At 47.0% G+C, this 122,645-nt stretch overlaps 1 protein-coding gene across 1 annotated transcript; it reads left to right on the forward strand.

The window, feature by feature from the left end:
* Nucleotides 1-27,297: 27,297 nt before the first annotated feature.
* On the forward strand, nucleotides 27,298-98,518 carry LOC119453319 (proline-rich protein 36). The gene is made up of 10 exons (XM_037715358.2): nucleotides 27,298-27,985; nucleotides 78,116-78,258; nucleotides 82,274-82,438; nucleotides 83,487-83,731; nucleotides 85,372-85,475; nucleotides 86,881-86,989; nucleotides 89,014-89,181; nucleotides 90,146-90,268; nucleotides 91,999-92,406; nucleotides 95,309-98,518. Exons 4-10 carry the CDS (start codon nucleotides 83,540-83,542, stop codon nucleotides 98,372-98,374), a joined length of 4,170 nt encoding a protein of 1,389 aa, XP_037571286.1. The 5' UTR covers nucleotides 27,298-27,985; nucleotides 78,116-78,258; nucleotides 82,274-82,438; nucleotides 83,487-83,539; the 3' UTR covers nucleotides 98,375-98,518.
* Nucleotides 98,519-122,645: the final 24,127 nt, after the last annotated feature.

The raw sequence follows: 122,645 nt of genomic DNA on the forward strand, positions 1-122,645 counted from the left end.
GCCCTGTTTTGCTCTGCTTTGCTCTGCTTTGTACTGCTTTGTACTGCTTTGTACTGCTTTGTACTGCTTTGTTCTCCTCTGCTTTGCTTTGCTTTGCGCTGCTCTGCTGTGTTCTGTATTGGTCTGCTCTTCCTTGCTCTGTTTTGCTCTGCTGTACTTTGCTTTGCTCAGCTCTGCTTTGCTCTGCTCTGCTCTGCATTGAACTGCCTTGCTCTGCTCTGTTCTGCTTTGCTCTGCTTTGCTTCTCTTTGGTTTGTTCTGCGTTTTTTTGCTCTGCTCTGCTTTGTTCTGCTCTGCTTTGCTCTGCTCTGTTTTGCTCTGCTTTGTTCTGCTTCGTTCTGCTTCGTTCTGCTTTGCTCTGCTTTGCTCTGCTTTGCTCTGCTCTGCTCTGATCTGCTTTGTTCTGCTCTGCTCTGCTTTATTCTGCATTGTTCTACTCTGCATTGCTCTGTTTTGCTCTGCTGTGCTTTGCTTTGCTCAGCTCTGCTCTGCTCGCCTCCGCACTACTTTGCTCTGATTTGCTCTGCTCTGCTCCGCTTTGCTCTGCTTTGCTTTTTTTTATTTCTGCTTTGCTTAGCTCTGCTCTGCTTTGCGTTGCTTTGTTCTGCTTTGCTCTGTTTTGCTCTGCAGTGCTTTGCTCTGCCGTGCTTTGCTCAGCTTTGATTTGTTCTATATGTCTCTGCTTTGCACTGTTTTGCTTTACTTTTCTCTGCTCTGCTCTTGGTTGCACGGCTTTGCTCTACTTTGCTTTGCTCTGCTCTGCATTGCTCTGTTTTGCTCGGCTCAACTTTGCTCTGCTCTGCCCCGCTCTGCCCTGTTTTGCTATGCTTTGCTCTCCTCTGCTCTGCATTGCACTGCTTTGTTCTTCTCTGTTCTGCTTTGAGTTGCTCTGCTCTGCTCTGCTTTGCTCTGCTCTGCTCTGCTCGACTTTGCTTTGCTTTGCTTTCTGTATTATGGCGCGTACCTACTACGGGGAATTGGTCAAGAAGCCGGCGATTAGACTGGTGGGCGGAGGAGAAAACTTGAGGGAAAGAGTGTATCTGAGGGAACAGTTGAAATTGTACAATGAATAAAAGTAGACCAACTAATGTTAGAGACAGTTCTGATTTCCCAGAGGAAAACGTGTGCTACCAACCTGAACCAAAAATCGTTATTTCTTTTTCTGTATCGTTGGGGATGAAAAAAAATATATCGTAACATTGCGGTTCAGTCCCGCTTTCTGTAAAAGTCGGTCTTCTTTTTTTTCGTTTAAGCCTTATTTCGATAGCGCCCGCCTTGCGGTGTGCTCTCTGAACACATCGCGTAGCGAGGACTGTCTGAATTATACAGTACGTTTGGCGTTCAACTGTTCAACACAGGTAGTGTGCGATATATTTCAAAGCATGCACAGACAAGCCCCGTGAAGCTTATCTGTGCATGCTTGTCTGTGCATGCGTGAAATTCTGCGGGTATAGTCACTATACATGCAATGTGACATAAGAAGGAGGCCCAACACGGGCAGTAGTGCCATGATTATGACGGTTATGAAGATATTATGACTACGATGACGACGGGTACCTGCCCCCGAAATTATGATGATGATAACCCTAAATGCCTGTGGCACCTACCCACTAAGGGAATTGCTCATGAGTCGGGCGGATTTGATAAAATTATTACAATAATAAATATAATTAATACATAATAAAAAGACTTATAAAAATGAATGGTGAGAAGACCAGAAATATCTTTTTCTCGAAGGGTCATTCTGAATGAACAATAATTACAAATATCTGAAAGAAATGACTGAGCGAAGAAAGAAAATACTTATGAGATCAACAAACAATTGATCACTCTCGCCCTGAATGGCGAAGCATATTGAAAGCGATAGCAAGGTTTATTTTCTATTTACTTTTTTAATTTACGGGTAACATTATGTGTACTTCTTTCGTTGTCATATTGTTGAAAAATGTAATAGACCGTTGTGCTGAGCGCTGTGTGATTTATTTGGTGGTGTCGGGTGGATTCTGGCACATTTTCAGGCATTTAGTTGCCTTTTTCACACTTTCCCACACTACCACTGGTTATAAACTGTTTGTATGTTTGAATGACTGAATGAATGAACAAACTAAACTTCAAAGATATATAGCCTCGGAGAGTGTTCTAACAATACGCGGGCGCAACGCAGCCCGCGAGGCAACTTCTGCGACGCAGCGTAAGCGCACCAGGTGTCTCACAACGCTGCAATGGTGAGAAACGCCGCCAGGTGGCATTGCAGGCGTTGTACCCTCGATGAGACCGAAGAGAGAGCAAAGGCAGGGAGAACTTAACCAGATGCGAGTTCCTGGTTTGCTACCCTGCGAGATGAGACCAATCTCTCCAATGCTCTTCACTGCATGCTTCATCATCATCATCATCAGTCTATATTTATGTCCACTGCGGGACGAAGGCCTTTCCCTGCGATCTCCAATTACCCCTCTCTTGCGCTGGCTGATTCCAACTTGCGCCTGCAAATTTTCTAACTTCATCATCCCATCTGGTTTCCTGCCGACCTCGACTGCGCTTCCCTTCTCTTGGTATCCATTATGTAACTGTAATGGTCCACCGGTTATCCATCCTACGGACTAAATGGCCTGCCCAGCTCCATGTTTTCCTCTTAATGTCAACTAGAATATCGGCTATCCCCTTTGCTCTCTGATCCACACCACTCTCTTCCTGTCTCTTTACGTTAGGCCTAGCATTTTTCGTTCCATCGCTCATTGTGCGGTCCTTAAGTGTTCTACGAGACTCTTTGTTAACCTCCCACTTTCTGCCCCATATGTTAGCACCGGTAGAATGCAATGATTGTACACTTTTCTTTTCAGCGACAGTGGTAAGCTCCTAGTCAGGATTTGGTAATGCCTGCTGTGTGCACTCCAACCCAATTTTATTCTTCTGTAAATTTCCTTCTCATGATCGGGGTCTCCTGTGAGTAGTTGACCTAGATAAACGTACTCCTTTGTAGACTCTAGAGGTTGATTGGCGATCCTCAATTCTTGTTTCCTTCCCAGGCTATTAAACATTATCTTCGTCTTCTGCATATTAATCTTCAACCCCACTCTTACACTTTCTCGGTTAAGGTCCTCAATCATTTGTTGTTCTTCGTCCTGCAGTGGACATAAATATAGGCTGCTGCTGCTGCTGCTGCTGCTGCTGCTGCTGATGATGATGATGATGATGATGATGATGATGATGATGATGATGATGATGATGATGATGATGATGATGATGATGATGATGATGATGCGATGAGACCGAAGGAAAACCTCCGGTGTTTGTTGCTCGAATTGTATGCTCTCGGTTCCTCTCAGTTATACCGCTGCATGCACGCACCTGTACAGAACGTCCATCCCAGTAGTGCATGGAAGGCGGAGAGCTGTCCTGGATGTTCTGCCGAGCCAGTTAGCAGAACGTGACTGCGCATCCAGTTGGGCTTTGCCGTTTTTGCAGCCAAACGCACTACGCGCCTGCCACGTCTCTGTACGGCGAAAACGCGCTTAGAGTGTCCGTAGTATGTTCGCTATAGCAATAATTTATGCAATCAATATGATTCGCGAGGAAATTTCTCTATGGCGATACATGTCTTGCTGTGGAAGTCGCCCAACACAGAAGCCCCTAAAGAGAGCACATCCGGAGAGTCCTATGGCAGGTCAATCTTTCGCTGTGTATATTGCAAAGTACTTTTTTCTCAGGGACGAAGGAAATGAAGAGAGTGTGTACTTGGTCAATTGATCATAGTTGTCATACTCCTTCTCGTCCTCATTAAAGTCATCATCAGCTTGCTCACCATGGAGGATTGATCAAGGATCGGCCGATGCGCTCGAAGAAAATTTACGGAAGCTCTCAGGTTTGGAACAAACGTACGAAACGTTGAAAGAACGAAAAAAAAATAAAACACGAAATAAACTGTCAGACTGACCTGAGCTGAAAGAAAAAATTACCAGGTAGTTTTTCTAGAACTTTTGATTGCGTGTGGTGTGAAAGCGGTCAGGACTTTCGACCTCACATCCGTGACTGTCCTATAGATATATGTATATACAGCTAGGGCAGCAGAACGGTCGGCTGTTTATCTATCACGTGATTGAGTGGTGGGAATGAGGAGCAAACAGGCGAAGATGTGGGAAAGTGGCAGAAAAAGAAAGATGAAAGATATACAGGCCAAGTGGAAATAATATAGCGAGGGCATACATGCTATCAGATCTGAAGCGAGAAGACGGACGAGAGAGGAAATCCGTTTCGGAGATCGTATCTCAAGCCGAAGGCGTGCATCATCGCTTCTCGCGGAAGACAATAGCGCATTGATATCGTTGTTCATGCCGCGGGATAGTCGAGCGACCTGTACGGAAGAGGCGTGGATCGGGGCATCTTTCAAGTGTTAAATTCACTATTATGTTTTTAGTTAAGGCTTCGGCTAAACTAACGCAGAATTAGAATAAATAGGGTCAACAACGGTTTGCGCTTACTCTGTAAGAACAAAGTGGTCGACCCACCACGGTATATATGACTGTAAAATAGTTTACCCCGTCAAACGCGAATAGGGGTGTTAATATGCAGCTCACGCCCTTACACCTAAAATGGGTGTAGAAATGCGAGTTATAAACCAGGTCACTCCCTTATTCACATTTAAGAGTGTAAATCTATCTATATCACACCTTTACACCTAAAATTATATTGAAATGTGAGCTGTAAACTAATTTACACCCTTATTCACTTTTAAGGGTCGAAACCAATTTATAGCTCACACCCTTATATCTGAAAAAGTTGTATACGAATGGGAGTTATAAACCATTTTTACACCCTTGTTCACATTTAAGGGTGTAAGTTAATTTACAGCGTGTAGCTCTGGCTATGGCATTGCCTGCTGGGCACGAGGTCGCGGGGTCGATCCCGACCGCGGCTGCCGCATTTCAATGGGGGAGGAAGGTGAGAACGCTCATTCGTGTATAGTGCACTGGATTAACCAGATGTAGTCAAAATTAATCCGGAGTCCCCTACTACGGCGTGCCTCATAATCAGATCGCGGTTCAGGGTGCGTAAAAACCCAGAGTATAAATAACTACCAAAGGGTCCATTGGTAACTCTATTCTTTTTTTTTTTTTTTTTTTTGTGGTGTAACTACTTGTCCGATATGTGTAAGTATACATTTTACAGTGTTTTCGTACATCGTTAACGGAGTACGTTCGGTTCATTTGGACGCAAGCAGTTGTAAATGTATTCCATCGGAGGAATTTCTGGTGCAATAACGCAGCAGCAAAAAAACAAAAGAATAAGAGACTGAAAAGGCAGACACGATGATCACAAGCGCCGACTCTCCACTGAAGCTTTCATCAAAAAGAGACTAAATAGATAGTAACAAGCGGTGATATGAAGTGATGTTATACATTCAAAAACATTTTTTATAGAATGCAAGTTATGGACGACATATGGCGATGTTAGACATATCGGCTGCTGAAGAAAAAGAAAGGGGTTCTGGCCTCGTCTTGCTATCTGAGGCCGCGTTTTTTTTTTTGCAGCTCCTCTATCAGTAAACAATTGATTTAATAAATTATTTAATTTGAATTGATTACCAATGGTGGCGGGATAATCAAACAGCACTTACGAATTAGAAACTTTGTAAATTCGGTTCCAAAGCAGATTGTACACCCTTCGAACTATGAAAGGGATCACTTCGTCTGTGTTCACACAGCAATTCGTAGCCTTGCTCACCTCATTTGTTAAGTTGTTCTCCTGTTGAAGAACCCAGATCATAGAACTTTTCCCCATTATACAAGTTCACACAAGAAAAACAAAATGGCTGCTTTGAACACAAATGCGGTGTTCCCTTTCATATATTTCGTATATTAGCGGAGTGTGCGTAATAGAGTCTGGCATCAAGATAATTTCCGCTCCAACCTCAAACTAGGCTAAACGCGTGTCTGCATTTTGTATATGAAATTATTCGTTTAAAAAAGGAATAAGCCTTTTTTGGGGTTGCTTCTGCGGTTAAAACATCTCAACCGGAAGAGTCGCAGCTATCGACAAATAAGAAAAAAAAGAAAAAAACCAAGAACGACCTTTGAAGTATGCAGGTCATACGAGAAGAAATAGAGAGAAATACTTAAAAAAGTAAGAAAATGCGTGGATACGGCCCATTCACGCCTAATGGTTTCACGCCAACGCAAAGCTCTCAGCGCGAAGACGGTGTATACACAAACGGCGCCCGACGAACGGTTCGATATTGTCCTTGTCGAAAACAATGTCACGGCTGGCCATTCCGCCCGCAAGCTTCGCCGTGGCGCTCTGCAGCTCTTTGACTCTCAAACCGGAAGTCGTGGGACCCGCGGAGTGCGAAGGAGGACGACGACCAATGAAATAAGACGAATGGCGGACAAACGGTTTTTCCGGAGGACGCGTCGGCGGAAAGTTTTCGGGGTCGATGACGACGACGCCGCCGACGAATAGTATATACGCGGTGACCCCGTTCTCCGGGAGGGTATCCATTTTGCGAACCGGAACAGACGCGTTCCGACGCGCCCTGTACGTATCGAAACGCGTCGCGTAGGAGAATGGTTGTTTCACGTGCCGCCTTCCTATTTTGACGCCCGTGGGCTGCCCCGGCGCCAACTACCAGCTATGGGTCTAAACCATTCCGTGCAGACGGCGTCGTAGCTGCTTGCAGACGATCTGGCTCTTCGCTGACGCAAAGAGCCAGACCGTCTGCAAAAGCTAACAACGTTTTACTGAAGAAAGCTTTATTAATTTTTTTACGATGCCACTCGAGATGGTGCCACGCACTTCGAAGCTCTCGGCATTAATTCTTTAATTTGGAATGATTATATATACTTCTGGTTTGCATTGGACCAGCAGGAACGTTAACAGGCTAAAGCGTATACAAGGATATTCTGAGACAAATCAGAGGCATTTGCGAGATGGAAGAATTTTGAAAAGTGTCTTCGAAAGTAGCCTGCTAAAGGACATTTTAGTTATATTGAGGAAGGAAGGCAGTGGGGTCGAAGAATTAACGCTGCGCAGCAGCAGGCATTGTGTCTTTTGCCGTTATTTTATAGATACAGCTATTAGAGTCCATGCAACGCATCCGCGCGCAGACGTAACACATAGGCCTCATAGGAGGGAACTGCAGAAGGGCAGACGATCCGGCTAAGAAGCAGACGATCTCACCACGTGAAAATTACACAATGCCCTCCCGATCTATCAGATGCAACCTTGCCTCCTTCCTGTATACATACAGCGCTTTGTGTTGCCCGGTGTGTGTGTGCCGCCCGCCGGAGGGCGTGCGCAGCAATTAGGCTTAGTATCAACAGTGACTCGATGGGATCGCTACATATCAGGCTCGGGCGGCTGAAACAACCAACACACCTTGTTTTGTTGTCTGCTTCCGCTATAATACCAAAGTGGGCAGTGCTTCTTCGATGACATCAGCGCTTCCCAAGGTAACGGAGCAGGCGCGTTCAACGCTATCTTATACGTGCATGTTCGCACGGTGTCCGTGGTGAGAAACGATACTGCAGGGTCTCAGACATCCGGAAGAAAGGCCAGAGCTCGTCGTGCCAGCTTCGTTCGCAAATTGAAATGCAGGCAGCGTACGGAGCCGCTGACTGTCTTATAGGGCTTGACCTACTTCAACGAACCTTTCTCAGGGTGTAATTCGTTTGCGAAAAACCCAAGAAAATAAAGCGAGCGAGTATACACATAATGGCGCGTCACTGCTGCAATCCCAAAGAGAAAAACAGAAGAGTTTTTTTGAAGGAGCAGAAAATGAAGTTATCGGATATCACGCACTTAAGGCTTTGGTGACGTGGGAATTACGTGAACAAAGGGCTCCACAGAATCATGAAGGGAAGAATTAACAACTCTCGTAGTTTACTTACTACGCGAGTCATTTACGTGCTTATGCTAAGCACGCAATTAATATTCAAGCAAACATGGCTCATGTTTCAGCGCTTCGCATAGGAGTAGAATGTTCCACGGAAAGAGCTGGCCGCACGCCACTTGGAACACGTGACCGCTATTCACACGGACAAAACGAAAAACATCTTAGGTTAGAGATGTTTGCAAGAGCAGGAAAATGGCAGTACTTCGTTGTGTCTTCCTCTTGCCCCCCTGTGACCCATCTTCGCGCTTTTTCTTCAGAATAAGGTGCCAATCAATCGTGATTGTGGACACGATAGCGAAGGTTGCCGATCAGTGGCAAACAGCACCTAAAAACGAAAAGTTTCGTGAATTCGGCCCCTCGTCAACGGGTCATGGCTCTCGACCTGAGCTGTATAATCAGAGCCGGGGTGTACTATACAGCACGCCGGCGTGCAAGAATTAAGCAAAACGGCCAGCCAATTCATTTCGAATCTGTGTCACAAGTGGTTCGAAATTGCGCAGAAGCTTTCGTTCGATCGCTCGGACCTCGGCTACCGAGCACCTTTGTGGGCCACCGCTGTTTGCCCACAGAGACAGCGATCAAGATGACCTGTCGTTGAGAACCCTCTTCGTTTTACAGCGGTCTCAATCGGATGCCAGATCTCTGAGTAGATACGGAAGACAAGAGCCTCTTAATTTCTTCGAAATCACCCATTTCGCAATTGGCCCGTAGCGGCCAGCATCTGCAAGCTGACACGTTACACCGGAGGCGTACCGCGGTCCACCGTTGCGACAGGTGCCACGGCCACGGTGCGCAAGCTGAAGAAGAGAAAGTGGGGTCAAAGGTCACCGCGCCGTCGGGACGTACCGGGTCACCGAAAAGCGAGCGCGCCGGACTGACCCCTTCGAGGAAGCCGATCGCCTGAGCTGCGGTCATCCGACTTGTTTCCGCACATCGCGGGGTCGAGGGCAAGGCATTTTTCAATCTGCGGTTCAAAGCCCCCGACGCGAACGTACCGTTGCCGAGATGTGCGCGAGATCTCAGTATATAGGAGTACTTTGGACGCTGATGACACGTATTACGTAAGTGAGCGTGCGTCCCTTCGGGAGTTTTGAATCACTGTTGTACACGCCGGCTGCCTGCAAGAAGATCTAGAGTTGGGGCCCATCGAGGAGCTATGATATACAGAGGGGAGTGCCAGACATCGTGAGGTCACTGCATTCGTTTGTCTATTTGTTTGTCTTCTGCGTGGTATCGTAAGCAATTGTGCACTTGTATGAAGCCGGGCACTCATTTGACTCTTGAGAGGACACCAAACGTCGCAGTTAATGCACTTAATTGAGAACATGGGCAAACATCGACGTCCAAAGAAGTTGGACGTCGATGAAACCCATTGCATAAGCGTACGTGGTGTCATTCTGCGAATCTGAATTACAGTACACATGGGCTACTTGTGAGAAACCGAGGATTCGGGCGACTTCAAGGAGTGCGCGGTCAGAGGTGTTCTGTAGCAGCCGTCTCACGCAGGGCATTTCTGTCGTTTATGAAAGTGGAGGGGTGAAACTGGGATGATGGCGCTCAGATATATGGCTTCCGTGTACTTCTTGGCCTTTGAACGGAGGACATTAGTGGAGTTAATACTATATAATCTATACGTATACGCACATACCGAAAAGTGCGCAAGTCTGTGTGTGGTTTTCTCGTCGATGAAGTGCATTACGAAAGCCAGCACGCTTTCATTTCGAAGGTTATGAAATATGGTGTGCGTGTGGGCTACCTGTAAACAAGCCAGCTATAGTGCCTGCGCAACTTCGAGTATATCGTGCAGCATCGGCGTAGCATTAAAAGGTCGCAGGGCATTGTTCTCACACGGTGTCTCCGCTCGGATGCCGAGCTGTAGCGAGTGGGCGTATATAGACCTATACCGCTAACGGCATCACGATATTGCGTGCGTTGCACAAATTTTGTCGTATAGTCGTAATGGCGTATACGCGTTGAACCAAGCTGAAGTAAGTGTTACGTAACGACGGCGGCGGTTCGGATGGAGAGAATCCACCGAAATTGTTATTGGGGTCCCGAGGCAGTTTGCCCTCCCGTGTTTGTGATTGATAAGGCACGAAAGATTAGGGTTGCTAAGGATGCAGTACGCGACGCACGCACGCGTACACAAAGAGGACATTGAAGCGAACAGGGACACATTCCTTTGCTATTGAAAGAGGGGATTTTTCCATCACTGTGTGCTCGCCAGCAAGCTGCTGTGCGTGCGCACAGAGTGGGAAATTAAATAACCGTAATACGGAGAAATTGAAAACAAGGGTGTATAGGAGGAAAAAAGTGAATCATAGTAAATTATTTTTAGATGTGTGTGTGTTTCTGCGTGCGTGCGTGCGTGCGTGCGTGCGTGCGTGCGTGTGTGTGTGTGTGTGTGTGTGCGTGTGCGTGTGCGTGCGTGTGCGTGCGTGTGTGTGTGTGTGTGTGTGTGTGTGTGTGTGTGTGTGTGTGTGTGTGTGTGTGTGTGTGTGTGTGTGTGTTGTGTGTGTGTGTGTGTGTGTGTGTGTGTGTGTGTGTCAACGAGGTGTCTGATCACGCCCCATGGAGATGACGACAGCCAGGCGCCGGTCAATACCGTTGGGAAAAGCGCAGATTGTTTCTCAAACGAACTATTATGCAATATAGCGCCCCTGGTTAGACAACACTAATAGGATAGCAAACGTATACTTGGAAGTGGAGTACGTGTTCAAAAAGAGAAAAAAAGTGCATTGGCTAAGAACCAGAAGAGGTTGAGTGCAGGTCATGTGGCATTCTGGGCGGCCATTCATGACGCAAGAAGACGAAACAAGCTCGTATTCTCCCAAGCGAGGTTGCAAGAAATCTGCACCAAATGTGATGCTGTCAGGAAAACAACAGCAAAACCAGGTTTGGCTAAACCGTCCTAGTGAAGCAACATAATGCCACAGGTGGGACTTCGAAAAAAAAAGCAGAAAACAGTGCTCGTTATCTGAACTATGAACATCACTGTGTCGACGGGTGTATTATCATATCATTTAACCACTACAAATTGTGACTTGCCCGAGCAGCATTAGGACTATATACAATGTCTCACTGATGCACCAAACCACATCGGCAAAGGGGTGTCGGACGAGTCCAGCCGATATTGCATTGACGTGATGCGCAATGACGTGACTTAAACGAGCTCGAGATTTGGCACCTGGCCGAATCAGAACCCCCGAATCTTTCGCTGTTACCCGATATGACGTCAGCGCCACGTGCCAAGCGCTGCAGATAGCAAAACGGCCTGTCCACCAAGCTTTTTTTTTTTTTTTTCGCTCAAAAGCAATCGTCCGTATACTCAGCCGCTTGGCGCGCTCTTCTCACTCACTGAATCTCTCTTCGCAATCGAAGAAATGTCGCCCGCTGGCCCACTTCAGCGCAGCAGTCCGAGCACTGTTACATATTTATGGCGAGGTCACGGTCAACTCTTGCGTGCGCCGCCTTTCGTCAATAACGCCGCCGGGCGCACACTTCCTGCTGCGAGACCCTCACTCTACCCTCTCCCTTTCCATTTTTCAGTCCCGCCGCCATGTTTCTTGCTTCCGAGAGAATATGTATTTTTTTTTTTTTTATGCCCTGTAGGCCCGCAGCGCACTAATCCTTACTCCGCGTTCGGTCGAGCGCAAATTGTTCCCATTTCTCTTGCGCTCCCATGGCGCGAGAGAATTTGCGGAAATATTCTGTAACCACCGTTGTGTCCGTCCGCAGGCAGCCGCTTTATATGCAGATGCGGTTTCGATATACGCTCAAACACCGCGAGAAGCGTACGCGGTCGTTTAGTGGAAGTTCGCAGGCTATACGTATATGTGCCGTATAGGGTGTTATTTGAGGTATCGTGGCCGAAATACAAAGCAGGGAGAAACGCAGCACACTGCTGACGATAGCGAGTCGAGAGTTCTTTTGGCGCAACGATGCCACCTTTTTCTGCTAACGCCGCTCAGTCCGGGTGCGAGCGGCTTTCTGCAACTGTGATACGCATGCGCACTTGATGCCTGGCAGGGGCTGCGACGGTATGCAACGATAGAGTAGTAACACTACGTTAAGGAGAAGTTTTAGCGCGGGGGACTCCTATGCGAAAGGAAGAGATAGGTTTTTCTCGGCAACCATTGAACCAAATTTGATTAGGATTGTTGTACTTAAAACAAAAAATTAAAATTTAGTGACTGTTGGAAGAGAAATTTCGATTTTTGCCATCGACTTTTTTTATAAAAATTGCTGACAATCACAAATTTTCAGAAAACGAAACTATAATGTTTACAACTCTGTAACTCAGCAATGAAAAATCACAATTCATTCAAGTGCATCTAATAGTGCATCTAAAGTGGACAAAATTGGTATATCATACACGGCTCTCAAATATACCACTAATTTGTAAGTAGTATTTTCGCAAAGCCCTTGTAAACAGTGTAATAAGTTCACTTAAGATATAAATTAATAAATCAAATTTGTCCGCTTTGGATGCTCTAACGGATGCAGTTTACTGAACTGCGATATCTGTCCTTGATGGAGTGCTACGAATTTGTAAACTTCGTGCTTCTACTTCTTTTGCCAAGCTTACCGATATTTGAAAATTCCTTTTAACAAATTCAGGCCTTAAATGGAAATTCTGCTTCCAACAGCCACTAGAATTTACCTTTCTCTCTCAAATGCAACAAATTTAATTAAAATCAGCCCAGTATAGTTATCTCAGAAAAGCTGTTTCTGCGTTTTCATCTACTTGCAATAGGCGGCATCAGGAGTTGGGGCCCGAGCTAAAGCTTCCTCTTAATACGCATTAGTATAGAGAGTTCTTGCTAATCCTCTTGGTTTAGTCCGTGATGGAACGTCATTATCATCATTATCATCGCCATCAATCTATTTTATGTCCACTGCAGGACGAAGGCCTCTCCCGGCGATCACCAAAGTGTCCCCTGTCCTGCGCTAGCTGATTTCATCGTACGCCTGAAAACTTCTAATTTCAACACCCCACCCAATTCTCCGCCGTTCTCGACTGCACGTCCCTTCCCTTGGCAACCATTCTGTAAGTTTCCTACCTTACGGTTACCTGCAATACGGTTACCCTACGGTTACCTGCAATACGGTCACTCTACGGTTACCTGCAATACGGTTACCCTACGGTTACCTGCAATACGGTTACCCTACGGTTACCTGCCCTACGCATTACATTGCTTGACAAGCTTAATTTTTTTCTCCTCCGAATGTCAACTAGATCATCAAGGAACGTAAACGATCGTAAATATGGCAGTGTAGCAAAAGCTTTTCGTCCTGCAAAACGGGCACACGTGCAAGCACTGGGCAGGCGCAGATTCGCCGAGACTTCGTGTAAGCTTTCTTTGGCAAGTGAGACCACGCCCAACAATGCTGCATGCCCTGCACTTCCTGAAAGTTGCGCGCTGTTTCTAATTACTGCCGCGCGTTGGAGATTCGAATCACCCGGCTTGCTTGCCTAACGTGTTTACTTCTGACTTTGCATGCGATCATCCTTTGAGTCATTATTGGTCAAATAGATGACCGGGGAAAGAGTTGTCAGAGTTCGTGAGCAAGATCGCTGACTTGTAGCATACAGTAGGGACTCGACGCTTGCAGGCGCAATCGCAACAGAAATGTCTTCTCGTGCGCATGTCCTGCCCATGATTCATGAAAATCATTAGTCTCGCGTTCTACACTTGGCTGGTTAAACTCAGTTCCAACCATCGCAGCGGTTTCTAGGGCACCATCTAAAGTAAGGCTGCATCATTTTCCTTTGACTCATTCCCACTTCACCGATTGATTAATTGATTGGTTGATTGATTGATTGATTGATTCAACAGACAGAATATATGAAGCAGAGTGTCGAACCGAAAATGAAGCAAAATTCGTAGTTGAACTTAAATTTTGACCGATAATGAATCCGAACCCACATCGACATTCTTGAGAAGTGCCTGAACTTAAGAGAAAAAATTTAGAGCCTTTCCACTACTGTGAAAATGGAAGCCAGGGCGCTTACATTGTTTTTTTTTTTTTTTTTTTTTTTTGGTTACCCGGTCTCTTCTGTCCCGGGGAAACGTGCGAACTGGACTCTGGAGGTGCTAAAATAAGTACTGCATTGAGCGTCGCCGCTGATGTTGGTCATGGTAAGCCTGTCGAAGGCCTAGTGAGGTTTGAAGCTTGTGTACGAGCTAATGCGGAAACCACAGTCGTCCCCCTGTCGCGCAATTTATCTGCATCTGCAGCAATTGGTATCAGTCAGTGTTAGGATACTACTGTTGCTTTCTGCGGTGGGACTGGAACTGCGTCGAAGTTCTCAGCCACCGACTTCAACTCAGAAAGCAAGCCGGTGAGCCGGTACTCTGACCTCTGGCGGTTAGCCGGACTTCACTGAAGTCGTTAATTGGAGTGTAGAAAGCAAGATCGTGCTGTTTGAGGGTCTCTTTTGTGTTGTGTAGTGTTGTTGTTCTTGTTTACACGGGGTTCCGTCTACATTCTTGTGCAGGGTGGTTTTCGGTTGGCCAGGACAGATGCAACTGTATGTGTAGGAGAGGCTTCATTATTGAAGTAAGCTTCGTTAGAATAATGACAATTATGGTAATTATTACGACAATAACAACGGATCTTCACTTTACTGTTTCATTTCGCCCATATTTACATATCTGGTGTAAGTATACTGGTGGCTTCAAGTTAGCGCAAGCTCTTCGGACGTCTACGTGCTTCTATTGTACAAATGCTATTAACGCGATACTGTAAAGGGCCCCGTGTCGCCGAAAATCCGGCGTCGGCGTCTTTGTCCGCGAGCGAAAATTTCCGCATATATTTAGGTATATGTATATGCCACGCCTCGCTATATGGCATGCGGTATATGCGGGTTATACTGCCTGCCACACCATTATATCGATAAAGTTGTTCACACCTTGTCTTACATTCCTGAAAAAGGTATTCCTCGGCATTTTGAGAACGACAGCCCATAAACAAATGACATGAAACAAAATACCGACAGCACATGGCTTTTAAGTTAAATCTTCTCAGGCGTAAATATTAAAAGTACGGAACAATAATAGAAACCTGAAAACGATGCAATTTGTTTGGGGAGGCTGTGCACTACCTCCGGGATCGGCCCACGCAAGAGGCCGCGTTTCTACCAGAAAGCTCGCCTTCGTGCATATAGCGTTCGCCGCCAGCGTTTCCCGGTAAACATTACGGTTACATAAGCTGCAGTTGCCAGGAAGCGTGAGAAGCAGTCAGGGATCTTTGAATGCTATCGCGTTCCACTCTTAAAGGCGAAGCTTAAGCGTCCTCCAAGTTTTTTTGTGACGTGTTGGAAGCAAACAACGCTGGAATTGATGGCACCACGAGAACGAACCTGCGCACACCAATGACGGTCCATGCCTTCTCGTCACCACTGCTCATACAGGTTGAGCGCAAGCGCCTGGCCCGTCCGAACGGTGTCTTCTTCATCGGGCATTCGGAACACGAGCGAACTGACCAAACCTCGTACTAATTTTCTGCTCCGGACGCTTGTGAGAAATAAAGCAAATAGGCACGAAGAGGTTGCACGATCTACAACACGGCCAATGAGAGAATCCGACACTAAAAACTTCACAAACATTACCAAAAAATGCCGAGAGGGGTGGAATGGGGGGGGGGGGGGGGGGGGGGGGAGGTGCTAAGATTTATGACACGGTGAACTTCTGCGTTGCGGGGCCAGTGAAGTCTACGACTCGTCGAAGGCAGCGTATGATGGACCCGCGGGTAATATCTAAACACCGTGCGCACGAGCCTGTGTGTACATATGCCTGCCACGTTAGAACGCCAGAAAACCTGAAAGTCTTGCTCTCTGACACCGGAGTCCCAGTCCGTTGGCCTCGTAGAGCACAGCGTGGTGTCAGACACGACTGGAGGTGCTTCGACTGCCCTTCCACTATAGACTCACTTTCGAAGAAGCGCACAGTTCATCATAGAACCGGTGTATAGAGAAGATTCTGAACTGAAGCTTAAACGCTTAAGCAGACGACAGTAACAGGCGGTTATGAACGCCAGATGTTAATGCTGGGGCTTCGCCGTTTCAAATCAGTGCACGCGAACAGGCGCGCGCGTAGATAATGTGCCGTGGTATAGCGGGCACTGACTTTTTGATGCCTTCATGCATGCGTGCCGTCAACGCATGAGGCCTCTAGGAAGAAATTGCATTTTTGTAAGCAAACGGGCCTAGTACAGGCGAGACGAGTGGACGACTAAGTTGACACGCGCTTTTCATCTGAGTGATCTCTCCTCTCTGCTTTGAACGATAATCTTTGAAAAGTAACTTCTGAAAAACTTGGCCACGTCTATGACTCTTGCCTTCCGAGAAAATCCACGCGAGTAGACAGCCAAAAAATACTGTGCACATTCAAGAGAGAGAGACACACACATTTATTATATGATAGAAAAGCTGAGAGGTAGGCCGGAATAAAAGATGCACACACATTTTGAAGTCTGTGTGAAGCGATCAAAGCCTTCGTGAAGCAGTTAATTCGATAATATCGATGAAAGTGATGGGATCACTTTGCCCTTTTTCTTGTTTTGCTATGCATGACATCGAAATGCTTACGCTTGTGCGAAATGTATCTTTTTTTTCTCTAATTAGAACGTTACCAATCTAATATATTTTTATACAATACTGATGTAATCCTTCCGTTAGTGGATCCATTGTTATTTATTTTGGTGGTATTTTTGTATTCTTATGTACACGACATTGAATTGCCTATTCTTATGCGAGCTGTACCTTTGTTTGATACTCTAAGTCTAATAAGCACGTCACCTCTACAATTATTTCGGTGCAATCATCTAACGTACGCAGTAAATCATGAGTACCCATTATTGCTTTGCCAATTAATCCTGTTTGTATATTATGTACCCATTATGTATGCTGTTTTCCTTTTTTGTGCGATGCCCCCCTTACCCTATGCCTCTCACGGCGCCCATAAGGACTTCTTAAAAATAAATAAATCAATATGAAACTAAATGCGATGCATACAACTGTGCTTATTTTCATCCTAAGCAACATGCAATCTCATGCAATGTGTGTTTGTGCGCTTCACAGGTATCAACATGTGTGCACAACGCAAAAGACGAGGACTGGAGGAAGAACACAACACAGCGCCTGTGTTGTGTTCTTCCTCCAGTCCTCGTCTTTTGCGCAGTGCACACATGTCGATATTGAATCACCAACTCGCCCAAGCTTCCGCCTTATCACAGGTATCAACTTTAATCCCAGGCAATGTTTACGTTTATGCGCAACAACCTTCGCAAGCAACGTCGAGATGCAAACTTGAAGTTAGACGGGTGCACACTGTGAAACGCCGCCGGCAGCTATGTCGCGAGTTCCAATGCGATGCTTGGTTCTTGTCTTAATCTTGTCTTATTCTTGTCTTATCGCTACAGATTCTGTACATGTTGCGTCACAGCGTCAGATACCCGGTATGGAGGACTGGCCTACAATGGCCACAAAACCCCAGCGCCACATACGCTCTGGTCCAAAAATAATGTAACCCTAGTATAAATGCAATAAAATCAAAGAAGCTAGCCGTTAATATAGAGTGTTTCTTTTTTTCTTCTTTTTTTTCTTTGGACTACATAAAATTTTAAGAAACGGTCTGTGGTGCTGGCAGACAGCAGAATTATGGTCCTTGAGCTTGATTGTTCGAAGACGCGGACATTACTTTCGCCAGCAATCGATATATGCATAATCGACTGATACACATATTTTCGCTAATTAAGCTTTTGACTAATTACTTAACGGTACGTATTGCAACTTATTAATCGTAACCGGGGAGTCCTCAAGGTGTATCCGCTCGGAACGAGTTGCCAGGATAAGAGCAGTTTGAAGATGTTCATTCCCAATGTGTGCTACGAAATACATCGGAGTTCCAGTTATTTTTGTGGTGCAATGCATACAACGGCGATTTGTTCTAAAAGTAAGTGGAACAACAGTGCATTTTTTTACTGCAAGTTTGAGGGCGCGTATCTCTAAACTGATGCCATCCTCATAATTTGTCCCAAGTGGATACTATCACCTTGCGAACTCACCGGCTACAATTCGTAAGTTGCAATACCTACAGTAAAGTAACTATAGTTGTAAATTTAGTAAAAAAATCTGTTAATTAGTCGATGACACATTTCGACTTCTCGTGAAAGCAACGTCAACATCTTTGAGCACTTCAGTTCAAAGATCACATACCTGCCACAGGCAATCTAAGAATTGTGTTTATAGTATAGAAACAAAAATACATTTGGTACGTATAATGAGCGGTTTATTAAAGGATTGTGTGCTTTAGAGGTACCAATGAGCCGACATGAGACAGCAAAAAACAATAAACTGTACTTCTTTATTGTTATTAGTTTTCTTTTTCTTTTTCTTTTTTTTTTTGCGTGCACTGTTTGTGTAAGCACGTCTTTGTGACGACGCGCCTAGTTGGGTCAGCGAGGCTCGAGCACTTGCCGACGTCGACGCAGCGAGGTCGGCGGGTCGGATTAAGAATATTTGCGTGCGCAGTATACCGCGAGCTCCGCTAATGAGAGCACGGAGCGTTGAGGTCAATCCTCCGTGGAGCAGAGTTGCGAGATTCCGGTTGCTAGCACGCACACGGATCGCGGCCGAGGACTGATTGAAAAGCTATAGGTTCGTGAGAAGAACTCGTTATTCGATCTATATAGCAGCCTGCCACCCTCCTTGTTTGCCTTGTCTCGTTTTATTTTATTTGTTTGGTTTTTTTTTCGATTCTGGGCTTACGTCTCCATCTTATTGCGTCTCGTGCGACACGCAAGTTTTGTCTGAATCGAGAAACGTGACACTGACCATACATTGTCGGCGGTGTCAGCTGCAGTGACTTAATTAGGTTTAGCACGGGTGTAAGTTTCTCCATTCTTGCTCGCCCCGTTTTTCGCAGCAATACCTTTTGAAGGGCATACGGCATAAAGCTTGAGGAAAAGCTCTGTTTTCATCCTGCAGAATTGTATATCCGGTTCGCGACGAGGCAGCCGTCGTACCATAGTCGTATCATCACCGTATCATCGTCGTATCATCGTGTCATCTCCGTGCAGCAGTAATATCGTCGTGTCATTGTCGGTCAATCATTGCACCATCGTCATATCGTAGTCTTATCGTCGTCGTACCGAAGTCGATATTACGATCATCGTGCCATCGTTGTACAGTAATCTTACCGCCGTCGTATCATCGGGATGCCGTCGCCATGCCCGTAGTTTTACAATCGTTGTGCCGTAATCTTGCCACTGCCGTCTCGCCATCAACGCGCCATCGTCTTCGACGTCATAATGCCATCGTTGTACTGTCGCCGTATCACAGTCTTATCACCTACGCACCATCCTCGAGCCATCGCAATGCCATCGTCGTATTGTCGTCTTACAATCGTCGTACCGTCGCCCTGGATCGTCGTGCCATCATCGTTCCGTGTGGTCTTACTATCCTCGTACCTCGTCTCCTTGTACACAGTGTTATCACTGTCATACTAGCGTCTGCTGCCGTTGTTGTTGATGATGATCATTTCGAGACTATGACACTTATCCAAAACGTGTGATGGGCCAAGAAGCGGTTTGCTCTTGTTGTTGTTGTTGTTGTTGTTGTTGTTGTTGTTGTTGTTGTTGTGTTGTTGTTGTTGTTGTTGTTGTTGTTGTTGTTGTTGTTGTTGTTGTTGTTGTTGTTGTTGTTGTTGTTGTTGTTGTTGTTGTTGTTGTTGTTGTTGTTGTTGTTGTTGCCTGTCACGTCTGTGGCTCCTACCCTCGATGGGGGATTGTATCCGGCGTTGTAGTTATCGCCATCTGCCTTGTCACCGTTATCTCTGAGACATCTACCGCTGTTTCGGTTGCCAACTCAACGAGGTATTCCTTCGAACAATCTTGTACAATTTACCATTTTTTCATCCCGCTAACTTTAAGAAATGAGCTCAGATCCGATTGAGTCAAGCAATCTATAACTCGCATGTCTGTTTTGACGCTCAGCTCCGCTCCCTCGCAAGACAAAGAAACCGATAAACGAACGAAACGGCGCAAAATACGACAGAAGCACAAAAAAAAAAACGCAAAGTAAATCATGCCTAACAGAATAATCAGCTTATGGAATCGGGTTGCACACTGATTAATGAGATCTGCGGAAACTAGCTGAGGTCAGGCGCTGTCTGCTAATGCGTTAGGTTGGCAGACGTCGTACGCTCTTTCGAGTCACGAATCTTCTTGGCACTTCGTCGTCAAAGGCTGTGCAGATCGATCGTGCAGGGTTGTCCTAGTTAAAGAAGCTAAGGTTCAATGGGGCAGAAAAGGCCATGAAGTAGAGGTGCTCGCAAGGCCTGGTATAGGGCGGAATGAAAACAGCGTGAACTGGCGTTGCTAACAAATGACACGTGCCAGAAAGTCACGTGAGCTGCGTTCATTAGTCGTCTCAAAGCCAGGGGTCACATCCGGTAGCGATTGGCGGCCACGTGAACGGCGTGACTAATGTGAGCGCACCGAAGTAGTCATTAGACTCCCCGCAGAAAAACTCGGAGCTCGTTTAACCGCTATAGTGTTGGGCTGCCGCAACGGAGATACGACAAAGAGATAAGAAGTCCGATTGGAGCATATTCAAGGCGGTATTAAATACACACTGAAGCATTTCTATGCATAAATTACGCGTTAAACTTTGGCACTGAGGTCGTTTCGCTACAATGGGAATGAGTGGCAATACATAAGTTTGTCTTAGTTATTTACTTCTCTATTTAAATTGCAATTCCCTTTAGGGGGTATTATCATGTGTGTTTCACCAATGCAATTATAAAGCAAATTAGCACAAACGAACGAAGAATAATCTTTGCGCTTGTGGCTTGAGACGTTCTTGTGGGGTCATTTATTATGCGTTATTTTTAGAAATTTCCAAGCAATCACATTTTTCTAAAGGCACATGTGCAATAAGTATCATCGCAAATGCGTAACCATTCGCGAAAAGTTGCATTTACAACCTCTACCTTTTGTCGATAGGGATTTATTTGCAAGGTCGGTCGCGTTTGAAGTCACCAGGACGACATTTAGGCATATCCATGGCTTAACCCATCAGGGGTGGTATTAAACACGGACATAGTCGAAATTCCGCCACGTTGTCTAATTAGCCATCATGTGAGCTCTGATTGGTTTAGAGGGCTGCCACGACCACTCTGATTGGCTCAAAGTCCTGCCATTGCAGAATTTGACAGGAGTTCCGTCTAGTAATTTTCTTGTAGGAAACTCTACATAGTGTCAACGGGATCTGCAAGTATGACGATTCAGCTAGCATGAGAATCAAATGGTTATAGTACACAGATTTTCCTAAACCCTGTGTTCGTGGCTTCAAATGACATTTCCCACTATGCAAATCGATCGTTTTCAACAGAATAGTCCGATGTGAATGCAACGATATGTCGCGTCCAAATCCACACCCCAGCGGCGGCTCCCTCTGGGTAACGTAAACTAATCTCGATGGCCAAGCTTTTACTAATGCATTCGCCAGAAGTGACTGCGGTCATCACGTCATCAACGCCATTTTCGAGATGTCATCTATACGCAGTGATTGCGCATGGTTTTTTTTTACAAGCTGCCTTGCTGTGTTGAGGAAACTACGAGCGGTTAAAAATTTAGAAATATAGAGCGTAATAGACTGCCTCACAAGAACCTCTGAAGCAACAATCACGGAGATTAGACAAACCCATGTGCTAACCATCATTTAATGTGATGATGATGAAGTTTATTGGCATCCCCTTTGAAACGGGGCGGAGACAAATATTCACCTAGACTGCTTGATTTAATGAGGTCTCACTACATTTCTAGCCATTTAGCATTTTGCCTATCTGATATCGATCTTAACTTTCGTATTCAAAACGTACATGCGGTTCTATCAATCTCTTCCCCGCTTTTTTTTTTTCCACCAAAACTCTAATCGTCTCTTATCTCGAGGTAGAGAATGATCGCAGCGCCAAAGTTCCTTCTATCAATTTTTGTGGGTAAACTCTATGATGTATGCCCGGCCTCAGAGATCGGGCGGCGATGTCGCAGCTCATGATGTCTCTCATCTCGGAAGCCACGAGGTACGCCACTCGCTGGAGCAGCCTGAATGGCCTCACACCGACCATCGTAATGAACGCGCGGGGATTTCCGAAGCACAAGTGATCCAGCAGCACATTCCGATCGTATCTACACTCGTTCGTGGCGAACCGACCGCGCAAACCACGCCATCATTTGCGAGACACCCGGCGTAGCGTGGGCTTCTTTTCTTGACTTTTATTCCTTTATTTCCTTTGTTTGTTTGTTTCTTTCTTTCTTTTTCGCGAGCGATGTTTAACCGCCTTTATCACTACCTCTCACTGCCCGCGTCGACAAACAAACACCTCTAGCTTTGCTTCGCTTCCGCGTTTGCAAATGAAGAGCGCTAAGCGCGATCGAGAATCGCGTGAAAAGCAATGCCCTTGATAGCGTATAAGTCTATGTAATTAAGCGCGTACGTGATTAGGCTGTTGCATACGCAGCGTGAGTGATCCTATTTAGCTTTCTCTCTTTTCTATCTCTCTCTCTCTCTCTCTCTTTATATGCGTCTCTGCGAACTAGGCATCAAAGCGTGAAGCACGTGCGAGAGAATGCATCTCATTAGTAACGCAAATAAGCGTCGCGTGATTATACGGTTAGTTTCGTGCTTAAACGCTTTATGGAGGAATGATTTCGCTCTTGGCTTTGTTGTTATTAAATGCGAAGCATTTCTTGGCGAACATTTGCCACTTTGACAGTATCTATATATCTAGCCACCTACGTCTTGGTGCTCTCATGGTCGTATCGTTAACTTGGTATTTACCAAAATTCGCATAATATAAGAGTGTATGACAAACATAAATGGTAGGTCATGACATGAATATCATGACATGTGTGTCATTTAGGGCATGAAACAGCTCCCTACATCTAGGTGCTCTCAATGTCGTTTCGTTAACTTGGCAGGTACCAAAATTGGCATAATATGACAACACTGTATATGACGAACATAAATGATAAGTCATGACGTGAATGTCATGACATGCGTGTCATGTAGGTCGTAAAACAGCCGCCTAAAATCACAATGACCCAGCGAAAAAATATTAACACTCAAAAACCACTGAGATTGGTTCGGACGTGGGTACTAAGTGAAGGAAACACTAAAGGATGATGCCAGAAGTCATAGTCATGAGTATGACTCAGCACAATGACGATGACTCAACAAAAGAAAATAACACTCAAAAACAACTGAAATAGATTCGGACGTGGGTACTGAGTGAAGGAAACACTAAAGAATGAGGGTAGGAGCCATAGTCATGAGCATGACTCAGCAAAAATGGCAATGACCCAGCCAAAAAAAATGTCGCAGTTTCGCCCAAAAGGCGAAGCATCAATTGCGATGGCAAATTAGTAGAGAGCTATATGGAGTAAGGACAGTAGTTTTATCGGCTACATAAACTTGGACACATTCGCTTACTAAGTGAATTAACAAGCGTGGTGCCAGCGCGCACAAGCAAACATGAATAGATCACACTCGATGACCGCAGACAACCACTGTCAAAACGCTGGCAGCAAGCGCAGCCGCCGCAGCGAGCAAAGGTTCGTGCGGTCTATTGCTTCAACGGAAACTGAGCGGCGAATGCACAGCGCATACAAAGGTCAGAGCCGTGTGGAGATCGCTTTTAAGAGACGGTGCGGGCGACCGCCGCACCCTATCAAAGTACAAGCACAGTTGTTGGCAGAGTAGAAGCTGCCCCCCCCCTACCTCCCGCGCTGCCTTTCCGCTTTCCTCCTTTCGCGTGGGAGATTGAGTGCCCAGTTACCCAAGCGCCAGGTTGCAAGATACGCATTTGGTGCTGCAGCACAGAGTCGCCCCGCCTCCCTCCCTCCCATACCCCACGGACTTCCGCGCGACGGAAGTCGCGTTTGCTTTCCGCCATGCGTTCGCTCTCCGTGATAGCGCGCGTCCCCCGCGCACTTTCACTCGCGTATACGGCGCGCGGCGACGATTTTATCGCCCTTCGACTTTATACGGAACCTCACGGCGACGGCGACGGCAATGGCAGGATTCCGCTTGAAGTGTCCATATAATTGCTATCGCAATAAAAAGAATAACTCTCAAAAACCACTCGAATGGGTTCTGACGTGGGTACTAAGTGAAGAAAACACTAAAGGATGATGGTAGAAGTCATACTCATGAGCATGACTCAGCAAAAATAACAATGACTCAGCAAAAAAGATTAACACTCAAAAACCATTGAAATGGGTTCGGACGTCGGTACTAAGTGAAGGAAACACTAAGGGATGGTATTAGAATCCATAGTCATGAGCATGACTCATCAAAAATGACAATGAGTCAGCGAAAAAATATTAACACTCAAAAAGCACTTAAATGGGTTCTGACGTGGGTGCAAAGTGAAGGAAACACTAAAGGATGATGGTAGATGTCATAGTCATGAGCATTACTGAGCAAAAACGACAATGACTCAGCAAAAAAAGAGTAACGCTCAAACCGCTGAAATGGGTCCGGACGTTGGTACTAAGTGAAGCAAACTATAAAGGATGGTGGTAGAAGCCAGAGTCATGACCATGACTCAGAAAAATGACGATGACTCAACAAAAGAAAATAACACTCAAGAACCACTGAAATGGATTCGGACGTTGGCACTAAGTGAAGGAAACACTAAAGGGTGATGGTAGAAGTCATAGTCATGAGCATTACTAAGGCTTTCACCTTAAGGTCTTTTAGGTGTAGCTAAAGGGACTTCTGAGGACTCATGACAAGAATGTCATGTGATGCGTGTCATGTAGGTCATAAAAGAGCCGCCTACGTCTTGGTTCTCTCATGGTCGTTTCGTTAACTTGGTAGGCTCCCCGTACTCTGCTTCGCATAACATCGATTCCCACAGGGCGTGGGATCTGCCGGATTTTTTATTTATTCATTTATTTGATTGTTTATTCATACATACATACATACATACATACATACATACATACATACACACATACACACATACACACATACACACATACATACATACATACATACATACATACATACATACATACATACATACATACATACATACATACATACATACATACATACATACATACATACATACATACATACATACATACATACATACATACATACATACATACATACATACATACATACATACATACATACATACATACATACATACATACATACATACATACATACATACATACTGACTTCTTATGACAATGTGACATTGCAGGATTTGGCGCAGAGGAGTGAAATCAAGTACGAAAAAAAAATAACATTGAGTATGGTTAGAAAAATCCTTTGCAAAGAATTTGTAGCGCAATTGCCATTCACCTTTTTTTGCTGCATCAAGCCTACCATTCATGTCCCTCTGTTCGCAGCCATTCCTCTTCTTTTCCTTACACCCACCCATTATAGCATATCAAAGCGGACGCTCGTCTAGTTGACCTCCCTACATTTGTTATTCTTGCCATCTCTCCACTTGCCATCTTGCCATCTCTCCAACAAACAGACGCGCGTGGAAAAAATATGTATGTAAGCATGTACCTTCAACACAGCCTGATTATGCCGAACGTTCTTTCTCGTTCAATTATGAGCATCTCTTTTCTAAACACTGGCTTCCAGAAGTTCACGCGGTCCTAGACGGTATGCAACGTAATAGCCGTCCAGCATACGTTCCAAGACATCGTGCATCTCCACAATGGGACAAAACGCCACCGTATTTCACAACTAAGAAAATTCACTCAGCTTGTCGCGAATGAAAGCCGCGTCATACACACGACTTCCAGTATCTCGAACGAGCTTTTCTTGCCCAACTGAGACAGCGCGTTCCAAAAAAAGAAAGAAACCCCTCTCACTCCAAAAGTGAGCGATCGGGAGCCGTTTCACCAGGACCAGTCCCAAGAACACAAACCACCTTCCAAGAACGTCAGCCATCGACGCGCTTGCCAGTACACAACGCCCCCCCCCCCGACGCCTTTTCAAATAAACATTCTCCGCAACTGGAAAGCGTACACACAAGCTTCAGCATCTCGAGCGAGCTTTCTTGTACAACGAGACCGACGCGTCGTCAACGCCGCTGCCAGACAAATCCCTCTCAGCCAGAAAGTGCGCGAACGCGCACAGACCATCCATGACGACGTGTAGCCATATACGCCTCTCTCGAGAAAACGTGCCTCGTTCCAAAACGCGCGCCCGTCATCACCGCCGGGCTGACAAAGAAATAAAACGCTATCGTACAGCGCTCTCTTCCAAGGGCGAAGCTGGGCGACCGCCGACAAGCCGACAAGAGCACCCGAGGGGCTACTACAACCTCGCAAGCGTATACTACCGGAAGTATAGTTATACAGACAGCACGCTCTCAATTTCATTCCGAATAGGATCCACTAAGAACACATTTGTAACAATGTCCTTCAGCCCCGGCTCTATAGTTCCTTCGATCGAGCTTTTTGCAAGATTTACCTAACCTAAGTATATAACCTACCCGGGCCTTGGCTTCTTGCCAGTGTTGTGTACTTCACATCACTCCGAATATCCTACCACGTAAGTTTCACTAAGTGGAACATCTTCATCTCGTTTCACTTGGGTTCCCTTATCTAAGTGGAACACGTACGTTTGCGAAATAGTGTTCCGCTCACTCGCGTGTATACCTAGAGGAACTTAAGCGTGTGGAACAAGATTGAGGAATGATATATGCACCGATGCAAGGTCCCACATCGCCAACATCCGGCCAGCAGGTCCACATGCCATTCGCTCTGCGACCATGCCACAACGACTCGGCGACCACGCTTAGACGAAGCGAGCGCGTGAGGCAATCACGTATTTCAGGGGCAAGCCAGCAGCACCAGCAGCAGGGCCGCGTACGTACATACATACGTGCACAGGCAGGCTATGCCAAAAGAAATATCTGGGCCGACGATAGGGTTACTCCCTCTCTCGGCGCTGGCTCGCGTGAAGCTGCGCGTTTGCTGGCAGCTCGACGCCGCCGCTTCTAACGTCGTCGAGCGGCTGTCGTTCGTCTTTGGTCGCGGCGTCGTATAGTCGGTCGGCCATGAGATGTGCACCTCCCCTCTCACTCCTTCCCGCGTCGCTCCGGAGAGCAACAGTTGAGCAACTGTACTATACGTTGCGGCAAAAACGAGAAAGGGACAGTTATACTACTGCCCGCCCTTTACCTTTCTTAATCTAGAAATTCCCCCCTTTCAAAGCCCCTTTAGTTCTGCCGCTGGTACACTTACTTCGCGACCGTCATTCTTTCCGACGAGAGAGGAACTCCCTTGCCACCTCCCTGCTGGTCTGGTCGGCGGATAGGAGGAGGAGAGAAGGTGGTAAGAAGTCAAACCACCACCGCAGCAGCGGCGGAGCGGAGCGGATCGCGAAGCGAGAGCAAAACGTAGCTTTCCCTCCGGAGAGAGTGGGTTTGTAGCGCTGGCCGTGGTGGTTTGACGGTAAGTGGCGGCGGATCGCCGTCGAACGTCTTCGTCGCCGACGTTCGCGCCGGATCTGTCTGCTCCCGTTTCGCGCGCGCCGGCGAAGCGACAAGTTCGAGAGGAGCCAGCGGCGGGCATCTCCAGGCCTCTTCGCAGGATCGTCAGCAGGGACGTCCTCAGGATGATGATGATGATGATGCGGACGCTATAGCGACGAATGCAGGAGTGAGGGGAGTGCACCGTTGTGCGTGAGACGGAACTGCGAGACTGCGCATTTCGAGTTGTTCTTTCTACTGCGAGTTTTATACGGGCGAGTGGTATATCATCTGCGCCCAAGTGCCCCGGCGGGGATCTACGTCTTGCGGTGAAGACGGCAGTGACCGCCCTCCGACAGTCCTGGATTCTACGGACGTCGTCGAAAGGTGTACGAGAAAAGAGAGAGATAAAAAAAAAAAGTCCAGCTGCTCATTAAGTGAGGTGTGGGTCGAAGTTTGGAATCCGTGATATTGGAGTACTTTCTGCGACTTCCGTAACCTTTACCCGCAAAAGACCTTGCATATCAACGAGGGCTTGCTCTCCTGCTTCTGACTGTTGGCTGGCCTGCAAATTAAGGTGAGTGCTTCACACCTTGTCAAGGTAATGCAGAAGGACAGACTTACCTTATGTACTCACGTACCTATTTTATTCCTATTGTTTCCTTTGCTCTTAGAGCACAAAACTTAGCCATTCAGGCCAAAGCATTGCCCAGTCCCGCTGAAAAGCATCATTGCTTTAGCGGGTTCACGAAATATTTTATTTGTATATTTTATGTTCTAATCAAGAAAGAAAGACATACATTTTGTCAGCTACGTTGAACACATATGAATAACAGCCGGTAATAACTAGATTAACATCAAAAAAGATGCTCGGAATTAGGTTCTTGATCTTGAAGAATACCACCACGAAAAAAGTACTACGGTGAAAATGTCATAAGGAGTTCTCGTAACGTTACGTCAAGTTAATTGTCCGACCTCAACCCCAAGTGCTAAGCCTGGTCTCCTGTTTCTTACGCTTCTAGAAACGCATTTGTACAGTCTATAGATAGTCTGTAAAAAATTATGTTCTTTCATCTAGGCTTGTCCCTTTGTGAATAAATGTAGATTGACTGCTGTAGACTTCCGAACAGTTGTTATTAGACAATCTATAGGCAATGGTCCACAAAGAGTGTAAGGTCATAAGTCCACAAGCTGTTCGTAAGCCGTTTATAGACGCTTGCAGGAAGGTCCACTGACTTCCTACTGTTCCTCTAAACAAGATTTGTATGGGTAGAACTGTCAGTTTTCATCTACTACTAGTACCGCATTCAGCACTGCCGAACTGGATATGTAGGCAAGCCCCGGTCCTTGTGCAGATCGCGGTAACTTGAGGTCTACAGACCACAAAACATGAAAGGCCATGAAATCGCCGGCTCTCTGTGAATACTTAAAGTGAATTAGACGCACAGGTGTCCTAACGTTGGTTTTTCTTCCTTTGATGCTTCCATGTACCGTGTACCTTCGATATACCAACTATCCCAGCAACAAGTCGTGCTAATGTCTCTGAAGAGTCTATCAATTCAATACTGGACCGTCTATAGACATCCTGTAGACCTTCTAAACAGTTTCAACGTACCTAGCACTGTTACTATATCATTCTTTGTATGACTACATGGTCTAGAAACAAGTCATAAAGTGAAAGGCCGTAAGATCACAGGCTGCCTTCAAATAGTCTATCAATTCTACTACAGAGCCTGAACAGACTTCCTGTAGATTCTCGACACAAGTTATTTAAGCACATAAAGCGTTGTCGCTATCATTCCACAGAAATCACTTCGCAGAGCGACATGGCCCACAACGGCCCACAAATTGTCAAAGGTTATTAGTCCCAAAACTGTCCCTAAATAGTCCTTTGGTTCTATAGGAAGATGTCTACTGACTTCCGGTGGACTGTCTAAGCAGTTAATTTAGGTACAGCGCTCTCACCGTAATTTCTCGTAGAGCGACCTGCTCCATAGACAATAGCCCACAAAAAGTGAAAGGGCATCAGTACCCAGACAGACTGTAATAGTACATCGAATCTCCAACAGCGCTTCTACAGACTCCCTATAGACTGTCTAACCAGCTAATTTAGGTACAGCGATCTCCCTATAACTTATTGTAGAAATGCATGGTCCATAGACAATAGCCCACAGAAAGCGAAATGGCATATGCACAGAGGCTGTCTCTAATTACTATACCGATTCCACAACAGGGCTTCCACAGACTTCCCGTAGACAGCCGATGCAATTTATATAGGCACAGCGGCGGTCACTATATCGTTCGTCGCGGAGGCGGCACGGTATAAGACACACGCATAGACAAGCCCCAGATCTTGTACTGATCGCGTTTGCAACAGGAGGATCACATATGGACTTCGCGTTGCCGAAGGAATACGTACGACCATACTATACGCGTTCCTACTTGTGGCGTCATACTTGCTCTCTGCACTGCATGCATGCGACAGCAATACACCTTGAAAAAAAGACATTCCGGTTTATCTCCTGCCAGACAGATTTAGGCCTAAAGCGTTTTATTTTCGTCCCACGTCTTCGCCGACGTGTCTCGCCCAGGGGAAGGTCACAGAGGCACGACACCGCCATCTCTGCTTTGCTCTCGGTTCCGTATAGCATATATACGCGACCGCTCGCATATGGGGCTCTCTTTTTTTTTATAATAGAGCTCGGCGAGAGATGTTTTCAAGGCACGCGCAGCAGAGCCGTTGCATGCACTAGAGAGATATCGAGCCGAGATAAAGAAGGGCGCCCGGAGGGAGAAGATCTCCTTGGTTGGACTACGGGCGTTCCCTATATCTCCGTGGAGGCCAGAGTACTGTGGGCTGTACGCTCGTATAATCTCCTCCCGCTTTGGTGTTCCAGCTAATGAGTGGAAAGCTTTTTGCGAATATGTTCCACTTACACAGTCGGTGACAACCTAAGAATTAGAAGTTTCTGTATGTACACAGAGATCGCAGGGAGAGGCCATCGTTCTGCAGTGGACTATGAGGATGATGTAGGTACACACTGTCCAACTGAAACAAAATTTTCATAGACGAGCAGGTCAATATATTCCATCAACGTATTTACCCGACGTCAAACGGCTTCGCACGTTTGAAACGGCTTTCTCCGTACAGATCGGTCGTTGTGTCACTGGTTTCACGATTAAACCTGAAAGTCTAGCCACATTTTATAGGGGGATCCCGATGTCACTGTTCAGCCAGAGGTAACAGTTTAGCCTGAAACAACTACCTTTTATTTTCCAATAAGCCTGGCATTTACATTAGCCGACCAAAGCCATTAAGCTGCGGGCGTACTCCTGCTGGTTCAGTTCTCTTTCAGAGGTGAAGAGCAGGTCCACTACGTTATTTCGGGTGCAGCTTCTTTCTAATTCTTAGGTTGTCATCGACGATAGTTGTCTAAATGGAACTGCGTTCCGCGTATATAGATTGCGAAATATACGGAACGGCGCGTTTCGTGTAATTTGTGTAACTGGTCTTGCAGTGAAATGGCTACTGACACCCGGAAGCGTTCCCCACATACCTGTGCGTATTATCCGGAATGTTGTGTCACACGCACCTCGGTTAAAACCGTGTTAAAAGTGCATGTGGGACAATCGGAATGCCGTTCCACATATGCTTCGATTTCATGTGAAACGCTGTTCCATTTAGGTAAGTGGGAAATGTTCACAATAATGTTACACTTATAGCCGGAACCTGAGTAGAGCTAGATTAAGTAGATTAAGAGTGCTGCAAAGGTTAGAGTGGGGAGGAGTAAAAGAAAGGGTAAAAGCGAGAGGGATGAGGGGGAGAGGTTTGCCTCGCACACAGAGTGCGCATGATCTCTGCATCTGAGTCACGATTTCCTTTGCTTCCGAGTCCCGTGCATATCCGGTATAGTGTTATTTTAATGGAGTTTGCGTCTGCTCTCTGAATAAATTGGCGCCGCGTAGTCTGCATCGTCAATGCCGTTGAGTACATGGAAGAAAGAAAAAAATTGACAGTCACTTAAGTATCATTACGTGATTCGAATGCGAAAGCATGAGGACTTGTCTAAGTTATCACCTTAAATTAAAATTCCACCTTAATCCACCTTAATCAACTTTAATCCACGTTAATCCACCTTAATTCAATTTTGGGGGTAGGCCATGTCGTTTTTTTCTTTCTTTTTTTTAAGTGTGGGCGACGGCGTCCATCCGATGCCGTGGCTGTTGACCGTGGAACTTAGCAGTGCGAGCCGCAGCGGGCCCAGCGCCGGGAACGTGACGTCATCAGTTAATCACGTGGGTTTTGATACCATCGGATGTTAACGCCGGACGCCGGATTTCCCGCTTCATGAGGCAATAATGCTTTCGCATTTATAAAAAAAAGAAAAGAAAGAAAGAAAACAGTGGGAGCAGTGGCGCACCGACGGGGGGGGGGGGGGGGATTCGGGGGTTGGAACCCCCCCCTGAGGCCGACTTAACCCCCCCTTTTGTTTAACCCCTTTTCTATCCTTACGCATTTTAGTACTGCAACTAAGGTGTAAGACGCGCAATCGTCTGCACACTCGCAAAAAGCGCATTTTTTTGAGAATTTCCCATGCAGAAATCGAAATTAGTGCTGTTTAGATGGTATTGGCAAACTGTCAACCCCCCCCCCCCCCCCCCCTGGCAGAGATCCTGGGTGCGATACTGAGTGGGAGGTAGTCGAGTCATGTGATGGTGACTATTGACCCTTTTCGCGGAGCAGTTTGTTTTGGAGAAACGAGATGGCGCTCACGGCGGCGCGCCATAGCTCTCCTCAGTGACTGCGCACGAATACGAAACCATTACCGCTTCTACCTTGCTTTTGTGCGATCAGCTGTCGGAAATGCAACTGAGTTTTCGCTAACACACTGTGCTCCAATCATGCTAGATTGAATCATGTGGATTGAAAACGTGTGCAATAGTTGGCTGCAAAAATAGTGACTGGCATGTTAAGGAATAGAATGAATCTGCGTGGCCAAGTTCGCGGACCGCTGCTACAACTGTCCGAACGTGTTACCGGCACTTCGTGATGTACGTACGGCTTTCCTCGAGGATACAGAAATTTGCTCATCCGCTAGCCTTGTATTGCTAGCCTTCAAAAAAAGGGCCTCATCTCCAGAACGTCGGCAAGAGTGAGTACCACTCGTTAAACAATGACAAAGGGAGTAGCGCCGCTTCCTGTTATAGTAAGTTTCGGGCACGTTATCTATATATACACATATGTCCCAAATGGCAGGAAAACTTACGCCCACTCTATCGCCGACGCATCAAGAATAAGTGAATGGGCGCACACTTGAATATATATGCGCACTGTATACGCACATTAAATGACGGACTACACCTATGGCGCACGAATGGTCGAAGCTGAATGTTTCGTGACGGTCCACAAGAGTATGCGAGTTACTAGCTGTAATATATTTGCTACAAGGTACTCAATGTACAAAACAGCTATGTTTCAAGCCTTGCGCGCAGCAAGAACAAATCTATCGGAACTGAGCACACCCGCGATCGAGCGATTAGGCAGAAAATAAGCAGACAGTGGCCGCACCGAGTAACTTCACTGAGTTAGAAACTGACCAGCCACTGCTTCAAAATATTTGCCGAATAAAGAACAAAGAGCAAAATACACTTATCCTGACTGAATTCATAATCGGAAAGCTTGGACAGCTTAGAATACATATTTAGCCCCGCTTTTAGAACAAGCACCATATACGCTGCTTGCGCCGTTTGGACATAGCTTAATCAGCTCCGAAATCGCTTTTGCATGTTCTCTGAAGCTGTGATCAAAGCATCGTGTCGTCCACGTAGTCACCGTCCACGATATCTCCGAAAACAGAGGTTTTCTAAGCCGCGCCGGCGTCATACACTTCCATTGTAAACAAGGAGGCAACGGAGGCAGTCGAGGCAAGCAATGGACGCGTCACCACGTGATTAAACATGGCAGCACCCACGGGATCGCCGCGAAAGCGGTCAATACATATGCACGATGTCGTTAGTGCGTCCGCCTGGGCTCGACTTCACAGTCGTCTCGCTTTGTGATTGGGCAAGTTTGTGAACTGTGCTATACAAGTCGATTCGGCGCTGTGGCCTCCACAAGGAGCGCGCTGCTCTTGTTACAGTATGGTTCACAGCTAAAGGAAACACCTTGATAGATGCCAGCAACGAATACGATATTGTACAGATGAGACGAGAAAGAGTTCGCAAAGGCCTTTTTTATCAATTGAAGTCTACCGGGCGCATCATAGCAGGCACCGATTTTCTTTTCACAATTGGAAAGGCTCCTTGATTTATGCAATATCGAATGCTTTATGAATTGGTCTTCTATTTAAGAGTCGACCGCACAGTACATTATCGTCCACTCTCGGGGCCGCTCGGAGCAACTTAGTTCTAACATCCACTGTAGAATTGTGAAGCAGTATGATATACATAAGTAGTCGTGAGGGATTTTTCAGCGCGTGCGTAAAAGAATGATGGTACACCGTTAATTAGATGCGAGCACGCCGTCGTGCATGAAATTAGCTGCCACACGCGCTATAGCTCGATACCCGGTGCTCCTGCACCATGGCTGTGCATACTGCGTAAGAATAATTTGAAGCGGCGACTGGATTACTAAGTATAATTTTTTTTGCGAAGCTATTGGTTATAACGATGGACATTTGTTGCCGGGTTTTGAATACCTTTTTTCAAATCTGTGGTTGCATTTATTTGGCAGGAAAACGCTGTTTATTATTAGCGAAGAAAGTGATCGAAAGCCCGGATACCTTTTTTTTAAGGCGGAAGTGGCTCATGGGTAGAAAAATCCGTTGTCCGACGTTATCGAAAAATTGACCGTCCGGCGTTATGGCAACAAAATTCAATGGCACCAAAATTGACGAGTCGAAACCACGACCTTTGGTGTTAATTAAGGCGATGTTAACTAAGGCATATTTAATTAGTATGGATTTAACTAAGGCTAACTTCAAAAGTAAGGTAATTAAAAAACAAATACATTTTCTTTTCTTTTTTTTCAAATTTCGCGCGCAAAATCTCCAGCACCGAATACTTTTCAGCGAGATGAGGCGGATACCGCTGTATTTCCCCGTTTTTCTGGCCATTTTTGTTTCAGGACTACTTCCTGGAAGTCCGCGAGTTATTTAATATTTATCTACTGATCAATATATAACTATATACGTAGTTCCGAGTCGACAGCGTCGAAATCTGTGACGTCACGGTGGGGCAGTTCGTGCGGGAATGTTAACGTGGTGGTGCCACCTGTTTGGCTTTCTGCGTCTTTTTTTTTTTTTTTTTTTGAAAGTGTGACGTGTGCAAATTCATATAACTTTAACTTCATTTTTCTGTTTGAGTATCCCGTGAAGTAAAGTCGAATATTCCAACATCCAGAATATCGCATTCAATGATCGAATACTCATCGAAATACCATTGGTCTCGTGTTCGAAGATTCGAATGTTTGCACACCCCTACAAGATGTAGCTGCATTAGAGCAAAATAAGAAAAAAAGAAAGTTGGAGAATGCATCGTACAGAGTTCGCCAGGTTGATCCTGAATCAACCCGCCAAGATTAACGTTACAGGGTCGAAGGTATGAATTGAGGGGCTATTGATCTGCCACAAATGTGAAAACCTAAGTTTCAATCACGACTAATCGTATAATTATTAGGCTTGTGTACTTAAACTCAAGCACAAATCAAAATTAAAAAGAGATCTTAGCTGGCTTGCAAGTACCACCCAGAGAGGCACTAGGCCTGCCCGCCTCAAAGGCAAAAGAGAAGTATACAGAAACTTGAAACCTTTTGAAAATGTCAACGCCTCAGTCAACGTTTTTATATTAGGTTAGGTTAGGTTAAGTTAGGTTAGGTTAGGTTAGGGATCTAAAAACGTTGGCCTCAGCGGAAGAAATCTCACACGAATTCTTCCGAACACATCAGCATCAACTTCAGCGCATGAAGGGTTGCACAAATATCTTCCTTTGCACTGTTCCTTCTTGCACAAAGTTCCTGCAGTACCTCGTTCGTTCCATGGGCGTTCCTCATTTAGCGCCAATCTTTCTGACTACCCGCGCGATATCCTGTACCGTTTCGAGGTATACCACAAGCGGATGCTCGCGATATACGCTATATACCCCAGCCAGTACATCTCTCCAATCTCGATCCCCTTCCTGATGCAAGCGCTCGAAATGGAATAAACATGTCGCTCGGCTACATCGAATAGCAATCGACGGAGTATAGTACGCCATTTGCATTCCGCGGAGCAAACCACGCTTGCAAGGGGTTCGCGCGGGGCGGTTTCCTTGCACGCGCAGCCCGAGAATACAGATCACTCAGATGACTATTCGTTTCGATCCAAAGAGCCGGCGACAAGAAAAAGAAGAAAAGAAACCTTTCGAAAAAAGAAATTTCTTTTTCGTGCGTCATGACTAATAGTGTCGCTCGTCTCGGAAGATATGTTATAAATAAGCGATGATCTCGCGGCCACCTTGGGGCAGCAACTGGTGGGCCATTGAAAGCCGATGCATCACTCGCAGCCATAGCACCCACCGTCCGCTGACAAAGAATGTAAGAGTTTAGTGTCCAATAGAAAGCATCGGTGTTATAAGTATTTACGATTTACGCCGGCATGTTAGAAAATGTTTGCTCAGTCGTATGGCGCATGTCGTCAAACTGGTGTCAATCTGGAAATGCATTCCAAGTGGATACGCCTTGCAAACTCACCGGCTACAATTCGTAAATTACAGTATGTGTGCCGTCAAGTAATTAATCGGGGAATTTAATGAGTGATATTTTAAGTTAGTTGAATATATACATTTCGATTTCTCGTGCAAACATAATGTCAACCTCACTGCATAATCCAGCTGAAGAACTAGAATTAGGTTATCTGCAACAGGTGATCTTTCAAAAATTCCGGAAAACTTCAAAAATATTATCACCCCGTATAGTGTGAGGGGACCGCGACTATAGCTGTGATCGTATGCCTGTGCCCTCTGACCCTCCGTCTTTTCGTGAGACCAGTAAAAGTGGCGTATAGCACGTCTGTTCTGACCGCTTGAAACGCTTACAAAGCCGTTCTTGTAGCACGACGCATCTCTCTCGAAGCTGACCACTGACGGAAAATTGACGCGAAATTCATTTCTCGCTCTAATTTACTTAAAATAGGTTTTGGTACTGCGACAAGCATTCTTTCCAGCCCAATTAATCGCACCAGACGGTCGACACCGGAAAACGGAATCGGCACCGCCTGCGTCCCGATAAACGAATCCTTCAAACTTAAGGACAGAGAGAGACAGCCATGGGTTTACACGTTTATTCATTCGCAAGATACCACGCGGTCACACTGGAGGAAGCAGGCGAGGTTCTTTCTTCAGAAAACGACTAGACAGAAAGAAAAAGAATCTAACTCGACAACGCGCGAATACAACAAGAAAATTCGACGCGGAAACACGCCATATTCAATGACCACCGCGAGAACGTGTTGTCGGCAGTTCCGCTAGCCTTCACTACATATATAAATGAAGCCTGCATAGTTTGCGAGTCGCTGTCGCGTGCCGCCAGGCAAATAAGCGCAAAGGTCGTGGGGAAGAAAAGAAAAAGCCAAATGCGCCGCCGTGCACTTTGCTATCATTCTATTTTTTTATATATAAATATACCTCCACACACACACGCACACGCAACCAAGCTAGCCAGCGGACTCGGTGACTGTCCCGTATGGCCTCGCACAAAGTAACATCACACGTTGAATGTCATTAGCTGCGATACACATCTCGTACGCACGCACGCAACCCCTCTCCCTCGCCGAGGGGGCGAGGAGGAGCTGACGGCTGCAGAGAATTCACGACGTCCTTCCCGAGTGCCAGCGACCTCATCACTACTGTGTGGCGACGCCTTTGTACCGCTTCGGGGCACCGACGTGCGAAAATAAGGATCGCTGTCACTATACGTCTCGTTTTTTTGATCGTTCGAAAGATTACACTCTGGAATGCTGTGTCGTTTCTGTGACACACGCGAGTCCACCACTGGTTTTACTAAGTTCGTCGCTTAATTGAATGCATATTTCATTTTTTTTTTCATTTTTTGGCTTGCAAGAGCCAGGAACCGAACTCACGAAGCTTTTTAGTTCGTAAGTGTTCTTCGTCGTTGGCCGGACACAATTCTCTAATACGATGTCCAGAATCAGGGTTGGCTGAAATGTTTTCTTACGAACAATCCTATAGCGTAAGATGCGTTCTTTTTAACGTTAACAGAATTTTCTTAATTGCCAGTGGCAGATAAATAGCACGATTCTAATACTGAAGGCAGATTGCGCGAAGGGACGGACATTACTTGCGCGAGAAATCGAAATGCATAATCGACTGACTGCCGAAATTTTGCTAATCAAAAATTTAACTAATTCATTTAGGGCGCATATTGCAGTTCGTGAATCAAAACCAGTGATTTCACAAGGCACATCCACTTGGAAGAAATTTTGAAACAAGAACCAGTTTTGAGAAACAAAGAAAGAAAGAAAAACGGGACCGCCAATGCATTTCGTCGCACATTTGAGAACGCATATCTGTATTGCTATTCACTGCAGGCTTAGAAAAAGTAGTCAAGCTATTAGACTGGCAAGGCTTAGGAGTAAGGATCAACGGCGAATATCTGAGCAATCTTCGGTTTGCAGAAGACATTGTCCTATTCAGCAACAATAGAGACGAATTACAACAAATGATTGAGGACCTTAACCGAGAAAGTGTAAGAGCGGGGTTGAAGATTAATATGCAGAAGACAAAGATAATGTTCAATAGCCTGACAAGAGAACAAGAACTCAGGATAGCCAGTCAGCCTCTAGAGTCTGTAGAGGAGTACGTTTATCTAGGTCAATTACTCACAGGGGACCCTGATCATGAGACAGAAATTTACAGAATAAAATTATGTTGGAGTGTATACGGCAGGCATCCTGACTGGGAGATTACCACTGTCGCTGAAAAGAAAAGTGTACAATCATTGCAATTTACCGGTGCTAACATATGGGGCAGAAACTTTGAGGTTAACAAAGAAGGAGTTAACAAAGGACCGCAGAAAGAGCGATAGAATGAAAAATGCAAGGCATAACGTTAAGAGACAGGAAGAGAGCGGTATGGATCAGAGAACAAACGCGGATAGCCGATATTCTAGTTGACATTAAAAGGTAAAAATGGAGCTGGGCAGGCCACGTAAAGCGTAGTATGGATAACTGGTGGACCATTAGAGTTACAGAATGGATACCAAGAGAAGGGAAGCCCAATCGAGGACTTCAGAAAACTAGGTGGGATGATGAAGTGAGGAGATTTGCAGGCGCAAGTTGGAATCAGCTAGCGCAAGACAGGGGTAATTGGAGATCGCAGGGAGAGGGATTCGTCCTGCAGTGGGCATAAATATAGGCTGATGATGATTTCGAAACTGGGGTCATCCTAAAAAAAATTAAATTATGGGGTTTTACGTGCCAAAACCAGTACTGATTATGAGGCACGCCGTAGTGGGGGACTCCGGAAATTTGGACCACCTGGGGTTCTTTAACGTGCACCTAAATCTAAGTACACGGGTGGGTCATCCTGAGAATTTATTCCAAGTATATATTCTTTTCGAACTCATCGGCTACAAGTCATGAGGTGCAATATGTGCTTTAAAGTAATATAAGCTAGAAGTTTACTTAGTAAAATTTTGCAAGAGACTCAATTATGCATTTCGACTTGTCATGCAAATAATGTCCACTACTTCGTCTAATTCAGCTTCACGAGTACAGATGTGCATACAGACCTCCTCTCACGGCATTCCTATTGGGCAAGTGTAATTCGCTAGCACGGATTAAGTTACTGTTCCTCTTGAGTGTTCCCTTAATGGTTATTTGTTTTTATGCCCTACATGGGAGAGCGGTAGCATTCCGGACACGTGTCTCAGGTGTTAACTAGACCCGGTCAGAGCTGTCAATCAGGTGCACCTCGACGCCGTACAGGCTATAGTTCCTGCAGTACGGCACGGGAATTCGCTGCTCGCCTGGAATGTTAATCGAGAAGGTGACAGGCGACGTTGAGTTCGATGCAAAGAAACAAAGAACACGAAGATGTCAGTTTTCCGAAACGCGCCAACCTCCAAAAACACAAAGACAGATGAAAATAAAATGATGAGAGAAGAGAGAAAAAAAAAAAAAGAACTGTACAGAACAGAGTCGGCCTTATCGGCTGCACACGAAGCACAGTACGCTCAATTTATTATAACAACAACGAAGTGCAAGCGCCGGTTGTTACTCCGGTTATGTAATTACTTACTCCCTTTGCAGTTATTACTCCCTTTGAACATTTACTCCCTTTATAAAGGAGAAACTACTTGCGCCCTACTGTACTCCATTTTTTAAGGTTCACCTCGGTGAGAGTTTCCTTTATACTGCTTGTACCTAGTCGAAGTGAACTCACTCCATTAAGGGTGTAAGATACGTCTGAAAATCCTCGTAGTGAAAACCTTTTTTAACGCTTGTAACGTAACGGTTGTAACACATATATAGGCTTAGCATTCTTTAAAACAGCAGTAAGACTAAATACCGCATAAATTGCAGCACGTAGGAGTATATCGTTCGGTCGCGTTGCGTAAGAGTCGCTCGACTTGCGGCACGCAGTTCCCCGGCGGGTGTAAAAGCCTATGTGTGCCAAAAGCTTGCACTGCTTTGCGCGAAATAACCTTCTCAGGACTTCTTTCGCGGTGCGTAAGCTGTCCATTGTCACGCGGAACAAAACAAGACAGGCACAATAGCGCGCGCGGTCTTACTTCCAAGCGAAATGTGGTCGTTAACCTGCAAGGGCATTGAATTTAGGCCGACGACAAGTTTATGCATGTGTAAGCGGCTTACGGCGCTTTTCCGAACGCTGATAATGCAAATGCGAGTGCTATAGCCATTAAAATGTCTGCCTGTCTGTCTGTCTGTCTCTGTCTGTCTGTCTGTCTGTTTGTCCGTCCGTCCGTCTTTCTTTCTTTCTTTTTTCTTTCTTTCTTTCTTTGTTGGAGAGGGAAGAGAGGGGGGGGGGCAGAGTGAATGTTTGCGTTTGTTTGCGTGGGCGCACTAGACATTTCTGTGTCGTTTTTATAACGGGTGCAGCTGAAGGGCCCATTTTACCCGAAATCGTAGCTAAAAACAAAACACAAATCAAAGAAAAACTGTATAGATGGAAATGAATAGAAATGATGAAAATATTTAGCATTTGCTTTGAAGAAACCATCACTATATACTAATAATATGACTCCAATATGCAGTATATCACGCATGTAGCGTGCATATTATAGAGCATGTACATGACCTTTCGTAAGAATGAGCAGCCTGTAATCATGCGTAAATGTTGCGTTCACAGCAGACGTCACTGACGCGAGAAAGCCATCATTGCATTGACTACAGGGAAAAAGGAATGTCACATCGAAGCATTCCAAAAGTTACTGACAGGAGAAAGTCATCAAGACCTAGCAATGGGATAAAATTACGTTTTTTATGGTAATTAGCTTGTCCTAGCTAACGTTATAACCAAGCTTTTCAACGAAAAAAAATATAAAAAATTATTGTTCCGCGAGATACGATTATAAAACGCATGGTACTTGGTCGTAAGGCCTCTGACGATCGCACACTGTAGCTTTTATTATTGTATCTTGCATCATATTTTTAGATAATCTTTTTTTTTATTTTAACAGCTTGGCTAGCGTTAGCTGGGACACATGGTATGGCGGGGCTTCCATTCAGGTCGTTGGCACATCTTCAGAACTGTTTTTTGTTTGTCCGAAGGCATTTTTTGCATTTGTTCAGTGAACAATGAACCATATGCACGCGTGGAGATAAGCTCCTAATGCGCATATTCTAGGACCTTTCATGCGTTAATATCTTTTTATGAAGATGGCCCGCCGAGCGCTGGTGCAATACTTTGTCCTGGATTCATTATTATTATTTTTTTTTGTCTGACTGAAGCAAGAAAAGTTACACTGTTGTAGTGCTTGAAAAAATGTTGCTTTCGCGAACTCTAAAAGGACATGCCTTGAAATCAACAAGAAATGAGCCAACAACATTATTTCTCGCTAAGCAGATGCAATGGCACAAAATACCTATTTTGATTCACCATTAGAGGTAAGGAATGAAGCAAAAAACAAGATAAGTTTATTCAATTTCAGCCATTATTCGTACATTGCGTATGCGTATCATCTGCTTCTGTTAGTTCGGTTGTATCCTTTCTTTATGTATCTTTGTACAATTTTTTTTTCACCTAGGGATAGAGGAGCGAATGTAGGACCCGATTTCTGTGTGCTAATCAGCGCTGAAGCAGACGACGAGCTTCTTGACAATGGCGCTTCTCTCTGCTTGAGTAAAGTGTCGTCTGCAGGGAGGCGAGCTCGCGATAGAATTCGTCTGCACGGATGCAGCAGACAGCATTTCGCGTCGCATCCGTCTGTTGCGAAAGCTTATACAGCACCGCCACTCTTCCATTTGTTCGCGCCGTCTAAAGGTTATTTCTTTTTTCTCCTTTCGCAGAGGTACGTATGCAAATGCATCAGCAACAGAGCTCGCGCGCACGCGCGTACGTGCTGCGCATTTCTCCGGGCGGATTAAAAGAACCTTTTTTTCCCCTGCCAGGCGCAAACAAGATCAGAAGTGAAACAGACGGCACCAGAAAAGAGGTCGAACGGAATCCGCCTCACGGAATCAGCTTCGCTTAATCTGTGTTACAGCCATTAAAAATTGCCGGCGAGCATTGGGTTTTCGCGCAAGGCGTATATTATACGCAACGACCGCCTGGTGTAGGACTCCTGCAGTGCCCCGCAGACTGTTATTATTCTTTCTGAACTTCGTCTGGACTTCTGCATGCCCCGATCGTCTGCGCGAGATCCATTTCGTTATAGAATGGCAATGGCTGCGTTGGCTTTAATCCGCGCTCAAGGTAAAGAGCGAAAGGCAACCATGCTATGTTTGCAGCTTTAATGCGCAGGTTTGGTTCGAGGGGTCAGACAATCTCCGGAAAGAAATTGCAGAAGACAGTGGCGGAATGCTCGGAATGAAGCCCGGTTCTGTTCGTCGGTATAATTTATGGCGCTAATACAACGGCCCCAATAGCAATGCTATTGGCCTCCACTTCTACACTTGTGATGCATGCTTCTTTTGCTGTGACATTGCGGTAGGTTAGCGTTGCGGTGACGTTCTGAATCTCAATGTCGCGTCGTGACCAAGTGCTGAATCTTGCCACCAATGCTATAAAGAAGGCAACGTGTTGTGAATACACTGTTTAAAGGCGACATAGAGGATGGCCCAAGATAAATAAAACCCAAAGCAAGCGAAGAATTCTGGGGTTTTAAGTGCCGAAACCACGATCTGATTACGAGGCACGCCATAGTGAGGGACTCCGGATTAATTTTGACTAGCTGGGGTTCTTTAACCTGCACCCAATGAACGGTGCACGGGCGTTTGTGCATTTCGTCCCCACAAAGCAAGTTAAGAACACATGAACTGTAAGGGGATATTAATATGAGAAACGTCATTCATCTGGCAACAGTTGCTCTACGAAGAGTTGGAAGATGTCAGCAATGTAAATTTAACACTCCGTGTTCACTGTTTATACTATAATATTACCTTACAGTTCATGTGTTCTTCACTTGCTTTGGGTTCGGTTTGTCTTGGGTCACGCTACCGTTTATCCAAGCTAACGTTAGCTGGGACACCATATATAGAAGGAACGCAGATCCAAAGCAAAAGGCCAATAAGAAGTTTTCAATATTAGAAACACTCATTAGAAGGCTACGCAGATCTAAGTTGCCGGAATGTGGCTTCGCGTTGGAACGGTTCATTGCCGAAGTTCTGTTCTGCTAAAACAAAAGAAACGACCACCGAACGCCTACAGCGCTCTTTGAAGAATGAGAATACTTGCGATACTCAGAACACACTTTTTCAAAAACTTTTATGCGAAGAATAAACGTCAACTTGGGTGGGCGCGCGCGTGTGTTTATAGGTGTTTATGTACGTTGTCTGATTCGTCTGTTCGTCATCTGATTCGTCTGTTCGGCGTCTGATTCGTCTGTTCTTCTTCTGTTCGTCTGTTCGTCGTCTGATTATTTGTGTAATTTACGCGAATGGGAGCAATGTCACATGCCGCATCTAATACGCTCAAACCACCGGTGTTTCGAGAACACACTGTCAGCAAACCTAATCCCGTTCATAAATAGAGAGAGAATCTTCAATGAAACTAGACCTCGCAGCATGATCGTTCCGTCAAGGGTAAAAGAGGGAAATAGAAAAGACGGAGAGGGGCGACGATATAGCACGAGCGCTCACTTGCAATTGAATGTATATATATATACACTGGGAAACCCTGTAGCTTTGTCAAACTGTCCCGCAGGCGTACATTAAGCCTTTTTGCACAGATTTCTTTATTATTTGTTTGTTGATGTCGCATAGTAGAAGTCACTACTGCAGCGATATCGGCAGATTATTGTTCAGTTACACACATCGAGTGAAGGGTGAAGGATAGGAGAATCGATTTTTTTTTTTCATGCTTGCGTTTGTTTTTTTTTTTTTTTTTTTGTTTTTTGTTTTTGTTTTTTTAGCAGCGATAAGACCTGGTATGCGGACAGCAGAAATTAGCATCAGAGTTAAGTCATATATCAAATAGCGTCAGGGTACCTGCCGCCTTCCAAGATAGACTATTTCTTACTACGGGACGATAACGAGAAAAAATGTGAACCTGTGTAAGAACTCTTGATGTACGAGTGCGTGACGGTTTACCAAAGACGAAAGTTTCTCAGTGTATGTTTAATTGCAAATTAGCTGCCATGTTGTCTCGAGCTTGCTCTTCGTCCTGTATATTGCACCATTTTATACTTGACAATGCTACACCAACTGGCCTCCACTTCTACACTTGTGATGAATGTTTCGTTTGAGGTGACTTTGCAGGCAGGTTAGCGTTGCGGTGATATTCTAAATCTCAATGTCGCGTCGTTACCAAGAGCTTTCGCAACCAGTGCACTTCAATGCGGCACGATAGCAATGAATGAATCAATCCGTCTGTTCCGTTCATCCGTCAGTCAACGAATCGACCAATCAAACTCAAACAGTATACTTCAAGCTTCATCAGAGGCCTGGGCAACGGCATTAGTCCTTGGTGCCGGCAGTAAGCACAGTATACGAACTCACACAGCTTATTCTTACCAGTACCGTCTGCCTTTGCCGAACAGCCTCAAGATCGGTTAGGCGGATCTTTCTTCATAGGAAACGAAGAAAGTGAAACGAAAGGAGAAACCGCGAACAAAAGAAAAAGAGGAAGATATCCGTGAAGACCCGTAGCTGGGTAGAACGACAGCCCAGCAGCGTAGCGTATCCGTGTCAAGCAGCCATTAGGTAACCGCGCGTGCTGGTTTTCGGGCGTATAACGTAATGCGACTCGGACGATCGCGGCTGTAAAACAGCCAGTATTTATTCGACCCGCGTCTCAGTCAGCGCGCGCCTCGGAGGACACCGCGAGATCCCATCACCGAAAGGAAAAGGCGAACAGCCGCCGTGAAGTGGCTCTTCAAAGTGCGCCTTTATCGCCTGACACTACGGCCGCTGAATTCTCCAATCACGGCCCGAAGTGAGAAGTGAATGTACAGTCCAGACTGCAAATGCAAAATTTGCGCGATTTATGCCTGCGTGCACACACTTGTTTAACCGTTGATTGATTGATTAATTAATCAATTATTCGATTGATTGGTTGGTTGTGATTTATTTATTTATTTATTTATTTATTTATTTATTTATTTATTTATTTATTTATTTATTTATTTATTTATTTATTTATTTATTTGGTTGTGTGCTTGCTTTTATTGGCGGAGCTCTAGGCGACGTTCATGGTAGGATCACGAGATCAAAAGCTGAAAGGTCGGTCTGAGCTACTATGTTTTAGCCTGCCGCTCAGCCTTTCAGCCTTGCGGACGGGAAAGGGAACAAAATGAGAGGCAGAAAATGAAGTAGATGATGATGAAGAACCCTACTTTTAGGTCCATGGGCAAAATTTACTCCTTGTGTCAGGCCATGAAGGTCATTGTGGGCTTTTTTGAGAGACGTGAACAGAATATACTATTGGAATATGGGAGTGTTTCTGGTTAATTTTGGATTTTTTTTCAGAGCACGCGGCCATGTCACGTGCCTTCCTTTTTTTCTTTTTTCGTGGGTTTACTTTAGGACGCAGAAAAATATTATTACGTAAAAAGTAGAGGAAGTTAGAAGCTGCTGAATTATATTTTTTCTTGAACGCTCGATCAACAACTTTTTCATCGGAAGCTTTGCCCTAAAGTTTACATTCGCGAAGTTCCTTAATTAATCTTGACTTATTATGCAATTAGGCAAAATACTTTTTTAAAACATTGTGACACCTGATCCATACGATAGCCAACAACGTGCATTTGGTCGCGTCCTCCTATAGCGCTTCGACATATTTTTAGACCTTGGCAAAAGTTAGCCGAGACATCCATATATAAACTGCGTAGCGTAGGATCCACCAGCTCCGCCAATACAAGTCATTCATTAGTAGAGCGGGAAAGCAGGCGTAGTTTTTTTCTGTTTGTTTTGTCGAAATAGTTACTGTTTGATTAGTTTATTGTTTGTCTGTTTCATTGACCGATTGATTAAAACGTCCTAAAGCAACAGCCAATTAAGCTGCGAGATACGCGTCAGTGCGAAGACCCGGAATAATCTTGACCACCTTGGGCTCTTTAATAACTGACACGCGGATCTAATTGATACACTGGCAGCATTTCATTCCACCGCAATCTAAGCTCGCGGCCGCCGCGTTTCGACGACCTATTTTAATGCCAACGGCGTCCGGCGACCACTGAGACGTACTGATTGCACCAGCGTGGTACCGCTATTGTACTCGTTCGAATGCAGTGTGATGTACTGCGACCGAGATCAGGGCGATTCTTCGGAAATAATTACCTCGCATAGAGAGCCGTACACTACGTCTTGGACGTTCGCCATCATTTTAGGTCACGTCTCGTGTAAGTGTCCGCCCTAGGAGCTAGGAAACTTGTGAAAACTCTCACGAATAGAAATTTATAGAGAAACCTTTTATCAGCCTATCCGTCTTTGGAAAAAAAGGATACGTGGCAATGAAAAATAAGGAGCATCAATATCGCTTCCATCGATCACCACCTATATGGCGAATACGCCATAGAGTTGCAAGACTTTGACGTTTAATTATTGGCATTATGATCCAAGGCCATGCGCTGTCGTGTGTACAAAGGAGACGGTCACTCCCGGAGATTTGAAACTGGTCGTGAAAATCGTCAAAGGTTAGCAGCAATGACATCAGAGACTTAAGTTCTTGACGGTGCACGCGAGATCAATTTCATTATCGCTCAGAACGAACTATCACAGCTAACCGTCTTTAAATTCGTACATACGGCGTTTCGTTCTCGGCAATTCGTTTTAACATTCCAGTCTCGTTCCAGACAATGCCTGAAAAAGTACATCTTCATTTCTTGTTTTTTTTTCTTGTCTTTTTTTTTCGTTTCGTTTGCTGATTCGAGGGCTAAAAGCTGTAGCTAATTCGAGGGCTAAAATCATTGACGTCATAGTTCAAGGAGTACGTATATAGACTCGTAGTATAAACGCACTTCTCGCAGACGAACGACACCGGGTCTAGGCGTTCGAACCCGAGCGCATCGTGTGAGTCACGTGGACACGGCAACAGAGTAGCTTTAGACGGGATGGTGTATATATATATATATATATATATATATATATATATATATATATATATATATATATATACGGTGGCGAAGAACTTCTTGGAATGCCGTTCGCTCAACAGCGTTTGGTAAGCCATTGGCGGACGAAAAGTATTGATTGTACCATATGGCCTTGCAAGTGTCGACACTGCGCAAGTTATCGTTTCTCGCAGTTCAGTTTGATCTTTCGCTTTCTTTCTCTCTTGCTTTTTTTTTTTTTTTTTAATTTGATTTTGCGGAGGGATATAGCTGTTGTCCGCGACTGGTTGGCTACTTTTCCTTCTTCACGGAGAGATTAATTAGTTATCGTTTTCTTTGTGCGTGTGAAGCGAGGAGCAAGACGTCAGTGAAGGCTGTACCCCCTGCGGTGAGCAAATAATTGCAAGCGCCAATGTTCCTCTGCGCTGGGGTGGCGCAAAGCGCTATGCGTTCCGGCGCCTCGCTGAAGGTCAGACAGTGACACCTTCGGATCCCATCGTTGTCTGGTACTGCTACCGTTGTACAGGGAAAGAAACAAAGATAGATAGATAGAAGAAGAAAGAATATTCGAGTTCCAAGAATTCGCATTGTCATGGTTCAGAGCATCATGCTCATTCGCTATGGTTGTTTAACATTGTGCTATGAATACCGTTTTAATATCTTGTGTTTAAGTTTACAAAGTTGTTGTTTTTTTTTCATTTTGGTTCCACTGCCGCCCGAATAGTGGTCCATATCACCCGTGGAGGGTAGTGCCATTTCGTTTATAGGATCAAACATGCAACCAACCTCGTTGTTTCGCGATCCATGTCATGGAGACCAGTTCAGCCTGTTATTAACGGGTCCAGCGTTGTCAGTGTTGCGAAGTCGCTCTTGAATTGGGTTGGATTGGATTTCCTTCCACGAGCTTGTGAATTCAGTTTTCTCTTCTTCTTTTCCTCCTCACCATCACCTCTCCTTCTTCGTGTCTACAAAACGGGAGCACGGGACGACACAATTGAATATATCTCATTTTTTTAAAGTAAAAATTATCGATTTGGCGCCTAATCTTGGATCTCCAACTTTTTGGATCTCGGACCTCGAAAATTCGGATACTGAACGGGTTGTCTCTTTCCGTTTCGCGTTTCTTCCCCGCCACAAACGGTTCAACCAACTTTACTAACCTCATAAACGCTCTGCACTTGCGGATCAGGCCCGAGACGAAAAAAAAAAAAAAAAAACACACCGGCCCGCCATTTTCTCACGCGGCTGCGCTTGGAGCGAAAGCGAAACGAACCTCGTAATGGCGTTTCCCTACCATTCTTCAGCGTCTCGACAACGAAGACAGAGACATACAAGAGAGCGAGCGAGAGAGAGATAAACACAGGCACTCAAGTTCCCACGCTATCATCCGGGAGGCAAGACAGGCGCGCGAAAAGAAGAACGCTAATTGAGACCGCCTCGCGTTCGCCGGTCGTGCATAATCAATTAGGGCTCGGCTTGGCTCGGCTCGGATGCGACCGCCGCCGCCATTACAACACCGACGGGGCCCTGACAGACCGCTCCGGAGTACACATGCAGTCAAGGCCGAGCTGTGCCAGGCGTTGGCTGTGCTCGCCGAGGTTGAAGTGTGGAGAGCTATACGAAGGCAGGGATGAAAGAAAGGCTATTGTCGCACAACGGCCAACAAACAAAAAACACGCAAACAAGAACACACAATGAGCCGTACGTCGGCGAAAAACACATTATCGCACGAGCAGCTCTAACAGAGCCCCTCCTTCTTCTCTTAAGTGGCCCGAACGACGCCACTGGAAGAGGAACGGAAGGATCGAAGGACAAGATTGATTGAAGTTGATGAAGCTCTTCCACGCGTATTATATACTATAGCAGGGTACCTCGGTGTTTGCTTTGCACCTTGCTCACTCGTGTAGTTCGCGGGTCCACAAGGCCGGCTAGCTAGACCACAGCGGCGATCGGTAACAGGCCTCTCACGTTCGTCGTACGTAAGGCCGAAGGTCTATCTATCTGGCAGGATGTTCCACATCCGCCGCCATTGTTAGGGGGTGCGCCAGTTATCGTTCCCAAGTGTCTATGTGGTTACGTGTTCGTTTGCGTAAGCACTGGACGCCTGGTTCACGTAAATACCCGTTTCCGGGTACGCCCGCCAGCTGCCAATTACTTCGAGCTCTCTCCTTCCTTGCACGCAGTCTAAATGCAGGGTAAGATCAAAGTTACGCACTGTTTCGAGCAACACCTGACCTTTCATTCATCTCAGACGCACTTCTCAGGGTCACCGTATTCGATAACGATGCACGTTCTTGCATAGTTGTCGCACGTGCAAATGGGAAGTGCATTCATCAATGCAGCCTTTTAGACTGGGTCGTAATGACCGCCACATGAAGCCGTCACGCTCGAACCTGTATTTAAATGTTACCAGAACCAGGACGCGAAAAGAACGTTGGCACCTTTATAAACGTTACCGCGGATATTAGGTACGCTCTTGGTCTCATTCGCTACATAACACGCTTACTTCAGTGCGATAGCATCCAAAAGGACACTTAAGATATCTCGTACCTTAGTAAACATAGCGCTAGCGGTACCGCGGCTTGCAAATGTTTCACGTTAGGGCACAAAGCAAGCCGGCTTTTTCAAAGCATTCAAACTGCTCGCCTTGTCGTGACACTATCAGATAAGACACGCCCACATTCGTTACGTTGTTTCATTCACCAAGGAATGCACGAACTGGCAGCGAACGCGGCTTGTGTCACGAAGCGACAAGGTTCTCGGAAGGGGCTGCCTTCGCGCCTTCTTCGAATGCCGGTTAGTCAGACCCGGTCGCTGCAAAACTCGCTCGGCTCGGAAAGACCACGCCCAGGTAAATGGACTGATCATGCATTCTGTGCACGAACTTCACGAACTGAGCCGCTTGGTTAAGCGTCGCTTAAAGGGGGTCGACTTGGACCTATATATGGCGAAGGACACCGTAGACTTTTTCAGTCAGATTGTAAGCACACTGTCCTTCGCATACAACGTTGAAGCCGACTCCGTTCAGAAAGCCCCCTCAGCAGTGATTTTGCCATATCTCTAAGCTCTCTATGCAGTATTCATGTCATGCTAGTTCATGTTCAGTATTCATATTCACGCAGTTCAATGCGCACCTCTTAGGTTTACGCGTCACATAACACAGATTAATTGTAACACACGAGGTGCACTGTGGTGGCTTGACAGAGGTTCACTGACCTAAATTTGCTCTCCCGTTTCCGAACTCGCGTGAGGGATGCGGTATTGTCTGCACAGTCAGACGAACCCATCTTCGTAATTCTAGTGTTCGTCGAGAACATTTTTTTGTTTTGTCCACGTATGGGACTGTGCCACAACGTGGCGTACGTCACTGCTAGTTCCTTCTGTCTAATTTCACAAGACTATATACGAAGGTTTGTAGGTTGTAAGTTTCGCTGCGTCATCAATGCGCCAGCAGCCAGCGCCGCGTGACGGAGCAAAGCGAAAAGCGGAGTCTGAGCACGTGATCAACCTTGTGTTCGCGGAGTCTGAAGGTGGTCGTACTCTTCAACGAGCCACTCGTTTCACGCTGCTGGCAATGACGGCATTAAGCAAAACTGCGTGCGATACCTCGACAATGGGCCTCGCACACAAAGTACACGAAGGCGCACCGCAAGATCTCTCTCTCTCTGAGACAATGCTGTCCACTGAGCGAGGTATTTGACAATCCTCCTGGCATTCCAGCGAGCTCCGACACCGACGTCTTCAAGACGACCTCCCGAAAGAAAGCGTATACGCAGTATACCTTGACACCCAGTCTCCAATCTGCACGAGGGTGCTGAACACCATTCTCGCTCCGTTGACATTGACGGCGGTGATAATGAACAATGACAGAGGCACGGGAAGTATTGTCCGCTTCTGTCAACGGCGACGGTCGTTTTCACAGAAGGTATATATCCCAAACCCAAAGCGGGGGAAAAAGACACAGCGATATCTTTCTCGACAAAGTTGCTTCACTGACCGAGTCGTTTGGCAACGCTGCCGTTTCAACACATCTGTCAAGATGGGTATCGCCAAAAAAGGTGGCCGCGCGCGCTACCTCGCAGTCGGAAGGCCACGAAACACGTCCTCGGGCTATAATATCACGAAGGCCCGATGAGCTTCCACGGCACGCTTTTACGCGCCCGAAAAGCGCTGCGGGCAGTCAGTCGGGCTAGCGGAAATCGCGCGGGCTGTGAAGGCTTTCAGCGAAGATCTTCCAACGCCGCCCACTCTGCTGCGATATGCCTTTGTCTTAGCGTTGCGCGAGAGTGGAAAGGGGGGTGGCTCTGTGGCTCGGCGCGCCGCTCGATTTTAGCCGACCCCCCCCCCCCCCCACGCCAAGCACTCGCTCACTCCCTTCTCTTTACCACCCTTCACCGCCCTCAACCTTTCTTCACTCTTCTCGCGTCTTTTACGACGCGCTCGCTGACCGTGTGAACGGCTGACTCCGCTCAACCCGGACGACCTCGCCGTGCGGCCGGACGGACGCGTGACCACGAACGTGCGTTAGTGACCGTTATTTGGGGTGAGGTACCACGTTCGCTCGCTTATAGGACGCCGGCGAGCATACCGGCCACTCGTGTAACCCGGCCACCCGCGCTATAGGTCCACCCTGAAGGCAAACGAATGATTCTGGAGCGAACAACTGACTCTGTCAAGATTCCGAGGCAAACACCCACCCCCGTTGCGATAGCCCAATGGTTATGGCGTTATACACTGCTGAGCTGGTGCGCAAGAGCCTGGTGGCTCAAGCCACTGCTCCGTTTCAAAGGGGACGCTCATAGCATCCATCCATCCGAGGCCGCGGTGGTCGCAATTTGCAATAACACTCTTGCACTTCAGGTTTAGGTGCATCGTTAAAGAACCCAGATGGTGAAAAATTCCCACGGAGTCACCCGGGCCTCATAACGAACTCGTCGTTGTGAAAAGTAAAAACCTCAGGATATTTTTTTTTTCTTTCCGAGGCAATGAATGGAAAGATACAGGTTAGAGAACTATGCACATGTGTTAGTACGCCAAGTAGTTCGGCGGAGTTTGACAGCACTTTATGTTTCGGTTTCTCGAAGCAGATACCGAACAGGCGTACCTTGCTATTCACGACGGTTACTCACTTGCCAAATCGCGAAGAGCTAAGCGAGAAGAAATGAAATTAAGACTTATCACTAAGTAGTGTATTTTATGTCTTATCTTTAGAAACATGATGTAATAAAAAAAAACACTAATGAGACTGTGGGACTATTTTCAGGAGCGCTTCTCCTTTTTCTTCTCCAAGACTGCCACAGAATGCTGTCCGCGAGCATAGCTTCGGATCTTGAGATAATATGCGTTCGAAGAAAGCGTTCGTTTTACAGCGCGTCGTTCTGAACAACAACATGTGCCGAACCTGCTAGTGACGTCATCCGCCGTCTCATCCAATGGGAACGCATGGATCAGAGTTCGTTGCTCTATAGTGGTGCTTGCCAAACCTCTTTCAGAGCCACAAACCGTGGATGAACAGGAATAAAATGCCTCAGACAGGCTGACCGATGTTTCGATAGGTGGACTTATCTTCGTCAAACGCAACCTATCGAGTCGGCCATAGCGATTCTGAGGTGCGATGACCATCTAACTTCTATCTCACAGTGTGCTTACATCTATCGACCCCCATCTTAACTTTGGATGTCAGAGCCACGGGAATCTTTCTCCTGGCGATTCATGCACTTTATTTTCCGCGATAAGAGGTCTTACACGTCAGCAAGGGAACTATACTGTTTTCATGAATTGGCGCATCTCATGAAGAGTGAACCATTCCATACTTTGGTACTTTAGTTCATCTGCAGTCGAACCCGGTTATTTCGAATATGAAGGGGGTCACAAAAAAAAAAGTTCGATGTATAAAACATAATTATACAGAAATTTTCAAGGGGATTTTACAGCTGTTCCATATACACAATAATTCGTTATATGTGGCTTCGATATGTCAGGGTTCGACTGTATTGCCCTCATATGCTGTATTGCCTTGCTATATTTTGTTACCGTGTCCAATTCTATTATCCTGGGGCCGAATTCACAAATATTTTAATTCCTTAATTGGGTTCACTAACTGTTCCATACCTTAATGAATTTCCCCCCTTAGATTTGTTGCATTTTGCATGCAAGTTCTGCTATACCGCCTCTTCGCCGTTTTTGTGAAGTTCTAGTATCCTGCTTCGCTCCCCCCCCCCCCCCCTCCTCCCACCCTCTTCCTGTCTTTTGTAATCCCTTCGGGCTTTTAAGCGTAAGAAGCTATCAACAAAAATGAAATCTCCTTCGCTGCCTTCAGGCTACAGTAGGTGTGAAATGAAAACGAAAGTCCAACAATAACAACAACCGAACGCTGCACGGTCCGGCTCGATGTTACGCACACCCGAACGAACGCGGTATGCGCCCCCCCCCCCCCCCCTCTCCTCCGTTTCCCTTCACCGAAAATCTCGCTCCACGTGAAACAGGCGTGACTGCCCCGTCTCGTTCGCTTGACGCTCGCTGTCTACTGCTCCGGCAGCCTCGTGTTTTGTATCTTACGTCTTCAGGCCGACACGAAAGAAACAAAAGAAAGAATTCAAAAAAAAGAAAGGAAGGAACAAAGTGCGTGGTTCCTTATGGCCCTAATGGATCACGTCTCGCGGGGGATGGCGTAACGGGATAGGCGAGCTCTCCATTCTACGCCGATTCTTGTCAGCCAGAGCTCCGTGCATGTGTGTGTCCGTGTGTGCGTGTGGGCGCGTTTGCTTGTGGTGTAGGAGGGGGGGGGGACTGGAGGGGGTGTTGTGACCACGCCGCCTTCGAGTGGCCTAATGACCGGCCGGATCGACTCTCGCGCTGGGCGCTAAGTGGCCGCCGCTGTCAGTTAGGGTATAAGCAGCTGGCGACATTGTAGAGGAGAGTTCTGCAAGAGGGTGGGTGCCGACAGCGCATAACACAGCGCGCTGCGTTTGTTCTTATCGGCTCTCGTTGGGTGTTGCGTTTTTTTGTTTTTGTTTTTTTTTCTCGCTCGATACCTGCGCCCTCTGGCAGGCTCGGAGTCTGTAAGGCGGTGTCGCAATGCTTATACGATGCCCTCACGGCGCCCCTGACTATAATATGATGTATTCTCGCAACTCCCTGCGGCCGCGCCTTGTTCAAGGCGGCAGCTGGGTAGGCGGGGCGGAGCTCCGAAAGGTCGGTTGCACGGCATGCGCCTAATTGTTTGGCAAACTTCGTTTTGTGGATTTAACCCCACGAAGGCTCACTTTTCCCGGAGCTGCAGACGGCTGACATACGTCATCGTCCTAATTAGCATGATTACGGGTCATCTACAAGTCCAATGTCGCTCGCGACGACATCAAATCTCTGTGCCATCTTTGGCCATAACATATAACACCCGAAAATACTCCACCAGACTCTCTCTCTTTCTCTCTAATCCCATCAGCCCCACTCGATTATTAAGCCATACCCGACCGTCTTCCCTTACCTTGCTATTGATACTGATAAATGAACACAAAATAGAAAAAAAGGCAAACAGTGGTAAATTATTCTGGGTGTCTTAGAGCTATTTTTTAACTCTATTACTGACGAGACTTGTTGGTTTTGTCTATATTCGATATCTAAAGGGATGTTTTTATTGAGCAATTGAAGCTGCACGTGCTCTATCACAACAACATAGCACGGTATAGAATATCTCGCACCAAAGCAAACTGTTGTAGTTGCAGCCTCACAACACGACTCTCGTCCACGAAGTGGGTTTGCCTCGCAGACAGAGGTAAAAAAAAAAAATACACTCAGCGAGAAATAACTAAAGAGGTAAACAGTCGAAAAAAAAAAGTAAGTGCATGACGCAATGATCACAGAATCCGATACAAGTTACACCAAGAAGGAGAAAGGGGACACACGTGAAATGTCATTCTTTTTCTCAGCAGTAGATGAATCACAATCAAATCCCTTATACTTCGTATGCTACCGTTATTCATCATTACGCATACAGAAGGAAGTCTCAGAATCATACACTAAATTGGGACCTCCTGTACTCAGCAGGCAGTACAAAGCAGCGAACACGACCCAAAAGGAACAGTCACAGAACAACGAACAACATTTCAAGACATAAAGTGATAACAATGGTCAGAACATTCCAGGGTAAAAGTAATGTGCGGGCACTTCTTTAATGCGACGCATTCTTCAGTCCAACCACCTTTTGGCCGCCCAGCCTATCTCGCCGTTTCCGCGAGTCGATCCCGATGATTGTGCAGTTTAAAATTATGTGTCTCAAGGGCGATTCGGTATGTATACCATTGTGATTTACTTTGCTTCCAATCTTATATCCTGCCATAGCAAACATTCCGGTTTACTTATAATAAATTATGAACACTATATATGCAACATAACTTAACATGACAACAACAATACATAACCGTTCGCTACACAACAGTTACATTATTCATACAAACGTTCTCTGCAAATCATGAATGCTTCAGGCGTCAACTACAGTTGAGTCCGGCAAATATATTGTGTATTAACTGCCATATTTCTCAAGCCTATCTCGAAACGGTGCTAAACGAATGGTCGACACAAGAACCGGACCGTCTTTTAAATGCCTGGCAGCTCAACCGCTCAACAGTGCCCGTATAACTACTGCGTTTTGCATATGCTCTCACAAGGGGCTTCAAGGTTTGTTTGCCTTCGACAACACGTATGACTCACGCATAAGTACAAGCACTACATACACATGAGTCAATTGCGGCGCTCTTAGCAAGCCTTGGTTCTGTTTTCTTTTGTCTTTGTTATTGTTTTCTTTTTTTTTTTTGGCACACCTCCCGTATGAGCTCATTATCGAACATCTGCAAGTGACTAGAAAATGAACCACATTCAAGGATACTAAGACGACAACAAAAAAAGAAACTTAAAAAAAATAACGCGCGAATGCAAATTTAGAAGTCAAGGAGCACGGGTGGCCGCAAAGTAAATCTGCGCGTTCCGCCTAAGCGTTATAAATTACAGGATGCGAAGGAAGGCGATGCAACGCAGACGTTGGAAGAAGCATCCACAGAAAACGATGATCGCGGATGTCCTGCTTGGCTTTCCCACTGGCAGCGTGCCGCATTTGCCTCCGGCTGGATATCAACCACTGCAAAGCAGTGAACGTTTCGGCTACGCACTCAAATTGATAAACAGCCACAAAAAAAGGTCAATGGCCAGAGTTAAAGTGCACAAAGTCATTAGTTCTTGAGAGCCAGGACACGGTCCAACCGTGCTACCGAAGGAGATGACAGCTCAGAACGCTCCATACATCAATCGGCACATGGAGATCTACGGAAGGGTGTTGGGGAAGGGGGGGGGGGGGGGGGGGGGGGGGTGAAAGAAGTAAGCAGTACAAAGGCGTTCAGTGTAGCGCATTCAGAACATGGTTGCAGGGTGTGTGTGTCCTGTTCTTCGTCTGTAGACGAAGAACAGGACACACGCGAACTGCGACTACATTGTAAGTGTGTTCCCGTCCTGCGTTTGTGTCCTGGCAAACTGTTTGTGAGTCCTGTTCTTCCTTTGCGCCCTGCGTCCACGTACTATTTGCGCTACATCGAACACCTCCGTGATGACCTACCCAGAAACCCAAATCAAAACCCTGACATGCAGTTACAGTTTGCGTCAAAGGTTTAAGGACAGCGGGATCTGAGGGAACTTTAAATTTCTGACAACGGTTTGTGCCCTGAGTCAGTAAAACCGTACAACAATGTATTAGTACTATACTAGTATATACCAGTACACTCGTGTACTATATACTAGTATACTCTCGTATAATATGCTACTATACACTCGTACACGCGGCCACAAAAGTTTACGGACCACTGGATCTCAGAAAAGTTCAATTCCCGAGCAGCCTGTAGCAGTAGCCAGTAAAATTGTATACGACAGTGTTGCTATAGCATATTCTAGTCGAGGCATGAAATGCAAATACCAGGCTGCTTTGTGAGACTGCGGAGATATTCAGCTTTTTCTCAGCTTTCATGGTCCGTAATATTTTGTGGCCGGGTGTACATACCAGCATAGGCTGCAAATCCGGGTAAACCAGGCTACGTGTGCAGACTGCGGAAATATTGAAATTTTTTTGCCAGATTCCGCGGTCCGTAAACATTTCACTACAACTGCCGATGCTTTATCAAGAAGTGTGCTTAAAATCGCCCAATCCTGAAAATGTGTGGCGCAAAAAAAAAAAAAAAACTGATGTTGCAGTTGGCACTTGTCACAGCAGTATTTATGCCGAAGGTGATTTTTTTTTTAATTTCATAGAACTTGAAAGTGATCACCCGGTACACCAGCAGTGATAGAATACTTAAACTTACTCTTGTCCCTTTAGGTAGAACCACCTGTTACTCCACCGAGGTTGAAATCACTGTACAGGTGCGTTTTAATTTTAAAAATATTTCGTTCACGTGGAGACGCCATCTGTCGCTATACCGGAAATTGAGCCAGCGATGTAGCAAAAAGATCAAGAGGAACTAGGTTACCTCGGCGGACCTGCCCGCCCATCGCATTTGCAGTAACTTGTTCGCCGGGAAAGTTTTGAGAAAATATGGGCCAAGGTCACCTCGTTGTAAGCTTTCCGCGTACAATCCATCGCTTCTTTATAGCTCGAAGAACACGACGATCGAGCAGCGCATTACGCGGTGTCGGGCGGACGTCAAGGAGCTTCCATATCAAACGTACACATCTGCATATCCTCGTGAGAGCCCTCGTACATTACAATGCGCAGTGCTTTTAAACTAGGGGTGTTCTATTAAAGAAATTTCGAAGTTGAATCTAATGCGAACATTTGAGAAAAAAAGTTGCGGAGGCACTTAGGTATCCTTTGCGTATTGAATGCAAAAGCATTCTGGGTGTGTCGACTATATCGACGTGTATGCCCCGTGACATTGCCACGTGACGTCATCACTTGGTCATGTGACCCTGTAACTTAAGGTTCTCAGTTACGTGACTATGTCACATCACGTGATCACTTGGTCATGTGACCTTGCAACTTAAGGTTCTTACTTGGTCACGTGACTGTGTCACATGACGTCATCACTTGGTCGTGTGATCTTGCAAATTAAGGTTCTTACTTGGTCACGTGACTACGTCACATGACATCATCACTTGGTCATGTGCTCGAATTGGGCAAAGTCAATTTTGGGGCTGGGCCACCCAAATTTTGGGGGTGGGCCAAGTCCATTGTGGGAGTGGGCCAGGTCCGTTTTTGAAAGTGGGTCAACTCAATTTTCGAATTGGGCAAAGGCAGTTTTTCGGGTGTGGGCCACACCATGCGTCCGACGCCGTGGCTGTTCACCGTGGGATTTCGAAGTGCTAGCCGCAGCATGTCCAGCGTCGGGAACGTGACGTCATCACTTGGTCACGTGGGTTTTGGTACCATCGCATGTTAACGCCGGACGCTCGCCGGATTTTCTGCTTCATGGGGCATATAATACTCCCGCATTTATAAAAGAAACGAAAAGAAGAACTACCTTCACAAACGGAATCGATTATTCATAATTTTTCTCATCTCTAAACAAAACGAAATATAAAGTTTGCGTGGAGTGCGTTTGGTGAAGAAGGCTGGCTTATATTTACATTATTCGATACATGCAATGCCATTCGCAAATTAAAGTTCTGTCAACACAGAATAAAATAGGAAAGAACTTCTTTTAAAGTTATCAACTGTACATAACAGTCGCAGTAATATAAAAAAGAAAACAGCATGTCACCAGATCCACGGAGGAGCGTTGCTTTAATTCAAGTAGACAGGTTAGATAACAATGGCACTCACACAATTTTTTAAAGGAGGTGCAAATGTGGTGAGTCTGATCGCATTATACATAGTTATCACGTGACGCCATGGGCGAAGCTTCTCTCCGTGCCAATACCCAAACATGGCGGCCCCGATGACGTCAGTGCACCAAAATTATCACGCACACATTGTTTTCTTGTTTTTGACGATGGCCGTATACGTTTTCCCCCGTATATTATCACTCTTATCGATTGGTCACTGGTCGGAAGGCCGCCTGTCGTGCTATCACGTTTCATGCTTACCTAGCTTCTCGACGTGCTAGTACACAAAGATGGCGACCACGATGACGTCAATGCAAGCTATCTATAGGTTGACTTGTCTAAATCGAAAGAACATAGATCATAGGCTGCCTAAGAGCGAGCCGCGCCGTTCTTATCCAGTGACTGGAATTTCTTTAGCGTAAGTTAGATGCCCAGCGCGTTATAGCTCAGAAACGGCTGCCTCTGCGCGAAGAACTGCGACTCACCTTGCAGCAGAGTCGATGACAACAATCACCACATGCATCGGTCTGGATCGCTCGATGCTCCACTAAGTCTCCTTATGCCTTATATTCGAAGAGACGAATATTTGACAATATCGAACAGCAAAATTTTCGAACCAGATACAAACCGAATTCGCAAGGACTATTCGATTCGCGTTCGAAATTTCCGCACAGTCCCGCGCCCCTACTTTTATTATGTTTTGCAAGATTAATTCGAAAGCAGATTACGTGTAACATTCATCCCGGATGCAAAGTCGAATGCATGCGGAGCTGTATGGAAGTCTTGCAATGTCTAATCATAATCTTGCCGGCAGTTCCCGTGAAATGACACTAACATGGCAATGATGACATTAGCACCTGACAATTTGGCGCTATTTTGAAGATGATACTAATTGATCGACACCGTTGTGCGGTGCACAGACGTGGAAACGCACCCGTGAAGTGCGTTTAGAATAGCACGAGTTGACTTTAAAATTCAGCCTGTGGCATCAGCATGCCGACCAACCATCAGAGCGAGCTTATTTTAATTTCTGCTGTTGTTGTATTTGTTGTTTGTATTTTGCGCGTATTACTAATTTACTTCGCCCAATTGATCAGCACAGATTCTCCCGGAACACGCAAACTATGGTCAGGATTTCGGCGATCTCAATTTGGCAACACTGGTCAGGCGCGGCGCGTTACTTCGTATAGCAAGGTATTCTCGTTTATAAAATGTGCGAGCAGGATCGGCCTCACTCTATGCATGGACGTTCAAAACTGAACGAACTTCCTCTCCGTTATGAAAGAAATTAAAATGTTGACAGTCACTCAAGTATCCTTAGGTGATTTGAACGTGAAAGCATTAGGACTTGTCTAAGTTATCACCCTAAATTAAAACTCCACCTTAATCCACCTCGCTCAACTTGTTATAAGCTTAATTCACTTTAATCCACCTTAATCCAACTTGTTCCACTTTAATCCACCTTAATCGAATTTTGAGAGTGGGCCAGGTCCAGCGCTAGGAACGTGACGTCATCACTTGGTCACGTGAGTTTTCTTGCCATCCGACGTTAACGCCGGACGCTCGCTGGATTTCTCGCTTCATGGCTTTCATCTTTAAAAATATATATCAGGCAATATGCGATGTGAAACACTCCATGTGATCCTGCCGGTGCTCCAGAGTCCAAAGGAAGACAACCTGCTTGACAACCTGCAAAACAAGAGGCTTTCCACGAACGCTTGTGAGAAACAGACGATGTTCCCCGAAGGGACCGAGAGTATAGTACGTTAAAAGCAGATAATCGCGCCTTCTATAATGGAATATCCAAGCGACCCTGAACTGACTGACACGTTGTAACACGTTTCCGAAAAGCGCAAGATACGCACAGGCGGTGGAATTGTCTGTTCAGACGGCCAGGCTAACCCAACCTGTAGGAAAATCTTAAGCCAACCAGCCATTAACTTATAACCATGCATGGTCCGTGGGAAGCGGAAGGCGACAAGGCAAAAAAAAAAAAGAAAAAAAAAACGAGATACTCAAACCATACCTCCGCAGCGTCTCGTATTAGTCAAGAGAAATAGTTGGATACGTTCCCGCGGTGTAATTATGCGAGCCCTCCCCAAGACCAAGGTTCACTAGGGGAATTTTTCGCCGCCCTATAGATGCATGTTCCACCAGAGACGCAATCCAAATCGGTTCCGCTCCTAATACGCCTTCTATTGATAGCTTCCACGTGACGTCACAGACCCAGCTTATCACCGTGCCGGTGCACCGGCATGGCGGCTACGACTATAGTCAGTGCAAGCAATCTTATTGACAGCTTTCATGTGACGTCACGGACCCAGCTTATCACCGTGCCGGTGCACCAGCATGGCAGCTACGATGACGTCAGTGCAAGGCATCTATAAACAGCTCGCAACACGCAATAGTCGACGTTGCCTTTAAGGCCGTCTGCTCTCGTTAAAAAAGCCGTCTGCTCTCTCAAAAATATCGCGTGAGCCACTTCATGCTGCATACATAGAGATAGTGAGAAACTCTATGGCTGCATATAGATGCACGTATGCGTACACAGTGTAACACATACTTTCACGGTCAAGAAATAGCAGGCCGGGTTTTTTTCTTTCTTTTCTCTTTCTTTTTTTTTTTCAAGTGATGCGGTCTTCTGGTTCCGGGATCTCTCGTCCGTAATCAAATTGTTTGGAGCACTCGACGACCACGTCAGGAGGAGGCGTTCCTCGGCGCCTCTAGACCGACACGCCTCTGCGGGACGCAAACAACCCGACGTTGCTCCGTTCACACGCACGAACGCACGCACGCAGACACGTGCCGGTAATCGTCGAGCTATTTATCGTGGCCGAATGGGATATACCGAGGAAAGGATCGAAGACCAAGCTGCGAGCGAAACAGAGAGAGAACCAGTTGACTGGGCGACCCGAAAGATTCAGCGGTGATTTAGCGTCAAATGCGAAGGAAATGAGGTCTCGGACACATGATTGAAACTGCGTTCACCATACACACACATATGCGACTATATATATATATATATATATATATATATATATATATATATATATATATATATATATATATATATATATATATATATATATATATATATATATATATATATATATATATATATATGTAATGTAGTAGTAACTGGATTTTTCAATGGGCCAAGCGTATTTAGAAAAATCAGAAGCACAACTTCGCGGTTATCTTAGGCTTATTTACCCAACAGTTTCGGTCGGTGGACCGACCTTTTTCAAGGGCTGTCAAAGGTCGGTCCACCGACCGAAACTGTTGGGTAAATAAACCTAAGATAACCGCGAAGTTGTGCTTCTGATTTTTCTACATATATACATATATATGGTTGATTCTACGAAGGCTGTACGTAATACTTAAAAGTAGCTGTTTTGAAATGAAAGGGCGGTTCCTTCGGAGACATGCCGTCTGCAATGGCGGGTGGCACCATGTAATTAGTCGCTAATTAACAACATTCATTAATTGCATTTTAATATTTAAATTCCAGCGGGATATCATAGAAGCTATAGAGTTGGTTATAGGGGCTAACAGCTTCGCTGTAAAAAAAGCTTGCTTGGGAAAAGGATTTTCGTTTCTTGCTGTTCCTGATCTTTTTTCTTCTCTCAGTCCTTGTCTGCTTTTTCTGGTCCTGTAAAGCGCCAGCAAAACGTCGGCAACACTTTGCGTTGTAACACGAAACAGAAGCTCCGCAAGCGCGAGCGCGTGCGCGCAGCTTTGGTTGTGCCGCCACAGTAAGTTTTCGTCGGGCGTAAGGATGAGTACTTTATGTTGACCTTTGCCGTGTATTAATGTATGTAGATGCGCTATGCTGTTCAACCGCCAAAGTTACTGAGGCCAGGTCTTACGTTCTTGACTGAATTATTCCTCAGAATGTTTTTTTTTTTTTTAGAATGTAGCAGTGCGCGAACAAATGTCGTTACGCATCTCATTCACAGCGCATGGCTTTTATCTTTATCGTATGCTTTGATGTTTTATCCTCTCAGACTATTAAAAGTGCAAAACAATTTTAGTGCTGAAAATCTGAAAGTGATGTAATTACGCTAACGCTGCTCTTTACGGGCAACGCAGCGGCACCTGTGTGCGATGCCATTACTAAGGTCCCTAGATAAAATATGGGCCTTAGTCATTACAGACCCTATTACTAAGTTCCCTATAAATAAAATAGGGACCTTAGTCATTGTAAGCTATGTTACTAAGGTCCCCATAGATAAAATTGGGACGATAGTCTTTAAAGGCCCTATTACTAAGCTTCCTAGATAAAATAGGGACCTTAGCGCCATTACAGGCTCTATTACTAAGGTCCCCATAGATAAAATTGGTACCATAGCCATTACAGGCCCTATTACTAAGTTCCCTGTAGATAAAATAGAGACCTTAGAAATTACAGGCCCTATTACTAAGGTCCCTATATAGATGAAATAAGGATCTTAGTCATTATCGGCCCTATTACTAAGTTACGTAAAGACGAAATAGGGACCTTAGCTATATTACAGGCCCTATTACTAAGGTCCCTATAGATAAAATGGGGACCTTAGCCATTACAGGCCCTACATGCGTGCTAAAGCTTTTAACAGAAATTTTAGCGCCACCCGCGTATAATTAGAACACCGTCCGAGAAGTTCAATCGCAACACTAAGCCTTGCTAACGCTGTCAATGCTGCAAGACTGCGACATTTTTTTTTTTCAGTCAAACGCCGCAGGCCGCGTACGCGCCGTCGATACCAAGTCAGCACGATAGCGGCGGCGCCTCGAGCGTCCGTATAATTGCCAGCGCAATAAAAGTGCAGCTGTTCTATCCAACAACGTATACAGTCTACTGCGAATCTTTAGGTGCGTGGGATGGGTACGAAGTTCCACCGAGATTCTGCTGCAGTCGTTGTTACTGGACCTGCCTCGATATTAAAGAGCTTTATAGATTAGGGGGACGCAAGGGACTTGCGTGCCGATTGCAAGCCCTCTTGCGTCACCTATAGTATAAAACCCTCTCTTGCGAGAATTCTCTGCAGACCGCTAAAGAGCGTCCGTAATTTGAAATTGCCTCCAAAACCGGTAGCCACCGTAAGCTTCGTGCGACCTCACTATACTGCAGCAGTAACGGTCGCCTTGCGGTCATTTAGAAACAGAAATTATAGGAATGCACACGAGGCAGGAGCTAGCACGATTCAAGAGCGAAGCACCGGACCCGGCGATTCGCTCGTAATTGCCGTATTATTCGGTAGTTGCTATAATTCGCCATCATCACGGTATACTAACATATGGTGTGCGCGGCAGGACGCCGCCGCCTTTTATGTTTTTCTTTAATTTCCAAAGCCCACCCGAATTTTTCATGTCTGTTCAAAAATTGGTGCCGCGTTGGTAAAGCAGTTTTTTTTTTTTTTTTTTTTTAATCTACAGCGTGCCGAATCGCCGGCTTTACTGTAAACTCTAGCGCCTTATACGGCCGGAGCGGACTTGCGAGACGGTCGAGGATCGACACGAGCTTAACCTCGACCGTCTCGCCAGCAGGCGATCACGTGGCTTATATATATATATATATATATATATATATATATATATAAAGATTTGGCAGGTTGTTCGTATCCGCACGTCTTGTACATTCTGTCCATATGTCTCTCGCCGCTTTCGTCGTCGTTACGTTGCACCAGCTATTTCAGTTTCAAGCTTCCATCACAGAAGCTTAAGAGTGAAGCAACATTTTGAGAACCCTTAAGAATAATAATTCGCTTCGCAGACATTACACAGGAGAGCGTGGCTGTGTGTGTGTGTATGTTTTATTTTCATTTTTTTTTTAGTTAGGTTAAAAAATCCGGTTTCTTGCTCTCTTTCTTTTATTTCTTTATAAGCAGACAGCAGCGCGTACTATATTCCCGAGACGCGTATACAGGAGATACGGCGGCCGGGTTTCGAGTGAGGCATTTTTCGCAACGTGTGTCATAGGTACTCCGATCGCTTCGCCAATCGGTATACGCACGGGAAAATCCCGGCCCACGAAGGGGCAACGCGATCCCGATTCTCGAAGTGTACGGAGCTTATAACGCGTCGGTGTTATGCGACCGGTGACCTCGCAAGGCGAGCCAGAAGCGAAGACCTTCGATGCCCTCCCACCATGCACCTTCTGTGCGTGCTGCCGTTTCGTTTATATCTATTTTTTTTCCCCTCTTCCGTCCGGTGAGCGCGTAGTGACAGAACGTAGCTGGAACGCGCGTCGACGCTCAATCGTTCCAAGAGCTGCGCCAATTGCGCGCTGGACTATGGCGTTACCGCTTGCCAGAAGAAAATCAGAATGAATATGAGGCCGGAACAGACGACGAGGGAAAAGTGTGGAGCAGACGACGAGGAACGAACAAGTGAGGAACAGATGACGACGAACAAGTGAGGCACCAACGACGAGAAACATGTGCAGAACAGACGACAAGGAACTAACAAGTGAGGAACAGACGACGACGAACAAGTAAGGAACAGACGACGAGGAACAAGTGTGGAACAGACGACAAGGAACGAACAAGTGAGGAACAGACGACGACGAACGAACAAGTGCGAAACAGACGACGACGAACAAGTGCGAAACAGACGACAAGGAATAAACTGTAAAAGGACCGAAGCATTTACAAGTTGGTGAACATTCACCTTCACAACAAAGAACCGACAAACAAGGGACGTTATAGAAAGTCAGACAAACAAATATCCGCCTGCCTTCCTGCTCGAGCTTTGTTCTGAAGACGTGAAATAAGTCGCAAGTCGTCTTGGACGGAGTCTACGAAATTGTTAGTTGAGAAAGAAAGTGGCTAACTCTGCACACAACTGACACCTGCTGTGCACCTGGCGCAGTGAATTTTGCCAAACACGAAGTCACGAGGCAAAGTCGCAGTCACGAGGCTGCGATTTCATATATCAACGTCTAATTTTGATCTACACAAGTGTCTAGTGATTCCCACTCTATATATGCTTATTCTGTGGCGCAGCTGAAAAAAATAGGTCACTTTCTTTGTCGTTTCGACGTTTCTCCGCTTTAAGAAGAAGGAAAAGAAACTCACCTTCGCAGTCCTGGTCAGCATTTATCTCTACCTGCATGTAATGCCATTTTAAGGCTGCTCCATCCTTGAGTTTAGTCACAGAAGTCTGCACTCTGAAGACTTCGGCTACCTTACTGAAACCAATTGGCTTCTTGGCTATACTGTTCGTTCACGTTTTTCTTGTTATTTGTGTTTCTTTTTCAATTTTTTTTCACGCCCTAAGATTAATGATAACTCTAAATTACACGTCTAAAATATCACTCATCCCTCAATGTGTTTATGTTAAACTCCTCGATCCAGACAGCATGTTCTGAGTCTCCGCTGCACTCGAAGCATTTCCTTGATCATTATTCTTTTTCTTGTCTCATTTATTCATTTATTTATTTTCATATCAAGGCGACGGGACAAGATTGCCTTGTCAAGCTGCCACGCACGTTAGCGAGTGCGGTAAGACCTTGCCGACAAAAAACAGCATCTTGTCTACGGACATGACAGACGTCTGTTAAACCTAGTTGTCAACTAGGCGCTTGCTTCGACAAACTGCACACGTACTTACCATGCACGGGTGGCCGCGGCACGCTCTATAAGAAAGGGGGCGTATTAAAACGAAAGCTGTAGACGCTGTTCTGCCGACATGGCTATATGGGAAACCGGCGTTGGCCAGTATAGGCGCAACTGTAGTTTCAGCCTACAACAAAACAAAAATTCAATAGCGATTTAGCGGTAAAATGCGAGAGAAATGCGTTAAACATTACGCTGCACCTCTTTGAGGTCCCGGATGCATGATTCAAACCGCGGTCACCGCATTGCAAAGTGTTGTTCGAAGCTGACTAGACACACGTCCTGTCTTTTTGAGGAGCGAAGTGCAACTGACAGGGGTCCTCAGCTGCACTACATATGTACACCTCAGCCACGTGACCGGATTTCCCCACTTCACAGACATACACTTTCTTTCAACCATGACACACTCCTAATGTTAACGCATGAATGCGCCGAGGCCGTCCAGTATTGGGAGGTCACAAAAGATGTAACGACATTTTTGAAAGGGTAACAGACGCGCGCCTGTATCAACATTTGCTTTGGCCCGATGTGTCCAGCGGTGCGGATAGAGCATGCGCTTTTACGTTCTGGCGCTTCGGTGAAGTTTAACAAGTGCAGTTCCCGAGAGACGCCGATATTAAAGAAACGAGGTTCGCTTCTTCACCGTGACGTCACGCAAATGAGCGAACGTAGTTGGCTGGTGCACCTACACAAGTTCCCCGAGTTGTACAAGCTGTGTATTTGCCACTGCATTCCTGCAGTCCGTGACGACCTAAGAATACAACGACAAACACGCCACTGTCACAATTCAGACGTCTGCACAGTTAGATTAAACAAGTGAGAATGGTGTCGCCATCGTCTGCCATCATCTGCCGTTGTCTTTAGCCGTCTACAGTCGTCTGCAGCCGTCTACCTGACAGATTAAACAAATAGAAAGAAAGAAAACTCTCAGTTCATCTAATCCACGACAAAATTTTATTTCGATAGAATCAGTGCATAATTCTCGAAGTAATGAGACTGTTAAATAAAGCGTTGACTGCCCTACGCAGTTAGCGTACTCAAGAGCGGGGAAAATGCTGGACCTGCCAGCGTGTTGCTGGACAGAGCCAACCTCTCCGTGCTGTTATTTCTCTACTGCTCTAGTAAAATTCCCTTCGTGGTAGCCGTCCAGCACTTCTGCTACACCTCTGACAGAACAATGAGTCCATCAATAAGCCACACAGTGACCACCTACGTGACCAGAGAAGCGGGAGCGAACTTCTTTCTGGTTACATCAGTATCGCCGCTATAACCAGTCGGCAGTCGGTTACACTTCTTATAGCGGCTCTCTGGTTTCTCGCGCGCACGTCTCCGATCACGCAACGTGCATCAGCGCGCTTCTGAGAAGTGCGCGGCAGGCCGCCTGTCCTCACTGGCTGGTTGCCCAAGGTGCTGCCAAGAATTATGACGCGTACATACTACGTGGCACCCGTCTGACCGTAAACACGAACGAGCTACCTTAATGCGCGTTCGTCTGATTCTTAATGCGTTAGCATTCGGACTGTCAGAGTGGAAAACCGTGTATGTGTGCGAATTTTGGGAAGTCGGTCACGTGACACACCACACACACACACACAACACACACACATATATATATATATATATATATATATATATATATATATATATATATATATATATATATAGAGAGAGAGAGAGAGAGAGAGAGAGAGAGATAAAGAAGTACAAGCAGACGTAGAAAACCGCAAACAGTTAATTTCGCCGATTCGGCCAGGATTGCAAGCACCCCACTTGGCGCAGTTGCCAGTTCCTCAGGCGAGTGCTCGAACGCAAGTACACATACTTACCCAACATACCACACAAGTACTTAACATCTAACAAGCTTAGAATTACATGGCATATCTATCGCCTGTATTGGTACTACATGGTATTGGTATTTTTGCATCAGAGGACCTCTCAAAGTATGAACCTAACGTGTCGGTATTTTTTAAGTGTCCATCGGGTCGACACGGATACCTCGCATTCCTTTATACATCGTGCACCGTCCGTTTTCAAAAAAAATCGAGAACAAAAAGAAAGTGCGTAAACATTTACGACACCATGGTCATCTGTCACAGCCTGCCCGCTTCCATACCCCGTTGCCCTCAGACATCCAAGTCAGAACGCACGAACTCAACTTGCAGAAGGCCGTGAATTCAGTGAGCGGCTTCTTTTCCAACGACTGCGTATACAGGTGGTTCAAGGTCCTGATCTTCCAGCACGCCAACTCTCGTGTCGCATATGTCCCTACACGCAGAGCATTCATCATGTACTACGGCCAACTAAAGAAAGCACGCACGTTTTCTCGACCACACAGGCGCATGCATCATCGGCGCGGTGGACGACAGCCAATCGCATATTCCGTCCAATGCTGCTGGTGTTTCGCGCGCGCGCGCCTTTTCGCGTCGTCTGCAATCGCGTTGGTGTTGCCGTGTCTGCACGCAGGAATCGCGTTGTATTTGTACATCCCATATCCGCATCTGCGAGGAACAGACAAGCAGTCATCTCTACAACAACCTTCAACAGAAATCTTCTGATCTACCACATGGCCATGCCTACTCCCGACTTCCCCGAAGGCGTTGGCATCGGAATTTCTTTCGCACGCGCGTTCGACGAGAAGCGATTCGAAAACTTTATCTAATACGACCACACAGGTTTACGCATCATTTGCTTCCATAAGTGAATTCACAAGGACAACGCCAAATCGGCGGGGGCCGGGAGCCGCCAACACGGCGGCCAACGCGCGGCGGCGTTCGCCGCATGTATTGCACGCAAACATCCTGTAATACCAGAAAGTTCGCTCCACGCGATCCTCCTTTTCTGCCACCACGCAGCGCATGGCCTCGGCTGTTCACTGTGCAAATCGCGAGAGACACGTACAGACAACAAACGAATCGATCTTCAAACACACCACACTGCGTCGCCAAGATGAAGATTTTTTTTCTTCTTCTTTTTCCTTACCTCTAACCCTGCTCCCTGAGCACGAATCGAAAGGATGCTTTCGAAAAAGATCAATGGTTCGGGTGTTCGCAAGAAAACGGGTCAGTGATAACAGGCTCTCGCGTTTCGGTTTTATTTTATTAGTTAAGCCCGTTTGATGGAACACCCAGCGAGACTGCGTTCTTGCTTAGCGCAATCACATGTAGTGTATCCAAGGTGCCTTGGCTGCAGCAAGCAGAAAACGGAACTGCCGACAAGACTGTTGTGAAGACCACGCGGGCGCGTGTACTGTGAGTGCGTGTTGTGTGTATATAGAGAGTTTTAATGCAGCGCACGCAAAGTTCTTGGCGCACGCTATGAAAAAGCGGGTCCAGAATGCGCATGCGTATAATGCAATGTGAGCTCTTTCGGGTTACGTACAGCCGCCGTCAGACTTAGCCCTAACGATGAAGACCCGTCGACAGAGTGGCTTGACTTCAACGAGCATGGTCTGTAAGGAACAAACATTGAATGTTTTGGAAAGCAGGCATTTTGTGTGTGTGTGAGTCAACTTTAATAAATATCCGGCAAATTGATGGCCTGGGTCTAGGCCGCGCCGGGGGCAGCAGAGAGACCCTGTCTCTCGGTAGCTTCCCGGGCTTGCTGGATGGCCCAAAGTTGGTCCTGAAGATCAGCGCTAGTCAGTGCGGTTCTCCACCGCGCCCTTAGTTCATCCGGGGGACTGCAATTCTCCTCTGAACTATTTCACTATCCCAGAGTATGTGTTCTAGGGTGGCTACTCTATCATTACATAACTTACATTTGGCCTCAGGGTATAAATCTGGAAACATGCGGTTAAGATGTACCGGGTTCGTGTATGTTCTGGTTTGAAGTCGCCTCCAGTCAACCGCCTGAGACCTGTTTAATTTTGGGTTAGGAGGTGGATATATACACCTCGACTTTCTGTAGAATTGGGTAATGTCACTGAATGAGAAAAGTCTAGCCCTATCCATCCGTTCCATCTCCTCCTCGGCCAGAGCCCCCCCCCCCCCCCCCCCTAGTCGGGCTCGGTTAGTGAGTCCTCGCGCAACATGATGGGCAGACTCGTTAAGGTTTGGGTTGGCGATGGATTCGCAGTCTGTATGGGCTGGAAACCAGATGATTTCCTTGTCGTAACATTCCTCAGATGATATAAGTTCGGTTTCACTGTTTAGAATTTTTGCAGCTTCAGCTGATATCCGTCCTCTGGCATAATTACGTATAGCCGATTGAGAGTCGCTAATAATGTATCTATATTTGGGAGAAGCGATAGCCAGAGCGATGGCAACCTCCTCCGCAACCTCAGAGACAGTGGTTTTGATTGAACACGTGCTTACGCTTTCTTGCTTTGTATTAATTGCTACTGCTGTAAATGCTAGGTGATTTGAATATTCCGCGGCGTCCACGAACAGCGCTTCCTCATCATTGCCATAGACTCATAGCGCTTCCTCATCATTGCAGGCATTTTAAGCTATAATACATTCAAAGGAGCCCCTTCTGAAATTTTCCGCACAATTACGGGAGAAGCAAGAAAGCAGTAAAGTGTGTTCGGGTTAAGTATGAAGGTGACTGTACGCACGGCTATCTTTTTCGTTTCATTGTTTGTTTGTATGCTTGTTTGTTCCATATGTAAACAGCATCTCGCGGTTTGTAGCAAAAGCAATGTAGCGAACAGCCATGCTTGTATCGAAATACATCTGGTATATATTACGGATACTTCTTGACATCTATCTGACGTCACAGAATACTCAGTTCGAATACTTTTCCGCATTAAAGAAGGAATCGGGTTTGTACACGCGAAGGCGTAGAACGAAGTAACCTTGTCCCCACATTCTCAAAACGTTCCCGTCGAACAAATTGCGGCCAATGCGATAGCAGACGAGGAGCCCTCCGCGCGCATGGACGATATTCTGCGATTCCAAGCCAGCTCGTCAAACCATTGACTGCGTCCTCAGACGGGACCCGTATTATTCATTAGCTCTAGAAATTACTGAGCATCTCGACCGGGCTAATAGAAATGGCCACAATATCACCTTTCAGTGGATACCTGCACACTGTGGCGTGATCGGGAAGGAAACAGGCCAGACACTGAAGCGAAAACTGATTTAACTATAATGCTTCTGAAGTACTCATTCCGTTCTCCCGAACAGACACGGATGCCCTGCTTCGTTACGTAATACGCAGCCCTATGTCGGAGCACTAGACCCAACCATATCGACAACACAGGCGAGTGCATAAGTGAGAGCCGGAAATGAAATTTCCCCCGTATGCCTCACAAGCTAAAACGAAGCCAAACAATCATGGTGCACCGGATTCGACTTGGCGTCGCATTCACCAGGCGTCATAGACACCTCATGGGTTGCAGTGATACTAGCCCTAATTGTGAACACTGTCAGGCGCCCGAAACACTTCACCACATATTTAGCATTTGTCCCGCGTACGCGCAAGAACGACAGAAACTGGTCTCTCGCATCGTAAACGTCGATAAGAGGTCGCTATCGGACGAGTTTTCATTTGGGTCCTTGGCCCAGTGCAAACAGCGCAGCCTTGATTAAAGGTGCCGCTATAGGCCTTTCAACAAGCCACTTGGCTAGACGCACGGCTTTAGAGATGCCACAATGTTGTGGACTTGTATATACGCACCTCCTTCTCCTATCATCATCATCATCATCATTCATCAGCCCTTTACCCTCCCGTCCCTATTCCGCAGTGTAGAGTAGCAGGCCAGAGCAAGCTATAGCTCAGGCCGACCTTTCTGCCTTTCTGTAAACAATTTTTTTAATGCCTAAGCATTTCTATGCTTACCCAACGAGAAAAAACCGTCCGTCCGCACCGTAAGATGATCGCTATCAAAATAGCACCCGCAGGAGCGAGCGAATTCAACTTCGTGCTGCCTCTCGCTTCAACACCAACTAAGCGGCGAGAACACGTAGCTATGAGTGCTATGAGCACTAGCCCCCATCACAGATCGCTTTCAAGATAAGGGCCCGCGTGGCCACGCCATACGCAGCCGCCGACGTAAAACCGCTGGTCACGGTTGATAATGGTTCGACGCGGGTGGATAAGGCGCTAAAAAGCAATACCGGCTTACAATGATCGGAGCGTCATAAGCGCACTTCGCGCCGCCACCTGCAGTATAGCTTGCTTGCGTCATCAATTAACCTTGCGGCGCCGTCCGCAGCAGTTTGTGTCGCCGCAGCGCTGTCGTTTATACCAGTTGGTCAGCTCAAGTTAAATAGCATTGATAATGACACCGGCCTGCGTGGAGATGAGCAAGTGGCACAATGCTCACGCATACTTAGACAACTCCCAGAGAAGTTCCTGCGTGATTTTTTTTTCTCTCTCCCTCTTCATGACAAAGCACCTTCGGCGTTTGAGAAGATAAAAAGAAGAAGCAAAACTGTGTTTGTGCAGTGATCTCGGTGTTCGTCGAAGAATCCAAGGTGGTCAAAAAAAAAAAAAGCTTCACTAAAGTGTCACGCTGTTGCAAATTTGCGCGTTTGTAACAGATGATGCTTGAAACATGGTGGCTATGACTTATTTCCGGCTCTGCAACTGATTTCGGAGCATTCAGTCCGCAAAGGCATCGCCTTCGAGATCAGCTTCTGTTACTCCAAAGAAGCGGTCGTTGGGCGCTGGATTTGAGCACCATCTATGGAGAGAAAAAAAAAAAAAAAAAACAACGGCCACGCTTAAACGAGACTGACGTGACATTTTCTACCTATCAGCTGTCGCGTTAGGTGAAGGTTCTAAACCCCTAAACGTAAAAAAAAAATTAAGAAATACTGGCAAGCCTCTTCAGAGCGCGCCAAATAACTTACCAGACTATAGCTTTTCTACGAGCCACTTTCGGTTTCGTCTCTCAGGTGCATGTGTCATGACGCAGAAGGTGCACGGTGACGTGGTAGCGGGACATCGTGACGTTTCGGCACTCACTCCAACTCGTCGGGTCGTCTGCTATGCGGCTACGCATTGCGAGGCCCGATTCAGTAGCGTAAAAGCAGACCACCGAGCGAGGCCCGAGCGAGTGCATATAAGCGTCGCCATACGGTCCCGCTCCCACGTGACCACCTTCTGTGTCGTGACGTCACGACACATGTACCGTACCAGTTATGGCAGACGAAACAAAAACTTGCTCGTAGAAAAGCTATTGTATAGTAAGTAACTTGGCGGTGCTCTGACGATTGCCAGGTACGTTTTTTTTTTTTTTTTTTTTTTTTTTTTTTCAGGTGTTTCGAAATTTAGAGTACATTCACCCGAAGCAAAAAGAGAGAGAGAAGTTGATTATGTCGTATCAGTACTCCTTTAATTGCGAAAGGTTCCGTAACCCAGAAAACGACGTAAGATTTGGCGGACCCCGCCCTGAAATTTTCACCTCAGTTCGCCGTGACGTCATCAATTTTGACAGAGTTTGCCCGGGTCTGGCTAATCGTGCATCGGTAAAGAACTACATTGCCTTTTAAGAGAATCAAGGGCTCAACCTAGAAAGTTTCGAAAACGTTCACGGTGCCAGAACGACCCAAGTGCGATAAAATACATTGAAATTTGTGACGTCACAGAGACTTCAGGGCGCTAAAGTTTCGGCGGGAAATTCAAGAAAGGGAAAGTATAGACTTCCTTCTCAGTTTTTTTTTTTTTTTTCATTATTCGGTGGACTCGTATGTACAAGAACATTGAGCAAGAGGCGTCAAATTAACACGCATTTTCGCAGTTATACTAACCAACCTCTTTTTGTCACATGAAATATCGTATCCATTACTCTGAATCATCACGCTGAATTTTTAGCAAAGCTGGAACATTGTTTGAGCTTACACGCTTAGGATTTCTTTGTTCCTGTTCTTCACGAAGTCACTGTGTTCTTGTGTTTCATTCCTCGTACTTTTCTCTTTATACCATATTTTGATGTTTCTTTACATGCTTTTGCTTTATTATCGAGGGTTTTACAAAAGTTCGTCTGCAGAGGGAAGAACATGGTTGAAGAAAAACGCGCGCTCGCCAAAATAAAAACAAAGGAAAGAAAGTTTTGTTCACGTTTCGGCGCGCAATACGGCTGCCTATATGCTGCCTTGTTCAGACTTTGAACAAGGAACGTGTGTCGGGCGCCGAAACGTCAACAATACTTTTTCTTTTGTTTTTTTCCTTGGCGAGCGCGCGTTTCTCTTCAACCATGCTTTAGGTTAGCGTATATTTCCGTGTACTGCTGTTAAAAACTTATTCTTGGTTATGTGCTTGGTTCATTTTACCACACATTATCTGTTAAAACGTGCACTGTAATTATCCCTGATTAATTTTAACACCTACACGTAATGGCCGTATGTGCCTATATAGGGCATATGTATAACAAAGCTTGACAAGTGATCACCGTTCAAGCGTTGCTAGTTTGTGTCCCTTAAAGCAATGAACTAAGCTAATTACCGATATCAACTGAAACACGATAAAGCCTCCGCTACCGCCAAACGGCTAGGAAACAAGTCTCGCATATATATTTTCCATTTCTATTTAAAAAAGAACTAAATAAAATGCGAAAACGAGTTCACGATACTCACCTGGCCAGACGCCCGCGAAGGGAAGCGCTACTGGCTCGATTACATTTTCTTTCTCTATTTCTTTTTTCATTCCTTTTTGCCGTGAGAAAGTTGAGAATGCGTAAGAGGATCACGCGTATATATAAAGGCGGATATAAGAAGATGTTCCAGATAAGCATGGCGCACGCATTGAGACACTCGACATGTCAAGGTCGATTGGCTCGGACAGAAGGGAAACGGCTGGAGTCACGTAGTAAGCGCGCATCGGCTGTATACCGAGCCAACACGTGGATCCGCGGGAAAGTGCGTGAGCAGGAGGAACTGTAGCGGCAGCCAGACATGCCGGCGGCGTCTCTCGTAACGGAAGAAAACAGGACGAAATGGAAACGAGAGTAGCGAGGTGATTTCAAACTGAGCAGAGAGAACTATTGGGTGGGGGCATGTCATATTATAGTGCCAGGGGTATATGGTAGGGATTATCAGACGTGGCGGAGCCGCTATGACCTGCGTTGCCAAGACGAACGCTCGAGAGGTAAAGGCTTCGCCTTTGCTACACTTTTTTTTTTTCGTTTTCTTGTCGGCGGTTTCGTCTTCAGAAAAGCTCGAACATGTCGCACGGAACGGCTGCAGGAGGCAGGCGACGGGCCAATACGCGATGGACGGCAAACGTCTGTGACCCATCGTATCGTCCGAATACATAGCCGAACACATTTAAAGACAAAAGACGGACGGACGGACGGACGGACGGACGGACGGACGGACGGACGGACGGACGGACACGTCGACGCTGTGCGACCAGACAGACTCCTCGTGGGACGTTATCCAAAGAGAGCCGTCCAGACCGAGGCCATTAATTTTTCGTGTGTAGCAGCAACGACCACTCCGTAGACACGCGATATACTCGGGCTGCTGCATCATGTAAAAGTGTTGCGTAGTGTCCCGCGCTGCATTTTGTAAGTTGCGTCTCATACAAAAAATTTAATTATGTGGTTTAAAAATTTAATACGTGCCAAAACCACGATCTGATTATGAGGCGCGCCGTAGTGGGGGACTCCGAAAATTTGAACCACCTGGGGTTCTTTAACGTGCACCTAAATCTAAGTACACGGGTGTTTTCGCATTTCGGCCCCATCGAAATGCTGCCGCCGTGGCCGGGATTCGATCCCGCGACCTCGTGCTTAGCGCGTCTCATACAACGTCGCGCGATGCGTTGTAGATGTGTACCACCTAGTGGGCCCCGTTGAGCTTGCCAGGAGCTGAGCGTGTACGTACTGCGTATACTCCCGAGAAAACATCGAGACTTGGAGATTTGCATCGCTGTCAGATTGGAAAACTATTAATGCGATTCGCTTCCTTCGATATGTAAAGTGGCGTTACATACTGAATTAGAAACCACTTTCAAACTATACGGAATAGTACTGAAAACGAGATATATTACGTGCATTTTTACTCTAAAGCTAATCGAGCGAGATTAGACGCATAGCGCTAGTCTGACGAAGGACGGCACAAGTGTTTTTCTTCTTTCTTTCCTAATCCGGAGAGTGTAGACATTAAAATAGGCTAAAAGCCTTCAGGTATGCTTCGGTCCGTTTCGTTGAAGTTTCTGACACCGGATCCCTTTTTGAAAGTCCGTAAAAGATGCTTGGACATTTAGCCAGAAATCAAGTTGCGTTCTTTCTAATCCGTATGCCTGGCTGCATTTCACCATCTACGACGTCACTGCCATCAACTGGCACACTCATTCAAATCAGTCAATCAAGGATACAAGCAGTTTCCTGTTACAAACAAACATTTCTTCTTCTGATGGCGCAGACGTTTTTCCGCAGTGATTTCACGGTTGAGTAGTTCATTTGCTGAACAGCGTAGTAAACAATTTCCAGTTTTCGAAAATCATTGTTAAATTATGATAGCTTGCGTCCGAGGCCGAAATCTGATTCTGAGAGGGACCTAAGTGAGCAACCTCGGTATTAATTTTAAGCACCCGGATGTAGCTTTCTGGATATATTACACTGTATATAAGCTCCTCAAAACCTTATACGCACCCCAGTGGACAACGGCTTTCACCTTTTTTTTTTTTCACAATCAAACCAGATATGATAAGCTAATAATTTTCTGGTGTAACATTAAGCTAGATTCAGACGCTGGGGGCCATGAGATAGTCAAGCTCTTGTAGCTTTTATCCTCGGCCCCTTCGTTGTTGTGGTGAATGAAATCAAATCAATCAATAAAAAAAAACATATGCCAAGCGTGCAATTACTTTGTTGCCACAGGTTTTCGAGAGGATTGATTCTTTGTGTGGAACCTACCACTGTATCGTCACCCGCGAGGGAAAAAATGAATCTGTGTTCCTGGGTACGCACTTCCAACACCACCAGATGGCGCAACAATCCGAATGAAAGTGAACGCGAGGAACCACCACGTGATGTTAAACATGTACCTACGTGCCAAACAAAATACGGTTTTACCCAAGCTAAGTGAAGAAATGAACTCTTTGTTCATATACATGGAGGTGCTGATGTGAGTATGTGCCAGTTTCATCTGCATGGTCCCACAAGGAAATATTTTGTCTGGTTTCTAAGAGACCGGTTCACAAAAAAAAAAAAACTAACTCTAAAGGGCATTGCGTCACTATGATTTTGTTGAGTGTGAAGAGGTTAAAAAAGACTTGCGAGCACCTCCATGTTAATAATTTTTTAATTATGTGTTTTTGCCTAAACCACGATCTGATTATGAGGCACGCCGTAGTGGGGGACTCCGGAACAATTTGGACCACCTGGGGTTCTTTAACGTGCACCTAAATCTAATTACAAGGGTGTTTTCGCATTTCGCCCCCATCGAAATGCGGCCGCCGTGGCCGGGATTCGATCCCGCGACCTCGTGCTTAGCAGCCCAACAGCACCCCCTCCATGTGATTTTTACAAAAATAACCTGATCAGAAAAATGGACTAAAACCCGAAAGCCTCCCATTAAATCTATTCAACGCTGTAAATCGCAACTAATACACTTACAAAAATTGTCCTTGCGATAGAGATGTATATCTTAAACTCAATATTTCCCTTTTTCTTCTTCTTTCTCTGCAGCGGGCGTGCCAAGGAACAAAGATGGCGGCGAAGCTTTCGCTCTTCGCCGCCCTGCTGCTGGCGGCGCTGGCATCGTGGCCCGAACTGTGCCAATCGAAAACCCACGCGCGCGAGTCGCGGTCACGTGACCGCCTCTAACGCAGGTAAGAAAAGCCGTCAAACGTACGCCTGATGAAGAGTTCCTCCCAGATTTCCTTTGCAAATATCATGCATTGTATTCTGTTGCCTCTCAATGTACATTGAAGGCTACAAAATGTCAACAGAAAGAACACGAAAATTTTTATAAGGACTTTTGTAAGGGACTATTGACGGTAGTTTCGCACCACTCTGTCCAGTCCCTTACCTTACGTGCTATTCGCGGAACTGGAAAACACGCGAATAATCAGCAGTAAATATATCAGCCGCTTTTGAGCACATATCAATGTATATAGTTAATATGTCCGGCATAACATTAATATTCACGCTTTCATTGTAGAATTGATTTATGAAGTATTATTGGAAAACGCAGGTTTCATGTGCACCGTAAACATTTACAATGTGTACATATGTATACATCTACGCGCACTGCAAAGGTCCGCATTGTTGTACAGTCTCCACCATGAACATGGGAGACACTGGGTTCGAATCCCGTCATTGCAGGCAACCCATTTGTTTTACCTGATAGGCAGATGTGTCCCCCGGCAAACTGGCCGAGAAAGAAGCCATTACCCATGTTGTCCAATAAAAGAAGCCCCATAAGCTCAAGGGGAAAAAAATGAGTGATTTTCTATAAAACCTAGAAATGCCTGGAACTACAGAAATTGCTGCATCAGGCAAAACTATAACAATAAGAGCACATGGGTGCCGGATTATGAGCTCTTGCGCACAAATCCTGCATTGAAATAAATTTTTAAAATGCACCTGCATTCTCCACTCTATATAGTAATTCACCACGCCAGCCAGTGCATTACCACTTTTTGTCGTATCGTTATACATCTATTTCAAAGGACGCCTCGAAACATTTCAGTACACTGCGGAGAAGCCAACTCTTCGGGAACAACGGAGAACACACGCCGTTACAAAACAAGGTCGAAATAAATCAGCGCGACAGCCCTGTAGCCAACTGAAGATAGCCTAGTTTGTAGCTATTTCTCGCGAATTTCGAAAGAGCTCCGAGTCCCCGCGACCTATACCAAGAATAAGAAAGAAGTCTCCGGTAAATTCTGCCACGACATTTGTTACCGACCTCTGAGAATCATGCTCAGAAATTCGCGATTGCAGCCACCGGCGTATAGCCAGTTTGAAACGCTTTTTTTTTTTGTACATTTCGACACGATTCTAAGTTACCGAGACCTACAGCATGGAATGCGAGCTAAATATCCGCAAATTCTGAGACGACCCCTACGTCGACCTCTCTGAAAACCACGCACACGCATGCGCAGAGAGTCACACATAGAGACAGCTTCAACGACGGAATACTAATTTTCGGCGTTAATTTCCTGGAAGCGGTTTGGCTTGCATTAGTCGCACGCCACACGTATACACTCACGATTTCCTCTACGGAGTATGAAATACACCGAGACGTCAGCAGTATAGGGCGCGCGATTCATGCATCAGAGCGTTTGCTAATCGGCGGGGCTAATTCAGAAAGGAGTATAAGAGAGGCACTCGCATTACGCCGCCGGGCTCCCAGTGACGGACGGCAGAAAATTATGTCCGCGACATCCACTACACGCTTAAGACTAGAAATGAGCCAAAATCAACGTGAAATACTTTTGCTAGTAGTAGCTAAGAGGACATTAGGATTCAGAGCGCGCGCTGCGCCGACAGCGTGTTAAACACGAGCGTGAGAGCGAACAACGTGATCGTTTTTTGGAAAAAGGAACGCGTCTATGAAAATAGGGTTGGCCCCGGCATGCCCGGTGACCTGACCCCTTTCCCCAACACCCGATGTCGCGGGAGCTTGTTTCCAGCAAACCTCTACACCTCGACTTTCATTATAGATGCGGAACGCCAGAGGATCTCATCCGCGGGAGGGCGCATGCGCAATGCGTCGTGCCAAGATGTTAATGCTATATTTAATGACACCGTCAAAGTTAGAATCAATCTTCTTGCTTAAGACCTTTTAGGGCACTAGCACAAGCTTTCTACCGCACACACAAGCACGCATCCGGGATTGCTTCGAAGAGAGTTAAGCCGCATCCTTTGTGAAGCTGCTCAGGTCAATTTGATACGAAGTGACAGGTACAGCGCACTAATATGCGCCCATGCATTCGTAAGGAACCTGGCAAGAGTTTCCTTACGAATGCCTGCTCAGCGGGCTACCGAGTGTTGCAACCCCGAAGAAAAAAAATGGCTTTTAATTTGTGCCACTTAGCTTCCGCGTGTGTGTTCGACTGTAAACTCGTCGGCTGTAGCGAAGGCCAAGCCGCATGCGATGTCGGGAATGTTTCAGGCTGGAACAAGTTGAGTTAAGGTCCAGGATGTAGAATGTACGTGACACGCACTATCAAGGTTAACTTGAGAGACAACTTCTAGCTGTCTTCTAGACGAAAGTGGTCGCGCAATGAAGCCAGAACGAAGCAGGCACGGGAACACACAGTTTTGTGTTCCTGCATCTCCCTTGTCGTGGTTAAGTCCACAAGGTTGTCAAGCTTAGCTTAGAAGACATCTTCTAGCTGTCTCTTAGACGAAAAAGAGGTAGTGCCTGGTAACCAGGGCACAGGAGACACCTGAACACACGAGAACGTTCGCGCGTCCATGAGCCTGAAGTGCCCTGGTTAACTTCTACGCTTCTAGCTGTCATTAGACGAAAAGTGGTAGTGCTAGGCGTCCTTGGAAAAAGAGAGGCGGGAACATATGGGAACGTTTGCGTGTCTCTGCATCTCCTTTTAACCTGGTTAGCTTAGAATGCTGCAAAGGTTAGCTTAGAAGACCATTCTAGCTGTCTTTTAGACGAGAAAGTAATAGTGCCAAGTAAACGAAATCAATAAAAATAAATGACTAAATGAAAATGCATGAATTGATTTCAATTGAATTGAACATAATACAAGGAAGACACTTTGCCTTTGTTTACTTAGGTTGTCAAAATTAGCTTATAAGACACGTTCCTACTGTCCTTTAGAGAAAAGGAGGCAGCGCAAGGCAGCCAGGCCAAAGGATCCACCGAAGCATAAAATGAAAAGCGGCGCTACTGTGCTGTGCTCCGCGCGGGCATGGGAATGCGGCGATGTGGCGACTTCGAATTGACGCCTCTTTCCGAGAGCTCAGACGCCTTGAAGGCGTGTCAGTCGCCGTGTGCCTCGTCTGTCACGGCGGTTTAGATTCTGCTAAAACACCGTGTATAAATAGGATGGTTTTCTTGACATATTAATGCGAAAGAACTTCTTACCCTAAAACATAAGGCACTATATAGCGCCACGGGGTACATACAGCTTTACTCTTGAACTTGAACAGTGCAGCATATGCGAGGTTGCTAAATTTGGAGGAAGTACGAGAATGTCGGTGCTCATTGTGCGCCGGTGTCAATCGCATATTTACGGTTTCTCTTCTGTTCACTCGGCGTGTCATACGCAAACGCAAATTGAAGATGCAGCACGGGAGAACAAAGACTTGTTCTTAAGCCCTAACTCCGAGAAAGCTATCCTTCCGCAGCTGTGACATTGTTTTAAGCCAAGCCAAGTCCAAGACCTTCAGGCGGGACCTTCCGTTCATATCCAGGCTTGATTGATTGATTGATCAATAGATCGACTGATTGGTATTGATGTAATAATTCTGAGAACTATTTTGTACTTGGATCCTGAATAGACTATGAATTGTTAAATGACTACATGATGATGACATGAACTTTCTGTGTATCCTTATGTAGTTGATAACCTTGGACTTACCAAATTTATCTCCAACTAACTCTTGGAACAATTAATGTTCTTATATCCACATTCCTGCACTCCCATGATGTCGCAGCAGTCTGTTAGAAAACTTGCACATGCAATGGCGTCAGTTGTGTTTCTTCTTTTTTCTTCTTTTTTTTGTCTTCTCACGTATGTACAAAAAGTAATGCAACTTGTTTACGCGCTTGACAAAGCTATATTCCTAACCACCGAAACCTGTGCACACGCTATGCATCGCCGCATTCCCCACGTGGTTCGCCATCAATCTTTCCTTCCTTTCCCGATGCAGGTCAATGCGACAAGAAGCTACTGCCCACACGGAGCGTGGTGTGCTACACACGGCCAGACGACCCGCACTTCGACCTGTCGCAGCTGAACCCCTGCCTCTGTACGCACGTCGTCTACGGGACGCTCCAGATAAAGGAGGACCTCTCGCTGGGACCCTTCCTCTACGGTGTGTGGTTTGTTTCTCATTGCTAGACTTCTTGTACAGTCGAACCACGAACCCACATATAACGAATTATCATGTATAACGAACAGCGGTAAAATCCCCTTGAAATTTTTTCCATGGAAATTTTATTTTAAATATCGAAATTACCTACATATCGAACTTTTTTGTGATCCCCTTCAGATTCGGTTTATCCGGGTTCGACTGTATCCCTAAACGGGCCCTCCCGAAAAGTGCATCCGTCAACCTCGACTAAGAAAACCTTGGGTAGAGTACGGTGCACCCTAAGAAATGTGTTCCCACAAAATAATTTTTCAAAAGAAGAAAACGAAACTTTAGCAGAGTTGCTAGGAAGAAAACGTTCATGCCTCCCGCTCCCTTATATGACTCTTACTATCCATCGCATACGGCGAGGTGCGTTGGGAACGATATCGACGCCCAATGTGCCTTGAGAACTCACTGGTTTCGATTCGTAAATTACAATATGTGCCCTAATGCAATTAGTTAAAAAGTTTATTAGAGAAATTCTGTTAATTTATCAATGATGCATTTTAAATTCTTGCGCAAGTAATGTGCGCCTCTTCGAGTTGCCCAGCTCGAGGAGCACATTTGTGCTGAATGCCTCGGGCAATTTTTTTTTATTCTGGTATAGACAATGTATATGCTGTCTTATTCGCTTTTATAGGGCTGGTGTCAACCGACAACTCACTCTGTCACCTCCCGCCCTTAGTGTCATTCTGTACATTGACAAATTCGGCCATATTGTCAAATCCGTCATCTTAATTGTCATCACTGATTGGCTGAGAGGGCTGCAACGGCCTCTCGGATTGGCTCAGAATGCCACCACTGCAGAATTCGACAATACGGCGTATTTCGGTGATGTCCAGAATAAGGCACCCCCGGTATAATTCGAAGACCTGTGGTTTGAACCAGTGGTTTCACGTCGCGTCCAAAGCCTGTGGAGAGTAAAGTGTAGCAGTAGTACGTAGTAGAAGTAGTAGTAGTAGTAAGTGTAGTAGTATAGTAATGCGCGGCCCTGTTCATCCGCCCTCAGGCAACCTGACGGCTCTGGGCACTCTCCGCCGCCGTAACCGGCGGCTGGTGCCCATGGTTGAGCTGCGCGGTCTGGACCACGTGGAGCAGGTCCCGAACGAGGAACAGCTGGTGCACCTGGCGCAGCAGGTCTCCCACACGGTGGCCCCGACCGGACCCCGTGGTCTGGACGTCGACTACCAGCTGCACGGCGTTGACTACCAGGTGGCCATGGAACAGAGACCCGTGCTGGGACAGTTCCTGCACGTGAGTGAATAGTGACGCGTGTATTGCACGTCTTCCATCTTTGAGTAGAACGCGTTTCTGAGCTAGTTCGCGCATGAGACTAAGATGATTCTTGCGTGAACTAGGCGGACCAGAACAGTATAACACACACATAGACAAGGCGGGCTCTGACGTCCGACTGTTTACTAAATGTTTGAATTGCATATGTAAGGGGCAGAAAAGGGGGGGGGGGGGGGGATTATAGGGTCATGTTAGGAGGGAAGTAGTATGGCTAGGTGCTAACATATGGGGCAGAAACTTGGAGGTTAACCATGAAGCTCGAGAACAAGTTAAGGACCGCGCAAAGAGCAATGGAACTAAAATTGCTAGACGTAACGTTAAGAGACAGGGAGAGAGCAGTGTGAAGCCGAGAGCAAACGGGGATCGCCGATATTCTAGTTGACATTAAACGGAATAAATGGAGCTGGGCACCCCGTGTAACGCGTAGGGCAGATAACCGTTGGACCATTAGAGCTACAGAATGGATGCCAAGAGAGGGGAAGCGCAGTCGAGGACGGCAGAAAATGAAGTAGGGTGATCTAATTAGGAAATTTGCAGGCGCAAGTTGGAATGAGCTAGCGCAAGACAGGGGTAATTGGAGATGGCTGGGAGTGGCCTTCGTCCTGTAGTCGACGTAAAAATAGGCTGATGATGATGGCTAGGTGAAAGACGCCATCGACCTGTTCCGAGTTTTTTTTTTTTTTTTCCGTTCTCATGAAAGAACTTGAGATGCGCTCAACAGTTTCGCTGTTTATAATAGGTGAGATAATTTTTTCCCAGGTAAAATTAACAATTTTTCTTGCTCTTTAATGAACATAGTGTTGTTTGCATGCATGCTTTCGGCATTTTAGATTCAACAAAGTTCTCAATTTAACGAAATAAGTATCTGGTCCCATCGACTGTTGTCACTGTTGAGGTGTCACTGTTGTACATGGTAACTCTACAGCGGACAAGGACAGGACGAAGTATGTAAACACGGCATCAGAGCTAACTTCCAACTTGTTTTTTTTTTATATGCATAGCAAAATCATAAACTATACTGACTTTATAATGTTCGCACCATATGTCACAGCCCCGTGGATGTACACCCGGCCACAAAAGTTTACGGACCACGGTATCTCCGAAAACGTTCAATTCCCAGCAGCCTGTAGCAGTAGGCAGTAAAACTGTATACGACAATGGTGTTCTAGTCGAGACCCGTAATGCAAATACCAGGCTGCCTTGTGAGGCTGCGGAGATATTCAGGTTCTTCTCAGATTTCATGGCACATAATATCTTGCGGCCGGTCGTAGGTATACATGGAACTCCATGAGGTTGGCATTCCTGCCGCCCGCCCTTTGTTGCAGCACGATTTAACCTAGCCAACTCTCCCTTCCTCCCTTCTATTCGTTCGTGACACACAGTAAAAACCCGCGTACAGCTCGCCCCTAGCGACACGCCTATACTACAGTATAAGTATACAACAGGATTCGGCCCCCCGCGAGCATTTGCGCGCTCGGCTTGGCGTGAATTCAAGTCCCTTCGGCTTTCCTGTCCTCGCCCGTAGCTCGCCAGCTACATTACGTACATGGCCAGTGTGTGTCTGATGTACCGCTGTGATTGTTGCATCGTTCTCGCCCCAGCACTTCCGGCAAGAGACGCCCATCCGCAACCCGGTCGTGACGGTGACCGTGGCCAAGGAGCCCCACCTCGTGAACCACGCCTACGACTTCAGGACGCTGGTCAGGTATGCGCGGCGTATCCCTTTAGCCATCACGTGCACTCGCTTGTCTATCTATATTACAGCGATATCAGCTACTATCGGCTATCACTTATCCGCCTCAGATACATACATACATACATACATACATACATACATACATACATACATACATACATACATACATACATACATACATACATACATACATACATACATACATACATACATACATACATGCACACATACATACACACACACATACATAACATACATACATACATACATACATACATACATACATACATACATACATACATACATACATACATACGTACACACATACATACATACGTACATACGTACATACGTACATACATACATGCACACATACATACATACATACATACATACATACATACATACATACATACATACATACATACATACATACACACATACATACATACATACATACATACATACATACATACATACATACATACATACATACATACATACATATGTACACACATACATACATACATACATACATACATACATACATACATATGTACACACATACATACATACATACATACATACATGCACACATACATACACACATACATACATACATACATACATACACACACATACATACATACATACATACATACATACATACATACACACACATACATACATACATACATACATACATACATACATACATACGTACATACATACATACATACATACATACATACATACATGCACACATACATACATACATACATACACACACACATACATACATACATACATACATACATACATACATAAATACATGCATGCATGCATGCATGCATGCATGCATGCATACATACATACATACATACATACATACATACATACATACATACATACATACATACATACATACATACATACATACATACATACATACATACATACATACATACATACATACATACATACATACATACATACATACATACATACATACATACATACATACATACATACATACATACATACATACATACATACATACATACATACATACATACATACATACATACATACATACATACATACATACATACATACAAAAAACGGATGGAGACTGGGAGAGAGGGTGGTTGAGGGTTTATAAAGTACAAGCGGGTGACCAACACTCTTCACAATTACGAGCGCTGAGCCGTGCTCCCTCAAGGGCTGCAGAAGATAGCGCCAACCTTTCCCTTTCCCTCAAGAACCACTTATCATCGAGTTTCGGACTGCTGTTTGGCGTAAACGAGTTGACAAAAAAATCAATCATTGCAGCCCTTCCTTGTTTCTTTTACGTAGTCATTGTGTTTGCTGCTCGGTTTAAGCAACCATCCCGGCCCGTTTTGTTGACGTGCAGGAACGCGGACTTTGTGAACGTGCCGGCCTTCATGTTCCACGACGGGCAGCCCGAGTATGCCTCGCACCCTGCACCACTCCATGGAGACAGGGGGGCCATGGACAATACGGTACGTGACTTACACAACGGGAGAGATGAGTAACTGCAGCTAGTCGCTGTATTTCCAAACGTGCATTGCCCTGTTTGCACTAGATCCTTAATTAATGATGAACCAACCTGTCCCTGGAATCTTCTGCCTGAGGTAGTCCGTCCAGGTGTTCACGGTAGATCCGAGAAGTCACTGGAACAACTAGAAATGCTTAAATGATAACCTTAAAGGGGCATTAAACAGACTGGTAGCCTCCCCTAAAAAAAAGAAAGAAAACGCCGTACTAAAGTTGCCACACTAGCTCATCATGATGTCACGGATTCTCAGATAGTCTAATCGTATCGAGGTGTTTATCGCCAACGAAAACATACAAATTGCATTCTAGAGACATCGCGGAATCAATCTGGCAACTTTCGGGAACACTTCCTGGCGCCAAAACGGCCTCTTGAATAAATACAGTGTTTTTCGCATGAAGACTTTCAGTATTTTCGATTCAACGAAGTTCTCAATTTAACGAAAGAATTATCGTGTTCCATCGACTTTGTTAAACAAAGCTTTAATTCAAAAATGCTCAATGCGAGAAAGAAGAGGGGAAAAAAAGAATACTTTGAAATTCGTGACGTCAGGCTGACGCACTTGTGCTGATGCTAATTTCGTCGAGAACTCGACAGGAAGTTTCGGCATTTTCTCCAGTAATGATAAGCCTTTCTGAGACGAATTAATTAAACTAACGGTGTTTAACTACACTGCTTTACCGGCCTTGGAGTTGCTTTGTACAGTGTCCCTTATAATAGTTTGCCCAGCATATCACAGGTGGGGCTTTCACTGTCCCTGAAGTGTTGCGAAGGAAGCACTGATCCCACCAAGCCCTCTTCATGATATTGCTTTGATTCCAAGGACTGTATTTTGTAAAGACACGCTTCATTTCCCATTCTTTTATCACTCGTCATGCCGAGTGGCCGATTGCCGGTGATAAAGGCAGCGTCAGAGCCAATGACGAAGGATGAAGAATTAAAAAATGAAAGATGAAATTGTGCCTTCGACGCATCTCATGAGATGTCCGTCCCTTTGTGCATACCTTTAACCGCAACGTTTCTTTTTTCGAAGCACGAGGTTCATGATAGGGCGAAATTTAATCCAAGCAAATACATTCGCTCTCGAATCTAAAGGTAAAACGGGCAGTTCCCTGCACAACTGACCGCACTGTTCATGCAAGCATCGTGCTGTGCGTCGAAGTCGCGGTGAAATTGAACTTTTTTTTTTTTCGCGAATTACGTGCTCCCAAAGTACCGCCTTCAGCACGCACAACACTTCGCGACGCTGGCGTCAGGCCAAGTCGTTCCAGGCCACGCTGCGCAGCGTTCGTGTTAAGCGTGCTGACGGCTGTACGTATGCGGTCGTCTGTATACGTATAGGCCACACGCACAACCTACTCGAGGCCTGCGCGTCACGCGACATGACGTCACCTAGAAATGCTAAAAGCCGACATCTTTTGAGGGCGGCATGATTTTCAGTGTAGGCGCCGCATCCTACAAATGACGTCACGTCTCGTGTTGCCGGCCTGTAGAAGTTATCGGGGCGCGCAGATCCCCGAAATAACTCAGCCGAAGGTGGCTTTTCCGCAGCAATAGCCTCTAGGCGGTGAAGCCCGCTTCCGCCAATTCTTTTTTGTTAAAATCTAAACCTAAAGCCGTGGCCATAGTATGCGCGTAGAGCAATTGTTTGAGAGCATGCGAGACCGACAACGTTACCACAGAAGCAGTAACCGTAGTTACCGACGCACCTGCCGCTTTCTTGTACATTCAATGACGCTTAAAAAGAACGTCCTGCCGTGCTAGTTCGGTTCGCCCTTGGGAGAGGTTGCGCAAGCGCGCATTTTCCACACCAAGACAAAAGAGGGACACACGCAGGATGTACGCTGGCCTGTGTCTGTCTTGCCCCTCTCTCTTTCGTGCTTGTTAAAAGCGCGTACCTGTTCAAACCTTCAGTGACTGCTCGTACGTGCTGCTTTACGAGTCGGCGTGACGTTGCCGTCCCGCGCGCAGGACTCCCTGGTGAACCTGGTGCTGGCGATGGGCGTGCCCCGGCAGAAGGTGGTGGTGGGCGTCCCCATGTTCGGCATGACCTACCGGCTGGCAGACCCAAACATCGCGGCCATCGGGGCTCCGCTGTACCACGGGCACGGCGACTCCTACCAGTTCAACCACCCGCAGGTATGACGCTTCAGAAGGGTACATATCTTACCGTTCGTCTCTTATTTCGTCTCTTATCTTATTATCGCTTATCTCATCTCTTATTTCATCTCTGATCTCTTATTTCATCTCTTATTTCATCTATCTAATCTCTCATCTTAACATCTTATATTTCTCTTATCTATTTTATCTTTTATCTCATAATATCTTATCTCATATCGTATCTCTGATTTCATCTCTTATCTCATCTCTTATCAGCTAGGGTATAAAGAACTCGTTTTCAACGAAGGGCACACGCTTTGGGCCCCTTGCATGCACACTTCTGAGCTTTTGAAAAAAGGAAATTATTCAAGAGGTACATTCGTCAGCATTAACATACACTCGCGAGTCTTTTGACGATTACGCAAGCGTACGCCCCCCACCCAGAGATTTCGCACGATTGATCCCGGGGTACATCCCCTAAGCGTTCGTTGCACGATCATCCCAGGGGTACATCACCAAGGAATACGTCCCTGATGCTTTGGACGATCATTCCATGGATACGTTCCTGAGTCTTTGGACGATTATCCCGGGACGACTGAACAATCAAATTCCCTGAGCAATCGAACTCAATGCGCCAAAACAGGCGGGTTCAGTTACATTCTCAAAGGCCTTCAGGCCATATTTCCTCTCTTAATTCTTCTAGAATTGAAGCACGCGTAGACGATTCCAGTAACTGCAATGTTTTTTTTTTTTAATTAAGATACATATACAGCGAAATCGCACATGTCTGTATCCATTAAGCACTAGCCCTTCCTGAAGACCAAAGTTCTTAGTTCATTTCTGTTACAAGCGCGCTCCCCCCCCCCCTCCCCATTTTCATCCCGTCTAGCCCTTCCTAACACGATGTCGTTTAAGTACAGCCAAACACTGGTTGCAAGCGTTGAAGGCTTATTCATCATCTTGTCCCGCTTTTCATTGTCATTATTTCTTCCCATCTGCGCAGTTCTGTGCCCTGCAACACAACCTGAAATTCAGCGTCGAGCGCGACGCCGATCTGACGGCTCCCTACGCAGTCAGCGGAGACGCCTTCATGGGATTTGAGGACGAGCTCAGCTTGAGGCTCAAGGTAAGCGCAGCAGCGACCGTGGCTCAACGACTGTGCCTTTTTGCTGTGGTAATCCATTAACCAAGCACCGAAACGCCACCGCCAGGTTCGATTCTAAGCAACCTTCAGGTGATGGCGGAACGATTAAGTAACGCCCCGGGATTTATGGCGAATTCCACACATTGGTGATGTATTTTTTTCAGCTTATTAGACGGGGACAGGAAAGTGGGCATACACAGCGCTGAACCATAACTCACGTTTATTTTCCTGAGCACCTCCGGAAAGTAAACTTCTGTTGTTAGTTAAGCGCTGTGTGTGTGCCCACTTTCTTGTCCCAGTCTAATACGCTGAAAAATACCCCAATAATGCAGAGCCAACGGGCGCAACGATCAACTTTGGTGAATCCACACATTGATTTGAAGCAATTTTCGTTGTAATTTTTGTTGTTATTGTTGCTGTTCTGATTCGGTCAGGCCCAGCATCGCTCGTTTCGTCGGTAGGTCATACGAAACATCAGCTGGACCTGTCAGTAACACGTCACATATATTTCAAGGAATCCTCAAACTGGGCAAGCATTTTCTCTCTAGCGGCAAATGAAAACGAAAAGAGGGAGAGAAAGCTGGTCAAAAATCGACCAGTGGAATTTACCATTACGTTTCTGTGCACGTTGGTGGCCGTCGTGGTGACTGTCGTCGCGTCGTGGTTGGAAGTAGTAGTAGCGTAAATTTATTGGTGTTTTATAACTTTTTTTTTCATTAGAAAGTTTGCTCGGCAGCATAGAACGTGCGAGCATGCATGTTATACATACAGCCGCGCGTAACATGAGCTGCAACACGGCGCCCGTGGTCGAAGGCGCCCAAGACTATACATGGCGGCGCAGACATATGAAAGATTGGTTTCATAAATGCCGAGTAATCAGAATGGTGCTTAGTTCTCTAATTAGACGTATTTCGGCGCCGGCGTGCAGTCTTGGGGCCCCTTCAACCACGGGCACCGCGTTCCACCTCATATTGCACGCGACTGTTTACAAGCATGAATTGTTGTGTTCAATGAAGTCCAACAGAGATCTGTACGGTGAGGACCATAGATCCACAGTTGGTAGTCAGGTGAGCGGCTTGGGTGTAGCAGCGTTTGGTGAACGCAGCCCGAGACGATTCCGCAGGAGGTGCGGTACGTAGTTCTGCGAGGGCGGTAAGTACAAGTCGCGCCGTGCGCTGGCTCCCACAGACAGGTTGCAGCTGGCGTCAGTGCAGCATCCGCATGAATCCTTCTTGACACAAGCTGGTGGACATGTCCGTTTCGTCTGCAGCTGCTGAAGTTCTGATTGGCTGGACTGGGGTACGCGGTGCAATTACGATCGCAGGGCAAGTACATTCAGGTGCATTCCTAGTCTGCGAGACACGCCGGCGGAGGCAAGCTATCGTTAATCATAAACGGCGCGGTTTGCTACCCTTCGAGGAAGAAGGGGGTCGAGAAATAGAGATACTGTGATGAGAAAGTATATCAGTCGAACCTCGATATAACGAAGTTGTACTCGCAGCGAAAAACTTCGTTATATCGCGAATTCCGTTAATTGGAGGTTTCGTTAATCCAATGGAACTAAGATCGGAAAATGAAAATAGTTCGTTACATCGCGAATTTCGTCAAATCGAGGTTCGTTATATCGAGGTTTCACTGCATCTACACCGATATTTATTCGTGCCGGATCTCAGCGACTAACGTCTTATTACCCCCCCTCTCCTCGATCGCAGGGCAAGTACATTCAGGTACAGGACCTGGGCGGCGCATACGCGTACGCCGTCAACGACGACGACACCCGCGCCGTGTGCGGCCAGGGCAACTTCCCGCTGCTGCACAGCCTGCACGAGGGCATCACCGGCGTGGTGCACGGCGCCGGCGGCGGACAGATCGAGTACTTGCCCACCAACACCGAGACGCGCATCGTGCGCATCGTCGACCAGCAGGGACACAACCTGCACGTCGAGGGTCTCAACTCGTACAGCGTCGCCGGGTTCACGTGCACGCGCGCCGGCTCGTACCGGCACCCGGGAGACTGCTCCAAGTTCTTCCGGTGCGTCAAGTACGACCAGCGGAAGCACGAGTACACCGTGTTCATCTTCGACTGCCCGCCGGGACTCGTGTTCGACGAGAAGATCGAGGTGCGTATAATAACCTGGCCGTGTCGTACCTGTGCGGACGACGGGTTTCGTATCGGTGTCGAGAAACGATCCTGTTAAACTAGTGTGGTGTAACGTAAAGCTATAGATGCAGACGACACTATATATGTCAGCGTGTAATTTTACTTTGTTGACGCCATTTTTTTTTTTTTTTTGAAAGATTGATACTTCGTGTGAAACGTATACGGCTGAATCGTCACCGACAAACGCGGGAAACCGCCACGTTATGTTAAACCTGTGTGTATGTGTTTTAGGCAAACAAAAGACGCTTTTATAAGAACAAGCTGAAGAAATTTACTTTGTCCACACGCACGGAAGTGATGTGTGCATTTGTGCGTGCCATCTGATCTAGGAAGTATAGTTCTTTTTTTTCTTTTTTTTAGGCTCGTAAGAAACCGGTTGACAATAAGAGGTGACTACAAAAGGGATTGCGTCACCTTGTTTGGTCGGAGGCGCACACGTTTGTGTACGTGACTTTAGCCAGTTTTGCACAGTGGAGCCAAGGAACAAACCACGTAAGACGTTAAGCCGCGTGTAAACCACTTCACTTCGAATGTATTGAGTACTGCTACGATCAATTTGCTTGTTCGACGGGATCGTGGAGGAAGGAATGAATTGAGAGAGCCCATTGCAGAACACGATTGAAGCCAAACGTATAGGCCCAACACGTGATCGTCACGTCAGAGCGCGCCGTAGGGTTTTAGTGCTCCCGCTCTGCAGGCAGGGCTAAAACATCCATCCTTCTAGAAACCTTCTAGCCACTTACCCTAGCAGAGCTACGGCAGGGGAGCCGAACAAGTGCGCGTCGATTATAAGCTACCGGGCAAAAAACATTCCCTGCCAAATGCCGAGTCTCAGAGGTCGTATTTTAGGCCCAACGTTACCATACTAGTAACGTTGTGTTGGGCCAATGTTGCCAGAGAGAGTTGGCTAGCCAAGGCTGGCTGCGTAACGTAATGGTCTTTACTAGTTTATTCCTCCAGGGACGGAATGTCCGCCGGGCTGCGTTTCATCGGTAATGGCAAATGAATCGATATTTTTCCCTTTCTATTGGTGCGTCTGGCAAATAACTATCGCGTTGCATGATGAAACAGCGCTAAAGACGACCAGAAAGAGAAGAAAGTTTGTGCGCTCATGTTATACCTCACCAATTCGCCCACCGGTTCTTACAATTCTTACCTGACAGACTACCCCCCTCCCCTCCCCCCTTTGAACGACACCGACACCTATTGTCGAATAAATTTGTACCTACCTACCTTACAATTCCGTAACTATAGGTCATGTGCTATGGGTCAAGAATGGCGCCTTCCGCCTGCCATTCTTTCTATGAACAAAAAAAGGGGGGAGGGGGGAAGCCACGTGATAGGCTACACGCTACATCGTTATCGTACTGCTTTGCGATTATGAGGAATCACTAGAAAACGCACAAGCTGTTATCCTACTTTGAATTTCGTTCAATGGAGTCTGCAGTGCCTTGAAATAAAATTAGATACCTAACTTTAACGCCTTTACCGACAGACCATCGTAACTCGCGACTGAAGGGGTTATACTAAGCCGATGTCAGAGTTGTTCAATCATTACAGTTCACAAACTGTAATGAAGGAAACTTTGTATCTTACTAATATTAGGCCGGTGTTAGAATACGCATGCGCAGCCTGGGACCCCTTCACAAAAGTTCTTGAAGATAAGCTAGAACGTGTTCCGAAAAGGGGCTGCAAGATTCGTCACGGGCATCTACGACTACAAAATTAGAGGTTCGCAAATCAGGGGAAATTGGGGTGGAAGTTGCTGTCCACACGCAGAAAAATAATCAGGCTAAAGCTTTTACACAACATCAACAGCGGTAACACAGGAATCGACAAGAACATATATTTAAAACAACCTCATTATCAGTCTAACAGACGCGACAATTCCAAGAAAATAAGGCCCTACCGAAGTCGTATTAATGTATATAAGTTTTTATTCTTTCCGCGAACAATTGCAGAATGGAATTTGCTCCAGGATGAGATAGTGCCTGCACCCAATTTTTCATCTGCCATAGAAAACTTTACATGAATCTGTTTTAGGTAATACTTCCAGTGTACTGTTTTACGCATAGTGTAACAAATTTTATAATGTGATGTTCTGGTATTGGATGTGTTGTCTCTCTAATCATGATGATTGTATTTTAGTACTTTAACTGATTTGATGCTGTTTTTTGCGAAGTTCAATCTTTGACCTTTATGTTTGTAATTAACCCCCTACGATAATGCCCAATTCGGGCGCTGTAGGTATTTGTAATAAATAAATAAATAACTCAAGCTTCAAACTCCGGACATGCTAGCCACGATAATCGATAGTATATAGTTTTTCAAAGAATGCATTGCCTTCTTTTTTTCTTCCTTCTAGCACCTTCTTTGACCTAGGAAACGGGATGAAGGTTTGCGTCATAAAGAGCTTGCTTAAATATTGCTAGGGTGTTTCGCAGCTTGACGAGCTGAAAGATTTTCAAGAACGAACGGGTGCCTAATATCTAAAGTCTGCTTACATAAACTGCGAGTTGCAGACAACTGTTCGCTATGTTGCGAACAGTCGAGTTGAGGGAATAAAATATGGTCACGAGAGTTATCTTGAAGCACAGCTATGGGCTGTCCATCGGGCCCGCGACGCAGCAGAGAGGCTCGGCCTTTCTGTGCCGACGTGGGAGCGGCCCGCTACGTGCTGACACGCGTTCCGAGGGACAATAATAAAGCTTTACCATACCATACCATACCATACCATACCATACCATACCATACCATACGAGAGTTATCTTGTTCGCGATCTTCAGCTACAGGCGCTCGTATATTCCTCGCTGCGACACCGATAATTGAAAGCGCCGCGTGGATTCATCATTTTGCCGCAGGTCTGCAACTGGCCCTCGTGGTCCGAGTCCTGCCATGGCTCCGGCGAGGTCGCCGCCACGCCCAAGTCGGCCTTCCACTGCCCCGGTCTCGGCTACTACCAGGACCCCGAGAACTGCCGCCACTTCTACTTCTGCGACGACGCCCACGAAAACGGCACGCTCACGGCGTTCGACATGCGCTGTCCCTACGGCCTCGGCTTCGACCCCAACACCTTCAGCTGCAACTACCAGGCGGTCACTCCCGGCTGCAAGGGCTACTCGGGCGTCGTCCAGCAGGCTCTCTTCGGACCGTCCCTGTACGGCCCGGGCGAGTTCTACCACACCCCCAGGGGCGCGCCCGCCGTTCCTGGAGGCGTTCCCCTGCTTCCCGCGCAAGCCCAGAGACCCCAACCGCTGGGCCTGCACGGCGTCTCGGTCGCAAGCGGCGTCATCCCGTCAGAGATCCACCTGCAGGCATCGCCTACAGCCCATCAGCAGATCCACCCCATTGTCAAGAAGAGCGCCTTCCACCGGCCATCGCACGTTCAGACCAGGGACATTCCGACTCACTTCCTGTCTGCGGCCGACCTACAGGGAGCGCTAGGGTCGCATTACCCCGAGATTCAAATCGAAGCTCGCGTCATCCAGTCTCCCGGCGACATTCATGGACAGGGCCTCTACTACGGACAGCAGGTCTACTCGCCGCAGCTGTACGAACAAGCACCGCAGCCTGCACATGTTCCCAAGCCGACCAACGGTTACGGCGGTCTTCCGGTGACCGTGCCTCAGGGAACTCAATCTCCGCTGCTACAGCAGCCCGGCACCACCGTCTACGGACAAGGCACTTACGGTGGTCAGCAGCAACCCGGCACACCCGTCTACGGACAAGGAACTTACGGCGCCGGCGGCCAGCTGCCGCCAGGAACGTACAGGATACCCAATGTCAACATTCCGCCACCACCTCCACCCCCACCGAAGTTCCAGCTGCCGGGCGTCCAGTACGGACCGCCGGAGGTGCAGAGAAACTTCGACCACACGCTTTCGAACCTCTACCGCACCCACATCGTCCACGGTCCCGGCTCGAGCGCGGCGTTCATCCCAGGACCACCGCAGCTTCCTCATTACTTCAGGCCGTACCAAGAAGTCCCCAGGGCGTTGTCCTACGCGCCGCAGCTCGACGCCGGCTTGAGGACGCTGTCAGGGCCTTACAGCAGTTACATGAGGTACAACCCAGCCACGTCCTTCTACGGAGGCTACGCCGGCACCTACGAACGCAAGGCCTTCTCGCCGCCGCTCGTCCGACCGTCGTCGCGCATCCGCTACGAGACGCTGCCGCCCGCGCCCCAGTACACCGGCTCTCCGGACGACTCGTACTTCGCCACGCAGAAGCCGCAGGGCGGAACCAACTCCTTCATCTTCGGCAACCAGCCCGAACCACAGCCGCCCCGCTACAACGGCCTCACGCAAGTAGTGAGGACTAGGCTGCCCTTCGGCTCGGCCAACGTCTACCTCTTCAACCCACTGACCTACATGAACACGAACTTCCGGAGTGGAGTGACCATGTTCGGTACCAACTACCTCTTCGGAGACAGCCACCACATGTTCCCACTGAAGCAGCCGGAGCCACCGAAACCCACGGTACCGACGCTGCCGCCCACGAGACCTCTCAGCTTCGTGCCCAAGCTGCCGGAGACGCGAACAGTTCCGCCTCTGGGCGTTGGTTATGGCGGTCCGGGAGGAACTCGGTTCACGTACACGACTCCGCCACCACCTCTCAGGAAGGAGGACGACGACGAGCTGATCTCCCTGGACGCCCTGACCAACACCAGGAGCCGACCGCCGGTTCCGGCGCCACCCGCGCCCCTGGGACAGCCGCCGCTCGCCGCGCAGTTTCCCACCTACGCGTCTGACCCCTCGCTCCAGTTTCCGCCGGCTCCCCCGCAAAAGCCCTCGTTCTCCTTCTCCCCGGGACAGAACCTTCCTGTCGGTCGCGTCCAGACGCCCCTCCCCACGCTCCAGCCGGCCGGCCAGATCCCAACTTTCGCGGCCCTGGCTCCGAAACCTCCGGCACCAACCGTGCCACTCCCCAGACCCGTACCGCCCACCGTCGCTGCCCAAACACGAAGGCCACCACTGCCTCCTCCGCCACCACCACCGCCGCCGCCACCTCCAAGACCCACGTACACTGTGCCGATCTCCCAGCCACCCACGCCTCCGGCTCCGGCCGTCTTCTCGTCGCCAGCCGCTGCCCCACCCGCTCCTGCACCCGTTCCCACTAAGCCTACTACGCCTAGACTCCCGCCACCACCTCCACCACCACCACCAACCACCACCACCACGACGGGCAGCATCAGCAAGCCTCCTGCCCGGTACTCCGTCAACAAGCTCGTCGTCGACGAGCCCGACCCGCTCATCACCAACGTCAAGCCCATCCTGCACACGGCGCCGCTCGACGACCCACCGCAGTCCATCATCCAGGAGCTGCGACAGGTCCTCGGCAGGATGCGCCCCGGCAGCTACAACAGCCCGGTCATCACGCCGATCGAACAGCTCCTCGAAGAGGAAGACGACCAGGCCGTCAAGCTCATCGTCTCCGACAAGGGTCCGCCCGAGCTCCCGCACGCCGGACCTCGCGTTCTCGACAAGCCCGCGAACCCCGTCGATATCCTCGACCCGCAGCTGCTCGCGCACACGGTCCAGAAGCCCCTGTCCGCCCAGCAATCCGACGCCACCGTGGAGGACAGCCCGCCCCCAGACAAGTCATCGATATTCCTCAAGGGAAAGACCCTGGTCAAGAACATCCAGTCGACCAACAGCGTGCCGGCCGATGGCTTGCAGCAGGAGCTCAAGGACAAGGCGTCCAAGATGTCCACCATACCGGAGGCGGCCTGCACCCGTGTCGGCCTGTTCAGGCACCCGACCGACTGCAGCCGCTTCTACGAGTGCTACTACGACAAGTGGCTGCAGAAGTACACGGTGCACGAGTTCGAGTGCCCCATCAAGCTCGCCTTCGACAGCTCGGTGTCGGCGTGCAGCTCCGACGGCTACGACAAGCTCTGCAGCAGGAAGGCTGCCGCCAAGGCGTAGTGAACAAACAAGTGCTGCGCGCACTGCATTGTTGGAGGGAACGAGTGCAATCGCTCTGTACATTGTCATCCGCGCACATACACATGGTCACAATGAACGTGTCACAGCACGGAGGAATGCACAGAAAGGAAATATTCGCGGTTGTGACAACAGTTTGATTACCTTCATGGCTGAGAGTAATTCCACAGACATTCTCCGTTCAGCGACAGTCATGGTGAAGCAGGTGCAAATCGGCGACAAGTCTCTAAGAGTGACACTACTTGCATGAAAGTTCAACGATCACGTGGGCAGAATGCAGCATATCTGCGAATTTTGCTAAGAAGATTTTGTGAAGATCCTGAAATGCAATTCTTTCAAAAGGTTGGCAGGATAAATAGGGGTGTGATGGGCATCAGCAATGTGGATTGTCTTAGCTTCTGCTTGGGCATATGTAAGACCTAGGACCAGAGCAGTGACCACTAAGTGAATTTTGCAAGAGATGCTGATGACCAAGCTCTCATGTGTGGGCCGCGCCAACGTTGCCTGCAGTGTTACAGGAGCAAATGCCATAGTGCTCCTGATGTTATATCATGCTACTAAAAGCATTGTTTCATGTTGCATTGGTTAATATGTTATGTTTCTGTTGAGAGATTTACTTTTATATCACTTGTTTGAAGTCATCCATAAGAAGCATCTGTTTGCAGAGCACACAAAAACACACACAACACCCTTGTAAACTATAAGGAGGTGAGGTTAATTAAAGTTACATGAAAGTGCTGCGAAAAATAACTCAAAAGAGCTGACCTCAATGTAGATGCATTTGACTTAGTGTGATTACAATCAGGTTAGCAAAGCAGTCTTCTAGCAGAGCGTTGGTTACGCAGAGGCTCATATGATGTCAGACAAATCAATATGTCCTCACAAGCTACACAGAAAAACACGTTGGCCATTATCATTTGCGCTTCTCATGCCACAGCGACATATATCTCGCCACAGATAACTGTGCCTGATCTTGATGTGCATTTTACCATCCATGAATCACTCAAGGTGGCAGCTACATTAATGAAACATGACATCAAAGAATCTGCGGTGCTTATTTTGCTGTTACGTTGTGTAGTGGTGTTGCTGTTGCGAATCATGTTAGGTTACAGAAATAAAATATTTGTTTTTCTCATAAAAGAGTTTGACGTCTTTGTAATGTGCGTGCCAATAGCATCTCTGACAATAAGCCTGAAGCAAGATTAACAGCAACATAAAGGAAATTGTACAGCTATATATAACTTGGGCAAAGATATCTTTATATGTGAAAGACGGGCTTCTGCCCTAAGCCTAACCTCAATAATAGAGAAATTACTGATAAGGTTTGTTGCATTTAAAAGAAAATGTTAGTCTACTGACTGCAGGGTGCAGATTTTCTATACTGGCTATCAACATCGTTACAAACATGGTAAAAAATGGGAAATTTTCAAAACAAATGAGACATCATGTTTAAAATACCGTAAACAGTAAACGGAAACATTAAAGTTTGACATCTGAAGCAGACAAAACATATAGTCCAGTGGCGTAGCCAGAGGGGGGGGAGGGGGGGGGGGGCTGACCGGGCTTCAGCCCCCCCCCCCCCCCCCCAATTTTATCGTGCTGTCATGCACCGTCAACCAAAACAACCACCGGCACCGGGAATCATTCTGGATTTTGTTTACAGTCTTTTCACGCTCGAAAAGACATTTCGGCGCGAACATTTCGAACTCGGGCTGGATTTCGTGAAACGCCCATGCTCCTGGAGTCACATAACGCAGGGAGCCCCATCCGAGCACAAAGTTTCAAGGGCTTTTCGATGGCAAGCGGGCGCGTCGCGGCATCTTGCGGCGGCCGCAGAATCTGCGGAGCGCATGGATTTCAATTCCGAAACTTTGTGGCTATAAAGTTCTCATGAACTCTTGACGCGAAAGGTGCACTAACATTTCCAAAGGCATGCTTAAGATTTTCAATTTAAAGTTTCAATTTAATTTTTTCGGTTTAATGTTCTTATTAACGTGGGCCAACATGCGCCCACTGGAGCCCTCGCGTCCAAGCCGTTCCAGAAATGGAAGCACGCGCTCGAAATCTTCCACACGCACGAAAATACTAAATAATAAATATCGCCGTGACTGTCAGCTGGCAGCTGATAATTTTCTCGAAACATTTCCAGGAAGCGTCGAATGTGATCGATCAGTTGAACCAGGGCAGGCAAAGTAAAATAAGAGAAACCAGAAGAAAGCTAACGGCCTATTATCGAGACAGTTCTTTTTTTGCGGGCGACAAGGTCGGGCAATGGTCCTATGGATTTAAGCAAAGTCCCCGCTGAAAATACTGGTATTATCAGAGCGCTTCTTCGCATGCGAGCAGACATAGATCTGAAGAACCATTTGGAAAGTTGCCCCAGTAATGCCTCGTGTTTAAACCCGAGATGTACAAAACCAAATTATATAAATTTGTGGTGAAATTATCAAAAAGAGCCTAGTTGCAAAAGTAAACGCTGCAGGCTGCTTCTCCGTACTTGCTGACGAAACTACGGATATTGCTGGAATCGAACAGCTTTCTGTTTGTGCAAGGTACCTAAACAAGGATGCCAACGACATCGAAGAAGTGTGTTTTAGGTTTTGTGCCAATTCGGGACCAAAATGGCAAGGCCCTCGCCGACACCATTATGCAATTTCTGCTAGACCTTGGAATAAACATGCATCACCTTCGTGGCCAAGGTTATGATGGTGCCAGCTCGATGGCTGGTAAAACGAATGGAGTGCAAGCTGTCGTTCGCCAGAAATATCCAGCCGCACTATACACACATTGCACCAGCCACTCCCTCAACCTAGTTCTCTGTACGGCGTGCTCCATCACAGATATCCGAAACTGTTTTGGAACGCTGAAGACAACACCGCACTTTTTCTGCAAATCTCCTAACCACTCACACGTTTTACGAGAAATGGTAATTTGGATGTGTCCTGAGTCCACCAGGCAGCGACTTTTGTGATATGTGAAATGCGCTGGGTGGAAAAACATGATGCAGTTCTTTCATTTGTGAATCTGTTTGAACCAGTGATCGCGGCTCTAGAGGAGATATAATTAAACTGCAGTGGCGAAAGTCCAGTTCAAACGAATAGTCTAGCTTTGGCACTTTTGTCACCGGCATTCCTTGTGAGCCTGTATGCGGCGGAGCATGTGTTAGCGGTGACTCTACCTCTGGTAAAGAACCTGCCGACCAGGAACATCGACATGAGCGCCGCCATTGACGACATAGATGTGGTACAGCAGGCGATCGAAAATGACCGCAAGAATGCGGCTGCTTCATTCTCAAAAATATTTGCACAAGTACAGGAACTGGCAAAAAAAAAAAAAAAAAACTGGATGTGGAAATCTCCAGCCGACGAAACAGTGTCCGACAGCAGGATCGTGGGAGCGTTGCATCAGAAAATGCTGAGGAATATTTCCGCAGAACTGTGTTGACTCCATTCATGGACCACATATTAGCACAGTTACAGCAATGGTTTGAAAAGCACGGGACAATCTCAAAGGACTTTTCTATAATTGTACCATCCGGATTACCACCTAGCTGTATCTTCGCATCTGTATATTCCACTGTATTTTCGCATCTCTAATGTATATTTTGCAGAACTCCTGCTTTTTATATGTACTCTCTGTTGTTACTATAATTCCCGTGCAATTACAATACACGAACGGTAACAGCTGCTCCTGCGCAGTACATCGGAACGAAGGACAGCCTCATTGAGGTTTTTCTCTGGCCGTTGCATATGTACAAAAATGTAAACAAGGTTCTTGAATGACAAAGATTCTTCAAATATTTGACCTCAACTTGTTCATTTCATGGCCTTTACGTTTATTTTTTTTTTTTTTATATCAGGTGCACGCACTGCTTTGCTGGTTTCGAACTGATACAGTTCTAAAGTTGGCGTGATATTTTCTTTACTTATTAAATACACAAGAAACGTGGAAGCATTGATACGAGTCATTTCTGCCGAAATTTTTGGGACACACAAATATTTTCTTTATGAAAAAATACGTATTTTACTTGTCTTGACAGTGCGTAGAGCTCAAGAATTACATTGCAGCATCTAATATACAATGGTAATGGCAATGTCAATGCAGTTATGATTCATGTATTTTATCTCCCGACAAATTCTATAAGGAGGAGGCCGCGCTGCAATTGTTATGTGCTCAACATCTTGCTCGATAAAGTTTTCATTTTTTCTTTTTTTTAAGGCGAGGGTCGGTTTGTTGTTTGTGTGAAGAGAACGCGATACTGTTGCTTGTACTATGTTTGCAGTAAAGCGCTACAGCGAACTTCAGGAAGTTTGCGTTGAGGTTGTTACTGCCATCGTGATAACGTTCAGCGTATGCGTGCTGCAACAAGCAGTTTCATGTGATAGCCGGCGTGGTAATGCAGTTTATGATGCAAATGTCGCCGCGGTACTCAAGCTTTCCTTCATTAAAAAAAATTAAATTATGGGGTTTTACCTGCCGAAACCAGTTTTGATTATGAGGCAGGCCGTAGTGGGGGACTCCGGAAATTTGGACCACCTGGAGTTCTTTAACGTGCACCTAAATCTAAGTACACGGGTGTTTTCGCATTTCGCCCCCATCGAAATGCGGCCGCCGTGGCCGGGATTCGATCCCGCGACCTCGTGCTCAGCAGCCATAGCCACTGAGCAACCACGGCGGGTTTTCCTTCATTAAAGCTGTTATATCGGATACATGCGGCGCACAACGTGGAACTACCGAGTATGGTACATCAGCGAAAATTGATCGTTACATCGGAGTTTCAGGTACTCCCGGGTAACGTCGGTAAATCGCTCTATGTAAGCACAACATGTACGCGCCAGCATGCAAAATAACTATGGGGTGGCATAGCGGTGCGCCTTCCTTGCGACCTGGACACGCTACCCGTGTAACTAGTGCAAATTAGTAGGTGCTCATTTGAAAATCCGTAATTATCAAAGCCATTGTATCTCTTATCAGTATCTGAAGGAAATTGGCAGTTCGAGGCGAACACAGCAGGATACGTAAATTATAGAATAACATTAAAATTAATTAGATTCCTAATGCAGTAGCTTAGTTAACATTAATTTACACAGAAACATTTGTTTTATTTCATTAGTTTACACAGCAGCCATAAGCGACATGTTCGTAGACAGCGGGGAGTAATAAATCATGGTCAGGCCACGCAGCACATGCCATACATGTACACGGTGTGCAAATGTGTTTTTATTGTAGTAAGCAGATCTTTCGGTTTCTTATTTATCGTATTGTTCTCTACGAGAGAAACAATGCGCCAACTACTGGAATAACTACAGCTAAGCGAAGCAACAGTCACGTTGCGCAAATCTTGAATGTAAAATAGATAACAGGAACGCAAAGATGCAAAAGTAGCGAGAAAGGTTCGCCACAGATTCGTAGTGCATGCTCATGATAAAGTGCAAAGCTTGATTTTAGCTTCGCTTGCTCTCTGGACTCAAAAGAGCGTGCAGTTTGCGCCTTCGCCGAACGAAAATGTGTTAAGGCAACAACAATGAGAAAGTGCGCGCCGTCTGCGCATTTATCCGCATGTACAGTGGCAACAGCCGATCGAGCTAGTCGGTGCGCTGCTGCGGGCCATGTTAAACGTACCAAACTGAGCAGGTTGTAATATTTCGGCAATCCTGGCGAGGCCAGTGTGACGTATCCAACTTCGCCGGCCGCTGTCTCGCACGCTCGAAACACCGGACTATCTATCCGCGCCTTAACAGTGACTCAAAGCAGCAGAAACGTGCTTGTACTTTTCCGACCATCCAACAGTGCACGAGTACTTCGGTTTCACGACCAATGGGTTCAAGAATACATTGGTGATTTTCATCAGAATCTCGCGCGGGTCCGCTGTCACGCCAGATGTTTGCGCACACCGCGCGACCACTTCAGCCTCATTACCCACTGTGTCTCTCTCAGATCGGCTAAAATGATTTGGTCGGCGTAAGCTACTCGCTTTCCTTCCAGAAAACAGCGCAAACCGGCATCACACTGCACGAAAATCATCAAACGACAGTGTACTGTCCATCAAACACAGCGGTTTCGGCGACGCGGGGACCTCCGTATAACCGCCATGTTGCACAGTGTAGCCAGACGCGGCCAGTTTTCGCAGCGCCCCCTGCAGTTCATTTGAGTTGCGAATGCTCCCGTCGCAGATGGCTTTCAAGATACAGCCACGCGGGCGGGCGCTCACTGCGCAGAACCCCCGCTCCCCCCGGAGACATCCGGCCGGGCCGCGGGAGCGCGCGGCCGCAGCTCCCATCCTCTCCGGAGCGTTGTGCGTAGAGTGGTTGTGCGCGACTGGAAGAATGCGCGCTTCCTTCCCGCTTCTCGCCCTTGTGTGCGCGAGCCGCGATTGCCGCCTCATCACCGTCGCATGCTTTCACTCGCACACACAGCGCAGACTCTTTTTTGGACAACGAATCCGCTCGCCGTTCGCGGCCACTCCCGGAGTACACATGCCGAAGCCGTTCTGGCGCAGCGTGGTGCAATTTCAGTCAATTTTCGGTGTTTGGCGCAGGAATTCGCGTTTGTACCAAAATGGCGCAATTGGCACAGGAGACCGAGCCCTGTAAGAAGCATACAAAAGAAAAATTAATTCTGACGTTTTACGTGCCTAAGCCATGATCCGATTCTGAAGCATCACATAGTAGGGGGCTCCGGATTATATTATAACCACGTGGTGTTCCTTTTGACGTGCACCCAACTAACGGTAAAAGAACGTTTTTGCATTCCACCCCTGCGGCACCATCGTGGCCAGGATCGAACCCGAAACCTCAAGCTCAGCAGCACACCACCACATGGCTACTGGGCTATCGCTGCAGGCAGGGGCTCCGGAACCGGGGGGCGGGGGGCATGCCCCCACACTCAAAGTTGTTCCGACACCTCCCCCTTTTCTCCCCTCCCACCACCCGCGAGGCGACTCTTTTGACTAGTTAAAGGGTGCCTTCTTAAGATGTGCTCCCTTCCTTCAACAAACGAAACATTTTCTGGGAGCTTGTGACTTCTTTATGTGGGACTTATGTCTTATAAAGAAGGGGCTTCACTGCAGACTTACGTTGTATCTGACTATAGTTAGAACGCCAAAGATTCTATTAGACTGCAGCCTTCATTTCTGTGCACTGCGCTTCGTCAGTGGTCGTTGAAATCGCTTAGCAGGGGTGTGCGCGACAAGTTTTATTTCCGTAAAATGCGCTTTCCTACAGGAGTAGGCGTATATTTGGAGAACTCAACAGGCCCTGCGAACATCGCGCCTGCATGCTCAGTTCTGGCCTCCTCAAAGTCCGAATTAGGTGACAGTTTGTTATTATTTGAAGAACATATTGCTACACGCGTGTGGTATTTGGTTGTTTGAACGAGGCGCGCGGGCGCCTAGACGAAGAAGACGAACTGCTCTGGGCTCTCGAGCTATCGGCTGATCTGGCCAGCGCTGCAGCTATCTTTTGTAAATATACTTGTAAATAGTCTCCTGTCCTTAATTCTTCGTTCGCGTAACATTTTGGTGGAGCGTGCCGTTCCCCGTCCTCACCACGGAGCTCCGCAGCGGCCGCACCGTCCAGCTTTCCGCCATGGCTCCCGGTGACGACAACTCGTCTGCTGCTACTACTGCAACTCCAACCACAACGTACGTCACGGTTGCCACTCCCCGCGATCCTGGCTTATTCTCCGGCCAAGATAATGTTGACGTTGATGACTGGCTACGCATGTATGAGCTTGTTAGCCGCAACAACCACTGGGACCCTACCATAATGCTAGCTAATGTCCTCTTCTACTTGGGCGGAACACCTCGTGTCTGGTTCCGGACACACGAGGAGGAGATCTCTAGCTGGGACGCTTTCAAGGAGAAGCTCCGCGACCTCTTTGGCAATCCGACCGGTCGGCAGCAGGCTGCAAGAAAAGAGCTTGCTACACGAGTACAGTCTTCCACTGAATCGTATGTCTCGTACATACAAGACGTGCTAGCTCTTTGCCGGAAAGTCGACGAGAACATGGTCGAAGTTGACAAGGTTGGCCACGTTCTCAAGGGGATCGCGGACGACGCGTTCAACTTGTTGATCTTCAACAATGTGTCTACCATCGACGTCATTGTCAAGGAATGCCGCCGCTTTGAGCTCGCCAAAAGCCGCCGCGTCATTCCACAGTTCTCCCGGCTCCCTAACACGGCTGCGACGTCGTCCTGCGTCGCCCTTACCGCTTCACCCCCCTCCAATGAGACCGTCACGCGTATTGTTCGCCGCGAGCTCGAGGCTGCCAGTCCTGCCACGTTCCTTCCGCGCCCACTTGACCCCACCATTGACCAACCAGCCCCAGCGATCTCCCTCATTCAGGAGGTTGTGCGGCAAGAGTTTGCCAACCTCGGTTTTCCTGCTGCCTGCTCCATCTCCCGAGCTGACGCCCGACTGGTGCCGACAGCTGCGCCTCGCAGCGATCTGTATTCCCGTCCCAGATACCGCAACCCTACAGAGTGGAGAACTCCGGACGACAAGCCCATTTGCTTTCGTTGCCACCGCATTGGCCACGTCGCTCGCCACTGCCGCACCTCCTGGACATCGCCGTATTCGAGCTACTTTTCCCCGTCTCCTCGCCCATATGCCGACCCTCGCCCCTACTCGCCTCGCCGTATGCCTTCTAGCTCTCACGTATCCGTCGATGACAGTCGTCCCACTCGCTCGCCGTCACCTCAGCGCCGTCGGTCCCCGTCGCCCCAGCCACGCCGCTATTCGTCGCCGACCAATTATGGACCCTCCCGGACGGAAAACTAGGCCATGCAGCTCTTGGAGGTAGTGCTGCATCACGTTCGTCCTGTCCAAATCCTCCGTTGACGCTCCTCACGAACACGAACCTAATTGAAGTAGATGTAGATGGTGTCCCGTTGACGGCATTGATTGATACTGGAGCCCAAGTGTCCATAATGAGCGCTAACCTATGTCGTCGCCTCAAAAAAGTTCTTACGCCTGCCGTCACTCGAGCCGTACGCGTCGCCAATGGCGCCACTGTTGCCGTCTGTGGTATGTGCACTGCTCGCGTAGGAATTGCTGGCCGCCAAGTTCCCGTCCTGTTCTCCGTGCTGACCAGTTGCCCTCATGACCTAATCTTCGGGCTCGACTTTCTGACGACGCATTCTGCCCTCATCGACTGTTCCACCGGTACGCTGTGCCTCGAGCTTCCTCTTGTTTCCGACGTTCGCCCCGAACAACCGCACACCCTATGCACTACAGCGTTTGTTCGGTTACCTCCAAAAGCCCTAACCTTCGTCGAATTGGCCTCAACGGCAACCGTGCCTGATGGCGACTATGTCGTCGCCCCTATTCGTGATGTCCTCCTGGCGCGCGACATCTCTGTGCCACACTCCGTCGTTACCCTTGCCGCTAATCGGATGTGTCTCCCCGTTGTCAATTTTGGCTTGACGAAGCAAGTGTTACCTGAAGGCATAGCGGTGGCCACGCTCCGGTCAGTGACAGACGACCACGTCACTGCTTTTGCAGCCGACGCGTCTCCAGATCCTCCTGATAACCCGCAGGATGCCTTGAACCTCGACGGCCCATTACGTCCCATGGTCGCTCCGGACCTCGCCCCTGGCCAAGCAGCCGCCCTATATCGCCTTTTGCTTTCCTATCGCGACATATTTGACACTGACAATCGCCCACTTGGTCAGACGTCCCTTGTTAAGCATCGGATAAACACTGGTGATGCTGTTCCCATTCATCGCCGACCGTATCGCGTGTCCACGGCAGAGCGGCAAGTTATTCAGCAGGAAGTCAACAAGATGCTCGCCAAAGGCATTGTTGAGCCCTCGTCGAGCCCTTGGGCGTCGCCGGTGGTGCTCGTCAAAAAGAAAGATGGCACGTGGCGTTTCTGTGTTGATTACCGCCACCTAAACCGAATCACTAAAAAGGACGTTTACCCGTTACCACGAATTGACGACGCTCTTGATTGTCTTCACGGTGCCAAATACTTTTCGTCCATTGACCTTCGATCTGGTTATTGGCAGATTTCCGTCGATGACCAAGACCAAGAAAAGACCGCTTTCGTCACTCCAGATGGCCTCTACCAATTTAAGGTTATGCCGTTTGGTTTATGCAATGCCCCCGCCACGTTCGAACGGATGATGGACTCTCTGCTTCAAGGTTTCAAATGGTCAACTTGCCTTTGTTACCTCGACGACGTCCTTGTGTTTTCTCCTACGTTTGAGACGCACCTTGAGCGCGTCGCAGCTATCCTTGACGTCTTCCGCAAGGCTGGGCTCCAATTAAACTCATCGAAGTGCCACTTCGGGCGCCGACAGATTACAGTGCTCGGCCATCTCGTCGATGCTTCCGGAGTACAACCCGACCCGGAGAAGGTTCGAGCAGTAACAGCTTTTCCTGTACCTCAGTCTGTCAAAGACGTCCGGAGTTTTGTGGGGCTCTGCTCTTATTTCAGACGGTTTGTGAAAGATTTCGCAGCAATCGCTCGACCACTCACTGAACTTCTGAAGAAAGACGTGCCTTTTACGTGGGGTTCCCCTCAGGCTGCCGCATTTTCACGCCTTATCACGATTCTGACCAATCCACCGATCTTGGCCCACTTTGACCCGTCCGCACCTACAGAGGTCCGAACCGATGCCAGTGGTTATGGGATCGGCGCAGTCTTAGCGCAACGACAACACGGACACGACCGCGTTATAGCCTACGCTAGCCGGCTCCTGACAACTGCAGAGCGCAACTATTCGATTACCGAGCGCGAATGTCTTGCTCTCGTCTGGGCTGTTTCAAAGTTCCGCCCATATTTATATGGCAAGCCCTTCTCAGTAATCACAGACCATCATGCGCTGTGTTGGCTTTCGTCGCTCAAGGATCCTACTGGTAGGCTCGGTCGTTGGGCTCTCCGACTACAAGAATATCCCTACACAGTGACGTACAAGTCGGGACGCCAACACCAGGACGCAGATTGCCTCTCTCGCTACCCAGTCCAAGACCCGACCTCTACGTCTGATACTGACACCGACGCCTGCGTTCTCTCTGTTTTTCCACTGGTCCATGTCGCCGACGAGCAGCGCCGTGACCCGTCCTTGCGTGTCATCATTGACCGCCTGGAATCGTCACTTGCCGACAGCTCCCTTCGCTTATTCACACTTCAAGATGGCGTACTCTACCGCCACAACGTTCACCCCGACGGCCCAGCATTACTCCTTGTGATCCCTAAACACCTTCGCTCGGCTGTTCTCCACGAACTTCACGACCTCCCCACTGCCGGTCACCTCGGTGTGTCACGTACCTACGACCGGATCCGCCGACGCTTCTTTTGGCCAGGGCTTGCTCGCTCCGTTCGAAGATACGTAGCTGCGTGTGAGAAATGCCAGCGACGCAAGACACCGTCGACGCTCCCTGCTGGGTACCTTCAACCAATTGACATTCCCGCGGAACCATTCTTTCGGGTTGGTTTAGATTTACTTGGTCCTTTTCCTCTTTCTACCTCTGGGAACAGGTGGATCGCTGTGGCCACAGATTACGCCACGCGCTACGCCATCACCCGAGCGCTCCCTACAAGCTGCGCCACAGATGTTGCCGATTTTCTTCTACGCGACGTGATTTTATTACATGGAGCTCCGCGACAACTTCTCACAGACCGTGGCCGGACATTCCTGTCAAAAGTTATCGCGGACATCCTGCAGTCCTGTGCCACGAGGCACAAGCTATCCACGTCATACCATCCGCAAACGAATGGCCTCACGGAGCGTCTTAATCGCACTCTCACAGACATGCTCGCGAAGTATGTGTCTTCCGACCACACTGACTGGGACCTCGCTCTACCGTTTGTCACCTTTGCGTATAATTCCTCGCGCCACGACACAGCCGGTTATTCGCCATTTTTCCTTCTGTTCGGCCGAGAACCAGCACTGCCCCTCGACACAAGCATCCCTGTTCACGCAGCACCCACCAGTGAATATGCACTTGACGCCGTCGCCCGCGCTGCCCACGCAAGGGAAATTGCCCGTGGCCGCCTTCTGCACTCCCAAGAGAGTCAACGGCGTTTGTACGACCAGCGACACCGCGACGTGCACTTCCCGCCTGGTTCTTTGGTGCTTCTATGGTCTCCGTCGCGTCAGGTCGGCCTGTCAGAAAAACTGCTGTCTCGTTACACAGGCCCCTACCGAGTGATTCGTGCCGTGACTCCCGTCACCTACGAGATCGCCCCTGACGCCCCATCTGCTTCCCAGTCCAGTGATATCGTGCACGTTACACGACTGAAGCAGTATCACCCTCCCAGTGATGACATTTAGACGCTCCGGGACGTCGCTTCTGCCGCCGGGGGATTATGCTACACGCGTGTGGTATTTGGTTGTTTGAACGAGGCGCGCGGGCGCCTAGATGAAGAAGACGAACTGCTCTGGACTCTCGAGCTATCGGCTGATCTGGCCAGCGCTGCAGCTATCTTTTGTAAATATACTTGTAAATAGTCTCCTGTCCTTAATTCTTCGTTCGCGTAACAATATCATTTTCTTAGATATATCGTTCGTAAATGAACCCACAATCCGTGGATTTTCCCAACAGTGCCGGACACCATAATTAACCGCACATTTAATAAAAACACGCTTTTTGTGTTTTCTTAATAAAGTTTTCTTTCATAAAAAAAGAAAAAAGAACTCAGTGCCATACCACTCTGTGAAGATGGATGACCAGCGGAGCAATATATAAAGACACATACCACATGAATTGTCATTTTCTACCGTCTTTAATATTTTGTAAGGTGACTATAGCCTTGTGGTCGCTATGGTAGGCGGCCATGGGTTCTGTAACGATGAACCACTTCCCGTCTGGCTGAGACAGCTCTACGTTGAAATCACCCACAATTACGATGGACATGGACTCGACGTTAGCAGCCTCCCGTCTCTTTCGCACCCATTCCCGTTTCTGCTCACGCCGTCGTTCTTCGTAGGCATGCTGTTCTTCCTCAGTCCGCACAATATGCGGCCTACCCGGCTGGAACGCAGCTGAGATAACGCGCCTATGCAGTGCGTGACATCACTGCAGCCAACGAGACACACCCATTGGCTAATAAACGCAGCTGGGGCACACCGGCGATACGCTTTTGCTTTGTATTGAGGCTACTGCATTTTTGGTCTACGCGCTCGGTCTATGCAAGCAGCTATCTGCTGGAAACTGGCGTATAATAACTCCACTGTAAAAGCAGAGGGGGGGGGGGGGGTGTGTGTGTGGTGTGTTGTGTTGTGTGTGTGTGTGTGTGTGTGTGTGTGTTGTGGTTGTGTGTGTGTGTGTGGTGTGTGTGTGTGTGTGTGTGTTGTGTGTGTGTGTGTTGTGTGTGTGTGTGTGTGTGTGTGTGTGTGTGTGTGTGGTGTGTGTGTGTGTGTGTGTGTGTGTGTGTGTGTGTGTGTGTGTGTGTGTGTGGTGTGTGTGTGTGTGTGTGTGTGTGTGTGTGTGTGTGTGTGTGTGTGTGTGTGTGTGTGTGTGTGTGTGTGTGTGTGTGTGTGTGTGTGTGTGTGTGTGTGTGTGTGGTGTGTGTGTGTGTGTGTGTGTGTGTGTGTGTGTGTGTGTGTGTGTGTGTGTGTGTGTGTGTGTGTGTGTGTGTGTGTGTGTGTGTGTGTGTGTGTGTGTAAGCGCGCGCGCTTACACCCCCCCCCCCCCACACACACACAATTTTTCACAATTTCTGATCAAGCGTGAAACAAGTTCATCTACCACTGGCAAGCTACATTTGCCACAAGCAGTTCTAATACATGCAGTATAACTATCATACTATTGTACAGAATTGGCACCATACAAAGAAAAGCTACATATAAGCTGCATCAAATAACCTTACGAATGACACCTGCATACCTGCCAATCTGTGAACTTTTAAGTTTTGCAAAAATCCCGCAGGCAAAAAAAAAAAAAAAGGAGGGCGGGGTGAATAGGACACAATTTTAAAATGTTTGCCTCGAGCGCACGCTTTCTGCATTACATACACACCTTATGAACAATGACTTACCTTTAGTGCAGCACCCAAGCAGCAGTGCACATTGTCTTTAGATACAATTACTTTTTCAGAGACTTTGCTAATGCCTATTTGGTCTGAACAAACCTGTTTGGAGCAACTAACACTTGGCACATGGTACCTTGTGCTGCCACAACAGGGCAGTGCAGCTGGGATCGAAATTCCATTTTTGTGAGCATTTCTTGCAATCTTTCAACACCTTTGCAAACAGAAATTATTTTTTGCAAATCTTGATACAACATTTATAAAACAAGGCCAAATTTGTAAACAAAAAGTTAGGGAAAAGATTTGCAGGTGCTTGCTACTACCGCTTGCCACAAATGTGCTTGCCACTATCACTGCTGCCGAGTTGCTTGTCCCTCGTTTGTTCAAATTAATTTCTTTATATCCAAAATTTGTTTTATGCATGTTTGTTACATTCAGGTTACACTCGATTCAAGTCATACCTTATTTTCTACCTACTTGCTTGCTATCAACACCAGATGTCACGCGGTGTGGGAATGAAGCAACGACAAAGCAAGGAACTCAATGAGACGAATGCATTAATGGGCAAACTTGCGCCTGTAAACAGAAGAAATAACTTGGTGGCATCAGCCGTGAAAAGCACAGCAGCTTCTTTCTTCTTTCTGGGGTTTTACGTGACAAAACCAGTTCCGATTATGAGGCACGCCATATTGGAGGGCTCCGGATTAATTTTGACCACCTAGGGTTCTTTAATGTGCACTACAATGCAAGCACACGGGCGTTTTTGCATTTCGCCTCCATCGAAATGCGGCCGCCACAGCTGGGATTTGATTGCGCGACCTCGTGCTCAGCAGCGCAGCGCCTTAGCTGACTGAGCCACCGCAGTGGGTAGCTTCCTGAAAATCAGAACTGAAGTGGCTCTCACTCAATTGCTATTTATACATGACATAAACACTTATTCACAAACAGTGAATGTTTGTCAATAAGCTGGAAACCTCAAGTTGAAGACGTGTACTCGAATAGGGCAATAACATCAGTTTCGAGGACACGCTGGTCACACCAATGAGCACAGGTAATGCAAAACTAGCACATAATGGTGGTAACAAAACAAAGTAAAGTGAACACATAACAATACGGTCGAACCTTGTGACAATACTATCTTGTTAAAGTTGGATATTACACGAACATTCCTTCATTATATCTGACATTCTTTATAAGTTGCACCGTGCTTTTTAAATTTTCTTTTGTTGAACAGCTTGGCTAACGTCAGGTGGGACACCCTATATATTTGTACATGACGACATGGACAGACACAACTTTATTTATTTATATCCAATATTTGTTATATCCATACATTCAGGTACGACTGGTATGTTTCAAATTCAACCCGAGAAGACTAGTTCCCAGGTGATCCGTCGCTAGAAGGCTGTGATTCAATTGTTCTAGGCAGGATTTCTAAAGCATGCAAAAGTTGAAAAATACCATTCAGTTTGACACCTTGAATGCAATCAGGCACTGCTGGCTTTATTGACAGAGACGGACAAGCATTTGAACCTTGTACGCACCAGCAGAGATGGCGTACAACTGCTTCAACCTGTTTGCAATGAAAAGTTAAATCAATGGGCCACACTGATGCACCGCAGTTGCACTGCTGCAAGAAGAACATAAATTTAAAAGCGATGTCAGGAAATGCAAGGAAGAACAAGACTAGAGCGTTCATTTTCGGCAACGTAGGAAGACGCTCACGCATACAGTAGTGAACAAAAAGATACACTTTGCACTTTCACTCTTGTAAGCTAACCTTCTAGAGAAATGTGCTGCGTCGTCCCAAACTTCTAGCTTCAGGCAGTCTCCTGTTGTATTCTGCTTGTTTTGGTTTTGATTTGATCCCGACCACTGGCGCCCCGCCGCGCCTAATGTTGTAATCAGCGTGTACGCTGATCCCTTCCCCCTCTCCGAATAAAGCGCCAAAATGTGGTATCGGGGCCTCGCACGGCGAGGCGGCAGGATGCACAGACTTACGCAGTGAGGCTTAACGGCATAGGTTTGCGCGTCTCTACATCTCCCCCTGAACCCTCATATAAATGCGCCACACATTGCCCACCCAACATCTACAAAATTTGCACACTTTAACAATGAATCACAAGAAATGTGCAGAAAATGTAAACTACAGTGAGTACCTAGAAATGGTGGACTGCGGAACAATGTGTTGAGGCAACAGCAACAACAACAACAGAATAGTAAGCCAGCTTTCGTGATACGCAGGATCTGTGTGATGAGCGCATGAAGTGCACTTTTGTGCGATTGTATGCAAGTCGAGTGCCAGTGAGTGTGGGTTGATTGCATATGTGGAGCATGCACGCTTGCACGGGAGCTTTTGAACGTCATGGAGTGCACAAGAAGCACGAAGGCACAAGGTTCAAGAGTCTCAGGAAGAAAAATGGGTGGTGTGCTTGGACTGTAGGGCATGCATGCACCTGAGCAACAGCCCCTTCGAGTCAATCGAGGAAGCCGAAGCGGCACCTGCTTACCGGTGCCGTCAGTGCGAGAAAATCTGCCTACTTCGCACTGAGATGGCCTCGCAAGTTAAGAGGGGGGACACAGCTTTCTGGAAAAAAAAAAAAGATCGCAAAAAAGTCGGTTTTTCGAAAATAGAATTTCTGAAACGTGCAGCTATTTTTCCGCAACTACACAAAGTTTCTCGACTCTTGAATCAGTATTTTAGCCACAACATCGCTTTATTTTGTCGATACCTGCAGAATTACAACCGAAGTTATTGCAAACACTGTACTTTTTTTCACGAAGCGCAGCTACCGTTTCATGCGCCGTAGCACGGACTTCTTGGTGTCATTTGAAAGGGTGATCTTTCTTCTTAATATTCGCGCCAACTCCGGCTCCATGCTGCCATTGGCTTTCTGAAATTTCCGCGCCAAAAAAAAAACATCCCACTTGATGGGGCCGCGTTTACAATAGTAAGTTTAGATGCCGTGAACATTCTGCTTGCGCGAATGAAGTGCAAGGTATGCAGTGATGGGGATATGAAAATCGTCAGACGTGAGAACGAATACAAACTCTCTGTCAAGTTGATTCTTATGTGCGAGAACTGTGGTGATGTTATGTCGACGTGGAGCTCGCCACGCATCCGTGGTGAACAGAAATTGAACCCGTTCGCTGTGAACGTTCTTGCCGTTCGCGCAATGCAAGCAACGGGAAACCGTCAAACAGCCCTCAATTATGTGTTTTCCACAATGAATATTGGCTGTCGTGGACTTCACACGAAGACGTGGCAACACTATGTGAAGGAATAGCCGACTACCACCACCGATCGTGCTGCCCAAAACATGACGAGTGTGCACGTTCGGCTCACGAACTTTACGGCGAATTGTGTCTCAACAACCCCGGGAACATCAGGATGTCATACTATGGGTCGTGGATGACCCGTGGACACACCTCTCACATCGGCGGCATCGGCACCGTGATTGAACCGTTTATGGGTTTTTGTTTAGATTACGTTGTTTTGAGCAATTTCTGCGCGGGATGCGAGATGGGCCCAAATGAAAATGATCCTTCTTTCGGAAACTGGAAGAAGGATCACCAGTGCCAGAAAAACACTGAGAAAAAATCGGTAAAAATGGAAGTGGAGGCCGCCCTCATTCTGTTCAAGAGGTCTCTCGAACAGCACAACCTCCGTTACACCACTATAATGAATGATGGGGATAGCCATCACCCTACTTTTGCACTGCAAGAGGAAAACGTTTACGATTATTTGCAAATAGACAAGGAGGATTGCGTAAACCACGTCCAGAAACGCATGGGCACAGCGTGGCGCAACCTTGTTTCAAAAAACAAAGCTTCTGGCCTTCAGAGCCTCGGTGGAAAGGGTCGGCTCACAGCAGACCTTATTACAAGACTAAGCTCATATAATGGATAGGCGCTAAAAACGCACAAGGGAGACGCAGATGCCATGCACAAGGCATTGATGGCGACTTATCACATCACCTCCAACAACTCCGACTCGAACCACCCATTTTGCCCAACAGGCCCCAACTGGTGGTGCCTTCAAAATGCCGCAGAGGCTAGGGGGGAGCCGGCACCAAAACATCCTCGCAACCTTCCTCCTGTTTGCCAGGCCTTGCTGCCCATTTACGAGCGTTTCAGTGACAAGAACTTGCTCGAGAGATGCCAGAGGGGAAAGACCCAAAACAGCAACGAGAGCCTCCACTCAGTTATGTGGTTTCTTGCACCGAAGGATCGCCATGCCTCTCTGTTCACTGTACGGGCAGCTGTGGCGGAGGCAGTGCTGAAGTTTAATGCAGGGAACGTCAAAGTGTCGGCATCTATAATGCAAGAGCTGAGCCTCAACCCCAGCTCATTATGCAGTGATCACACGGCTGGAAAAGAGTGACGGCGATTGAAAGCTTCAGCTCGAAAGCGTGCACCAACTGAAAACATGCACCAAGCCCTCAAAAAACGCCCACAGGCAACAATTCTCAAAATGACCATGTGCCAGGGGGATACTAACCAGTTACAGCTGGTAACTTGTAAACATTTGGCAATATTGCTGAATAAATCGAGCTGTTTTCGTTTTTCTTGATTTTCTCAAAACAAGCTTTTTACTCACCCTGCCCGTTAAGAGCAACAATATCTCAATCTGCAGGACAGCGACAACTGTAATATTTTTTTTTTACTATACGCAGCTAAATGAATAAAGCTTGAAGTGCTGCAAGCATATTTCTATTTCTCTACCCCTGTAATTTTTTTATTTGCTTTTTTTTATTAGTAGCTGTGCTGTAAACACTAAACTTAGATGAGCTGCTAAATTGCTATTTGTTGTTGGATTGGAGAACTGCTTGCAGCACTGCAATCCTTACACATTCTGCTTTCCTCTCATTCAATAAATAAACCTTTCTGGCCAATATATTTTTATCTATTGTTTCACCAAATAATGACAATGAACATTTATTTATCTCATTAATTACTTGAGCCACAAAACAAGTAATTGCATTTTTAAAATCAGCACAAGAAAATACATATATCAGGGCATTTAGGTTGAATTTGCTCAATAAATAAATTAATAAACCTCCAGATGACATGTCCCCCCTTAAGCAGGAGACCGAGCACTGGTGTCTGACAATGGACTGCTGGGCAGCCTGCCTCGGGACAATTACAGACCCTCAGGGACGAATAATTAAAAATGGAGACCGAGCTTCAGAAGGAGCGCCGACTGAGGGAAGATCTACAGGTTGAGCTGGCGGGTTTAAAGCAGCCAAGCCATACTGAATCCCTACCAGCATCTGAAATCCATTCGGGGGGAGACGACCCCCAATGTGCTGAGGCAGTCGTTGCACAAGTGGTGCAGTCACCCAACCCTGAAGATTGCACACCGAGCTTTGTCGGGGTGGAGGAGTGAAGTAACACCAGTGTGAAGAAAACTGAGTTTTAACGAAGAATCAGAACCAAGACGAGGAGGCTCAAAGTTCTCAGCTACCAGCTAAGAGGAAAGGGCAGCGAAAGCGAACTCCAGCGGCAAGCTCTCGGGGTTCAAATGCAGCGTCGACGCGACAATGAAGAGGCGCCGATCGAGGACTCGAGAGTACCCACTGTGCCTTCATATACGGGGACGAGATCTCCTGTCGCTTGAAACGATCCACTCTGCACACAGTTAAGTGCAATCGTAGCGTGCAGTTCCGAGCCACAGAACACACTACCTTAAAGGGGTCCTGAACCACTTTTTATCAAAGTGGAGAAAGGCATTTGAGGTGAAAATAGGCTATTTCAGAAATACTTTGCCGCAAAATATACTTCAATCCGTTCAGCAGAAGCGGAGTTATTGGCAATCAAACGCTGCCTCCGCTGTGCTCTCGTTCTTTCTTCAATGCCTTGCACTGTGAAGGCTACGGCAGAGTGGGGCGTGGCCACAAAAAAAAAAAAAAAATGTCACCATGGCACGCAGTTGAAATCTCCTTTTGCATGTTAACGTTGATGGCACGACTTCAGATTTTGGTGCTTACGGCACGCTAAACGTAAGCCAAAAGCGGTAGTCCTCAGCAAGCCGCAGTGCGCTTAGCCAGTGGACTCATGGCTGCACCAAGCGGCGGCCGCAGTATCTACGCTGGGTAGTCGACCGCAGATACTGTATCGGGCAGGCACTGTCTGCCCTATTGTGACAGCGCGTTGACTGTCTTATGTTGTGATGGCGCTACCATAAGCTGTGAGCTTGGCACTGCTATAGCCTCTCATCTCCATCACCTATATAAAGGCGTGCTAATAAACCCTGCTTGTTCTTCTTGTTCCAGTCACCATGTAGTTGCCTCCGCCCTTAGCACGATACACATCCCATTACATGGCGTCAGAAGTGGGATCCAGCGACTACAATGGAACTTCTGAAGGCTCCGGCGCCGTTGCAACTGACCAGCAACCCTCTCTGCAAATTGGAGACGCTTCAAACAGAAGTTCAACCTGTTCCTGCAGGCGACCACAACGAAGGGGCATCCTCGAAGCGAAGCTGCAAAAGCTGTGCTGCTGCTATGCATAGCCGGCGATGAAGCGCTTGATGTGTTCAACTTGTTCAAGTTCGAAGAAGCAGAATGCAAGGACGACTATTTAACGCTCGTTGGGAAATTCTAGTCCTACTGTGCCGAGGTTAGCAACGAAGTTCACGAACGTTATGTGTTTCGCTCAAGCAAGCAAGCGGAGGCAGAACCTTTCGAGAAGTTTGTCCGGGACCTCAAAAGGCAAGCCGCGCAAAGACTTCATTACGATGCTGCTTTTAATCAAGTGCCCTGAACTTTTACTACTTTCATTAACCCGCAGGGGGTGTATCGCGCATGCGCTGTCTGCCCTAGTGTGAAAGTGCATTGACTGTCCTATCACGTTGTGACAGTGTTACCATAAACTGTGAGCTTGGCACTGCTATTGCCTCGCCCCCATCACCTATATAAAGGCATGCTCATAAACCACGCTTGTTCTTCTCGTTCCAGTCACCATGTAGTTGCCTCTGTCCTTAGCTCAACACGCATCGCGTTACAGTTACAAATAGCAGCCACGTATGGGAATCCGCTTTACTACAAAATAAAGCGTCCAGAAGAGAGTGAGGAGCAGGCTTCTGTTTGAAAAGAGCGTGTGAGAGAAAGGTGACTTCACGCTCCGCTTGCAAACTCCACGCACTGCATTTGACAGCAAAACTTGGCTGAGATGTTCACAGCAGCGTATGCTACCTGCGGACTATGTTATTTCACCAAGCCTGAGGGGTGGTTCAGGGCCCCTTTAAAGGACATTAATGCATGCATTGACTCAAGCTCGGAAATCTGGGATGTGCAGGAAGCTATTGTAGTGATCCACACTGGCCACGTCATCATACACGGGCGGACTCGGCGGCTTTCGATGAGGCTAGAGGCATGGCTGGAGAGAGGCACAAAGCATAGTTTTTTCGTCTATGGTATACCCGAGCCTAAACCAGGACAGGAAATGCATGAGTGCCGCCCCCGCCGGAACGTGGAAGTAAGATCAACGCATGAAGAACTGGGGCTAAGGGTGGAATATGTGGGCACAGAAAGAGTACATCAGCAATGGCAGGGCAGGTATGTGTACTCCACTAGTACAGCTGAGGAGCTAGGGCGTCGTCTGAGGCACAGACTGTACTTTTTTTTTTTTACAGATACAACTGTAGGCCCCCGCAAACCACCAGAGTCAGAAGGAGACAGAGCCTGTTGCCCTCTTCACAGCAGCTCTAGGACAGGCTATGCTACAAGTGACAACCCCGCAAGAACGAAAATGAGCAACATATGGAGCCAGCGAGCCTGGATTAACTAGTGTTTGCATTGAGCAATGACCCTCGATCTGAACATCCCCCACAGACACCACAACATTAATATAATGGGAAAAACAACCAGAGTTTGCGGCTCAGGAAATAAAAGGCAGCGAGGAAATAAAAGGTGGTACGAGAGGGGACCGAATATCCTACCTCGACATTCTGGCATGCTACATAGAAACGTACCTTAGGAACAGCGAGGCTCGGCCTCCACAAACAAATTATGTATGGGAAGGACTCAATCGTGTAGACGGAGAATGTAGAGGAGGCGGGATGGGTGCCCTCATCAGTGCAAGTCACAATGGATGAGAGCCCAGCAATCTTGCGTTGAACACATGTGGCTGATGGGCCAGGCGAGATCACAAAAGGTGGCTTTGGGAATTGTTTACCTTGGCACAGGCAGAGATGCATATGACCGAAATGTTGAAATGCTGGCATGCCTGGAAGAGGACATGGCAAACTTAGCTCTGCCCACGATCACAGCGGGTGATTTCAATGCCCACATAGAGAAGTTGGACAAAACTACAGATCAGATGGGCAGGCTACTATTGGAATGGATAGATAGGACAGACCTGATATTGGTAAACACTATGTCAAAATGCACAGGAAAGATCGCATGGGAGGTTAGATAAAAACTCATGCACTGATTTTTGCCTTGCATCACCGACCGTCTTCGTTTGGTTAGGTGAAATGGTTATTGACTCCACGGGTCAGGAAAGTGCCGGCAGTGACCACAACAGCATTTAAATCATTTTTGGCTCTCCAACCAGGACAAATGCTCCAACCAGAATGATCTCTAATACTTTGCCAGAGTAGGCTATTCAGAAAATTGCCAGTAAGCTCAAGGAGGAGGCTGCAATAGCGAAATTTCAAGCCTGCTTGCAGGCCACGAGGGGGAAGGGAAAGAAGTTTCAAGGGTTAGTGGGATAGGGAGGTTGCAACAGCTCTAAAGGCACGAAAACAGGCACACAGGCAACACAAGCTGGCCATTCAGGACGGGATCGACCCACGCGAGATCCTTGACCACTCGAACGGTTACCAGGAAAAAAAAAGAAAGAAATGGCCCAGCTCGTACAACTGAAGATGAAGAGGATCAACGGAAAGTTCCTAAATGAACTTAAGACAGCGGGCTGAGAGGCAGGCACGAAATTCTGGAGATATGTTCAATCCCTGCACAGCCTACAGCTGGCTCGCACACAAACAAGGTGAGAGATAACACCATTGCAACTGACTGTGAGTGCGAATAATGCCCACACTTTCTAGAAAAATGCATGGCTAACAAGCCTAAATCCCACTTCCCCCCACCCCTTTCTTTGCTTGATGCCTCCTCACGTCAACTTAATAATGAGGAGATGGAAGAGCCCATCACGCAAAGGGAACTGGAGAGGGCCTTGAAACGCATGGCGGGAAAATCAGGCTCAGGGATGGATGGCATACCTCCCTTGCTGTTGAAGGAATGTGGCAAACAGGCACGGCAGGCAATACAGGATGCGCTTAATGTAATACTGCAAAGTGGATCTATCCCACAAAGCTCAAAGGTACCCAGGATCAGACTTGTGCTCAAGGAGGGCACTGACAAAGCTCTACCTGAGAGTTATAGGCCAATGACAGTGACATCAGCTCAATACAGGCTATTTAGTCGCATACTCAGGGCTCAACTCCCAACACTGGGAGAGAGGACGCTGATGTGCTGGGAGAACTCCAGAATGGCTTTAGGCCTGGCCCATGTCTGCAGGACAACCTCTTTGTTATTTCTAAGAAAAGAGAGATCGCTAGACTTGAGGGCAGAGATAGTAATGGCCTTCCTGGAAATCACTAAGACATATGACTCCATAGAGCACAAAGTACCATGGATGAAGCTACAGGAATGAGCAATAACTGGGAGCTTGCTCTGCATACTGCAAACTGTATATGGAGACAATCAAGCAATAATAAACTGGGATGGTGGCAACAAGCAGTCGATAGAGGTCAAGAGGGGGTTGAGACAGGGCTGTTCTAGCCGAGGATTCGATCTGTCATACATGGAAGATGGGGGCCTACCATAAACACATTCTGCCAGCTCTGCTATATGCAGATGACATTGTGACAGTGGGAGGTAGTGTCTCTGACCTCCAAGCCATATTGGATGTCTGCTTGGAAGAGGGCACATCTCTCAGGCTACGCGAAGCCATACCAGGCGACCTCGGTTGGTCCTCCTCCGAGGCCCGAAAGGCAATGGCAAAACTAACCTACAAGCGTTGGCTTGCTGCTTTGCCGGAAGGCAGATGGGCTCAAGAAGCCTTCAAATATGTACATCTGCGGTGCCTCAACACCCAAGTGGGTGGCACACACGAGAAAGCTCATCACACGATAACGAGTAGATCCATTTAGGCTTTCGGTTCTGCGCCAGCCGACCCAGTGGCAGAAACTAAGGAAACATGTAGCCGAAGTCGAGCATGGTCTTTGGCAAGATACTGCACCACAGAAAACGGCAATGTCCATCTACTG

This window comes from Dermacentor silvarum, chromosome 5 (assembly GCF_013339745.2).
Source record: "Dermacentor silvarum isolate Dsil-2018 chromosome 5, BIME_Dsil_1.4, whole genome shotgun sequence".
Lineage (NCBI taxonomy): Eukaryota > Metazoa > Arthropoda > Arachnida > Ixodida > Ixodidae > Dermacentor > Dermacentor silvarum.

Excerpts from the sequence above, each read along its gene's own strand:
- LOC119453319 (XM_037715358.2), top strand. The coding sequence starts at position 83,540 with ATGGTTGAGCTGCGCGGTCTGGACCACGTGGAGCAGGTCCCGAACGAG. Across the intron at positions 83,732-85,371 it reads TGCTGGGACAGTTCCTGCAC|CACTTCCGGCAAGAGACGCC; the intron begins GTGAGTGAATAG and ends TTCTCGCCCCAG. Across the intron at positions 85,476-86,880 it reads GACTTCAGGACGCTGGTCAG|GAACGCGGACTTTGTGAACG; the intron begins GTATGCGCGGCG and ends GTTGACGTGCAG.